Raw genomic sequence first — 142639 nt, 5'->3', positions numbered from 1 at the left:
TTTGTCGATTAGAAATTTGAGATAATGAGCAGTTGAACAGGTGTACCTAATGAAAAGGCCAGTGAGTGTATATCCCCCTTGACTCTGAGTCACCTTTCTACTGTCCACTGTCAATAATAGGTTCATCACGATACAATATTATATCGATTCTTTGGACAAGGTTACAATATTTGCTGATATCACAAAGTCTGTGACGATATGATTTCTGAGATGACAATGATGACACAGACGTGATCCAACTCAATGTACTGTTACACCCTGAGTCAATACAGGCAAACGTGCACAAAATACACAGAGACACACACTCTCCAACCTATAGATGCTTTTAAATCATCATTAAACATTGAGGTTATGATAACGGGAATTTGAGTCCATCAGTGATCTGTACATTAATAGCTGACAGGTGTTGCAGTATGTGTTGTTCACAGCTGCTTCACACTGAATGAAAATCTTCTCCTTCCGCTCATTAAAACCCTGCAGCTGTCTGAAGGCAGCAGAACAGGAACGTGTGATAAATGTGACGCTTCACACACAGCCGTTAACTATGTTTATCTTGATTAAATCACGTGCAAACGACACCAGGCTGATAGAAAATAACCACACACACCAGACTGGTCGGTTATAACTCTGTGTTCTGACAGTTTGTGGAGGAGACGGCAGATTACGGCTCATTAATTCTGGATGTCACAGACTACTTTTTCAACTTCTGTAACTGAAGTGAGGTTTCATTTTATTCTTGAAACAGCTTCATTACGACATGATGTGAGAGGATTCATGCATTATATAAAGTGCTTCAACAAACTATTACTGTTTCTATGATTAATTCTTATTGTCATCAGAAGCATCTGCATTCCTTATGATGCTCCAATTAATTCAGGCTTGCTTTGATGTGTCGTCTGTTTGTAGCTTCACAATAAACTGTGTACAGCCATTACGATGTGCTCGAATTACACAAGGAAATAAACAAACAATTTACATAGACGATCAGGAGCAAACTCATTAAACTGAACGATTATTATTGAAGTTTACAACAGGTGCTTTCTGAGGCATTAATCAAACAGCACAAACACACGCTGCTCTGCTCAGTGTGTCACTCACTGATGGGTTGTCCTTGTGTCGGTAGAAAACGCACGCCGACTCCTCGCTGGTTTGCCCAGTTACAGCCCCGCTCCTCTCGTTCCACACGGATGCATGCCCCACTGCGTCCCAGTTTTCAGAGGTGAGGACGTACGCTGACAGACACCCTGTGGAGACAGACCGACACTAAAATTACACACCTCTTCTCACAGCAGACATCGGGACAGGTGTAACTACTTTCATTTAGAGCTGATACAATTCATAGATTGATCATCTGACAGAAAATTAATTGGCAACTGTTTTGATAATTGATGATCGTTAAACAGAAGAGATAGTGGTGGACTTTTAGGAGGATGGCGTATGATCACTCTTGCTGTCCATAAACAGCTGCACAGTGGAGAGGGTCAGGACTACTAAGTTCCAGGATGTGAACATCTCTGACGACCTCACCTCGGGTCTCATTTACAAATCTATGCGTAGGATCCATGCTGTAATTGTAGGTACGGACAAAAGCCAAAAATTTCTACAATCAGGCTTCCACCTCACCATCTGTGTCGCCAATGTCCCATCTCCAAAATGTCTGTAAGCACGGGTCAAAGTTTCTATAGATCGCAGCTTTTGTGCGGGAAGTGGCGTACGGCCCTTTCAAGGCTTGTTACAGCGTACGCAATGTTTATAAATGAGACCCCTGGGCACTATTTCAGAAAGCAGGATTAGTGAAAACTCTGATGAAACTCTGAGTTTTCCGTTTCACTCATCTCAGTTCAGCGTAACCCTGAGTCAGTTACTATGGCAACATACTCAGTGAAGCAAACCTACTGGCTCACTGAGCATGAAGCAGGAAGGAGAGACATGGCGTGTCCTTGTGTGAATAAAGTTGTTGTGTTCTGTTTTAAGGATTTACTGCAACAGATATTAAGTGTAACGTCGAGCTGCTTTAATGCTGAACAACATTATAATTGACAAAACTTTTCCACAGCCGACAACACAAGATACAGAACTTCAGCTCAAACTACTTCTTGTTACCAACCTTTCAAAATAAGAGTATGATGCAATGTATTGAATACCACCACAAAAGTTGTGAGGGACAATTTATTCAGAGGCTGTAGCATCAGGAGAAGGTGATTAGACCCAGTTTGGACGTCTTATCGTTCCCGGAGGAGTGTCTATATGAAAGATACAGTTTCACCTCACACTCTATCATTTATCTAACAATCTGTTCCACCCACATGTATCAAATATTACACATTGTGGATTTACATTATCATCGGAGCAAATTTTATGCATTGCTCTTTGATTCTTTTCTTCATAAAATCACAGACACTGAACACATTAGCGAGGCAGCGGTGTGTCGGGCCGTAAGAAAAGTGTCTCTGGCTCTGAAAAGACTTTTGCCTGTTTTTGTGGTTTTCCCTGAACATAAATCAGAACGGATCATCAAAGAGGAATTCCACAGAACTGCAGGTTTGTCAGTGTTAATAAGAAATTAATCTACGTGAACACATGACGCAGTGATTCATGAATACTTTTCATATATTCAAAGATTCCACGGTGTAACTGGCTCATTTATGGGACTCAACATCCCATAATAGCTCCATCTGAGCATAAAGGAGATTACGTGAATTGGAAGTCATTTCACAGCGATTCAATTAACCTCAGCCTTTTATTGACAGAATGATATTAGTATAAGCAAAACTTTTACCAGTCTGTACAATATCTTTGTGTTTGATGTTGAGTTGCTGCCCAGTGTGTTTGGGCTCCATCCGATTACAGCTGAATAAGAGGACATAGCAAATGATATTAAAATACATGAACACTGTTAAGATATAAAAATGTTCTATATTCTCTGTATATTAGACGCATTAACGCATCACATTATATAACATCATTTTCCCATGACAACTCACGCTGTTTAGCTGCAGCATTAGATGTTTTGGGGTTATTTGAAGACATGTTCAAAGTCTTTATTCACGGTCAATAAAATTCAGTTGGGCTGAAACAAGTGGCTCTGCTTTTAACTCCACTTTCTGCCACTGAGAATCATGTTACCTGCACTCCACTGATGATGGCTTGTGGTGCTCACCGTGAACGAGCTTCCCTCAGGCTGAACAAACTCAGAGCTGATTGAGCTAATTCTGATCACCTGTTGTGGAACCGAAAACTCAGAGTTTCCTAGCTCAGGCTCCGTCAGCTCGGAGATCGGGATTAGGCACAGAGTTTGTTGAGCCTGCTTTCTGAAACTGAAACCACGGCCTTGGTCTCTTAGCTGTCTTAGCTGTGTGAAAAGCTCAACAACGCCTCCACTTCCTTTGAAGACTGAAGAGAGCCAGCTTACCGCCGCCTGTCCTCGCCATGTTCTACAGAGGCACTGTGGAACGTCTCCTGACCAGCTGCATCACAGTATGATATTGAAACAACAAAACATGTGAGTGAAAGACCCTGCAACGAATTGTTAGAGCTGCAGAGAGGATCATTGGGGTTTCTCTTCCCACCATCCAAGAGGCGGTGCACACGCAGAGCCTTTGCAACTGTAAAAGACCCCTCCGTCTGTTCACCCCTCTGGCATCAGCCAAAAGGTTCCACAGCATCAGAACCCGTTCCACAAGGTTCTGCAACAGCTTTTTCCCACAAGCTGTTAGATTTTTTAACACTTTGCTGCCATCCACATGATGAGGGCTCATACACAGCATGGACACTTACTGTATGACCACTACTTTATTATCCTGCAAATGTGTTTTTAATAAACTCTGAAACAAATTTTAATTGTTATCCACATCATCATTTTGCTGATTTATCAGTTTATTACTATGCAATTTATTTCTCCACACTTACCTATCTTTATTCTTATGAGTATTCACAATGTACTTTATTGCATTTAATGTTGTCCTGTCCACATTAAATGTTGTGTGTGCTATGTGCTCTTTACTGCATTCATGGATTCAAAAATTCAATTGTTCCAACTTCTCAACTGTGAGGATTTTCTGCTTTAATTTGATGTATGTGAAGGTAAACTGAATATGTTAAGGTTTTAGACTATAACACGTCTTCCTAACATACAGCGAGCGAGCGAAGTCTGACAGATGGAGCCCGAAAATTGTCCAGATATACTGTGAGTGATGTCACAGCAGGAGGAGTTTATTTAATCTAAGATATTGGGTGTTAAGGCCCTGACACACTAAGCCCACGGTCAGTGTGTCCTGCACTGTTGCCCCTCGTTGGCTTTTTTTTTTTCAGTCGATTCAGCATGTTAAATCAGCGTCAGAGACAGTGGAGCCTGTAAGTGAATAAAATCACTCTGATTGGCTCTTTGAGCTCTTTAGCAGAAATGTTTCCTGGCAGTTTGTGTTATTGTTCAGTGATGCACAGTAAGTATTTTCTGTTCTTTCAGCGTTGTATTGTTAATGTGCTAAATGGCCAACTAGGCTAACTAACTACAGACTACTGACACCTGCTGGTGTTGAGTTATTCATCCTTTATCTCACGCAGGTGCAGATCATACATGCTGGTTGGCCAATTGTTATAAACTTTGCAGTGTGTTCATGTTAATGCTGCGCACTTAATCGTCTGGTGATCGTGATTGCGATTTTGAGGTCTGGAGATGTTATTTTGTCTTCTACAGAAGCCGTGCATCCGCAATACCGCCCCTTCCCTCCTCTCCTCTATTCACTCCACGAGCCAGTCAAGTAGGTGAACTACGAATAATGCGAGGGGCAGGTGATCGCGGAAGATTTCAAAAACAGCGTGCGGAAAATGGCAGAGGGAGAGCGAAAGAGGTTGCACACGTGTCTGTGTGTGTGTGCGCATCGGGTCCGAACTCCTCTGTGCGTGATACAGAGAGCAGAGGAGAATTGTAAACGTGCGACCATGTAGAGACAGAAATGACATGCCGTCGTGTAAACAATATAAGCCATCACGTGCGTCGCATAATCGTTTGCATAATCAGGATTTCAATTTTAACCAGCAGCCCTGAGCAGCCGTAATTCATGTGCAACTTTTTTGGCTGAGACACAGGCGACGTGAGGCAACGCAACAGTTGGCTTTCATCGCTGCTAGTTCTCTGATGTCAGTTTGGTGTGTCTCATCACCGGTAATGTAGCACACAGGAGAGTTGCGACACTGGAAGCAGCCACTTACTGGAAGCGTTGTGTCCCACAGCGAGGATGAAGTCTGAACACTGCAACTTGTTTCCGGACTTCAGCGACTCGGAGACGTCAGGGCTCCAGTGCAAATGAACCTCCCTGATAAAAGACGTGCGTTAGAGAAGAAAGAACAGTTGTGGAAAAACACTGTGCACCTAAAATATGTATTGAATCCATTGGGGTAGCAGGTGCCTGAAAATAACACCATTACGTCCTTGAATGAATTTTTTGCAAACAGGTTTCTTCAGCACTGTTCACCTTACCAACATTGTTATGGTCTTATTTCTCAGGTTTTTACTCAAACTTTAATGTTAACACAACCTCTGTCTACTTAAATTAATCTTCTTGACCACAATAACCAGAACACCCTCCCCTAAACAGTGGTGCACATTTGCTCAAACATTAAGTAGGAGCATTTTGAGGTATCTGCACTTGTTCATGTTATGCTTCTTTGTACTTCTACTCCACAACAATTCAGGTGGAAATATTATATTTTTCACTCCACTATATAAAAATATTTGACAGCTGCAGTCAAGACAGGACTGCCAACCGTGCAACCCGAGGCCCATAAAGCTCAGGGTTCACTGTGTGTGATCATTCAACTGTAACTTTATTTGGAAATATGCACCACTGAAGTACTTTATCAACTGCCATGATGACGGCCTTAAGGTGAAACTCTTTTAAATAACTGTGACGTGCCTTTTACATTCAGAAGAGGTGCTAATTCAACTTTATGATCACTTTATGATCGTAGTTTGTGGTCCTGTTGAGCTGTCCTGCATTATACAGAGAGGTATTTCTTGTATTATACCTGTCGTAAAAGGGGTGGACAAAAAAATGGAAACACCCGTCATTATAGCAGCACAAACCGCTGCCCCAAAAATGAAAGTAAAGATGCATCAACACTCTAAATCAGCTTCAACTACAACTACAACATTATAACATTATAACAGGTAGGATTTACTGCAATACTGTTGCGTTAGACTGTATTAGTTCAAACTGAGTGTACCTAATTAACTGGCAACTGAATGTATGTCTTTGCTGACAAATGCTGTAAAACTTGTAATAACACAGATCCATTACTTGGTCTCGGTTTTTGTCTTTTTCATTTCCTGGTGTGTGTGTGTGTGTGTGTTTTACTGCCATTGCTGTCGTTAGTTTTATTATATCATTATCATTTATTTTATTCACGTTGGTCTTTCTTGTTTATTTTCCTCCTGACTTTTCTTGTTTTTAACTTCCTCACTTTTATTTTTTTCTAACGGGATTTGCTGCCTCAATCCTCTGTGATGTCCTCTTCGAAAAGACTAAACTGATTGGAAAAAATAATAATAAAATAAATTATAATAGTAAATAATAAAATAAAACATATCTACCATTGTTGCTGTTAATTTTATTGTCATATAATTAATTTACTTTGGTTGTTCTTGATTATTTTCTACTGCCTTTTCTTATTTTTTAACTTTGCTTTTTTTTAATCATCTGTAATATTATCTTTGCACACACTGAAAAAAATAAATAAATAAAACAAACAAAAAATCGACCATTGTTGCTATTAGTTTCATTTCATCAATATCATATAATTCATTTTTATACATGCTGAGGAGAATATTGTTTTGGAAAAAAATAAAATAAAATAATAAAAGATAAAATAAAATGATTACCTACCATTGTTGCTATGAGTTACATTATCATATAATGAATTTATTTTGGTCTTTCACATTAATTTCTTTTCTTTCTTTTTTTAACTTTTTTTTTTAACTACTAATTAAAATTGTCTCTCATAATACTTTGTCATTATCCTCTTATACACCACAAGGAAAAAAACGGATTGTAAAAAAGAAGAAACAAATTAACAAAATCATAAAAAATAATAATAAAAATTAAAGATAAAAATGTCAACTACTCTTATTACATGATCATTGATATGATTATCATATAATTATTTTATTTATTTCTAATTTATTCTTCTCCTACCTTTTCTTATTTGTTAACTTTGCTTTTATGACAGATGTATGTCCTTTTTACAGATTGGAAAAAAACAGAGAAATAAATAAAATAAAAAATATATATATATCCATTGTTGCTATTAATTTTATTACATCATTATCATATAATTAATTTACTTTGGGTTTTCTTTTTATTCTTCTCCTGCCTTTTTCTAAATTTTTAACTTTAACTTTGTTTTTATTTTCTTCCAATAACAATGTCTATCTTAATTCATTAATGTCTTATTCCTCTTTGTACTCATGGAACATAATAAACAGATTGGAAAAAATAAAGATATAAATAAAATGATTTTTAAAAATGATTTTTAAAAAAATATCTCTGTATCTATAACTACATTATAGTATGTTAGGTGGTGTAATAATGTAATAATAGGGATGGGCGTTAAAGTGTTAACGTTACTCAAATATCATGTGTCATGTTAGCTAGCTACCTCAGATGCTAATTAACGTTATTTCAAAGAGTGGCGGGAGATATTAACAAAGGGAAATATAAAGATGAAGGCCACATATAATTTCACGTATTAAAAGTAATTTCTAAATCTTTATTGAGCGTTAATTAATCTAATATTTCCACGCTTTCTGACTCCCTGTCTCCATGCTAACGTTAGCATGCTAACATTATTTACCTCTTTTCCTCCAGCTCTCTGCGGATTTCTTCATCTTCTTCGTTTTCATCGAGCTCGTCTTCATCTTCCTCCACGGCCCGAGAATACACCGACAAAACTTCACCGAAAAACGTCGCCATAATCACGAGGTTTCCTGAGGAAAACGAAAGTTTGGCTAGTGGTTCAGACCTGCAGCCATGACACACATCCGCCACTTCCGCCGGCAGCGACACCCCTTCAAATTAAAAACCTCAAACCTGGAATCCTTCAAAAAAGCAAACAATATAATATAATATAATATAATATAATATAATATAATATAATATATTTTAAAAAATCTCTCTTTCAAGAGTGTCCTGGCCAGGACAGGCAGTAACATCAGTTGGACAACATAGGACAAAAATACAAAATCAAAATATGCAAATCCAAAACAAGCAATATAAAACACAAAAAGAACACAAAATCAAATTACTACAAGGAAAAACTCAAAAGAACGTTGATATAAAACAGGGGCAACTACAAAAAAATTAAGAAGTCCAGCTAAAATACACCCTGACATACAATCAATCAAATCAGTCAAAAGTCCAGCTGTCAGGGAAAACTAGACTGAGCATTAAGCTCTTTTACAGCAATGCCCTAAGTTCACATTCAGTGGTCTAGAAGGGGACAAATATACATTAGAAATCACAATAAAATTATGAAAAAAGTCCATAAAAATAAATAAGTAGCAGTAATGTCTATCAAGAATTATAAACAACAATGAAAAATAGTAAAAACTGTAACTGCTGTGAAGGACAGATACATAACAATAACAACATTTTAAAAAATGAATTTAAAAAATGTGGAGGAAAAAAACATTGGCATAAAAATGATGACATAGCTACAAAATACCTGAAACAGCCTACAGAAACCAGTGAGTGCAATTAGAGGTCTTTCCACATGTATATTTACTTTATTTTTAAATATTTATAGCATATTTTTGTACAACAAAAATCAACAATGACATTTGTAAACAGTGGGACAATAGTGCACTGGTGCACAGTGCAAAGGGCGCTGGAATAAAATGTGAAATAATTAATGTAACAGATAGTTTATATACACTGTACAAGAAGTGGGTGGATCTGACATTATCAACAGTAAATACATCCTGCTTAGATTTATATTTGACAGTCATGATATGTGCATGTTTAAAAACTGTATTTAAACCATAAAAATATATAATTTACTGTGCAGCTGATGTTAGTTTTACAGCGTAATCACACCACTTTTAATGTGCCTATGGACTTGTGTGTATATTGTGTAAAGACACACATAAGATTAGCATATGCTTTATTGTGAATCAAATTCCAGCAAATAAGATCTGACTAAATATTTAAAATGCAGACAACACACAGTCCATGCAAATGGAGACGTGCAACACCAGTCGCTCTCCACAATCCCTGTGGGGAGCTCAGAGCCCCGGCTGCCTGCATGAGTACTGCCTGTCCAACGCATTTCTGCCTGAGCTCCTCACTTAAATCAATGAATGATTTAAGGCCGTGTCTCTCCAGTGGATTCACATGGTGTTTGGTTATACAATGCATAGGGGCGCGTATATGACTAACAATTAAGCGTAGGAATGCTTCATGTGCTATTTCTGGACTTTGTGCCAATTAAGGGCAAAGCTGACGTACCACATGACTCTACCAGCTTCTTAGTGGTAATACATAATTAACATGAGTGGCAGAAACAGGAAAACATAATTCTTAGAGGATGCTGGCAGGTCGTTCGGTTGTATAGCTCGATGGAAACACAAGCCAAGTCATGTTAGGGCAAATTGGCCTCAAGATGACTGCGGAACATCCATCCTTTCCATTGTGTTGTATAATTCATTTTCCTGTAAGCTGTGCCCCGGGAGATGAGAGACAAACAGAAATGTGATGACATCAGCACGGCCATAAAAATGCTTCATTGTCACCAGAAAAAAATGTCTAGTGTTGGAAAGACAAATTGGATGGCGGGGCAAAGCCTGGAGTAGAATAGAGAGTAAGCTCTATTACCAGTGCAGCGCGATAATGTAGCAAGAGGCCATAAAGTAACAGCACAAAGGTTTCCTGTCACAACATGGGGCAACATGCTAGGAGGAAGCTTCAGGCTGCTGTTAATATAATTGATAGTGGAGGGAGAGATAGAGGAAGAGTGGGAGGGAAGTTCTGCAGCTTAGCAAACACTAAAGCCCCCAGGCTCCTGACAACAAGAGAGGGACGTCAACAACAGGACAAACAGGGAATGTCACAACACTATCGACTTTTAAAAAACCAAACGGGACAGTAAGAGGACATCCACAATGAGCCTGTCTGTCTTTATCTTGCCCCAGCAGGACCTGAGGATAGCGTTCGTCTTTCCTACTGGCCAGACAGCTATGCTGGTTGGCACGCACAGATATTTTAATAGGAAGTGGTTCAGTTACAAAAAGGCAACCCCCCCACCACCCCTGCACAAATTAAGTAATTCAAGGGCACAAATTCAGAAGCGTACAAGGTTTATTGTCAAGTGGGTTTTCGCATAAAAGAAATTTGTCTTGGGGTTTTGGTGCATAACAATAAGCATAGTAAGAAAAATATGTAGGAGTTCTGCAACAGTCTAGTCTGTGTCGGTGGGGGTCCTGGGCTTTGTTGACGAGACCGTTCAGCTGCAGTTGGGAAGAAACTTGTTACTGTGCAAGGTTTTGGTCCTGGACCGCAGCCAGTGGTTCAATCTGGAGATGTTCCAATACCACTGAATTTGTGTATTGGACGATACCGAGTACCGATCCAATACCATGCCCCCTAAAAATACAGCTGTATACTACTAACCCTGTATGAATGTGAAATGATTGCTATCATTGTCTGGCAACCATACGCTGTAAAAACACTGGACCAAGCTACCGTGATGTCGCCCTGTGATTTGTGGACTCCCATTCTGAAGCCTCAAGTTTGGTACTTCGGCACAGATGGCAGAAGTTTTCCTCAAGGGCTTTCTACCAGAACGGGATCGCTTGGTTAAGGTTAGGGAAAAAAGTTGTGGTTGAGGTTAAAATGAATAGATTTCTGTCAGAAAGGGCTTTGTTGGGCTTTGATGACGAGGCCGTTCAGCGGCAGTTGAGAAGAAACTTATTACTGTGTGAGGTTTTGGTCCTGGACCGTAGCCAGTGGTTCAATTTAGAGATGTTCCCCTGATACCAATTCTGATGCCTGAACTTGTGTATTGGACAATACAAATTGTAAAACCACTGGACCAAGCTACTGTGATGTCCCCGTCGATTTGTGGACTCCGATTCTGAAGCCTCAAGTTCAACACATTCTCACTCCGACCTTGTCACATATTGACAGTTGGTCATGGACTTTCCACGTCCACATAAGACGTTCAAGGTACCCTGGGTGTGTTGGTTGTTGACGTTCTGGGACGCCGTGTCTGCCTGTTACATGCATTGTCTGTTTTCAAAATAAACTTCTGTTTTCACAGGAAATTTAACGTTTACATACAGTCTCTTTCAAAATAAAAGCACTATGTTGGTACAACAATGCAAACTGACTTTTTTTCCCTTCAACAACAAACGCATGTGGTTGGGTTTAGGAAGAAAGAACAGGTTTTGGCATTAGAATCTTACGGGACGCGAGCACCGCTCTCTCGGGTGAAAGTCGGTGTTTGTTGGACCCATCCACCAACCCTCCCACCTGCCCCAGTCGGACTTTCGGCGCTTTAACGTTCATCCTTGTTCCGCCGTGTTTCCCCCTGACGCCACCGGGCGCCATTAAACTACAACAGCAACGGGCCACGTATCATGCTGACGTTAAAGGACACCTTTTTTTGTTGGTTTCTGTCACTGCTCAGTCACTGCTCAAGTGCCAGATTTTTGACAACTTCGCAGTGAGACCGGGCTCTCAAGTTTGGCACTTCGGCGCAGCTGGGAGAAATTTTCCTCGAGGGCTTTCAACCAGAAAGGGATTCCTTGGTTAGGGTTCGGAAAAAAGTTGTTGTTTGGGTTAAAATCAATAGATTCTTGTCAGAAAGGGTCTTCCTGGAGAAAGCCTACAAGGAAAACATCGCCCATGTGCACATTTCGGCCCTCGCCATCTTGTTTCTTTTGGATCCAGAAGTGACCGTATTTGGGCAAGAGGCTGGTGCGGTGGAGGAGCGAGGGGTGGATCTGAATGAGAAGCACAGGACACTATTGGCAGAATGCCTGTCACTCAAAGAGGCTCATCCTTAAATATGTGTAACAAGGCAGATGATATGGACAGAAAAAAAAACATGCCCTCAAAAAAAAAACCATTCACAATTGTTTTAATTTTTTTAACCCAACCCCCCAGTATCGAGAAATGCTCCCAATACTGCCTTAAATGCTGGATCGGGTACCGGCAAGGACTTGAGTCTATGCACAGATCTGATACCACATGATTTATTTTTTTATATTTTTAAGTAGTACAATGACAGTTTTCCTGGAAATAAATTCTTCTTCACTGCTCTAAAACAGTACACAGCAAGTTACACTGTAAAGCCGATAGATTTCTGGTAAAAATTGTAACATTAGCTGTTAGCAAAAAATGTCAGCTGTTCATGCTCATTTTCTGTATGTATTTTTTCATGTTTTTACAAAGGGTTTCCACCAAGTGGCAACCTCTGTGGCTGTTATGTCCTTTTGTTGTTGCTTATCTTTATGATTAATTTGTTCACTTAGACAACTAATATTAATTTTTATTACTATCTGACAGGTCATCAGTCACTTGAATGCGCTGCCATCCATCATTGTGGCTTCCGTCAGCTGTCACCTGGCTGTCAATCTGTCTGCGGCTCAGTCGATGTGATGATCTTCAGCTCCAGTGGCAACCTCTGAGGCTGTAAAATCAACACATTCTCACTCCGACCTCGTCACATATTGACGTTTGATCATGGACTTTACACGTCAACATATGACGTGCAACGTACCCTGGATGCGTTGGTTTGAGTGACAGGCTGTCTGCAGATAGTGTCCTCAGCTTCTCAGTCAGATCCACCCCTCACCCAAATATGGTCACTTCTATCTCCAAAAAAAACCCAAAACACAGCGTTACACTGAAACCTACATTAGTACCAGGTCTAAATGGGCTCATTGAGGTACAAATGGTAATTCTGTGGGTGAAGAAGTCCTTTCAAACAACGCCAACAACTGAAGATGGACATGAACAGGGAGCTCAAAATCAAAATCTCATAACAGAAGAAGCAGGACAGCAATAATACCAGCTTATTATTTCTATTTCTATGTCCTGGGGAGCTTCTTCAGCTACAGAGGGCACAGAGGCACGTCCTTGACATGGTCTGGAGTTAAAGATTCCTAATTATCCTGTTAATCAATCCCCCCAACCTTTCCACCAGTGCCACCATTTCCATCTAAGATCTAACTGGCAGATTATGAGATTTATTGAGCAAAGCCATGCTCCCTCACGGAGAGGGCAAACCTTTTATTTTCAGCTGATTAAAGTATGTTTCTTGTGCGGGGCATAATGAGCCCTACACCCTCGAGGGGACACCAGCAGGGCTTTAGAGCTTCTTAAGGTGGGAGATTATTTAGAAACTGTTACCCCTGAAATACAGCTGCATGAAAACTGAAGGGGTTATTCAGAAAAACATGCTACACAACACCTTTCAGTGGTCCCTCCATTTCATTTCCATATTTATAGTTGTCATAAAGGGATGGAGCCTTCCACGCACACTCATATAGCCATGCACCCACTCCATCAGACCACCTACTCACACTCCCATTAACTCGTAGGGATAATTTAAAGTGTTCGCTCCAGCTGAGCTGCATGTCTGTGGACTGTGGGAGGAAAGTGAAAGCGCCTGGAGGATTTCCCACGCAGACACACGGAGAGAACATGCAAACCCCACACGCAGAAAGGATCAGTTGCTTAGGAACAGAGTTGTTCATCAACTGGGGGTGTGATCACTTCTGAGCAAAGTGTGGGGTTTAATCATACGAACTTGTGTGTGAATGCGAGCAGGGCTCTGATGATGCTCGGAGTGCCTGGGGGTGGGTGGAAAAGGTGAGCGGCTGATGATGATGTACCATCCAGCAGATGAAGAAAAGATCGATATAACGACGTCAGTGAGCAAACTGTGAAGAGGAGGATGTTTATAGAAGTTTAAGTTTTTATTAAATATATATAAATAAGCTCACTGACTGACTGACTGACTGACTGACTGACGATGATGTTTTTCAGTAGGAAATATAACCTTTAATGGTCTGCTTGTGAGAGCGCGGTATTGAAAAATGTGATTCACTCGATCTCATTGAACCATCTCCAGCACGCTGTTGAAGTATGTTAGGGCAAAACAAAAACATCCCAGAGTGCCAAACCTTTAGGCGGCTTCCTTCCAAGAAGTTACCATTCGATAAATCACTCTTGGCATCTGTTCTGTCATATAATACTTATATAATTCATCAATTTTTTTTTTTTTTATTAGTTTAGTTTTAGAGTTCTTAATGCACAAAAAAGTCCTTTAATGGTAAAAGTTATATACAGTCTCATACAAAAACTTTCTAAGGCCCGGATCACACAGAAAATGCAAAACGCAAGGCGCACCTCACTGCCTGTTTTTTAAAACTTTTTTATTGAATGCCACTCGTAAGGAAAAGACACTTGCTGCACCTTTTTATTGTTGCTAGGCAACCACCCCATCACCTCCTTACACTAACCTCCCCGCGTAATCCATCTACCATTTATTTTGGCTAGCTAAAACTACCTACTTATTTCACAGTAATCAGTGTGTAGTTCCTGACATGTTGAGGCAGAGGGTACTGTCTGTAGCTCTGGTTGAGGGTGAGAGGCTGTCAGCAGATAAACAGAGATCTGTGTGGGTACATGAGACCCTAAATAAGAGGCTAGATCATGGGGAGCACCACCAGTTGGTCCAGGAGCTTCTCCTCCATGATGGACGTTTCCAGGCATATTTTAGGATGACTCAGGGGCAGTTTGACAACCTGCTGTCTATCATCAGGTCCTATAGCTCTGGGTATCCAGCAACCACTACCACCAGTTTCTCCTCCATTGTTTACCAACTGTAAACTTGTTGTCCTGACCACCACAGAAGGCCCGCTACTCAAATCATCCAATTGGACAATGGGGAAAAAGCAGAAAGGACATGGGGCACTTTTCTGCTCTGAGTTGAAGTTTTTTCAACTCGATTAAGTTCAGAGTGCTCTGGTAAAAACTCCAAGCACCGAGAGCGCAGAAATACGAGGTGCGTCACAACGTAAAAACAGCGAGCAAAAAGCTTCATTCTCATTAAGAATTACAAAAAGGCGCCTCCACCTGCTGAAACACTTACTGTGTGATCGAGGCCTACCCAGCTGTCATTCTAATGTTCATTCACTGTTGAATCAATGTTGAATTATGTTTTGATTTTGAAACTAAAATCTAAAATTAATCAATGTTGAGGGTTGTTTTATCAACTTTAAATGTTGTTTCAAAATTGTTTCAACATTGAAACACATCTTTCTAAAATTTCAGTGTTGATTTATAAGAATTTTTTTAACCATTTTACAACCATCATGACAATATTGGTAATGAGTGACAAACAGTGGTGGAAAGTAACTCAGTACATTTACTCAAGTACTGTACTTCACAACTTTCAGTGACTTTTACTTCAGTATTTCAATTTTATGCTACTTTATACTTTCACTTCACTACATTTCTGTAAAGCGAAAATATTGTACATTTTACTCTACTACATTTATCTGACACACAAAATGTGACACTGTGCTACAAACTGTGTCCTCGACAGGGGGGTCTGTAACCCTTGGGGGGTCCCCAGAGTTATTGCAGGATGGCACCAAATTGACCTTTCAGTAAGCCCCGCCCCTTTGTGACAGTCCAACTAGCTGTCACAGTAAGCATGGAGCCCACACTGTAACTAACTGCACTCCTTGAAGGAATATTATCATATTTGTAAAAATGAAAGAGTGATTCCAGAGAGAAGCAGACAGAGGGGTCTACAGTCTGTGTTTGAAGGATATATCCAGGATGTCAAACTGACTCAGCAGCAACAACAGGTTAAAAAGACAAAGATAGTTAGAAGCTAAAGCCGAACTATAGGCTACAGATCACAGTGTAAAAGTGAACCACCACATCACAGCTGATCGCCACAGAACACAATGAATATAGAGGGAAACTTTGCTGATATTGAACCAGCTGTGTGGCATCACAGTGTGTGCAGATGAACGGTGCTTGGTTTCACCCCTGTGTCGCTGCCAACACCTGGACCTCCGCCACCGGACGGGCGGGGATCTCCAGGGGAAGTCAAACACTGTTCATGTGCACACAAGAATACAGTATATGTGGTTGGGGGTCTCTGCTCTGTCTGTCTTTCAACTAAGGGGTTCCTTAAAAAAGGTTGAAGATGTCTGGATTAAACTATCCAGTTTTGCTTGTAACAGAGTAAGTTAACAGAGCAGTGTTAGCTCTATTTATATAAAAGACTTCTGCCACCACTGGAAAGCACAAGGTGAGTTGATGCTGACGCATGAGTGAATGTCTTGGTTGAATAAGTGCATGGTGGAGCTACAAGAAGGGTGTGAACAGTGTTAAAAAAAGTGAGACCAGTGTTGAGAGATGTGTGTGACCAATTAGTGGGACAGACCCCCTGTGAGGAGGCGAGGTCAATCAACACCTCTCACACAGCTCCACCTTTTAGTACCAAATCTGTGTGCTAGGTACCCCAGCAGAGGGGGGACCAAACATGGGGACGGTAAGGAACGGTTCCATTGGTACCATCCACAACTTTTCACAGTGGAAACAGAAAAAAATGGTTACCAAACTGAACTGAACAGGACTGCGTGGTAGAAACAGGGCTATAGACTCTGGGTTCGTCCCGCTCAGGAAGATGGAGGCAGGTAGGAGTGGTTGGGGATTTTCCATGCAGGTAGACGGACACAGGTAGAGGGGTGCCTGGGGATTTTCCACACCAAGTATTGATATTTTATCATACAAATTAGTAATATTGCAAAAACACTTAAACTTTTGGTTGCCAATTGTGATAGTTTGAGAATAATATGGCAGACAGACCTGGGATGTTCTCTGGATGAAGAGCAGTGGTTAAAAATTCTGTCTGACAGTGGTAAATATGTCCAAGAGCAAATTCACCTAGTATAGAATAATGCACACATACTACTGGACACCAGCAGGGCTGCGTAGGATGTGTTTATTAACAAATGACTCATGTTGGAAATGCCAGGAAGAAACTTGCACCTTTTGACAGTGTATTTGGGATTGTCCACTCATTCGGCCCTTTTGGAGTAAGATTCTTATAAGACACATCAGTAAATGGTTCGGTAAGACGTTGCCAGTGTCTCCAGGACTGTGGTTTTTGGGGGACAGATCACAAGTATATAATGTGTCAAGGGATGAATTCTCAGTTGTTATTGCTGGAGTCATTACAGCTGCTAGAACAATACTCAGGTACTGGAAGTTAATGAAACCCCAAGTACGAATCCATGCTGACTAGGATGACAAAACATGCTCAAGGACCAATCTGGAGGGATTTTTGGAATTATTTTGCATTGTTATTTTTAAATTTTATCACTATTTATTTTAATCTGTTTATTTATTCAAATTTAATTTTGTTATTTTGATTATTTTTGGCAGACTGGGCCTGGTGCTGTAACCCCTCTTGCACAGATCTCGGTTACCCTGTTGGTATCGTACTCTTATTTTTGTTCGTCAAGATCGAATGCCTCATTTGACATGTAGAACTGTCATGCACCAGCCTTGCCAAAATCAATAAATCATAAGATGTTGACAAACTTTTCCTTCGACGACATAATTTGTATAGTGATAAAGTACTGTGATAAAGTATCATAAATATGGAGTGACTCTAGTGTAACAGATTATCTTTTTTTTCTAGCTTTCCATGACTTATGTAGACATAAAATATATTCAACCTCTACAGGCAGGTGTCCCGGTCACCTCGTGGCCAATGTAATGTCCGTGTTGCAGTTGATGCTGAGGATATATTAACCCTTGCTCTCTCCTCATGTTTCCTGCTCTCTGCCTCCACTGTCACGATCCAATAAAGCCATTTACAAAAGGAACAAAGCAGGGAGGTTGTGTGTCTTCATTTAGGAATGCACGAATGTAAAATCGTCATATTATAAATCCACACACTCTATCACACACTGCTGCTTGGTGACAGGGTCATCATTAGGAAAAAAGAAAAATCAATTTGTGGAAGACATTTCCTCTCCTCGTGCCTCATTCATTCTTTCCTAAAGCCATTTCTGTTGAGCACAAAAGGAAAGTTGCTCCGTATGTGTGTGTGTGTGTGTGTGTGTTTGCGCGCGCATGCATGAGTGCATGCATGGTGAAACGGCTTTTGTGCAGTTCATTAGAAATTCTGCTGACAGACTTGCAGTGAAAGCAGTGGTGTGTGCGTGGAGGGAATATCAAGAGGATGGCTCCAGCCTGGAGATGGCCTGCAGCTTTAAAGATATCAGCTCATTTCATATGAAGATGCCACACACACACACACACACACCCACAATGAGAGGGCAGCGGCGTGTACATCAATATATGTTTAGCATTCAGGCCCACAAAGCTTTCTCATTACAGTTAATAATCCTGATTAACACAGGCTGCAGTCGGAGCGTCCTGGCACAGGAAGAGGACGGAGTGGCTCAATAATCGGCAGATACATAATGTACAGTGTCATTAAGGAAGACAAAAGCGTAGCTTCAGTTATAGTTTGGATTTATAATGAAACTCACAGTGATGGAAAGTACCTGAGAACATTTATTTACGTACGATTTGGAGGTACTTGAGTATTTTCTGCTATTCTCCACTACGATTCAGGGGGAAATATTGTACTTTTTACTTCACTACATTAATAACACAAAATAAAATCAACACATAAATTGTGATGTATTATCATAAGACTTTATTGATCCACAGGGTAAATTCACAAGCTACCCAGCAGTATATAAAGTACTGAAAATTATCTCTACCTTCGCCATTAAATTCAAGTAATGTGCACATTAATGCCTCAATAATTTTGATCCACTGGTTTACACACCGATCAGCCAAAACATTTAAACCACTGACAGGTGAGGTGAATAACACTGATCATTTTGTTACCATGCAGTGTTTTGCTGGGAAACACTGGGTCATGGTATTCGTGTGGATGCCACCTGACACACTTCACACACCCAAACACGGTTAAAGACTAAGCACTCCCCGATGGCAGTGGTACCACCAGCAGGACAATGCGCCATGTCACACCGCAAACACTGCTCAGGAATGACCCGAGGAATGTGACATAGAGCTCAAGGCAACGACTTGGCCTCCAAATTTCCCAGATCCCAATCTGATCAAGCATTTGTCGGACATGCCAGTAACCCAGGGGTACCCCAGATCCAAGGTGGGGCCTCCTTGGATCAGTCTTGGCTCTGACATGTCACGGCATGAACCAGGCTTGTAAAGAGGCAGGTTGGGGTGGTGGATGGGTCACGAAAAACTGGACTTTCGCCCAGGACTTTCCCCTAAAATCACATGTTCAGATCCATGTGAACTTTGCATCATTTGGATTGGATTGGATTGGATTGGATTTTAAGGTACGTCCTCACCATGTTTCTTTTCCTAAACCTAACCTCAGTAACTTTGTGTTAATTACATAACTGTACGTTAAGGACGTAATGTCATTCGTGGGCGCAAATCCGTTGGATATCATACGAACCATTCTGTGAAAATACGTTGCATCGACACAAGACCTCTTGGGGCTGTCCTGTGGTGTCTGGGTGTTAGCAGCGAGTCCTTCTTTGTTATTATTATTTATTTTACCTTATTTTCATACCTTATTATTATCATTATACTATTATTATATTACTTTATTTTCAGAGTTATGTCCTTTTGTTTTTGGTGATCTTTACGATTATTTTGTTCACTTCAACAACTAATATTAATTCTATTACTATTTAGTGCACAAGTTTCTTGTGTTTATTTGATGTTCTTACTATTTTACAGGTTGTTAGTCACGTGAATGTAGCTGCTTTCATCCATCATTGTGGCTTATGTTGGTGAGTAATGACTGTCGGTGTCTGAAGCTGGAAGTAAATGACCAAGCGGCAGTATTTGATGACAAAAAACTGGCTCTCTGAAGGGACACTTGAGGCTGGCTCTAGAAGCCAGTCGGTCCCCATAGACCTCCATGTTAAAATGCCCAACTTCAAAGCATGAATAAACATGTTTACAACCTGGTACAAAAACAGTTTTGGTCTCTATAGCTAATTTCCCCATTCATGTCAACTGTACAGGGGTGAATATCTAAATAACTCACCGGATTACATTTTGTTAAGGCTTAAAGTTACACATAATTAAGGGCGGGATGCTTTGAGTGATGGTGTCCTCAGCTTCTCAGTCAGATCCACCCCTCGCTGCTCCACAGCTCCACCCTCTCGTCCAAATATGGACCAAGAAAACCAAGATGCAATGGCTGAGATGACGAACTTCAAAACTTGAGTTCACAAATCAGTGGGTGATGTCATTCTACCCACGTCTGTTATTTACAGCCTCAAAATGCTTGTTCTTGCTGGAGCTCCAGAGTAAAGTGTCACAGATGGGATGGAAAACTATAGTGAGGTGGTTTTTGGTACTTCAATATATCTTCATATACAGTAGGTATCAAAACTTTGATTAAAACACCAGAAAAGTGTAAAATGTGGGAGCTATAAGCTTAAGATCTGAGTCCTTCTTCCACCACTGGGATCTAAACTCAAGGAATTTTTGTAAAGATCCATAACAACACAGGCAGGTGAACACAGTGCAGAAGCAACAACAAGGCGTTTAAAGAAATGAAGCATTTAACTTACCAAACTCAGTTTATAGCAGACCAAAGAAAACAGAACTGGCTGGCTGGATAACACGAAGATCAAAACAACATCTTTAAACAACGGGATGCAAAGACCACCAACTGACAAGAAAAAACACACATACACACTGAGAACTAATCACAGCAACAAGACACAGCTTGAGTAGGCGGGCACTAAAGAAAGGAGGGAAACACAAGGATGGCGACCATGGTCACTATAGCCCCTCTGACACTGCCGCTTCAAGGCGGGAATGTTACACCGTAATGATGCTCGCCGTTCTGTTTAAAAGGTGCAATCATGGAATGTGGGGGTTATAGTTGTGTCACCTCTGAGCTGGAAAGAGAGGTAGCAATAGCGCCAGGAGTTTATATTCTATAAACTATAAATCAGCTATTAAAATTGTTAAATTAAATTAATAATTTCTTATTTTCTCACATATCACAGATATGCAATGATGATTGCTGGGTAATATGTATACTGATGTTATCCAATGTGAAGTCTCTGATCATGTGATGAGACAATGTGTGCATGATAGTGTGGACTTGGGCCCATCGTAACTACCTTACGCCACTGATGTTTATTATATGTTAAGTCGATATTTCATTCTAGGGATGCCATTTGTGGATTGCCACACCATTTATTTGTCTAAATGATTGAACGTCCGCCCCCTCGCTAGTCAGTACCAGAAATATTAGTCGGTTAAACCAATTAGTGTTTTATTCATGTACAAGGCTGCTTAACTGTCATGCAGCCACCCACCACTGGTGGGGGCTACAGAGCCATCAGACAGCAGTACCCCTCCCTGTGGAGTTATAAAACAGCATGGTGGGAATTTGGAGAGATGCCCTCTCACAAAACCAGCACGGTTTGGCAGTACTTTGATCGAGAAAATGAAAACAAGGTAGCATGTAGGCCGTGTCAGAAAAAACTGGCATATAATCACTCCACTGGAGAAATGCACATCCACATTCAACTCAAGCATTTGTATTTTAACCTGCACAGAACGACGGCTGCTGCTGCCAGCGGTGCTCGCCACACTCAGTCCAAATTGACATCATTCACCCGGAGTCGCTGTGATCCCACCTGGTCTGAGAAGATAACGCAGCTCATCACGACAACGACCTCGCAAGGTATGCTTCCACTTAACTTTGTTGAAGGTAAAGGCCTCAGGAAGTTAATTGAATATTTTGAGCCTGAAAACACCGTACCAAGACGCAAAATGATAACCTCGAGGCTGGAGCACATTCACCATAAAATGAGTGTTCTCCTTTTTTAGATTAGTCAACTAGTCTTAATTAAAGTTTTCATTTAGTTGACAGGGATTTTAGTCACCAGGAACATCCCTAATACATTCAAGAGGTGCTGATGAGAATAAATTAGTATACTGCAGAATGTAGCCGCTAGCAGTTAGCAGCTAACTCACAGCAGCTGAAAATAACGAGGTCTCCGAGCTCCTTATTCTCCATTCTCCTTCATGCCTCTTTTGCTTCTGCGATGCCAGCATGCTCTCTTAAATTATACACTGCAGCAGCAGCATGATGTTGTTTGGTTCTGTGTAAAAACGCAAAGGCACCATCTCTGCGTAAATGGGGCTTATGTATAATGTGAAAAATGTTGCTTGTACTAACAAACCCAGAGTGTTTCAGCATCTTTCAGCTCATTGTAGTTTTTTATAAAACCAAAACAAGGTGGAGACAAAACACAGAGCTTGGAAGAGAGTGAAAATGGGACTTGCTCTCACCAGGCGACCAGAAACACAACTCCAAATGAATAATAACGTTGCTGTGTAACTACTGGATGTGTATATCAGCTGCTGTTTGCTAACTTCACCATATCAGCGTTTCAGCGTGTCTCAGCTCATCATTTTGGTTTTACAGCCCACAGCTTCACTGTTGTGGTTCACTCTCTCATCAACCTCGTTTCCAGTCTCAGCAGGCCGCGGAAAAGCACCAATAAACCAACTGCTGCTTGGTGACGGGCAGGTGGCACGCAGTGTGCAGAGGTGTGAAATTGGACAGGGTTTAAACTTCTCTCTCAAGCTCTTTTTTTTTCATTCTTCACACAGCCGCACTGTCACTTTTTGTGTGTACGACAGCATGAAAGCCTTCAAAGAGAGGCGGTCTGAATGTGTGCACCATTATCTCCATTTCTACAACTCATGACTGACTACAAAGATAGACTTGGTGCAACATCATCTGTTTGAAGAGGCCTTGACTCTTTCCAGAAAATACAACTGCTTTTTTTTTTTACATTGCCTGTTTTTAAATCTTTTTTTTTTTTAGTTTAAGTCGACCTCCAGGGCCCCAAAAAAAGCTTTGGCTTGGAATTTTTTTTATAAGTTATTCCATTTATTTGAAGATTAAGTGGCTCCTCTGTGGTTGGAGTCGGGTCTCTTGTCTAATGTGGGTCAGTCTGACCCGTAAAACTGAGCGGACCTGTATGAATATTAAAATAAGTGCTATAATCACTCTCCATTTAACAGCCCTAAAACATATGCCAGGCCTTAAACTGTGCATGAATAGTTGTATAAATCTTTCAGTATGCACTCATCTTCAGTGTGTTCATCATCCAGGGACCCTCTCTCCCTCCGAGGGCATTCATTTTTCATGGAGCCCCGCTGGTGATGGAGCATGTCCACAAGTAGGAAATTACTGTGAGAATCTTAAACGCTCTGTGGTACCAACACAAAACGGCACAGAGACTTCTTCTTTGCTTTTACCTGTTAGTACACATCATGCTGCTACACAGTCTGCTTTAATGGAGGCTCTAAAATGCAGTCTTTTGAAATGGTAGATTATTTCGGATTAAAAATCCATTCTAACATAAATTTTAAGGCATCGGTGGAGATTTCAGGGGGACGTAGGAGACACATCCCCTTCAGTATTTAGAACATGTGCATTTGTCCCACCCACAATGAAAAGGTACAGAAGGGTTCCCTGACCCTGGGGCTCAAACCAGGAACCCTCTTGCTGTGAGGCGACAGTGCTAAACACTATACCACTGTGCTGCCTTTTTTTAATTTCAGTATTAATTCATTTTATGTTCTTATTTGTGTACTGTTGTTTTTGGGTTGTGGCACCTCTGTCAGTCCTGTCCTGATTTTCTATGTCTCTATTGTACTCACTATTTTCTCCTTTGCTTTATCACCATTGTACTGACAAAATATTATTGTGTCGTCTATCTGTTCTGTTTTTGGAAAAAATATCAATAAACAAGAAAAAAGTTCAGTCTTAGACTAACCAATGTCTTTCTTTTTCAGTTTTCATAGGACTGTTGAGATGATTTAAAGTTAGATCAAAGAAAGGCTGTGAGGACAACAGCGATGACGAAACAAACACCCCACAGGGGACAGTCCTGCATGTTCACTCTTCACAGACTTCAGATATTACACACAGTGTTTTCTCAGCTCTCCGATGACTCTGCTGGTGTGGTGTTTGTCAGCAGGGACCAAGAGGCTGAATACAGAGGTGTTGTGGACGGGACTGTGGAGTGGTGTGTGGGCTGAACCACCTGCAGTTAGTGGTGGACTTCAGGAGAGACAAGACTCCCCTGTTCTCTGCCTCCTTCAAAGGAGGTGATGACTACTAGTACCTGGGAGTCCCCCTGGACAGCACCGAGGCCCTGAACAAAAAGTGCTGCTCAGAGCCGACTACTTCCTGTAAAGGCTCTGCTTGTTCAATGTCCACAGTATCAGGCTGCAGATGTTTTATCATCCCAGCCCAGTACCCTGGAGAATTATATCCATATTAAACAATCCTACATCTCCTGATTTACAATCCAACGCCAAAGCTCAGAGCCAATGTTCCCATCTTATCACACAACATGACTTTCTCGTTTACTGTAGCCATGATGTTTCCCTTACTTTTAAGTGATATAATCAATATTTTTACATTAACAACCAAGCATGCAAGCAAAACTGTATTTGTATAGCACATTTCATTCCAGGTGGAAGCACAATATGCTGCATGAGCTACCATGAAATTTACAGCAACAAACACTATGTGGATTGTATAAAGATAGAGACATACAGTATGTAAACACAGTTAAAACACACACATAAGTAATGTGGCTTAAAATCATTAATTAGTGGGAATAAGAAATACAAATAATTAGAGGAGCTCTATGCAATGTTAAGAGTATTAGCAAACCAACCCGGTCTTGCTCTGAAATTGATAAATGCCGGCGCTTGGTCAGTGACTTCTGGGTATCAGACACCAACAAAAAAGCTGTCCTTTCATGTTGGGCAGGGGGAAACACGGCAGGACAACAGCGTAAGTAAAGGGGGCGAAACTCTGAGTAGGAAAGGTGGGAGGGCTGGTGAATGGGTCCAACAACCACCAATTTTCACCCGATGTGAAACAGAAGTGAGGAAAGTAAACAAAAAGCTAAAGTCAAGAGGAAGTGAGAATAAAACAAACTTGTTACATCAGGTAAGATTATTTTTCTTTAGCCATTGAGCTCTTCAGCAGAAATGTTTCCAGGTGATTTGTGTTGTCATTCACTGGCGCACGGTAAATATGCTCTGTTCCTTCAACACTGGATTGTGTTGTGTATGTGCTAACTGGCCAACTAGCATCAATACAGTCTTCCTGTTTCCCTTTTGAATGACGAATACAAACTATAGCCATCTGCTGGTGTGGAGAGTTATTTTCTGTCACGCACGTGCAGAATGTACATGCTGATTGGCCATCGGCTGTGGTCTTTGCAGTGTGTTCATGTACAACTTTTTGGTTGAGACACAGGTGACACAGCTGTCAGTTTGTGACACCGCTAGTTCTCTGAAGTCAGTTTGGTGTGTCTGGGTCTTAATCTGAGCTTGTCTGTTTTTTTGTTGTGGCAGCCAGAACTAAAAGAGCTAAAAGAAGAGTACATTTTGGACTTATAATGACCAGGTGGCCAGAGACACAACTCCAAATCAATGAAAGTGTTGCTCTGTAACTGCTGAAATTTAAAAAAAATAAACTAATTATTGAACGTAATCCAGGGTTTTGTAAAATCGTTCAGTATTGACGCGCTTGTCTGACAACAGAGTTGATCACTCTCTGGTGGTCTGTGTCTTCCTCTGTATGCTGTGGCAGCAGACTGAGAGCAACTGACACCAATAAAATCAACATCAATATCAGGAAGGCTGGCTTCATCCTGGAGGTGGGAGGTGCATCTCTGGTGGAGGTGTCAAAGAGGCGCTCAAGCTGCTGAGCATCGTGGACAATACTTTGGATCACTGAATGCCACGGCAGGCCTTTAGTGGGTGTTCAGTGTTTTTGTCAGCATCAGGTGCTTGCAAGATGATGCAACTTGATCCTGGAATTCAAATTTGAGTAACAGATCCATGAGTTTGAAAGATTATCAGAAGCCAAAACCCTACATTGTGGTTAATTATATTATTAGGAAGGATTTCACTGCTTTGGAAGGTTACTGCAGCAGCAATCATTAGAAATAAGGTGTTCACGTTTCAAAAGAATCTACCAGGAATGTCAGCTGGCACACTACTGGGTGGTTAATGACTCCGGGTCAGATGAGTTAAAAGGTTACTACCAATTAAAGGAACAGTGTGTAGGATTTAGGGGGATTTAGTGGCACCTAGTGGAGAGGATTGCACATTGCAACCAGCTGAAACAGTTCGGATTTCTTCAGAGTTTGTTGTTTAGGAGGTTTTTAGACAAATTATCCACAGAAGTCTCTTCCTCTCCAAAACAAACGGACCAGGTGGTATAAAACTGGTAAAAACAATGAATATAACAGTTTCACGTTACAAATCGGTGTTTCTCCTACACTGTTTGGCACGTCGCAGACAGGCCGCCAGCCCAGCAACTGCTAATGTGGGCTCAACTTTTTCTCTGATGACTTAAGATGCAGATGTTCAGGAGATTTTTTCTGGGAGCTGAATTATCCACAGAGGTCTCTTCCTCTCCAAAATAAATGCACCTAGTTATTAAAACAAGTAAAAACACTGAATGAAGCTGTTTCATGGTACAAAAAAATAAATGTTTTCGCAACATTCTTGTCATGGAGGGTTTGCTGACTATAGTGGCCGATGCATAGAAGTGAATATCCCTGTCTAGAGCCAGTGCTTAGTTTGTCTGTTCTGGGCTGCTGTAGAAACGTGGCGGTGCAACATGGCGATCTCGGTAGGCGAAGACCCGCTCCCTGCGTAGATATAAACAGCTCATTTTAAGGTAACAAAAACACAATAATAATTTTTAGGTGATTATACACCAAAGAAAACATATGCCCTGCTAAAATATCAACCTAAATTCACATACTGGACCTTTAAACTTCACAAATAGACACAAAAAAAGATTAATTGTTTTTATTTTGGTTTGTTTTCTGCTGTGTTCATTCAGCTGTTTTATCTCTGTCCAAATTTTGTTTTGTTTTACAGCTGTGAGCATGCCCTCCTTTTCATCTGTGCAATGCATAGTGAGAAAATAGAGTCATCAATCAACACCACACTCAAAAATCTGCCTTTTTTTAGTTTGCATATTTTACCACTTTTCCAGTGTGAACACACTACATACTGAAACCTACTCAGAATTAGTATGTAGTGTGGAACTGGGCTGCAGAACATCAGCTGTATGACACCAAGATACTTTGGTGCTGCAGACACGATCAGTCATAACAGCACAAAATGGAAAATGATTTTTTTTGTCTGGGAAAGTACAGTATGTTTCCACAATGCTTTAAGGTAGGTCAAGGTGTGGCCTCATTGTAGAAACATCTCCGCGCTGCGCTCTCCTTCACCCACACTTCTATATTTGGAGTATATGTCACATAGCCTGCAGCAATCTTCCAGTCAGGGAGGAGCTGAACTCGATCTGGTGGAGGTCTAAATTGGTGGTTTTCTAACTTACTTCCATGGGTGGATTACGAGACAATGGGCCCCTGGGCACAGATATGCAAAAGGACCCCCACCTCTCCTACACAGGAGCAAGACACATTGACTTTGTGGTGGTTTTGACTCTATTTTTGTTGTTGCTGCTGGAACTGAAATGTGTTATTTATCATGATTCGAGTGAAATCACATACTGAAACAAAATAAAGTAACAATTTCCATGGACATTTCTGAGTAGGATGGAATTAAAACATGTTATAATAGCTTAAATAAATTAATTTGAACGCTAAATATCACCACAACTTTTGGATTAATATTAAGTTGGTTTAACTTACATAGACTTGTCAAGGTCAAAACAAAGTATCTCAGACTATAAATAAAAACAATCAAAGGATTTACCTAATAATACCAGAGTTGTAACTACTTATAAAGATGCATGTAAATTGTTTCATTACTTTTTTTTTTTTTAAAGCTGAACCTGTTGATTCTTTTTTTTTTTATGGGCAGTTTTTGCCTTTAATTGATGGGATAGTGAAGTGTGAAGGGGGAAGAGAGAGAGAGCGAGGGAGAGACATGCAGCAAAGGGCTACAGGCTGGAGTTGAACCCGGGCCGCTGCGGCAACAGCCTTGTACATGGGGCGCCTGCTCTACCACTAAGCCACCGACGTCCCCTGTGGATTCTTTTAAGATTGTTTTCCGTCTTTCTTTAGTCGTTAAGCATCTTTTTTGTGGTTATGTGGGTCTTTGGGGTAATTTTGTGTTTACTTTGGTCATTTTTTTGTCCCATTTTAGTGATTTTGTGTCTCTTTGTGGTTGTTTTTGTAGTTATTTTGTGTATCTTTGCAGTTTCTTTGCATCCCTTTGTGTTTTTTTCCCGTTTCATTGTGTTAACTCAGCTTATTCTCAGAACGGTTCATATGATATCCTATGAATTTGTGCCTCACCCTCATGTATGACGTTACGCCCTCAACGTACAGTTATGATATTAATGTAAAGTTACTGTGGTTAGGTTTAGGAAAAGAAACATAGTGAGGATGCACCTAAAAATGATTCAAAGTTCACAAGGATACGAACCCGTGACTCCAGGAGAAAGTCTGTTTTTTGTGAAATTGTGCCTCACGAGTAACGTAACGTCCTTAATGTACAGTTACGCCTTTAACGTAAAGTTATAGAGGTTTGGTTTAGGCAATAAAGTTACTGTGGTTAGGTTAGGAAAAGAAACATGGTGAGGACAAACCTTAAAATGACTCAACGTTCACTCAAAGTTCACATGGATCCGAACACACGACTCCAGGGGAAAGTCCCCGGTGAAAGTCTGGCTTTTTTTGTCAGTGCATCAGTCACTTAATTGCAGCCTTTGGTGGGAGTAATTTGAGTGCAATGCTTTTCGAAGGAAAACATACAAAAAATTTTTGAGAACAGCCTGGTCCATGCCTTGACATGTCAGAGCCAAGTCTGATCCAAGGACACCGTGGATCAGGGGTACCTCTGAGGTACTGGCACGTTCCACGAATGCTTGATCAGATTGGATCTGGGGAATTGATATCCTACAAATTTGCACCTCACAAATTACATTATGTCCTTAATGTACAGTTACAATGTAAAGTGATGGAGGTTCGATTGAGGCAAGAAAGCTACTGTGGTTAGGTTTAGGAAAAGAAACATGGTGAGGACAAACCTTAAAATAACTCAACATTCACTCAAAGTTCACATGGATCCGAACACACGACTCCAGGGCAAAGTCCCAGGTGAAAGTCTGTTTTTTTGGTGACTCATTCACCACCCCAATGTGGCTCGTCACAAGCGCTCGGGACTGCTTCTTTGTTTACTGCTTTCAGTGCATTGGTCACGTGATCACAGCCTTTCAAAAAAACGTGGGATATGTATGAACTTGGGTGCACTGCTTTTCATAGGAAAACATATGAAAAATTTGCGAGAAGAGCCTGGTCCATGCCTTGACATGTTGGAGCCAAGTCCGATCCAAGAGAGCCCCACCATGGATCAGGGGTAACCCTTGGGTACTGGCACGTCCCTTGAATACTTGATCAGGTTGGGATCTGGGGAATTGATATCCTATGATTTTGCACCTCACGAATGACGTTACGTCCTTAACATACAGTTACATAATTAATGTAAAGTAACAGAGGTTCGGTTTTGGAAAACAAACATGGTGAGGACGTACCTTAAAATGACTCCAATCCTGGTCGATAATTTGAGAGACATTTTTCAGATGAAGGCCAGAGGGGCCCCTGACACTTTGGGCCCCTGGAACTGTGCTCGATGGGCCCATGTTTACTTTAAGTGACTTTTTTTGTAAAATATTTAATCTCCTCACCAAAAGTAAAAGTGAGGGTGTTGTGTGTATTATTCAGGAGTTGTTTTAATGTGAAATCAAGTGCTCGACAGTTATATTGGGGCTTTTTATCTAGAACATTTCCTTGCTGAATTTCATAACTGCACTGAGTCTATTAAGATCACCAGTTATCTAAGTGATTTGGGCTCATTACTCATCACCATCAGCGAGCCAGAAAATCCAAATTTGGTCAGGAAGGAAGTCTGTGTGGAGATGGGGAAGTGGCAACATCACTGCTGACTTTTCAGACTCTGAAGTGATTTTGAACGGTGTTCAATAAAAGCTAAGATTGTGTGAAGTGCTGGCTGCTTTAGGCTGACATAAAACTTAAGTAATATTATATTAACAGCATTTATTATATCAAACGTTTGCCCCTGGAACTGACTGCAGCCACGGGTCCCCTGCAGATACAGCTGTCAGTGTGTTTAATGGACATAGAGGCAGTATTTAGACTGGCTTAATTAAAAATGCAAGAAATTTTTAGCTCCACAGTTGTGATAAATATAGTACACGGCTGTTCCCCATCATGGGCGTTGGTTTCCTGTCAACATTGTGGGGGGCACATTTGAGATGGGGGGTCTGGGGGTCGTCTGCCAGACAATTTTGAGCATCAAACACGTATTTCCTGCATTCTGATTGATTGTTATGCACCAGTTTGTGCCTTTTCTGCATCGATTAACGGTTTAACACCCAAAACACGCTGCCTGGGTGAGCAGCCCGTGACCGCAATCTCGCTGGACTGCTACAGCTTGTACGTGTTCCATGTTCACACAAACTGTGTTGCTGCTGGGACTCTGCTATAACTACTGTATTTTCATAATTAAGAGCCGACACTCCACTAATTTATGGAGTCGTGCAAGCCTCTGCATTGTCAACAACACGATCCTTCAAATATTTCACAATAAAAAGCCTTGTGTTAACAAATGAAGGGATTCTGTCCACAGAAACACTGTCAGAGGGCTTTTATTTTGAAACAGAGACAGGAAGTGTTGAGTTAAAGGAAGAATTGTATTTTTTCATGTCGGTGCGAGGTAATGACATCGAAACTGTAGTGAAAGGTGGTATAAGGTGTCAATATGATCAGCAAAAGACCATTTTCAGAGTCTATTTTTTGCTGAAATCACACGTCACACGTGGCAAAAATATCAACTCCATCTCACTCTGAAGTCGCTGAAATCTAGCACTTGGTCAGTTACTTCTGGTGTCAGACACTGACGAAAGAAGCTGACAGATAGGACAGGGCATATAGGAGGGGGGGGGATGGATGTGTCCAACAACCACTGACTTTCACCCGAGAGGTTGGTGTTTGCTCCCCATATGACTGTAAAGCCGAACCCTGTTTTTTTTTTCCTAAGCCTAACCACAAACCAAAATTCATGGTGTCACGCTGATGTAGTGCGTTTATTTTGAAAGAGACTGTATGCAAACTGTATATTTCCTGTGAAAACAGAAGTGTATTTTGAAAGAAGACAATGCATGTAACAGACATAAGTTGACACGGCGTCCCAGAACGTCAACAACCAACACACCCAGGGTACCTTGGATGTCGTATGAGGACGTGGAAAGTCCATGACCAAATGTCAATACGTGACGAGGTCCAATATACAGAAATGGTTGTGTAAACTTAAATAATAGCAGAACCTATATATGTCATATAAACACAGACATTTTTAACAAACATAAATATGTACTTAAGTGGCTCTTACAAGGGGGACGTGTCCCCTGTGTCCCCCCTGAAATCCACACCTGTGTATACCATGCACATATTCCACAGTACCTCTGAAACTGAAGTAGATGCCCAAGAACATGTGCTTCATGCCAACTTTTCTTCTCTAAGATTCTGGAAAAAGGCAAATAATTGACACATACCTTGACTTAATGTGGCCCAAATGAACGAATGGCAGCTGGACATTATTTACAACCATTATAATAAGGGTTAAACGCTTCAAATCATGCAGCATTTGACTGACCACACCCTCAGGAATGCGTGTGCTTACCGATCAGGCTCTAATATTAAAACTCTCTGACTTTATTCATGATTTGATTCAGTTGTGAAGTGAATAAGCATTTGTTAATGTAGAGATCAGAGTGGAACAAAGGCACTCTGGTGTTTGTAATACATAATCTGAAGAGGAAAAAAAACCCACAGCCCTGCCAGCTGACTATACGGGACCTTTAATGCAGCTGCAGCTCTTCATTCAGATGCTGAGTGGAGCAGCGGATGACCGGATGAAGGGACGCTTTTCTAGGAAAAACCAGACCACAGCTTTTTTCTAATCGCATTTTCAAAACCCACTCTGATGCACACTGAGGGATTCCCCCCCGTTACTTATAGTGTTTAGCTGTGGAAGCGCTGCCCTGGATGCAGACTGAGCGGATTGCGGCAATCAAAGCGTCCTGAGTGATCGGAGCTCAGCGGCAGCAGCAGCATCTCATTGTATGAAATGCGTCACCGTGATCCTGTTCTCCCATTTACTCATCTCAGCTCTCACCTCACGGACTGTTCCCCGCACTGACAATTTCATCAGGTAAGAATTGCCTTTATTTGAATTTATTTGACTTGAGATGCAACAAATGCAGACATTATCCTTGGACATTAGAAACGCTGCTGCGTGGAGTGCAGGAAAGGATGGCTTCAGTTTGGCTAAATCTTGTAGGCCTACACATTACAATAGATGATGTATTGTCCCGACTTCTACCCCATTTTATATGCACAGTAGCGTCCGTGTTTCTAACTGAGCACACGCTCTGTGAGGGCTGGCAGCTTTAATCTAACACTGATGTAGTGTGAAATGGTGCTCACTGGCCAGGTATATGTTTGATAGTGGTCTTATTGATGAAGCCTGGACCGGTTAACAAGGGCTGGTGGGCGGGTTTGTTCTGATGGGCAGTCTCCTCTGGAGGAGCTGGAGGAGCGGCTCTCATGTGTCTTCTTTTCGGTGCAGGTAACCACATGCGCGGGCCGGTGTCACCGCGCTGAGCCCGGAGAGCACGAAGGGTACTGGGGTCAGAGAGACAAGAGCGGCCGGGAAAGGTGGACCGGATGTCAGCCAGAACCTCTGAGGCCTCGGGACTGTCGGTGCCGCTGCACCGCTGTCACGGGGTTTTCCAGGCCAATAACGGCACCTGCGCGGAGCAGCTGAGCTTTTTTCCGCCGTTCTCCTCCACCCTCGCGCTCCTCGTGCTGGTGGCCGTGCTCGTGGGGATCATCCTCGTTTCCCTGGCAACGTTCCACTTCCACAAGAGGAAGCTCCGGAATAGGAAGATCCAGCGCGCGCAGGAGGAATACGAGCGCGACAGTCGCAGCCCCGCGCGCGGTGCCGGGGCGAGCGGGGAGCCCGCGAGGCCGTGCGTCATCGTCCGGCCGGTGAGATGTGAGGAGAAGCTTTCGTGCCAGAGCGCGGAGCCTGAGAGCGGGGACGCCACGGAGGTGGCGGAGGGCGAACAGGCGCTGCACGAGACAGTTCCTCTTGACTGTTAACTTGGTGCAACTTCAGGGAATGAGACTGTGGAATAAACAGGAAAAGCAATAAGGCACAAAGAACTCCCACACCCATCTCTGCTGCTTGTAGATGACTTAGAAACATTAACGCAGAATACTGAGCAGAATAGAGGTAGATCTACAGTGGCATAGGTTAGCTATGTGGCCACACACCCTCCTAATACACTAGTATTTAGCCAACCAATTCCTTATGGCACTGTATAAAGTATTTGCCTGCTTTGACTTTTGGACCTCCTCCTCTTCCTCAGCCTAAAACGTTGTTTAAACCTCAAAGATGTTTAAACTTTAAATCCTCCCTGGGATGTGACACACGGTTGTGTTGAATTATTAAGAGTTGGTGACACAACACAGACCATAATGGCTCGCTGATCTTCCTTGGCATGTCTCTCTGACACACTACCAGTATGTAGTTAGACTATAATGGATGTTGTGGTGCTGTTAGGCAGTGCAAAGCTGCATATAGGCTGTAGAAAAATGGCTTATTTGTTTGCGTAGTATTTTTTCCTTCAATTAAGTGACTTAGCATATTTGCCTAAAGTACTGTCCTCCAATGTCTGGTAGACATATAGCTCTAGTTAGCCTGACAGGATGCAAGACTTTTTTGCCGTAGTATTGCACATAAGATTTTTTTTAAAAAAAATGTGTCAGATAGTAAGTTTTAGCGCTGATATAGTATTTTCATTTTTGAGTATTTATAATGTATTCTCTGACATGTAATAAACTGAGGATCGGTTTCAGTTCAAGCCCGTCCTTTTGTTTTTTTCTTTCTTAATCCTTCATATTGTATCATCGTGGGCCTAATAGAAATTCTGTGTCATTTATTATGATATGAATTCACTGTAAATGTATGCCATTATGAGAGCTGGAATGTTTTACAGTAACATCATCTTTCTGGAGTTCATATAATCTGCCTTATCAAAGGAAAATATGTAATATTCTAAGTTTATAAATAAATACTTACATTATGTTAATCCTTTGAATGTGTCAGTAACCTTTAACAGTTGTGACTCGTTGACTATCATAACAATCCTAATACTCATTGCCATCATTCACTCTACATATATATGCAAATGTTTGGATGGATTTTCATTACATCACCCATTTACGTCATGAGACAAATGACCTTCCTAAGGGAGATCCATAGCGTTTGGGTCCCCTGCATAAGGACCCATTAAGAATCACTGCTCATATAGGAACCGTATATAGTGCAAACACTGTCCACTGAATACAGAATCAGACCCACTGCATATAGAAAGTCTCCCACATGGACCCCATCAATCTCTCAATTTGATTTATTGACATGAAGGTTATCCATAGAGGTACCACCCTTAATCTCAACATCTCCCCATAATGGCGCCACAGCCTGTCTTATTGGAGGTCAGTGGAAGTGAATCAGCATCAGTCAGTGTTGGCCAGGTACCAGGACACCATGTTCCTAATTGTCCCCAGCAAGAAAAGGCCTGGGAATATGAAGCAGTCTTTGGCAAGGCTCCAGCCCCCTGGAAGATGCACTGACAGACTGCCCGTCGTCTATCTTATCTCATTGGCATAAGTGCAACAGAATGAAACCATTTATCTTCGCGGGGAAATTGGAAGTAAGTCAACGAAAGATGACTAATGAATTCTACTTTCAAATGTACATTTCCATCGGAGCAATTTATAGATTGGGTTCGGAAAATCATACATGTTTACAGCATAAAAATGAAAGGAGCAGCATTCTGTAATAATGAGATGAGGATTTCTACTCCAAGCGACTGAGAACAGATTCCGTTTTTTTCCACCGTTGGTCATAACCAGATATAATTACAGTATTTACTTCCATCTGTCCGTTTGATCTGGCTGTGAGACACATTTCCATCTGCTTAAGGTGGAGTTAAATTATATTTCTTGGGGGTGGGGAGGTGAAACACCTCATGTTGATAAGATAGGATGAGGGAAGAAACTTCCTGTCAGTGGCAAATAATGGATGTGAGTGACTAGGGACTAGGGATGGATGGACGTCAGTGGAAAACAGATGGATATTGGCAGATAGAGATGGATGAATTTGTGGACGTCAGATGGGGGTCAGTGGTACTCTGTAGGAAGGGATGGAAGGAGGTCAGTGGAGAGAAATTGATGGAAGACGATGGATAGGAATCAAGGAAGGTCAGTCGGTCTGGAAAGGATGGAGGTCAGTTGCTAGGAATCAGTGGAGGTCAGAGCGAGGAATAGATGGATGAATAGGTGCAGATCAGTGGTAGTACGTCGCTAAGGATGGAGGGAGATAAGTGGCTTGGAGAGGATGGAGATCAGCAGGGCCAAGTTTGGTCAGTGTCTTGGAATACAAGGAGGTCAGTGGCTGAGAAGGGATATAGTTTAATAGCAGTGAGTAGCTAGGAATGGATGGAGGAAGGCAATGAAGTTAATAGTGATGGGTTGCTAGAAATGTATGAGTTTCAGTTGCTAGAAATCAATGGCGATCACTGGCAAGGAATGAATGAACAAGCACGGCTAGAACATACACCGATCAACCAGAACATTAAAACCACTGACAATTCCCCAATTCCCAGTCTGATCAAACATCGGTGGGACGTGCTGTTACCCCACCTCACAATCCACAGGACCCAAAAGATCTGAAGCCAAGGCGTTGGTGCCAGACATTATAGGACACCCTCTAGAGGTCCTGTGTTTATGCCTTGACAGGTCAGAGCCAAGTCCGGTCCAAGGAGGACCCACCGTGGATCGGGGGTACCTCTGGGGTAAAAGCATGTGCCTTAAATGTTCAATCAGATTGGGATCTGGGGTATTTTAAAGCAAAATCGACACCTTGAGCTCTTTGTCCCATTCCTCGGGTCATTCCTGAGCAGTTTTTGTGATATGGCATGGTGCACTGTCCTGCTGGTGGGGGGTCACTGCCATCGACAAGTGCTGTTGCCATAAGGGGGTTTACTTGGCCTGCAACGGTGTTTGGGTGGGTGGAGCATGTCAAGCAGCATCCACATGAATGCCAGGACCCAAGGTTTCCCAATGGAATATTGCACTGTAACAAGATGATCAATCACTTCACCTGCCAGTGGTTTTAATGTTTTGGCTGATCAGTGTACATGGATGGAGGAAAGGATGAAGGTCAAAAATAAGTGGTTAGTATTGAATGTAGGTTGGTGGCTGGGGGTCAGTAGAGGTGGTGAGGAATGATAGAGGTCAGTACGAATGGATGACGGGCAACAGCTAAATGGACAGAGGTCAGTTGCTAGGAATGGATGAGATGATGGAGATTATTAGCCGGGGATAGATGAAAAAGGACTGCAGTTTTTTATTGTCACACATATGGGGCTGCATTGGAAAGAGAGAGACAGAGGGAGAGACTTTTGTGTGACTTAAGTTTGCTCTGGGAATAGCCTAGTTATTGTGTATAGCCTCATTTAGAATTAATGAGGCCAGTTTTCAGGGTTTTGTTGTCCCACGGGGTTCTGCTCCTCGGTGCTGCAGATAAACTTTGCAAGGGACGATGGCTGGCCAGTGAGTGGATTAGGTCCTCTGAGACTGTTTATTATAGCATTAATATGGTTGTGTGTATGGTGTGTGTCGCCTCAGGAAACTGGTCTTCAGTTAGGATAAGTATTTAAATGGGGCCACATCTAATAGGAAGATCAGGTGAGCTTTTGTGCTTCCAAGTGCATAAAGGCCTGGTTTTGAAAAGTATTTAATACATAAAGTTTTACTTACTTACTTACTTCAACATTGATTTATTGTCCCACCAGGCCTGTCCCTGAGTGCCATCCCCAGCATGGGTGGATTATAAGGAAACAGGCCCCTGGGCACAGATATGGAACAAGACACAAAGATTTCATAGTTGTTTAGCCTCTTTATTTTCCTTTTCTTTGTCGTTGAGAGTCCCTTTTTGTCTCTTTGCAGCTGTTTTGCATCTCTTTGTGGTCTTTTGTGTCTCTTTGTAGTCATTTTTTGTCTTTGTGGTAATTTTACATCTCCTCCTGGTGGGTACCAAGGAAAATATGAAAGAAGTTAAGGTTATGATGTCAGTGACAGCTTTCAAGATAACACATTCACACTCCAGCCTCGTCACAAATCACTGCTTGGTCATGGACTCTCCTGGGTGCATTTGTTGTTGACGTTCTGGGACGCCGTGTCAACTCCAGCCTGTTACATGCATTGTGTCTTTTCAAAATACACATCCATTTTCACACAAAGTGTACAATTTGCATACAGTCTCTTTCAAAATAAATGTACTTCATTGCACTGTGATTTCACGTTTTTTCTTTAAACACCAAACACACGTGGTTACGTTTAGCTAACACATGCATGTGGTTAGATTAAGGTAACAAAAGCAAGAGGTTGAGTTTAAAAAAAAAAAAAAAGACCAGGGTTTTGCTTTACAATCATATGGGAAGTGAACACCAGCTTCCTGGGTGAAGGTCAGTGGTTGTTGGGCTCATCCACCGCCCCTCCCGCCTGCCCTACTCGGACTTCTTCCACCTTAACTTTCGTTGTTTTCTGGCTATGTTTTCCCTGGACACCATCCTGCGTCGTTAAAAAATAACGCTGACCAGTCGTGTATTATGCCAATGTGAAAGGTCAGCTTTTATCGCCGGTGTCTGCTGCCGGAGGTCACTGACCAAGTGCCAGATTTCAACGACTTCAGAGTGAGATCGGGTTGATTTTTTCTGCATGACATGCGCAGTTTCAGCAAAAAATAGACTCTGAAAATGGCCTTTAGATGATCATACTGACATTATACCACCTTTCACTACAGCTTTGATGTCTTAATCTGTCACAGACATGAAAAAATATAATTATTTCTTCTTAACGCAACACTTCCTGTCAGTAGCAGGTAGCGTTAGCTATGTTGGATCCAACAGGTTGAGATGCAGCTGACGGACAGAGCCATGATCTGTTTGGAGGCTAATAACAACAAAAACGAACACACATACTTAGATACAAACATCAGTAAGCTTCACATAATGTGTGTTTTTAATCTGATGGAAGGATTTTTCAGTCAAAGGTTAAACAACAAAGATATGTGTCAAGCAGAATCTGATAATGGACTCACAAAGCAGATTCACAGACTTGGATAAAACTTTAAGGTCTTCAATCAGGCTCAGGTCGGTACACAGGTTGTCAGTTATACAGGCAAAGGTATCCAATACGACAAGCAAAAAGGGTTATCAAAAGGCAAAAAACGGTCAAAAACACACTCATAAGGAACACTAGGGAAACGCTGGAACTCAAGAGTAAAGACAACCTGACAACAAACAGAGAAGACAGGGACTTAAATAAACAAAGACAAGGAAGACAGTGAGACAGGTGAAACGCATTAGGGCGGGGCAAGTAATCACAAAGGAGGGAAACTTGACAGGATGTGGGATCTGAAACGTGACGAGACAGTGGTTACCAAAATAAAACAGGAAACAAAGGGATGACAAATAAACATGAAATTAGATAGTTTGAAGTCATGACAATGTAGCCCCGTTTCCACCAAACCCTTTCAGTACCTTTGGAACCAACAGTAACCCTTCAGACTCGGTCTGTTTAGTGTTTCCACTGCAAACAGTCCTCATAAATGTGGGCGGGGTTGTTGTCACTCACTGCTCCGTCCAGCACTCGCTGTATTTCCTCATCAGCGGTGACACAGATGGAAGTGTGCACCTGGTTTATCGTCCACAGAACGAGGCTGCACGCCGACATTTTCAGAACAAAATAGAACAGGCTGCAGTGAGAGTCTCTCTCCATGAGATATTTAAAAATTGCAGCTTTGTGCATTTAGTCCTTCTCAGTGAGAGGCAGCAAAACATCCTTTCATTTTATAGTTACAGTTTACTAATAAAACGCTCCACAGTATGAACAGTGGTTACATGAGCCTCAAAACCAGACACAACTCAGCCCTGAGCAGAGTGACCGTCCTCTACTGACCAATCAGACTGCAGTGTTCACAGCTCCACCTTTTAGTACCAGATCTGTGTGCTAGGTAACCCAACAGAGGGGGGATCAAACATGATAACGGTAAGGAACGGTTCTATTGGTACCATCCACAACTTTTCACAGTGGGAATGGAAAAAAAAGCATACTGAACTGAACTGAACTCTACCGCACTTCTTTTGTATTTTCCCTGGTCAGTACGTGTCTCTTTGGGTGACTTTTTGCAGGTGAAGGCAAGGGGACCCCTGACACATCACATTGAGTGATCCATCCAGGACCAAGTTTAGCCCCACTGTAGGAGCAGAGTATGCATGAATAATTTTCTGTATGGTGTATATGTTGTATTGGGTATCAGGTCTCACAGGGTAATAAGCGGCCACCACTATAAATGGTTGTAACCTTTATTTGTCATGTTCGAGTTCAATGGACACTGACAAGTTTGTGATGGAAAATAAATGGACGGAGTGTTCAACTGGCAAGTTTGACTCAGACTCTGATTCTTCAGACATGGCAACAATCAATCGATGCAGCATCTCAGTGGCTTAAAGCGTTGGCTTAGCCTCTACACCAAAATTGATAAAGATTGGTGTTGAATTCATTGGCTGTACTTTGATCAGTTTTTTTGAGACATGGTTTGGACTGTCTCAGTTCTAAAATGTCTTTTGAATCTAACTTACTGAACACACAGTATTCAATATTTCCCCCTCTCCTTTGAATGCGTTTTTCAGCCCTCTAGACCACCATTGGTGTTCTTTCATTTCTGGAAAGTATGAAGATCAATTTGCAGATGCTTGAAACTTAGTTGTGTTGGAAATCATTGGTGTGATTCACACTCACAATTGTTAATCTTGCCTGCTTTGGAAATGGTCAGAATTATTCTAAAATATAATACAGTAGGAGTTTTGTGGAAGACAGAAGAAAGCATATGGTCCTTTCAGTTATTGTTCCAGGAACAGGAAGTTCTCCGCACAGCAGGTATTCAACAGGAGACAGTGTGAGGCTTTTGGGACGCCTCCAAGTAATGGTAGAACTCAACTCAAGTTGTTCCTACAAGGCCTGGCAAGTAAACTACTGTGTGCACTAATTAATAGGTTTCTGGTTGCACTCAATATAGAACTCACACCCTGCCAGCAGCCTGCCAACCTGCCTGCTGTGGAGCATCAGACTCCAAGGGACCACACTTAAACAAAAGCAACATGGGTGAATACAAACTATTTCATAAGGTGAGGGGATGAATCATCAGGCCTGCATTCAGTTACGACTTACTTATATTGATGAGACTCTGCCCTCGACTTTACGGCCCACTCTTATTATTCCACTGAGCTGCATTAGCAGATTGCCTCTGCACTCTATATCTCAACTCACAGCGATGACAAGTGACAGTTCACTGTCAGGAAGAAAGGACACCGCTGCTCCTATTCTCACCCCTGTTGTCAGGGTTCGAGGTGGATGATTTGTCACCACCAGTGTCTGTTTATATACTTCATTACTGCAGGTTCAAGCTGTGACTGCAAGGTAGCAGGAACACAGACAGTACCTCCACTGTTCTGTATGCAAGGGAAGGAATAGCAGATCAGCCTTGTTCAAAGCTTGTAGTATTTTCGATAATGAAAGCTTTACTTTGAACTTCTGGTTGGAGCTCTTTGATACGTACAGAACTGTTCTGCTCTCATTCCTCCATTATGGTTCCCTGTATATTTAGCCACAGCTAGCTGCAGTTAGCTGCAGTGTGGCTCTAGGGATGCCGATGTCAGCCTGACTATTAGTCAATTCACAGCTATGGTCCAGACTAAAATTTCTCAACAACTAATGGATGGACTTAAGGTTAAATTTTGTCCAGACATTCATGGTGCCCAGAGGTTGAATCCTGAGGATTTTGCTGGTCTTTGCTAAAAGAGTTTTTTACTTTTTAAATGTTTCTCCCACAAAGTTGAGATTTTGGCCCCAGAGTGGAGGGAAAACTCATGATAATCTACTAGAGGAATCTTAAACCTCATGGTGGTGTTGGAGAAAAGGTTGTGGGGGTCCAGATTTAATGGTAACCTGATCTGTGACCTAAACATTCAATTTTGTTGGTGGATGGGTCCAACAAACTCTGGACTTTCACCCAGTAGTTCACCATTCACTTCCCATGTGAATGTTAAACCAAACCATGATGGTTTTTTTTTCATATACCTAAAAACTTTTGGTGCACAAGGAAATAAATGCAAATAGATGTTAAAAAAAAGGTGTTTTACCTATCTTGTAAATTTAATTTGACAAAGATTATTCATTTAATGAGCAGAATCCATACACTTCCTGTGAAAACATTAGTGTATTTTGAAAAGATACAATGCATGTAAGAAGTGTAAATTGACTCACCTACCCTGAATGTCCAAAACTGAGGCAGAAGGGTACCTAGCGTGTCATATTTGGATGTGAAGAGTCACTGACCGACATAGTTATTTGAAGAGATGGCACTTGGAATGAAATTGAAGACCAATTTTACAATAACCAAAATTGGAGAGAAACAAAACAAGAAAACATAAACAGACATCAACAATGAGGGTCAGGGACAATTCTGCCCAAACGTTTACTGTAACATAAAACATGACTTTTTTTTGTTCTGGTGAAAAACTTAATGTTCCTTAAATTAAATGAACTCTTTCTGGGCATGGTTGAAACAAGAGTAGGTTATGTGTCTCTCACTCTGCATGTGGATTTCCACTGCCTTGATTCTCATTGTGCCGAGTTTGAAAAGCTTCTTGCGTAAAATACACTGAAACTTATGTATTTACTTGTGCTGTTTTTATGCATGTTGTGAAATCTTGGTTAATCTTGGCCAGTTTTAGTTGAATCTGCACTGCCCCATGTTGTCCAGGGTACAGTGGTATCTAACTAGCGGACAGTGGATCTTCTGCTCTGAGCATCTCGGCCAGAAACAAAATATGAGTGTAGTTGTCTCCGCTATCCTGAGCCTGGTCGAGCAAAGCATTCCACACATCCCTCTCCCCAGCAACACTTTCCAGCTCCTCCTGGAAGACTTCGAGGAGTTCCCAGGCCAGATGAGATATATAATCCCTCCAGCGTGTTCTGGGTCTGTCCCGGGGCCTCCTACCAGTGGGATGTACCTGGAACACCTCCAACGGGAGGCGCCCAGGAGGATCCTGATCAGATGCCTGAACCACCTTAACTGACTCCTTTCGATGTGAAGGAGCAGCAGCTCTACTCTGAGCTCCCTCCAGATGTCCGAGCTTCTCCCCCTATCTCTAAGGCTGAGCCCAGACACCCTACAGAAGAAACTCATTTCGGCCGCTTGTATCTGTGACCTCATTCTTTCGGTCACTACCCAGAGCTCATGACCATAGGTGAGGGTTGGGACGTAGATGGACCAGTAAATTGAAAGCTTTGCCTTCTGGCTCAGCTCCCTCTTCACCACGACGGTCTGGTGCAACGCCCGCATCACTGCAGACGCTGCATCAAACCGCTGATCCATCTCACGGTCCAGTCTACCCTCACTGGTGAACAAGACCTGGAGACTGGGTCGGACAGATAAAGCTCCGTAAATCTGAGAGAGGCTGCACATTCAACTGATAATTCTTGGTGGGTTCATTACTATGAGTGACCTCTTTCACATTGTCATTTGATCACATTACAGCCACTTTAAGTGGCACGACACCACTAGACATTAAGGACAGACCTTGTGCTCTACATTTTTCTTAATGTCAGTTAATCCTGTAAAAAGACCCAAACCAGCAATCTGTCTGTGACTTCTCTACTCCATCTCTGAATAAAGTCAGACTTCTCTTTTTGTAATTGGCGTGAACCAAAAATTGAATCTGTCACTTACCAAAACCAGGTTGCCCGGCCATTCATTGTTACGACTAAACCCAGGAACCATTAGTGAAAGATCTGTGAGCACCTGTGTCAGAATTCACCTTTCTGTGTCACATGATTGGACCGGCCGGTGAAATGTAACCCCATTATATAACATTCTCATTAGGAAAAACGTCACTGGCCTCTGCACAGGATTTCATGTTGCCAGCCTTTTTGCTATAAACTAAGGTGAGCAATCACACAGAACCGTGATTCAGCTGTCAGGAAAATGATGCAGTGGCCCACAAATGGATTACTATACAGGACATGAAGCCATGCTGCCATAAATCTACAGCAGAGCCAGGCAGGTATAGCAGCCCCATCCATCAGTTATCTCATCTCTGCTTCAGGAGGGTGGGAACCAACAGGAGCCATCTTGCATACAACAATGTGTTTGGCGCTGCACTCACAGTGAATTGTATTTTTTTGGAGTCCCAGCGAGACACAATGCACGGTGGTGTATTTGTGCTATAGTGTGTCCTAACTCAAATATCAGATTTTGAATCTGTAGGATAAAAGAACAGGACTCCTCTAATCAATAATTGATGAAAATCAGGGTTCCTGTGGATCCTTAAAAAGTCTTAAAAGGCATTGAAATCACTGATCTAAAAATAAGACCTTATTAGTTGAAAGTGCTGAGCATACAACTGGATAAATGAGACTTGGATTATACTGCACAAATTCAGTGAGAGTTCGTAAACAGATGTTTTGGTATAGTTTTACTCTGGTTCAAATATGACTTCAATTCATCAAGAGTTTAAGTTTTGGGATTCTTCGTTCACGGTTACAAATGGTCGTTTGTGGGGTTGAAGTATTTCTTAATGAGAAAAAGCTCTTGGAAACCCACTGTACACTTCCTGCTCAGCAGCAAACAGCAGACAGACACAGTCAGAGACCAGCTGGTGAACACAGTGAAGCATTTAGCAGCTGAAGAGACAGATATTTCCTTCAGGAGTTGGTGGAGACCAAAAAGAGAGATAAAAGAGGCTGAATACTGGATTTTAATTCATCAGGTGACACAAACACACAGAGTCAAAATAAATAATGAAGATGGAAATGAGAAACTGTTTGCTCACCACAAGTTCATCACATCAGTTTAAAAGTCATGTATCAGAAGCCCGTTTTACACAGTGATCACGCAACAGAGCTGCTACAAAGTCCCTTCATTTCACCGCATTTGCAGTTTTACACATAACCAAACAACGGCCGCATCATTCCGCTCCAGGGTGCGATTTTAGACAGCATGCCAGCATTGTGAAATCAACAGAAGTGTGACATGTAAAACAGCAACATTTGCCTCTAGAGTGACATATAACATATGTGTCAGCAGCGCTTTATAAACAATAACAATGGAATTAATATGGCAATAACAATCATTTACTGTCTCTGTTATATCGCGGGTGATCTCCACCTCTGCTCGGAGGGTAAGAAGCTCCTGGACCTCATTGTTTTCCCAATAAGTGGACATTTTCGGCCGCTTTTCTTCTTCTTCGAGTTAGCTGCTAACTGCTATCAGCTACTTTTTAAGTCTCCCGTGGTGGGTTGCACATATAACACGTCATCAAAGCGTCACATCCGTCTTGCAGATAGTCCTGTCCTGCCAGCTGTTTGTTTATACTACCTCCTGTGGTGGCTTAAAGGTGAGACATCCGTTGTCCCATATTGCCATCGTACCTTTTATATCGCACAGTGAGGCAACATAATGGTGCAATACAACAGTTACAACAGTAACACAAAGTGCCTCACATTGGTTAAAAACAACAAAGATCCAAACAGAAAACAAAAAGAAAAGAGAAAACCCAACCCTCCCACCCAACAAAAAGCTATTTAGCTCATAAAATTGAGTTAGCAGCTAGGTAAGAATGATCTAAAACAGAGACATAAAATGCATCAAAACTAAAACCTATAGGCTAACTTAAGACATTTAAAAACTAATAAAAGAACCTTAAAATCGATCCTGAAGCGCACAGGGAGCCAATGTAGCAATTTTAAAACTGGTGTAATGTGCTCCCGCCCTCTGGTCCTCGTCAGCACTTGTGCAGCTGAATTCTGTAATAATTGTAGATTTGAGATACTCTTTTTGGGAAGACCAGAGAGCAGGGCATTACACTAATCTAACCTACAGGAGATAAAAGCATGCATCAGCACCTCCGTGCTGGCCTGAGAGAGAAACGGGCGGACTCTGGCTATATTCTTAAGGTGGTAGAAACCTGCCTTTGTTATGTTTTTAATATGTGGAATAAAACAGAGCTCAGAGTCAAAAATCACACCCAGATTTTTTACAGATTGTGTTGGTTTAAAATCCTGTAGTTTTGGTAAAAGTTTCTGCGACAACTCTCATGAGATTTCATGTTCTGAGTTTCAGGTGATCATTTTAAACCAAACCATTATCTTTCCCTAACCCTAACCAGACCTTAACCACAGTGTTGTCACACCATAAAACAGCAAAACAAAAATATTTTGAAGCAGCTAGGGTTACCATCTAGCCACTTCCATGAGCGTTGTGCGACTGTTTCCGCTGCCGCCCAAAAGACACTTGTTGCACGTTTAATTTTATGTGCCCAGCTCTTTAAACCCAGCTGGCCAATGATGTCATTAGACAACTGTATTTGAAGTTGGGTTGTGACATCCGGTGACCAAAATGCAATGTCAGGATAACATCTGATGCCAGCATCAATTTGACATAGGATAGAGTCAACAGATGAGGCTGATATGTTGGTTTAAGTTATGTTGTTAAGTAACCCAAAATGCTACGTCTTCCAAATGTCTCAGTCTGACGTCATCTTGACGTAGAAAAACAACATTTAGTCGTAACGTATGGGGAACAATACCCAACATACAAAAAACGTCATATTTAAAAGACATTTAAAGTATTGTCAACCTGATTTTCATACCAACCAAAATTTAACATCGATCCTACGAAAGTATGAAAGATGTCAAAATGCTAATGAAACCTAAAGGGAGCACAATTATTATCATCAATGACTGCAGTAGGTTTTTTGGTCTGCGTAAAGCCAACTGACATTTTACAGTTTGATGGATTTGTAGATTTTATGGTCATATGAATATTTTTCCTTGTTATTTTGTGTTAAGTTAGTAAAAAGCTGAGCTGTATATTTTACCTCCGTTTACTCTGCAGCTGGTGAAAACTTCTTTACAAACATACGTCAAGTTTAAAGTGAATCCAGGTTAGATTTTTTAACAAAAAGAGAGCTTTCCTGAGAATTTGGGTGTTTTAGCACCCTGGGGATTGATTCTGGTATTTTTAGAATATATTTAAATTTTGACAACTTAAAGGGGCAGGTTAAAAAGGAAACCCTGACTGTAACAGCAGACTAATCAACCTTATCAAAATTAACAATGGAGACTATAATATTCAATGAAAAAACAAATGGTCTGAATAAAAAGATGACAGAACTGTTCTCAAATGGGAGCAGAGTTGTGATGGATTTACAGGATGAGAAATGAATTTATTGTTGGAGACATTTTTTCTAACAGCATTCACACATTAGAAAAATAATCCATCTTAATTCAAATAGCACACATCTTAAGTTTTCAGTGTGTTTAATCATATCTGATATGGAAATGTTGATATTTTCATTTTGTCCAAACTGAACTGGGAACCAGGAAAGTAGAAAAATTGAACAGACGAAAACACGGCCTCATTAAAAAGGAAATGAACATTAAATATTAGTGTCCACTTTACATTTGCCCTCCTCCCTCTTTCTTCTGCTTCTGTTTCTTCTTCTTCTTCTTGGCTGCCTTGCTGTCAGACTGTGTCTTGCTCTTCTTGGCTGGGCTGGGCTGAGAAGCCGAGGCGCCGTCGGCCGGTCGTTTCTGTTTTGTTTTCTTGTCATGTTTCTTTTTGGCTTGTCCTTTGTCTGCTCCCGCTTTGTCTTTGGAGGTCGAGTTGTCCGCCGCCGCCGCCGCTGCTGGCTCCAAAACAGGCTTGTTGCGCTTTTTACGCTTCTTTGTTTCTGGCAGAAAACCTTTCTTCTTCTTGGGAACTTGCCGTTGGCCATCCTCCTTTTCAGGCTTCGTCTTTTCGACTTTGGGTTTCCTAAAATGTAATAAAATGCTTTTAATCAAACTAATTTGTTTCAGAGAACACTGTTTGAGAGAACACTAAAGCCAACAATTTATATGGAGCTGTGTTTATTTATTAGTTAAATAATTTTTTGTAGCAGTTAATGAACTGAATAGTAAAATATATAACATAATGGTGGAGAAAACAATCGCATCTGTACAATGAGGACACACTGGTGCTGCTAGTTGAGATATATTAAAAACCTTACACTGCTGCTACAAATTGAGGAAACAGTGATTTAACGTGCACTGAAGTCACTGGTTTACACTCAACTCTCTGCAGAAATCTGATTTCCTAAACACCTCTGAAGCAAGAAACCTTCTTTAGGTTATCAGGGATTAGAGAAACCTGATTTTCCCTGCTAGATTTCTCCTGGAGAACATCAATCTCTTGGCCACATTAACATGTTACTGGGTGTCTAATTGGCTTTTGTATATGCACATGACAGTATGGCTGTGACAGCAGAGCACACAGAGATGCATCCTTGTATCTAAAATAATGCAATTCAAAGTCTAACTGAGGCTTAGTCCTCATGAACAAGGGTACATTTGAAAGCAGTTTTTTCGATGCATTTTGGCCTCTCATCCACACAAACTGTGTTTTAGGTCACTGAAAATAGATCTTTTGTAAAACTCCATCCAGGGAAAGATTTTATGAAACTGTTTTCAGTGTTGACATTCAAACAGGGACTTTCTTGGAGAGCCGGTCTCTGCTTGGTGAGGCATCACAAATGAGGCAACATTTTATGCAATGGTGGACATGACTGAAACAGTGCTATTCTAACTTTGTTAACAGGACTTTTTATATGTTTACACATAAATGTACAGTTACAGCCAAACCGACCTATGTGAGTTAAAGCTCATATAAAATACTGAGCCTGAGCCCAACCAAGCCCGACCCCTCATAAAAGCACTAGTCGGCTTCTAACGCTTGGGACACACTGGCTGTGTGGCGGCACAAGCCACGCCTGTCTCCAGTGGTAAATGAACCAGCTCGGTGGATCACCGACTCTCCTCACTGTATTTCCAGGCCAGAGGAAGGACAGAGAGTCCAACTCAGAGCCTGGCTGCTCCCTCTCTTTCTGTCCCTGCCTGCAGGGTGAGAAGGAGAGGGAGCTGCTGTCCGCTGCTGATAAAGCAGTTAAGGAGCTACCAGGCTACAGCCAAAGAAAGGGGAGATGATATCAATCATTCAATTAATATATAATGTACGATATATGTTGGATTTAAATTTTTGAATATAATTTTTTTACATGAATTTTACATTTTAAATTCAAAATTTAATATAGATTTTAAATTTCACTTTAAATTTTGTTTTATTTATGTATTTATTTATTTTCTAATTCTAAAAAACAAAAACAAAAAAAAAATCCACAGCCCAGGCCCTACCCAACCCGGCCAATCAGCACACATTTTCAGGCCAAACCCGGTCCGACCTGTTGGGCTTTTCGAGACCCGCTGGACTCAGGCTGAGATTGAGAACTCTAAACAGAGGCGCCATAAGTTGAATCTGCCTATCACTTTAACCCGCCCAAACCCGGCCCAATCTTTTGGGCTTTTCAGGGCCTGTTGAGTTGGACTAAGATTGAGGACTCTAAACAGAGACGTCAGAAGGCGCTACAGAGGTCACAGCTCCAGGTCGCCTTCCTGTAATATCTTGTTTTAGGCCTCTGAATGGCCGATGTCCTCTTCATCTTTGCGTGGGTTTAGGGGGTTGGCATGCTTTTGACAGCGCTTCAGCTGTGTTTATACACGACTTGTGTGACAGAAAATAGGAATCATTTATCTGTAATACAAGTTAAGACAGACCGAAAGTCTGGACACTGTGATTTATGCCAGAAATGTGAATGCACGGATGTTTCCTTTATAAGTCAATGTGTGCAGACTTCTCAGTTTGTCTTATGTACTGTTTTTGAAGTTCCGCCCCCATGCATGACATTCAATAAAAGAAGAGGAGCGTTGAGGATGTATCTTTACAGTCATGTTCACTAATTCAGGTTAATATAAGTGAGTCATGGTACCAACATTATGTGTGGGACGAGGGAAGGAAATCTGATTACTGACCTGGTGCATGTGTCTGAGGATTTTACAGAAACCTGATTATTACCTGCATAACCTGATTCCTCCCACTAATCTTGTTTCTGCGCACGCAAACACACACTCCACATCTAGAGCTCACACCACAGTGACTCACATGACTCCAAAGTGTTTCATCACGGCCCAGTAGGTGTCCTCTAGCTTGCCCGTCTTCTTGAAAGCAATGACGCCGGTCAGAGACTGCAGTGCCTTCTGAAGGGGCTCCAGGTCCACTGACAGTTTCTACACAGTGCAGGCAGCAGAAAGCAGAGATATGAGTCTGGACTGAAACCACAGCAACACATTCCCTCCCATGACTTCATCCTCACACTCGCAGCCTACACCTACCTGCTGCTGAACGTGCTTGACCAGGAACTGACAGAGCTCCAGGCTTTTCAACACCTTCTCCTTCACCACTTTGCTCTCAGTTTGACCGACCTGCTGGAGACTCTGAGAGGAGACGACACTGAGGTTAGACTGGTAGTCAGCTTGACTTCATCATCAGCTGATCCAGTCACTGCCAACAACCTCTGATGTGACAGATATGATATTAATCATGTATTTACTGTCCAAGTGATGACTTTGTCTTCGACCCCAGAAAAGGACATAGAAATAGTTTTATTAAGATGACATTTAGACATTTTCGGCAGCTGGTGATGCCTCACTGTCAGTCTTCCCATTTAGCATTTATAAGCAGTACAAACATTTAAAGGAATACTGATATTTTGTATATCAGTTATTCATCCTGTGTAAAGCAGCTCAAAAACTTTCCTTATAAAAACTATTTATAAGGAAAGTTTTGGCACCTGGAGTTAACTCTACAGAGGAGTTTGCTGTTTGTTTGGCAGGTCGGTTTTTGTCGACACAGAGGTGATGTGGTTTGGTGAAGAATTGCTGAAGCATGTAATTATGTATGTGTTTACCCTCAGCTGTCCTGTGGACGCACAGAGGTCAGCGAGAGGCTCTAATCATCATTTATCACAGCACCATGCAATTTCATAAACCCTCTACAACATTATAATTAAAATTTGCAGAAGCCTAAAGGATGATGATGATGATGATGAATGTCTCTGCTAACAGTGAAGAACTGATGAGTAGTTAAAACCTCATGTTATTTTACACATAGAAAAATGACTTTTAATCTGTTCAGAGGTTTACAGAGTTTTTAAATTTAAAAAGAGAGGACAGGCACTGAGTCGGTCTTCGGTTATGTCTTACAAATCAACGTCCAATATTCACTCTCCTTTTAGCTCCGTTTTTGGTCTCCACCAGCTCCTGAGAAAAAGTCAGCTTTTTAGCTATGTTCAGGAGCAAGTTGCCAACTTTTTTTATCAGTTGTTTGCTGCTGGACAGGGAGTGTTCAACTTCTGACTTTTTAAGCACCCAGAGCAAAGGTTTTTTAGATGTGTCAAAGTTAACGTGTTAATAATGAGTTAAGGCAAATTCCTTTTAACGCCACCAATGTTTCTGATGCGTGATTAACGCACTTGCATTCTGTAATTATGACCCTTGGCCCACCCAGTAGTTTGGTAAATCAGGAAGCAATGCAGCCAAAGGTTGAGGATGGCGAGCAGAAACAAACCTCTGTGAGGAAAGTCGTCTTTTCAAAGCCCGGCAAAATGATTCTCTCCACTAAAACAAAGTTATTTGCATTTATTGTTGATGTGTGTAAGTTACCACTGGAGTACGTCGAGCTGCTTAAAAAATGGGGTGTTTAGTGATCCTTAAGAAGGGTAAAGACACTACATTGTGTTAGGGTTACTAAGAAATGTTACATTCAGGTCAATATGCTCATCTGTTGTTGCTTGTTGGGCTTGAGTTTGCCATGTTGTAAGGAGCATGCTCAGTGTTAAAGGATTACTTCAGCCCCTAAATATTTATTTATTTATCAATTACTCACCCCTGGTTACGTTGACTTTGTGAGGAAAACTGTGCTTTTCCTGCATGCCTCCATGGTGAATAAAGAATCCAAAAGTGGAGAACACTATCGATGAATTCAAGTCATAGGGTCCATATCAAAACATCCGTTTACAAACTCTCTCACAATTTGTTAGTCAGTATAATCCAAGTCTCATTTATCCAATCGTACGCTCAGGACTGGCCCAGGCCCAGGAGCTGCTAGTCTACAGTACTGAGCATACAACTGGGTAAAAGAGACTTGGGTTATACTGCATGAGGTGTGTGATATAGTTTTGCTGTTGTTAAACTGCTACAACTTCAATTCACCAAGAATTCAACGTAACATGGGGTGATCACTTGTTTGGAGGGCAGGAAGTGTTCCTTTAACCTTGAGATGTACCCCAGGACTGTGATGTAGAGCTGCATTGACCCACCTCCACCAGCTGACCTGAGACCTTCGCACAGAGCTCCGTCCACGGAGTGCCGCTCAGCAGCAGCCGAACCTCCCTGCTCTGCATCCCCCGCAACACCAACACACACGCCTGACCCTGAACACACACAAAACAATTTCCATCAACAGGAAGTCCAATGTACACATGAAGTAAACAGACAGAGCTGAGATGGAGGAGGTTCATCTTTACCTGCTGGTGTACTCTGACCCCAGATGTGATGTGCTGCACAGCTGGGTCCAACAGCCTCACACACAAAACCTGGAAATAACACACAAGCTGCGTTAGTTACTGCCAGCGGAGACGTGACTTCTGTCTCCACGGTGACCTGAGCTAACTTCATGTGATGCTGTACTCACGGGGAATCTGGTGAACAAGTCTGTGAACATCTGAGCGGTCAGAGGGCTCTTCCTCCTGCCCATGAAGGAGCTCAGAGCCTCAGAGAAGATGGCGGAGACTCGGTCTACATCCACGTTACCCATAAACCTCAGCTGCACAAAAACACACCATGAAAGAGCAAATACACAACGTCAGGGATTTTCTTTCTGACAGCTGTGAATGCAAATTTTGACAAGTCTTAAATTATTATACCTCAATAACTATTCAAAGGATAACCATGAAATTTTGTGCCACATTTATGTTCTCCAGCCTATGAAATCTACTGACTTTGGTGAAACCCTGACTTTTCCTCTAGCACCACCATGAGGCCTCGATCACACAGAAAGCGCTTTAGCAGCTGGAGGCGGCTTTTTGTAATTGTTTTTAATGACAATGAAGCTTTTTGCTTGCTGTTTTTGTGTTATCTAACAATCATTTTTCTAAATTTTGTCGTGTATTTTCTCGTTTGGTCTGTAAGAGTCACATCCCAATTTCTCTGAGCCCAACAAGATGTCTACAAATATCTTGTTTCATCTGACCGAGTCCAAAATCTATAGATATTCAGTTTAGGAGGCTGGAACTAAAAAAATAGCTGAAATGATATATTGCTTATCAAAATAAACAAGAAATATGTGTGTGAAAAAGACGCTCTGGCTACAAAAAAAAACAGGGGGCTGAGTTATCCAGGACTGACCCACTTCCTGACCCAGTAATACAGGAACAGACCTGGAATTTTTCTGGTGCAAAGCTGGACTGGAGTAACAACTATTGTGCAGTTATCTAAACAGAGCAGCACCCCCGAGTGAAATCACGAGTTCACTGAATTAAGGCAGGTGACAAATAAAAACATACTTCATTTGCTGCAGCTCCGTCAGCTGTCTGCTCGTCTTTGGCCTCAGCAGGTGGAGTTCCTCGCAGCACTTTCACCACGTACAGAGCCGCACTGCAAGGACAGGTCAACATCAGCAAACCACAAAACATTAGAGGCACAAATTACGTTTGGGGGCCCTGATATTTTATCGTTCATCTTGGAAACAGACTGCCGTGTCAATGCACATTATCGTTGTTTGGGTACAGTCAGATGTCTGACAGGACTACTCCATATTTCTGAATGCTCTTTCCTGCTTTTAGGTTGTCAAAAGTCCTCTTTACAAACACTTAAGTATAAAGGAGTTTGTTTTGTACATGGAGAACAAAACCCGATATAATGGTTTAACCAGACTGAGCTAAAAGAGACAAAGATCCCCCTGAGCAACAGATCAGTAAGAGGAGAAGAAATCATCAATCATTGGTAAAATAATCGGAAATCTTAGTGCCAAAATGTGTGCAGATTTAAACAAGAACAGGTTCCTGTTTTTTCTTAGCACTGTTGGAATATCAGACAGTTGGCCCCTTTCAATCTAACCACTGAATGGACTGCAGAGGGCCCAAAGAAAAACGGCTTCCCAAAATATTTAGAGCCCAGTTGAGTTCCAATAATGAATTGAGGGTCACTGGAAAACAAATTCAAAATCAAAGTTCCAACAGTATTCTCCCATGTCATGCAACAGAAGCTCCGTTTACACGGCCTCTTCGAGGTGGGAATTTCACACTGTTACGCCGCCTTGCCGTTCTCTATAAAAGGTATAATCGCAGAATGAGGGACAGAGTTGTCTCACCTTTCAGGAGGCATCAGAGATAGTAACAGCGCCAAAACACAATGGGACAGCCAGCAGGACAGGATCATGGGTGGCACAGGTGTGACACTTTGACTATGTGTTACGTGTGCAACCCACCACGGGAGACTTAAAAAGTAGCTGACAGCAGTTAGCAGCTAACTCAAATAATAAGAACAGCAGCCAAAAATGTCGCCAAATTGGGAAAACGATGAGGTCCGGGAGCTCCTTACCCTCCGAGCAGAGGACAAGATCAGTCGCCATATAACAGAGACGGTAACTGTTTGTTATTGTTTCGACGCACATGTTGATGTCACACTAGAAGCGAACGCTGTCATGTTACATGCCACGCCTGTCACGCCTCTTTCAATTCCACGATGCTTTAATGCTGTCTAAAATCACACGCTGAAGCGTGATGATGCTGCTGTCGTTTGGTTCTGTGTAAAAATGCAAAGGAGGCGTAAAGAAGGTACTTCGTAGCGGCCACATAGCGCCATCTCTGTGTACAAAGGTCTCTTGGGACATCGACTGAATGGAAGTTTGAATTGTTCAATTCTTCTTTTGGGGCTGAAACTATTTCAAATCCAAATAACACATTTGGTGTCTGAATTATTATGTTTTTATCTTTGTGAAAATATAAAATATTGACAGAAAGAGAAACATCAATATAACAGTTGATTCCAAACTCTTGAACGGTACTGGAGATGTCTCAGAATCACGGAAAGTCTGAACTACATATTGTCTCAAATATGTGTAAGAACATTTTCAAACTATTATACGGCTTTCAACCACATCTCACAATCATATTTTTCATCCTTTATCCTCTAACTCTACATGCTATAGTACTGAAACTCAGTCATGTTATGTGTCATACCCTCTGTTTGTTCTGCTTTAATATGAATCCCATTTTCTCTCTTTGTATCAGTGACCTATTTTCCCCCCACATGGCACCAACGAAGACTCTTCTTTAGCCACACATTCACAAATGTTCTTAAATAAATCATGTTTTTATGTTGTATCCCAATTCTGAAGTGGCGTAGCAACTACATCAACAGATCTTGTGTTACTAAGGATTCCTGTAGCAGTTCCTGTTTTGATTTTTAATGACCTCTCCTCACTGTGTATTGTGCTGTCAGGAAGAAAATGGTCGCTGTACGGTGGAAACCACCACATTCGTTGTCTGAAAGGCAATGGTTACTACCTTTTCTGGGTATTATTCAACGTTATTCAATATCAACAGCTCGGATAAACGGGGCTGAAGAGGACAAAGTGAACATGTAACTCACAGCAGCAGAAGCAGTGAAGATCCTTGTGTGTCCAACTGTAATTTAATTATAATGCGCACTGTTGAATCTCATATTTTATGTAACTCTTGAACCTTTCTGAGTGTTATGTATCTGTAGTCCTGTCGGTCATTAGGTGGGAGTTATGGGAGGAGGGAGGGAAGGGAAGGGGTTGTACATTTCTTTGATTGCACTTTGTTCTGCCAAGAAAGACGGGAATAAAAATTAGATCACAAAAAACAGTGAGTTGTACCTGAAGTAGTAGAGGCAGACTGAGGAGTCGGACAGTTTCTGGGATTTAGTCATCAGTTTGTCCAGCAGGTCATGGAGCTCCCCCTGTCTGTCCCCGACGGTCCTGCAGTAAACCTTCGACCTGCACAGCTGGTTCCTGGAAAATCACACAAACAGGCCACGTTAAGAAAGTAAATGCCTACATATCATCCAAGCTGAGCCTGACAGCAGCAAATCTTATTGGAAGATCTGTGTCAAGTTCAGCTTCATTTCTTGGGCTGCGTGTTGTTGACTGTTAAAATTTCACAGCTAAGTATCACAGAGGAACCACATGTCAATAAACTGCTCCTTTTAAATAAAACAAATATATTCTATTAGTGTTAAAATTTTGTTTTATTTATACTGGGGGAAAAAAAAACTCAACCCTTTTTGTTTTTGATTAAAAAGTACATAAGTACACAGGTTGACCTGTCATCACAGTTTCCTGTGAGTTTCACCAATCATAGCAGTACCCTACATGACATCAACTGACAACTCACTTCCTTGTTTCTGGTTGTAAAGATGCAGATATGCGCAAGACACATATCTCACATTTGTCCAAAAAAAAAAAAAAAGAGTGCTGAAGACCATGCAAGGTAATTCCCTGATGTTCTGAACAAAAGCCGGGGTTAAATGTTTTGCACCATGTGCAACACTGTGGTGGAACACAAATGACAACGATTCTACTGCAAAACGTCTCAAGAGAATGGCTGAGACACGTCGACAACATGCAAGACAAATCACCATGACAGAGGCTGGTGCATTCATATCTACTGCACGTGCTGAAAAAACAACAACACACTCACACACACAAAAAAAAAAAAACAAAGGACGGAGACATCAAACATTAAAACAGTGACAGACACAGATGTTGTGAAGCAGCTCAGTGCACCGTCGATGTGAGTTACCTGAAGATGTCTGCAGCTCGCCGGAGGAAGTCCTGCTCCTGTTGGTTGCTGTCGGAGCTCATTCCTCTGTCGATGATGGTGAGCAGAGGCTCCACCAAACCCAGAACAAGAGGACTGCCAGCCTGCCGGGCCACGAACACCTCCACCAGGTCCAACACCTACAGCAAGACAAACAAGACAGGGAGACAGCTTTAAGTTTGATAGAAGGTTTTTTTTTCCACTTTGATGGAGCGAAGCTCTCAGTTTCCACCTGTGTCTAGTCTCTGTGCTAAGCTAAGGTCGGCCAAACACGTCCTGGAGCTGCACTGTGCACACAGCTGTTATAAGTGTTCTTATAAGTGTTGACATCAGACTGAGGAGGACGTACCTTGATCTTATAGTCTCGGACCAGCGCCTTCTCTTTCTGTATTTTTGTCTTCTCATCCTTCTTGGCTTGGTTCTTCTTCTTCTGCTCTGAGAACAGCGCCGCCAGGCCCTTATCCAGCTCTATCATGGCGTCATCATCCAGGTCTTCATCGCTGCTGCCATCCTCTTCTGTGGCCTGAATGCACAGCACAACAGAGACACAACGTGAACTGGGATCTGACACACGTGTTGCTCTGTTTCTCATCTGAAGCGTCTCACAAGACAAGAGCATTGTTTAATGAATCAGGCAGAAGGGCAGCTCGATTATAATTGTAATCACAATTATACTATATGAATTCTTGAGTTATGGTGAAAACCTGATTTGTGAGCTCACAGTGACCTTTGACCACCACATTCTTATTAGTTCATTTTTTAAGTCCACGGGGAAATTCAAACCAAAATTAAGGAAACTCCCTCAAGGCCTAAATATATTTTTGGGGGCATTTTGCCTTTATTTGATAGGACAGCAACAGCATGAAGGGAGGAGAGAGGGGGAATGGCATGCAGCAAAGGGCCAGGGGTTGGAATCCAGCCTGCGGCCGCTGTAGCAGAACCACAGCCTTTGTACATAGGCGCCTGCTCTATCAGGTGAGCTAGTGGGCGCCCCCTCAAGGCCCTCTTGAGCTATTACACTCACGAAAATGAGTTGAATGCAAGGTCACAATGACTTTGACCTTCGACCACCAAATTCTAATCAGTTTATTGTTGAGTCCAAGTTGACGTTTGTGTCAAATCTGAATAATCCGACCAATATATTGGTGGGCTCCAGTTACACTGACAATAAAATGTATAAAAGCAGAGGTGCAGTCGACGGTACTCAACTCGAGTCGTGACGTGCTTCTCTGAAACATCAAATACAAGCTGAAGACTTGGAAACTAAAGGGAGACTGTACTAGAAACATCTGCTGCGTTTATAACTGTGCTAAGCTACAGAGCTGCCTCAGCTACACTGTGACTGATGTGGAAAATCACACCAAACGAACACCACGTCTGAAAACCCACCAGAGCGTTCTGCTGCTTCAGGACCTTCATCAGCTCCAAACGGAAATTTTGGTCCACCTCTCCCTGCTCCATCTCCTCCTCTTCCCCTGACTCCTCCTCCTCTGACTCCTCTTCCTCCATCGCTTCGTCACCTTCATCCTCATCAAAGTCATCATCTGATCCATCAGATTCCTCCTGGAAGAGCCAAACCCACATGTTTCAGGACAACAAACAAATTTGCAAATAAATTTGCAGGGTTACAGTACGTGACAGGTTGTCCATGGAAGATTACTGTAACAGTTTCATTACACAACGAAATTTCATGACATAACTTTCAATAACCTTCACTAGTTTCATGACTTTTCCAGGGTTTCCATGTTACTGATAATAAAAGAAATTACTGTTGCTGTATACTCTGTAAGAAGATCTGACCTCCATCTCCTCATCGTCGTCCTCGTCATCTTCCTCATTAGGTTTCTTCTTCTGGGTTTTGTTGTCGTCGGTGACGACCACAGCAGCGTCCTCCTCGTCATCCTTCTCTGGGTCCAGGACCTACACAGGGCCCAAAAGTCCCATCACTACAACCACTTACAGAGCTTCCAGTGAATACACGGGACCTAAGTGACTCTGAAAACAATGAGAGATCACTCATTTATTTTATTTGGGCATGTAGCCGACAAGACATTTGTCTGTCCATCCATTTTCTGATGGTGATCTGGTCGTCATGGCAGCAGGATAACAGCCTGTTTATATAAAAGACCTGTGTATGACAAACACTTTACAAACTCTGAACGCACAACTGAGCTTGGCTGAAAGCTCTGGAAAAACGAAGTTACTGGACTTTGTGATTGTCCCACTTATGTTTAAGTGTTATAATCCTCCACTTAAACAGACAGTGACAGGTGCTGAATTTGACTTTGACCTTGTACGTGTTACTTACATCTAAGATGGCGGTGAGGGCCGCTGCAGTAACGTGAGGGCAGATGGTGGAGAAGACCGTTTTGCAGACCTGTCTGATGTGTCGGCTCGGCTGCGACAGCAGGGACAACAAGATGTCCACCATCACCTCCACCCACTCGGGCTCCTCCTCCTGCTGCTCTGTGGCTGCACCAAGGAGAAAAGCACACATGTAAAAACACACTTTAGTTTTAATTCTTCTTTTTTTTTTTTTTTGCCCACTTTGGGGCAGCAGAACAAGCTGATATTGTAGTTCCTGTCTTTTAAACAATAAGGTTACAACCAAGCGGGACGTCAGTTGTTGCCAGATCTCATGAGAGTGTGTTGCTAAAACAGAGATGTCTCGAACAAAGTTAATTTTCTCCTGATATGTTCATCTGAAAAAATTTAATTCTAGTGTCAGAATGTTTTTAAGGGTTGTGGCTTGTGAAAAATGGGTCCAATATTTACTTCAGTGACTATGGGACGAAGGAAACGGTCATAATCTGCACTCACATTTACTTTTCTCATTGGAATGAATAGACTCAAGGCTGCCAGGGGTGAAACTCACATGACACAGATACAGGAAATGAATCTAAAGTGGGCCGTCTCTGTTTATCAGCGGCCTCTGAAATAGCAACAGCTACAGCTGCTATACCAATGTGTTTTAAGTTCATCAAAGTTAACTGTAGCGTTTTAGTTGCCTAAAAGTCGTCAGCGTTTGGTTGCATGGACGGTAAAAATGCCAAACTTAGGCTTCGAAACTCCATTTGCTGAATTACAAATGTCTTTTTTTAAAACCAGTGTCCTTTAAATTTTACATTTTTTGCTTCTTATAAACAGTTGACTGATGTTCTCAGGGTTTTTTACATCACCAGGCAACTGCAAAATATTAAAGTGTCTGAAGCAGCATGAAAGCCCAGAGTGATACGACTGATTAACGTTTTCTCTGAACACATAGAGACATCCAGTTTGAACTGGTCTCATCTCTCCAGTGACCACACTGACAGCTGATATTAATCTAAACTAAAGAAGAGTCTCGTATCTGCAGCAGTTAGTGGAGGTGTCTCGCTTGTCTCTTCTGCAAACCCACTCCTGTACAGTGCAACAGTCAGATGTGAAGGGATGATGGAGGCAGCTAACCTGACGCGCCAGGTGGTTTGTTACACGAAACCATCTGAGAAGTCGTCATCAAAAACTGTTTGAAAAAGGGCGAGGACCTTCTAAAAATACTTGGCAGGTGATTGTATGAATCATCTGTCTGTCACCATCTTTAACGGGCCGGTCGGAAGAAGAACGAAAACATCTAGAAAAGCCTTCAGTGCTGTTCTGTCCCTAATTGACACAAACACATGATGCCTGACGAGGTGGATTCTCGCATGATCTTGTGACATCGTGAGAATCAAGCTGCTGTTGTCAACACTGTGTATGAGGCCTCACCTTGTTTCTTCTTCTTCTTCTTGGCCTTCTTCTCCTGAGCCTTGTCCACGCAGCTCTGCAGGTCCTTCATGATGTCCAGCAGCTCTTCAGGGGCCTTCAGGACAAAGGTTTTGTGTCAGCAGATTAGTGTTTGTTGATTGGAAATTAAACTACAACACCAAATTAAAGGGAGAGTTTGGTACATATCCATAGTTGGCACACTCCCAGTTTAGAGAAGCAGGCAGGAGAACCACCACTGAAGCTAAGCAATCAATTAATCATGATTTGAGGTCATATTGCCCCAACATTTTTACACTGATGTATCAATACGTTCTGTTAGTTTTAGATTTTAACGACTTCTAACAGATTTTTTTTTAGGTGACTAAAATAAGTTTTACTGCAGTCCATCGTTTGACTTCCACATTAAACTCCAGCCTGCTTCTCCAAACTGGGGGCATGCCGACCACCATGTACTGTGTGTAACACACTGACTCTGGATAAGCACCTCATACAAACCCACTTCAAAAAATCCAAACTGTCCCTTTAAGGCTGCAGTAACGACAGTACTGCTGTTTCACGGCTCTGGCGGTATTCTGTACCTTAAAGAGGTGCATGCCGACCAACAGGAAGAGCTGCTGGAAGGCGCTGCTCTCTGCAGTCGCGCCTTTCTTTGCTTTCTTCTTCAGGTTTGCCACTGACTCCAGCATGCTGGAGAAACACACATGTAGAGGCGGAGCTGTAAAACACGGCCCTACCTCACAGCACTTATTAAACAGACACACTGGTGTAGCAGTGGAGTGTCTCATTTGTTTAACGAGATGGTGAACAGAAAAATTAAGCTGCTGAGTCCAGTGTTATTTCATTATAGAAATGATAAACTACATGAAAAAGATCCTCGCTGTATTATCTGTCTCTCCATCAGAAGTAAATGAATAATTAAGCTGTATGTTAATCTTGTCCTGCTCCTGTCAGTCACAGAGGCCACACTCTGAGGACATCCTGTCGTCCTACCTGTCCCAGGCCTCTCTCTGCTCGGGGCTGAAGGGCTGGCTGCTCTGGACGTGTTTCGGTTGGTTAAGCAGGACTTTGGCGTACTGAACCAGGTGGTAGATCCACATGGTGCCATCGGCTGTGACGCCCTGTACACGCTTTTGGTTGCCTTCAGCCGAGTCCTCAATCAGAGGCAGGTGGTGCATGGACAGGAGGAGTCTGGAGGGTGGACAGACGGAAAGTCAGTGGTTCAGATCACAATAGTAAAATGAGTCATTCCTCAGGGGGTTGTGACATTCAGAAAAATGTCTTAGCTGATCTACAGGTGTCTCTTTGACAATGTAAGTCTATAAGATTAAATCTTTTTGGGCCCCACAGCATCATGTGACAGACCCGGAAGTTGTAATTCGGCATTTTACCACTCAAAATATTGGCTTCAAAGCCCGACACTGTTCCTGGGGGCCTGGTCTTTGCATATCCCACATTTTCCAACTACATGGATGCAGATGGGCGGAGCAAACAGAAAACTAAGCTGCAGACGTGAGATTTTGATTCACTGACCCCTGCAGTTTGGGAAAATAAAAGATCCAAACGTTTCCTCATCACAATTCCATGTCAGCTCGTGTCTGTGCAACCATCTGTACAGGAAGCATAACTGAAGCTTAGTAAGTCTTAAAATCAGTTGTTTCTTGGCCAGTTCTTTGTGACACCAGATAATAAACTCATAAGAAACATTAGAAGCGTGACCGAACAAATGCTGAGAGGAGCAAACTACATTGGCTGTAAATGGTAGCTGATATTTAAGAGGCAAAGAATAGCAGAGAAGCTCATCTCTCACCCAAAGAAAGAATTGACAAGCACTCCTCTGGTTTTCTCATCCAGTGGGGCAGAAAGCTTCCCCTTTGTCTCTGGGATGTCGTCCGAGGCCTTCTTGGCACTGAAGAACGCGTGGAAAAACACAAACCTGGAAAAGAAACAACACCAGCTGATGGCGCTCTCTTCAAACAAACACTGAGACCTTAACATGGCTCAGCTACAGGCAGGTCTCACCTGGCCACATCCATGATGAGATCCTCCTGCTTCTTCACTTGGTAGTTGTCGATGATCGAGGAGAGCCGAGAGACGATCCACTTCCTCAGACGGAACGTGGCGTTCTCCCCCCTGAGGAAGGAAAATCAGTTACATCCATCGACACACATCAACATGCTGCTAAACAAACAGCAGGCGTGCACACTCACTGTTCTTTTCCTTCCTGACTGTCCTTCTGCTTGCGGGTGCTGAAATCCAGCAGCTTGTCCAGCTGAGGCTGCAGGAACATGTTCTTCAGCCACTCCACGTACTGCTGCAGAGCTGCAGGCTGCAGGTGCTGCACCACCCTCCACACCGACGGCACCACCGGGTAACCCCTGTTGGTCAGCAAGGAGAAGCCCACCATCACTGCCAGCTGTCTGTCGGCGTCCTGACAGCCCTGCAGGAAGTCCGACACGTAGGTCTCCATCTCTGGGGCCAGCTTGAAGCGGTCCTTTGTCTGAGAGAGAAAAATGATGCATGAGATTGATATTAGTTTGCTGTTTGTGTGCATGATCACTGGTTTAAACAGGTATAGAGACCAATCAGGGATGAGACATTAACCAATATAAACTAAAAATCTCTTTAGGTGGCAGTGGCACAGTGCTGCAGTGTTAGCATTGTTGCCTCACAGCAAGACGGTTCCTGGTTGGAAACCAGTGTGGGGGGTTCAAACCTTGGGGTGGACAAGCTCTTCTGTGTGGAATTACTGCCTCATGTGCCTCCACAAACCTGTCAGGTTGCACTTACAGTTTACATCTATGTCTGTGAAAACATGGATGCTTCATGGATGTTTAATGTGTGTTTTGAATCAACTAAACTTTACAGCACTTCACAGAAACCCCACCACCAACTAGTGTTTTGGAGGTGTAACTGCAGAGTGACATAGACACACCACCGCACAAGTATAAATGCTCACAACGGCGTAGGCCACGTGCTTAGGCTCTGTACAGAACTGATGCACAAGTAAAGGTCACAGTGTTGTTTAACCTTCGACCACCAAAATCTAATCAGTTCAGTCTTGACTCAAATTGGACGTTTGTGCCAAATTTGGAGAAATTCCCTCCAGGTGTTTTTGATATATCATGTTCACAAGAAAAAGATAGAGAACCTGAAAGCACAATGCCGCCGGCCGTGGCTACCACCAGTGCAAAGGCAAAAAAAACATTGTTTGTATGTTAACTTGAGTTAACCAGAGCATATGCTAACACTGTTTGAGATGATTTCCTGTTGAAGAGTGTAACCTGTCGATTAGACCGAGTCACTGACCTGAGCAGACACCACGTGCTCCCCGTAGTGCGTCATCACCTCTCCAGACAGCACCTCCTTCAGCTGGGCCACAGACAGAAGAGGCAGGGCGCTGCCCAGCAGACGGAAACTCAGGTAACTGGACGCAAACAGGACGACACCAGGAGAACATGTTAGCAGAGTGTAGTTACCTAGACGATACGACATACGATTTACAGACGTGATTAATTAAAGGAAACACAGGCTGCAGTTTCGTGTGCAGCTGAGGTGAATATAAAAGCTGCAGACACTACAACAGCTGTAGGATTTAGGGCACGCTCAGCAGAAATGCCCTCAGCTCTGACTGTCAGGATCAATGTTTCTTAGCCCCTTGTTACGCTCCCACTGTGCAGACGATGCTCCCTGTGAGGACTCACCGAGCTGGCCCCGGCGGCTCCTTTAGCATGCCGTTGATGATGGCGTTATTCCAGAAGAGCTGGAAGCTGTCTTCCTTCAGTGAGAGCTTCAGGAGGTCCAGGACCACCGCTGGGAGGACACACTCCTTCTTCACCGACTGGGCCGCCATCTTTATCACCTCTGTCAACCTGCAAGACGACATCACAGGCTGCTTAGATTTTCCACAAGGCAGGTGTAGTGAGGGAAACTGGTGCATACTTAAACAAGCTGAAAGGGGGCATATCTCTACCTATCTTGGAGTAGTAAGACATACTTGGGTCAATAAATGGATTCCCCTCCTGTGCTTGTATACTGGGACAAGGACAGTAGTCCAATTGAATGGCTTAGTCGAGCTGTAACTGTAGCTCCACTTAACGTGCCTGTAAAGGTACTGACTGTTCTTACTTGGGGATGTTGTCGGCGTTGATTATGGTCGACGAGCCCAGCAGCTTCTTGAGTTTCTTGGGTTTGAGGGTTTGTGGGAAACGCTGCAGGGCGACCAGCAGCAGCTGCAGCTGCTCTGGAGTGCTGAAGGCTGATGCCAGGTCAGTTTGCAGGGCGCCAAGCAGGACCTCCTGGAACACCTCCTCTGGGATCTGACGGACCGCACACACACGTCAGTTTAAGAACAGAGTGGGTGGATGTGTATTTTAAGAGATGAAAGAATCGAACTACTAAAAGTGGAATTCAGGATTTAAGTAAAAGATAAAACTTAAACTCCTTGTGCAAGATGCATGTGTATGTATTATGGTTATAGTGATATGGCCGCTGTGTCATTATAAAGTTGTCACCTCGTTGAGGATGTCCATCATGGTCTTAGTGGGAAGGTCCTTCACATGTTGTCTGTGTTGGCCGAGGCTCTGCAGGAGCTGCACACATCCCAACACCACCTGGGGCTCCTGCAGAAACACAAGAGAGACCAACACCATGTTACACTACAGCTCACACACACAACAACCTTCACACACACATCACAGTGTGCAGCTGTAGATTCACTGATGCACACAACATGTAAGTTTTGGTTCTGACATAATCTCTATTTATCCTGCAAACACAAAAATCTGAGACGATGAATCGTGGTGAGAGCGCTTACTTTGGAGAGGCGGCCGGACTGCTGAAGGGCGAGGACGCCAAACAAGTTTCCAAACAAAGCATTTCTGAAAAGTTTCTGAAAAACAAAAAAGAGAGAAGACCTTGATGTTTTTAAAAAACCCATTCATGAAGCTTTTAGAGTCGACAGAGAAAACGTCAAACACTCACCTTTTTCACTGCCTGCAAATTGTGCTTTGCTTTGATTCTGTCTAGTGTACTCTGCAGGGAGACGTCTTCAAAGGCGCTTAAGACCTGAAGAACAAAAACTCATGTCATTTCCAGCACAGAGCTTTTATTTTGAAGTGCCATTTCCTGCTGTAGAGTGAGTGACTAATGGACAGTCACTTGACAGAGACAGCAAACTAGCTTAACAACATGGTCAAACACAAGTCAAGTATGACGCTTAATGTATTAAACTGTGTGGACCTTGAACTACTGACTGAGGACAAATCTGGACCTGTGGCTGGACCAGTTGGGAATCGCTGGTGTAATGAGCATGAGCCAGGAACTATAGCAACAGCGTACACTAATGCCACCGAGCAGTCCTGTTCAGTTCAGTTCAGTTCAGTACGCTTTTTTTTCTGTTTCCACTGTGAAAAGTTGTGGATGGTACCAACAGAACCATTCCTTACCGTCCCCATGTTTGGTCCCCCCTCTGTTGGAGTACCTAGCACACAGATCTGGTACTAAAAGGTGGAGCTGTGAACACTGCAGTCTGATTGGTCAGTAGAGGACGGTCACTCTGCTCAGGGCTGAGTTGTGTCTGGTTTTGAGGCTCATGTAACCACTGTTCATACTGTGGAGAGTTTTATTAGTAAACTGTAACTATAAAATGAAAGGATGTTTTGCTGCCTCTCACAGCAGCTGGAGTCTGAGAAAAAATAACTTCATTCACTGGGTCGACTGCCGGCAACTTTTAAGGTGGAATGTTAACGTGTTATGTTACTCAATGCATGAGTTGATGACATGAATCCATCAACACACCTTAAATTTCACTTTGACAACTTTGACCATTAACTTTAGTTTCTATTGTCTCTCTTGGATGACAGACACTCTTAGTAATGAGTGGATCTTCAAGCGTTTTTAAATATATATATATATATATATATATATATACATATATATATATATATGAATTTCGACCGGATTACGTGAACTGCATAAATTCTTATATTCACGTCACGGAGCATTGTTCCTGTGGGCTGCAGCAACAATAAACCCCTGAGCTTGCCTGAGAAGGACTAAATGCACAAAGCTGCTATTTTTAAATATCCCATGGAGAGAGACTCTCACTGCAGCCTGTTGTATTTTGTTCTGAAAATGTCGGCGTGCAGCCTCGTTCTGTGGACGATAAACCAGGTGCAGACGCACAATCTATGAGGAAATACAGCGAGTGCTGGACGAAGCAGTGAGTGACAACAACCCGTCCACGTGAAAGAGGACTGTTTGCGATGGAAACACTAAACAGACCGAGGGTCTAGGTACCATGTCTGAAGGGTTACTGTTGGTTCCAAAGGTACTGTACTGAAAGTGTTTGGTGGAAACGGGGCTTAACTCACCAGTTTGTCCACATTTTGTTAGCACCATTTGGTCTTATTTAAACTTAGTAGTGTTGCATCACTTCACAGACAAATGGAAGCATCTGCTGCTTGCAATGGTCCAACTCAGCGTGGGCGTTTAAAGTCCGCCAGAAACAACAGTTCCGGACCATCAGGACCAGTCGAACCAGCAGATGGTGGGACAATTTCCAGAGTGGGATTGTTGTTGATGAGGAGTGGAAGGAAAACTTTCACATGTCCAGAGCATCACTCGGATCTCTGAGTGAGCTCCTTTATCCTTTTATCAGTGGGGAGTGGGTGATGATGAGATCTCCAGTAGGTGTTTAAAAAAAGGTAATGTAGCCTGTACACTTTATCACCTACTGCACAATGAGGGGAGAATGTGGCAGACAGCTGACGTTGGCAAGCATTTGGAGTCATTTTTTGTGTTCTAGTGTGCAGACATTCTTGAAAAATGAAATTCATGTAGACAGATCTTTTTTTTTTTTTAAATAAAGGAGGAAAATATCAGTTTTTGAAAATATCTGTTAACATGTCACCAGGGCCTTAAACATGTAGCTGAAGTATCTATGAATGCTGACACTGAATAACCATGACACAGCCTGTTTGCCCGACTCTGTAGATGTTCTATGACGGTCACGACTCGCCACAACTCATCATACTGGTTTCGGTGGTCATCTTCACTCACCTGTCCCAGAGCCAGGCTGAATCCAGGTCTGGCAGCCTCTCGTGTGTGAGCCAGTCCGTCTACCAGCCTTTTAAAGGTGTACTCCAACTCATCTGCCTGCAGAGCACAGACAGCAACATTCATCATCAACACTCCATAACACAGATTTAATATAAATAACACGATTCAGATAGATTACAACATAACTTCCAACATACTGGACTCAAGTACGATTTTGAGCTACTCGAGTATGTCCTCGTTATTCTACTTTTCCACTGTCTACTCTGCATTTATCTTACAGCTGTAATTACAAATCATTTTACACGTCTTATAACGAGCTTGTGAATTAAGATGCTTTGTTATAGATTAAACTATCAAAAAGTAAATAAGACAGTAAATATATTTGTACATGTCTATACTATATTACACAGATTATATAATAAGATATAAGACATATTATGAGTACACTTACTTTTTTACTTCAGGTATTAGGGTGACAATACTTCAGTGACAACACTCTAACCTATGTCTAACTTACATTAATGGTGTAGGGTTCCTATTTTTAAGTAAATAATAAAAATACTTCTTCCACCACTGATGATATTTACACTGTATGTACCACTAACAACCAGTGGTGAAATATATTTACTTACTATGTGTCATTCCTGTGGTAAGTACAGGTCAATGACTTAACTTGATTATCAAAATGCATGGCCTGATAAAAAAATAACACTGTTCCTTAAATTTGACTGGATAGCTGACGCAAGGGACCCAATACTGTGGGCAACCTTTGAAACTGTACTCTCTGAAGTAATTATCAGAACCTTCATCTTGTCTGTGTTTAATCATTCATAGTTGTTTGACATCCAGACCTTGATGGCAATCAAACAGTTATAGAGGTTAAGCAAGTTGGTTTGTCATCAGGCTTAAACGAGACATACAGTTAAATGTCGTCAGCATAATGGTGATATAATATACCTGAGAACTGGCTAATGATCTGACCCAGTGGAAGCATGTATAAAGTAAACACTACAGGATCTAAGACAGAGCCCTGAAGTGTGCCACAGGAAAGAGCAGCAGTATCAGACTTGAAAGGAACACATTAATGCCTCAATGTTTATAGTCCAATAATATAATATAAATTATTCTGAATTGGGGCATTCTGCACATTCAGTACTTTTACTTTTAATGCTTAAGGTTTATTTTGATGTTAATACTTTTATAGTTTTACTTAGGATTTTGAATGTAGGACTTTTATTTGTGAAAGAGTACTTTTACACTGTGGTGTTACTACTTCTGCTTATTAAAAGATCTGAGTACTTTTTGGGTCACTGCTGACATACACAGCTGTAACACTACTGTTCCCGTCTTAACTTAACCACGCTGTGCTCTCACACAGCCTCTCAGTCACTGTCCTCACCTTGTTGTTGGTTTTCAGGTACTGGATCAGGTCCTTCACCGCCTTCAGTCGGACCTCCTGATCCGGTTTGGCTAAGTCCCAAAAGAAATCCAGGAAGACCCGGTTCTGTTGGAGGATCCCGGCCGGTCGGACCGGCTCCGGTGCTTTAACGGAGAGCTCCACCATCTCTACAGACATCTCCTCACACCAACACTGCTGCTGTACATGCTGCTGCTGCAGGAGGAAAACGTGCCTCTGATACTGTTTCCGGGTCACCACTTCCGCATTTTTTTTCTTCACCAAAAACTTTATTGGGAAGATTATGTACAAAGGTTTTTCATTTATTTGTAAATTAATTAAATGTATTCAGATTTTTTTATTTGTGGAATTTGTGTATTTTTAGATTCGTTTTATATTTGTAAATTATTTTTTGGATTTTACTTTTTAATTTTTTTATTTCTGGAAGGTGTTTATATATATATATATATATATATATATATATACATATATATATATATATTCTAGTAAATACATAAATATAGATATTATGAAATGATTATGATAAATAATGGAAAATGTTCTCGTACTTACTGAGTAAAACTAAAAATGCTCCATTTCAAATAAAAGTCCTGAATTAAAACTGTTACTAAAATAGAAGTCCTTATGTTTAATCAGCAAAATGAACTTACAGTATCAAAAGTACTCTGATAGATTTGTCTTCATATTATTTGTGCGAAATATTCATAGAAAATAAAAGTTCAATTCACACCAATGGCTGTAAATTGAACTTTTATTTTCTATGATTAATATATAAAAAAATAAGAGCGGAGTAGGACCAGATACGTTTTTGCTTTTTACCCCTTTTCAAACAAGAACAATATTTGAGTTGCTTATTTGTTGCTGAGGATTCCGTTTATTTTTGTTTTTATTGTTTATGTTTTGTTTGTATTATAGTTTAACATGTTCAGTAAATTGACTGAAATGATTTATACTTATTCTAAATATAAATATTTATAATAAATATTAGTTGTATAAATATAAAAGTTTCCACAAATACAGAAACATATTTGTAAACAAAAACTATTTCGCAAATATAGAGCAGATCAACAGATACAGAAATATAAATAATATATTTATAAAAACAAAAACACCCAGTGTACATAAATGTAAATCCACAAGCTTATAGAGGAGATTCAAAAATAAAAACCAGATTCACATCTCTTCAAAAGTTGTAAATATTAAGATATTTACATCTATTTGTAAATTAATTTAATGTATTCACAGATTTGTTTTATATTTGCAAAATATTTTTTTTATAATTTGTTTTTATATATTTGTGGAAGGTGTTTTATATTTACAGTTTACATATTAAAACAGATTGTCAATCTGTTCACACAAATAATATTGAGACAAATCAATCTCCATAAAACTCATTATGTAAAATAGCTATTTTAACGTAATATATTAACATAGATTATATTATTCTGTTTTTAATAAGTCAATCATTTAAGGCACTAATACAATCCGTTTTGAGAGTGCCAGGCCTCTCAAACACACATATAATTATATATATTATATTTTTAGTATAATTCATATACCAAAAAAATAAAAAATAAACAGAGTTAAAGATTAATTTGAATGAAAGCATTATAATTGTGATGATATAATTGTGAATTCTACATGTGGTGAAAATCTGATAACATGCCAGCCCTAAATAATTCCTATAGTTAGTGTATTTCACTGAGAACCGAACTGCCAACTTGTTGTCACAACTCCTGCTCTTACAAGCATGTTTTAAACTGATATTTGAGATAAACTTCAGCAGATAAATGTTAAAACTCTGCGCAAATCCTTCTGCACAATGAAACACAAACATCAGAGTGAAGGAACAATGAGCCAAACACATGTTTCTGAGTGAAGGAGGACTTTAAATCGAAGCTGCAAAAGGCAAATATAAAAACGGCCACAGCAGAGATCACACTTCAGACATTACTGGATATGAAACAGGACAAAAACACCTGAACTCAAACCATTTTATCTTTCCATAAAAAGATGCTCTTTATTAAAACGGCATGCAAATTCCATTTCTCCAGGACCAGATCATTTAGTGGCAGACGGAGAGTTGAGGTTGAGTCACACTTTCGCAATCAGAGGGGAGTTTCTTGGGGCTCTTTCAGTCGACGGGAGCAGCCAGCACAGTGTCCAGGGCACTCTGAGCCTCTGTGATCTGCTGCTGCAGTCTCTGCTTCATGGCCTCATTCTGGGCCTTCTTCAGCATGTCCTGCATGTCTCTGATGGCCGCCCGGTAACCCGGGGCGTTGTGAAACACTCGGATGGCCTTGTCTCCGCTGCACGCCAAGAAGCGCCCGTTAATGTCAAATCTGAGGTCGGTGATCTCCTCGCTGTGGACGCCGTGCAGCTCCTCCTCCAGCTGGCCGCTGGTAGCATCGTACATAGCCACGTTACAGCCGTCGCTGATGGCCACCACACGGCCGTCTGGAGACAAGGCCACCCGGCTACCTTCAGATGACGCACAGGGGACTGTCTTCAGGAGGTAAGGGTCCTGCTGCTTTTTGTACTCCACATTTGTATTCCACAGCTTCCATGTTCCATCTTTAGAGACGGTCACCATTCTGATCAACACAAGAAAACAATCACACACTGCATATCAAAAACAAGAGACGCTGAGTGCGAAGACTCTGTGAAAACATTTTTGACTTATTTGCAATCAGCATACAGACATTATGTCTTGTTTGTTTAAAATATGCAAAAGCCAAAGTGTAAAAACATTAATAACAAGGTTTAAAAAGGTGTTAACAGACATATTCTTTAACTTTGGGCAGAGCCAAGCTGGCTGCTTCAAAACTTTATGCTAAGCTAAGCTTTTCAGCTGCTGGCTCTCCATTTTATATATTTAGCATGCAGACATGATAGGTATCAATCTTCTCATCTTACTCTCTGAAAAAAAGTAAATAGGCACATTTCTCAAAATGCCAAACTCTATCTTTAAAGTCAGAACACCAGCCGTGGTTACACGGACAATATTCCTTCAATCTGATTGAAATCATTCTGATTAGGAGATTCCAATTTAACCGTTTACACAGACGTTAAATAAAGTGATTCGATAAGATGAGCCTTTACATCAGGCCCACGGGAAGTGTGCTGAGATGTGAAGTCAATTTTTGTAGTAGTCAAACCGTGGTTGCACGTTAGCAATAAACGACTGATGTGACTACTCAGGCTGTAACAACAACGTTACATAAGGCCACTGTTTCAAAACAAAGGAATACATTTATGCATTAATAACGGAGCACAAGCAGAGTGCGAAATATTATTGAATTAATGAATATCCTCTGTCAAAATCAGCAGAGGGAGGGCTATGCAGATTGCTGGAAATCCGGATTTCCCCCCCTCAACAACAGATATCACTTTTAAGAGATGGCCAGGCAGAGACCTAAGGGTTATTGACCAGTTGTTCTGTGATAATGTTTTACAGCCATTCTCATATCTCCAAGACAAATTCTTTCTACCCTGAAGCGATATGTTCCGATATTTTCAGATTAGGCATTACATCACAAGCCATAAAGATTGGAATACAATTAAAATGTTCCAACAAATGTAGAAACATACTTTATTAATATAATTAAACATCAGCTACCCAACAAAAAGCATGTTTCCCATATATACAGAAATCTGTTACTGGATACACCAGACAATACTTTTTATATTAAAATAAATGGGAGCTGGAGTTAAATATTATAATTGAGAGTGGGAAACAATGTGCACTGGATGTCATAAGGGTACTAATACAGTAGTAACATGTGGAAGGAGTTTGATTGGAAGATGAAGACAAGGTTCTTTAAGACGCCTTCGGTGGTTTCCAAATTTGTAGATAACCCAGCTGCAATATACTGTTGGAGAAAATGTGGAATGGTTGGTGACCACTCGCACATATTTTGGGATTGCCCAGTGATGCTTCCTTTTTGGAAGGGGGTAAAGAGAGCGATAGATAAAATTCTGGGAATTGATTAACTATTCACCCCAAGTCAGTGTCTTTTCGATCTAACTCCTGAAGACATGTACACCAGAGACCAAAAGCACCTGTTACATATACTCTTGATGACTGCTAGGAAAATGGTTACAATAAAATGGATGAATCCACAGCCACCTACAGTGGCACTGTGGAAACAGAAGTTGAGGGAGGTGTATGGAATGGAGGCTTTAACTGCTCAATTACAATTAAGGTCTGATGTCTTTGTGAGGACGTGGCCACCTATAGCAAGATACCTCTCTAACTGAGGGGAACCCCACACTATGCTGTAATGTCTTAACTGTCCATTTATTTATTTTTCATTCATTATTATTATTCAGCTTTCTGGGCCCCAATGGCTTTTTTTATTTTTGTTTTTTCACACTGTCATACATATTCTGTGATGTTGTCAAGGAATGTTCTATATTGTGTTTTTACATGTTTAATAAAAATACAGGTCAAATAAAAAATAAAAAAATCTGCAGAGGGAGAAACAGCTGTCTCATGTCATGTGCAGTGCACTGCATCACCTGATGTGACCCCCACATGGGTTAAATAGTCACAAAGAATATATTTATTTCCACCAGAGAGAAACAACCTTATTAATGGTTTAAATGGTTGTTAGGCGACTAAAATTTTCCTATTGAAGGGATAATCAAATGTTTACACCACCCCTCCAGGCCAAATCAGGCCAATCTCTACATGAGTTACTTTTATGTTGAGCGGGTTATTATTCTGATTATTGTGGAATATTAGGGTCCATGTAAACACACAGTGTGAGACACCTCTTTGGCGTTGTATTGTGATCAGAAACGCTGTCCTTACTTGTGAGAGTCATTGGAGAAGGCGAATGCGTGAACTCCTGCAGAGTGTCCCTTCAGGTCAAACGCTCGAGCCACTTCTCTGAACTCTCCTCCCTTCCCGAAGCACACCTCCCACACCTTCACGTCAGGAGTGAAGCCGCATGATGCTACAAACCTGAGAGCACAGAGATGGACACAACACACAATTGATTTGAAGGATTAAGTTCAAATCAGCGAGTCAGCTCAGTGACACTGACTTTGTTTAGCCCATGTACATAGAACACAGACCTGTGCGAGAAAATGCAAAATCAAATGTGATGTCCAGGGCTTCTGACCGAACTGGTTTGGCTTTGAGACGTTCTCACAGCTGAAGTACTGACCTAAAAGTTTCCAAATTGATCAGTCAATCCCAACTGATATTGTCCTGAATGAAGGGACCGATATGTTTATAAAATCATGTCCACAGGTAGCACTGCATACAGACTTATTCAGTCAAAAAAAGTCTCATCTTCCACCACTGGCACCCCACAGGCATGTGTCCTGAGCCCCCTGCTGTACACGCTCCTCACATATGATGCTCTGTGAGGTACCCCAGCATTCATATGGTGAAGTTTGCAGATGACACGACTGTGGCTGGACTGAGCTCCTCATCACAGAATTCAAATACGAAAATGTCCACTTTTCAAGCTCAGTGACCCCAAGCAGGTTTGTTTTCATTCTGACAGTTTTCAATGTTGTGAGACAATAAACCACACAAAACTTGAAGAGGAGTGAATATGTTTTCTGAGAGAGACCCCTGTTTGATCCGTATAATGGAAGGTTGCAGTGATGAAGGGTGGAGAGGACTGACCTGCCACACGGTGAGATGGCAGCGTAAGAATTGGTCATCTGGTTAGTGTTGATAGAGGCCAGCACCTCTCCTTTCAGGTCCCAGATATGGATCGTGGTGTCGGTGGAGGCGCTCATGATGAACTTACCTGCAGAGGAGAAACACTGAATCAGCCCATCTTTGAATTACACATCTTTGAAGACAAACTAGAACATCTTTCAAATTCTATTGAAAACATCTTTTATCACACAGCTTCATTTTAAAGATATTTTCTTTCTCAGAAGTAATTCTGCTCATGTGAAACCCTCAATAAATAAATGCCCTAAATAAAAAAGAAACTTGGTGTTTAGAAGAAGGATTAGTCAAAAAAAGAAAGTGATCAATGACAAACGGGTCGAGGGAGATCCTGAGACCTCAACCGCAGGCATAGGTAATTATGTAATTATTCTCTCTGCCAGAGGGGGGAGACAACAGCCCCGCACTGCAGCTTCAAACATATAACAATAATAATAATACAAACAAAAACTTTAAATTTCATACGCGACTTTGAGACATTTTGTGTGTTCTGTACCCGTCTCTGCGATGCCAATGTTGAGGATGGGGGCCTTATGGTTCTGTGGGAAGTCCTCAGAGGAGGCTTTGAAGGAGAAAGTGCCGTCCTCCTTTTTGATCATTTTAAAGATTCGGATGGTGTCTCCATTGGCCAACCAGGTGATAAATGCCCTGCAGTGAAAAGATGAGAGTCGATAAAGGAGATGGTGAGATTATTACATGCCTAAAAATTACCTCAACATGAAGGAGTGACATTTCTGTTTGACATGTACAGATTTCTGCTGTAGTTATATACAGTATGGGTGTGTTGAATGAACCAATTTGAAAAAGGATTAGGCTAATATGAGGAAGAACAAGACACCAGACCAAAGCAGTGGATGTAAAGGTTAACTCACTGTGTTGATGTTCAAATGTAGTCAAATCAGGTCTTTCTATAATCACCTCACTAAACTTTCCTTCATCTCTCAGTGCTGCTTGAGGTATAGGAAGTGGTTTCAGGCCTTGGTTAGGTTTAGGCTTGTAGCTCTGATCATTAAGGTTTGAGGGCAGGTAAGGAATGCTTTATGTCAGTGAGGGTCTGCACAAGTACAGCAATGCCCGATGTCCGGCGCATGATGCAGCACGGCTCAACTGGACTCCCTTATTTTGGGGTTTTCCATTTGCAAAAGTTGCAGAGAGGACCTGGTACCTTTTTGGCACCGCTAGCTGATACTAGCAGGTAGAGTTAAAACACTGCAGACCCCTGATTGGTCAGAGAGAATTGTCACTACTGTCGGGATACAGGTCGACCACAATTTTTTATTCACTCGATCCACTTTTTAAAAAATGGCAGCCCACATCACTACGCTGCACACGACATACATTTTGCCGTACAACCGATGAAGTGCGGACATTTATTTGTTTGGATGGTGATGAAAGGAGTGGGCAAGTGTCGCATTGAAGATGATGTTAGTTTCACGTGGCCTCACTATGGTGATCAGCAGAGAATCCCATCTACTCTGAGAGGGTTCTATCTGAGGTGGAAGACAACAAAGAAAAGGACTTGAGCTACGGAACTACGGAGCAGGATTTGGGGTTAAGAAGGTCACTGCATGGCTAACTGTGGGTTTTCAGTGCTTCAAAGCTGGTTCACTTTCTAAGCCAGATAACCCGACAGTATCCTGGGTATGCTGAACTGGCTTCACAGTACAGGCCTCTGATATCGAAAGTGAGTTGAGAAGCGTCGTGCCAAACCATGCAGTGGAAATGTGGCATAAAAAAGAAGAGAGGGGGAGACCTGGAGTCCGGGCTGAAGCGGACTAGTGTGGCGTGATCCAGCTCCACATTGGCCCTCAGACACTTGTGTTCTCGCTCCAGGAAGTCTTTGGTGCTCCAGATCCGGACGGTGCGGTCGTCAGCACACGACGCCAGATATTTCCCGTTACTGCTGAAATCCAGGCATGTCACGTTCGCACTGTGGCTCTGAGAAGTACACAGACACACATGCTTTAAAGAATGACTCTGGAGAAGGAGCCTAAAGTTAAGTGAGGCATCATTTGTTCCAACTGAATCCTTAAAACACGTCACAAATACTCTCAGTTGCTGGTTTTATTAACCATCTAGCTAAAATTGATGCATTGATCAGACACAGTCCTTTTGGAGCTCTGATGTGTTCATGATTACAGACATGCCACTGAACAACAACGCTAGCGGTGCTCAGAAACTCTTACAATGTGTGTGTGTGTGTGTGTGTTTACAGTGTCACCGTGTGCTCCAGTTTACCTTCAGTGAAGCTGCCAGGAGTGGATGGCTGAAAGTGTGCTGAGAAGCTTTGTCCTTACGGCTGCGCTGCTTCTCCTGCTTCGGTTTCTTGGATGCGGCCGGGCCCTTCGACACGCTGCCTTCAGCTGAGGGACAAAAGTTAGGATTATGAAAGAACATTTGAGGTTATGATACTATAACATCACTATCACGGGACCGAAACCAACTAAATTCTTAAGATTCTAGTCTTGTCACTCTTGCAGAAAGTCTGCAATAAGGACATGGATGGATTCTGTAGCATCTGTTACAGCAACCCTGAGCTCTGAAGTAGTAATTATCATTTTATTAAATAATAATCATTTCAACACTGTGCTGCATGCATTGTTTTTATAAAAATCCCTTGTGCATTTTTGCAAATTCTGAACAAACTGAACTTCTGTTACAGAAACAGTTGAACTTTTTATAAATATTCATATGAACAACTATTTTTTCCACCTACTTGTATAAACAGAGCTGCAGGGATGAATACAATTTTTCTCAACTACTTAATACATCACCAACTTTTATGATAATAGATTAATTGTTTTAAGTCATTTTTTAAGAAAGAAAAAGTCAAAAGTTCCTGATTCCATCTTTTTAAATGTGAATATTTTCTTGTTTCTTTCTTCCTCTATGACAATAAACTGAATATATCTGTATTGTGGACAAAACAAGACATTTGAGAACATCTTCTTGGGCTGTGAAACACTGATCGACATTTTTCTCTACTTTCAGACATTTTATGGACCAAACGACTCATTGATTAAACGAGAAATTAATTAACAGATTCAGCAACGATGAAAAAAATTGTAAATTGCAGTCCTGATTTACACCTGTCTTTGTTCAGCTTTGACTGTATATCTGTTTATCTTTCGACTTGTCATGGTGCCCTGTGACAGTCTGGTGACCTGCCCAGGAAGTACTCGCCTCTCGCTCAGTGTCAGCTGTGATAGGCTCCTGCCCTCACCCTCGCGACCCTTAACAGGATAAGCAGTTACAGATAATGAATGAATAAATAAATAAATAATCGTCCTTGTGGCTGTAAGTACACTGAGAGTAGTGTGCAACCACAGTCACATTTCTTGTATGTGTACACACACACACACACACACACANTTCTTTCTTCAATCATTTCTTCATTCAAAATAAAAAATATAATACAGACACCAAATGTATTATATTTGAAATAGTTTTGACCCCAATAAAAGAAGAATGAAATTATTCAAACTTCCATTTAGTCGATATCCACACAATATTGCACAATAGGGGATGTTAAGATGAAAGTTACTCACAGAGCATCTCAGCCCTGAGCAGACCTCCTAAGGTGAAAACTGTTGGGAGCAGGGAGGAGGACTTTTAAGAGGCTTAAGAGGAGAAAAGGGTATTCTGGATGACAGTGCGTAAATGAAATGCGGCAGATTTGATCCTGCATGGAGAATGTTTATGGTTGATCTCATTAGGGATACGCACACACTTCCCACCTAAGACCAAACGCCAGAAATAAAATGATCACAACATTAAGAGAGTTGGAAAACTGGAAAAATGCAACAGTGATGACCTTTCCATCAGCAGAGTGATCACACTAACAGTGACAACACTTTCACAGTCTTGTATTGTTAGAGCACTCGTCTTCCATGTGGAAGGTCCAGGGCTTGAATTCTGCTGGGGTCGACGTTAGCAAAGGCATGTCGCAAGAGGTTCCCACCGCCAAATTAAACGGTATAAGATTCCTTAAGGAGGCTTCAGGATAAGTAATCTGAGCCAAGTCCTCAACGAGGGCGCGCCTCAAGCCCTTTGTAGACGGGAGGTTCTAGACGTAAAAGCAGATTCATATTGTGATGCAGTTCATTTCATTTCCACTCGGTGTCCAAACTTTGCAGGCTCACAAAAGACAACCAATACACATCTGTTAAAGTGTCATACTGAGCAACAGGACCAACCACACCTCCTCACTAAGATAAAAGTTTCTGTCCCTTCCTCGCTCAGAGTTGCTCTGAGAACTTTCCTAAATCACTCCTAAGCTAAGATTCCTTGTTAAAGGGACATTGTGTAACATTTTCAGTTGTTTATTGGCAAAAATGGATGTCAGCATTCATAAATATGTCATCATTGGTGTATTCTTACCTCCACCAATAATCTGACTTATTCTTGTAAAAGGAGAATTTCGTATTTGTTTGTACATTGTGCAGGTAAGTCCTCTGGGGGGTTCCATAACGTTTCGCCATCTTGAGAATACATCCGCCAGCAAGGGACATACAGCCCTGCCTTCGGCGAATTCAAAAAACAAGGTTCAACATCGGAGTAGCCTTTTCCGCTGTTAGCGGCGCAGTGATGCAAGAAGAGGGATGAGGTGTGTGAGGTTGAGCCACTTGTCAGTTGTCAAAAGACAAGACGTGATTGGTTTATTTCGATTTACACCCGCCCCAACAGTCCTACGTTGTAAACACAGCCAGCATGGTGAGGAGGGGGTTGTCAACTTGCGTCGTGTGTGTCTGTGTAGGAGCCTGAATGAATACTCCATGAAGTATAGGATGACATGGTTTCATCAATATTATCATAGCTTTTTGGTACACAGCGGCTACCATTGTTGCAATACGCGTTTGAAACAGTGAGGCGCTAGAGTGCGCTATCAGTTTGAATGCAATATATGATTTCAACGTTAGACGGGAGAAATTCCTACACACTATGGCTTTAAAAATGTTTGGACTAAGTTAGGAGCTTTCTGAGAGTGTTCTCAGTATATTTGTGAATACAATCCCAGGGGCCGTATTCACAAATATTCTGAGAACACTCTCAGAGAGCTCCTAACTTAGTCTAAAAATATTTAGTAAGGAGTCTTAGCTTAGGAGTGATTTAGGAGAGTTCTCAGAGCAACTCTGAGCAAGAACAGGACAGGAACGTTTACCTTAGTGAGGAGGTGTCGGTGGACCCTGTTGCGAGGTATGGTGCATTCTTTTACCAGATGTGATTGGTTGTCACAGACTTGCCCTTTATTGACCCTACAGGGTGTGGAGACTCAGTGGAAATGAAATTAACTGCTGACTGCATTGTCATTGTTAGTGTGATCACTCTGCTGATGAAAGGTTGAGACAGACTCAAGTCATCACTGCTGGCAGGCAACACAGTTGTGTTTTTCCAGTTTTCCAGATATCTTAGTTATGTGATCATTTTAATTCTGGCATTATAGTGTTAGGTAGGAAATGTGTGTGTGTGTTCTAATGACATCAACCACACATATTATCCCTGCAGGATCTAATCTGTAGCATGTCATTTACTCACTGTCATCAAGTGGAGAATATTTCTCTGACCTCTTTGTCTCTCTTAGGAGCCCTTTTAATGGCCAAGAAATTTATCTTCACAAGGACCTAGTCTTAACTTTAAGGAGAAATTGTAAGAAAACGTCACAATTAAAGGAATTTTCTTAGAATCTCGTCACTAGGGGCAACTCTAGAAAGCTTTGAGAATACGGCCCCTGGTGTTTGGAGGTTCCTTTCCAGTATCTCAAATAATGGCTAAGCAGAACAGTTTAGCAAGGCAACATGTTGTTTGTTAATTCCAGCTTGTTGTAGTCATTATTGTGCACCTGACACTGAAACAGGAACCTGGTCCTGGTTCAATCTGCACACATTATGAAACTAAGCTTCCACTTCTTCTTCTCTCCTTATTGAACTGTTGCTCTGCAGTCAGTCTGGTTGTACAGTGATTTATTCTTCATGTACAAACAAACCTTTCATACTAAATGACACCTACTCCAAATTGAACGCCGAAAGCAGCCATCTCATTGGTCCGTCAGTGTAACCTTTGCTGATTGGCTAACGACAGGTGACAGTCGCTCAAAGTTCCCTCAGTTTCTTTACAGACTCAGCAAAGTCCGCGTGTCAGTATGAGCTAGCAGGTGCTCACTTCACGTCTTCACACTCGTTATTAATGAATGAATGTTAAAGAGCACAGAGACAGTGACAGAGTTGGTGACTCACCACCCTCCCTCCTCTCCAACAGCCAGCTAGAGTTACATTAGCTCGTGAGGCTCTTACCGGCAAACTCCGCCGCCTGCTCTATTTCCTCTCGTATTTCTTCTTTCCGTCGGCCCACCGCTAATGCGACCAGTATAACCAGTGCTCCCAGTAACAACGTCAGGGCGAACAGCGCGGCTACCTCCATGTCGAAAGTTTTCTGCCACGTACTTTGCACTGCTAACGTCTACTTGGCTACTTCTCGCTACTTGGGTACTGCGCATGCGTCCAAAGCTTCTTTGTCTTTTTCGTCGATTATATTGTGAAGCGGCAAAGTCGGATACTTGGAATTATCGCCACCTAATGGACTGGATCTTAAATTATAATGCATAAGTTAAAAAAAACACAATTATCAGCAAAATGTACTGAAAGTACTATGAAAAGTTAATGTTCCACTGTGCGGTAAAATGTCAGTGTTTTCACAATTATATATGAAGTTTTTGGATTAATGTTACTGCTGTATTCATGTGTTCTATCTTACTGCTGTATGTTTAAAGGGATAGTTCAGATTTTTTGAAGTGGGGTTGTATGAGGTACTTATCCATAGACGGCATATTACAGTCAGTCAGTCAGTCAGTCAGCACGCCTCCAGTTTGGAGAAGCAGGCTGGAGTCTGACATTTTTCAGGTAGGACTGTTTCTAGGGGGTTAAAAAAATGCTTTGCTGGCCCCTCCACAGCAGTACATTGCTTAGCTTCCATGTCAGACTCCAGCCTGCTTCTCCAAACTGGGGGGCGTGCCGACTGACATCTAGATAAGTACCTCATACAACCTTACTTTAAAAAAATCTGAACTATCCCTTTAACTATAAAAAACTGTATACTGCTCTAAGTATGATGTATAGAGATGAGACAGAGATAAACTCAACCGAATATAACACAGGGTGTCTACAGGTATCAGACACTCAAATGTAATGCTTTTTAAGACTTTTAAAACTTAATTCAAAATAAGTTTAAAACATTTTTTTTTTACATTTATCTTTTTCTTATTCAAGCATCGAAGGTCACTATATGTGATCCCATGCACAGGTACCTTTTATGTAGGAGTATGGTTATTAGAGTGAGTTAAGTTCATCTACATTTTGCTACCTAAAGAAAAACGCAAAAGGACAGTTTCAGGTTTGCTAACATGATGTTAGAGATTTTCACGTGGCAGAACTTGACTAATTTTGACAAAAATTAATTAAAAGGAGGGTAAATTTAAGATATAATATGCAGGATTGTGGGTGAAATCAAAGAAGGCACCCCCATTGAGCATTTTCACCTCACAGACATTTTTTTGTACATTTGAATAATATTTTTTTCAGATATTTATATTAAATTAATATTTAGTATATTTAGTAATATTTTCTGACATTTTATCAACATTTTTCCAGGCATTTATTAACTTTTTTGGGGGGGACATTTTATCAATATTTTTTCGAACATCTAAAAAATATTTTTCGGACCTTTTGTTGACATTTTTCAGCATTGCGTCTCTCGCATGCCTGCTGCTTACGGTCTGGCACCTGAGCGTAACGTTTTTATAAAGCCCCATCCTCATAAACATCCCAAACACAGAACGTAAGAAGAAAAAAAAAAAACATCCCAAACACAGAACGTAAGAAGAAAAAAAAAAGATCCAGGGAGAGGGCAGAGTCTCCATAGATAAATACACTGCCACACACACAGGGGGTCATACATGATTACTGAGAGAGACGACTTCTGTTCGAATCTCTNCATGCCTGCTGCTTACGGTCTGACACCTGAGCATAACGTTTTTATAAAGCCCCATCCTCATAAACATCCCAAACACAGAACGTAAGAAGAAAAAAAAACTCATAAACATCCCAAACACAGAACGTAAGAAGAAAAAAAAAAAGATCCAGGGAGAGGGCAGAGTCTCCATAGATAAATACACTGCCACACACACAGGGGGTCATACATGATTACTGAGAGAGACGACTTCTGTTCGAATCTCTACATTGTTTTTGCATCCTGCATAGTATGCCTTTAAATTAGAATAAATGTTTTGAGTAATTAAGGTGTCACAAACTCAAATTTAAGACTATTTAATGACTTTTAAGGCCTAATGATTTTAAGATTGAATCAAGACATTTTCAGAGTTTTTAAGGACCTGCAGACACCCTGATAACAGTCACATCAATGCCCTGGTCACATGTTTTCACAGGAGAAAAGTACAAGAATGGGACGTTGAAGGGTTAAAATGTGTTCTTGTTGGAACATCCATGTCCAAAATTAAGTTTTTATTAATCCAAAATTAACCATCAAAAAAAAAAAAAATTGCATCAGATACTGCTCACTTTTCACAAGAAGAGGTGGTTATGACTGAGAACACAAATCCTTTTGATAAAATGCCGACATCAGGTTTACTGTCATGTTTGTTTGACAAAATTCTTCAACTCTTGGTCTGAGTAAGAGACATGAGAGACGACAGAGATCCCTGCATCATAGAGACAACTTCTCTAACAACCAAGATAAGGGATCGTAATTTTAGTAAATCTGATGTTGTGTTAATGTGGTGTAATCTAGAGATATTCCAGTAGTGGGGATGATGTGTTGGTGTGCAGATGTTTAAAAACTTAATGAATTTATTAAAGGTACATCTGTCTTAACAGTAGTTGAAGGTAAAATCTAAATTGATCTAGTTGATCCTGTCAGATTTATTTGTTCAGTGAAGTAACATGGATTCAGTGCCTGGAGTAAAGAGAGGTAGTCTGGCACAAACAAACACATCTCAGGATTTAAAGATAAAGATCACAGATTCTTTTCACAGGCATGAAGTTGAAGAATTGGCTTTGGTTTTGTCAGCACAGGTTAAGAGGAGTCATCCTAATCACATGCTGACCTGCTAATTACATCAGTGTTGGCAATCACTGTGAATAACAAAAAGAAACAAAAAAACAAAAGGCCGTCCACAGGAGGACTCTGGGAATGCTTGCAATGACAAAGAGTATGAAACAAGAACACGAGGGTCTGCACTAACTACATTAAGACATTTACTAAGTCGCCCTTTAAGTGCAGAAACACATCATTCATTTACAGGGTCAGAGAGCCAATTAAAAAAATAATTTAAAATGCAAACATCTCATAACTTTACATTTACACTGCAGTGTTGTGTACCTTATCTGAATCAACTGTGCATGTCACCCTATTCAGACTCGTTCAGATAATGTACTCAAATATTCTGTAACATACAAACCAGTTAGCGCTTCACGTAAAAAAATAAATGTTTGAGCCGAGGCTCCATGTCTCTGCCGGACTCGACTTTCTCCTTAAGACGAACCAATGGGAGTGTCCACAGACTGTAAAGGAAAAGAGAACTTTGGATATGCTTTTGTTCAGAATCAAACTATCACTCGTCTTCTCTCCTCAAGTATAGTACATCATTATGGATTCTGTCTCCTCACTGCTACATTCCCTCACTGGGTCATGTAGTCATCCAGGCAGCGCTAACTCAGCAAGCTGGTGTGCTCTTTCGAACTCCTCTGCAAGCACAATGTTTCGGGCCAGCACAACCCACTGGAGGAGGGGAAGGAAGCAGAGGGCATGGTGGCGGCCTGGTTTGGGGGGGTGTTGGTCTTGGAATGGAGCGATGTTAGCCAGATTAACCATAGCAGCAACAGCAGCAACAGCTGAAGTCCTCTGAAAGCAGTGCTGGACACATGTAGCAGGTTACTTCTTCCTGTTGTGTTGCCTCCGCGCCTGCAGCCTCTGGCGTGCTCCAGTTGGCTTCGATCCAGCTCCGATTGAGAAGGAGGGAGTCGCTGGAGACCCTAATGATGAAAACACACAGTGTCATTTTCTAAGCGTTGACTTTTTTCTTTACTTCTAACATTTTCACTAGGGCTGTCAAAATAATGCACTAATTTCAATTAATTATTCACAGAAAAAAATAATGTGCTAAAAAAAATAACGCCTCCGTGGTGCCCTTTGACCCAGTGTGTCACTGAAGGCCACAGTGGCTTTGTCACATGATCTAGGCAGACGAGACAACGCTGCTCGGCCCCATGAATAGAACATTTACATCACCCAGATGGAACTGTTGACAGGAGCAGTGTTCTTTGCAGTTTCAGCAGTAAAGAATTTTCGTACCATCAGAGAACTTGAAGCCTGAAATATCACCTCAACAAAAAACATTTAGCAGTGAACCCGGTGGTCTGAGCTGGCACAGCCTCTGATGCTAGCACTAGCAGACCAATTTGGGTGGTAGAGGACAGGGGGACAACTGTGTCCAAAATCCAGCAGCTTCACTACGACACAAATCAGCAAAAATTAATTTGAATTGAAATGTTTAAATACTTGAGCAGCAAAAATTAACATATGCGATTAATTCTAATTAATTATTCACAGAGCATGTATTTTTTTTAATCGCTTAACAGCCTTAATTTTCACAAAAATATGTTTTAGTTGAGACCTTTAAGCGGGGCTGCACCCAAACTTTCAAAGTAACAGCTTCTCTACTTTTCTCTCATCTACAGATCACTTCTCTTCCTCTCTGTTGCAGTTAGCTGTGCGGTTACGTCATTTTAAAATCAGCTCTGCCAACAATGATGCAAAAACATGCAATGCTTTGACTCAACATGGGGTTCAAACTGAAGGCTCTTTGACTAGTAATTATAATCATTCAAGGTTATGGATCAAACACTTTATGAGGGTTCAACATCACAGCAACAAACGTTACGATAACATGTAGCAGCAACAGCTCAAAACACTCATCCCTGGGCTCTAAACTTTGACCAAAATGCAACCATTTTCACTGAGCATGCAACATTTTTCGTGGTTGCATTCATGCAAGTGGATGATGCAGACTCTACAAGAGTGACAGTTGACTCATTTAAACAGATCCAACACAGGTTAAATGTGCATCTGCCAGGTCCACATTATATGTGTCTGGTGTATGAAATGTCTGTATCCTCACTGTGTTGTATTTCTATAAATTATGATTATCTGGTCACATCTTTCGCCTAATCTTGAAACTGTCTCATTCCCTCTCCTTGCAGTTCTCGTACTCGTACACCTCAAGTCCCATCCCGTAACTACTTTTAGGTTAGCGGCTAGGCTTGTGCCGGTTTGAAAATTTTCCAACCAGTTTGATTTAAAGCCAAATATCTAATCGAACCGATATATCGAATTATATACCTAATTTTGCCACTGGGGGGTCGCATTTGAGCTATATTTCCCAATAAAAGCCCATTATAGGTGTAATGCGCTTCCAATCCACTAGGTGGCGGTAATGCTGTATAAACCGCAAATACACACAAGGTTACACAAGAAGAAGATGCAGAAGGACACCAAGGAACCTTCCTCCGACTCCGCTCTCTCAGTGGAGACATGGCGGTTGAGAGGGCCGAGCGAGTGGACGTTCCTGTAGTAGTTCCAGCCCCCCAAATAGTACCAGGAACTTCTTCAGTGGAAACGGGTTACTAGGGCAACAAACTGAATGACTGCTGACTCCCTCGCACTTTTCCCCGCCCCCAATGAAATTTGATCTCTCGCAGCAGCAGCAGACAGCTGAGCTGAGCGGAGTCAGGAGTCCCTCTGAGACAAACTAAACAAAACACTTGTAGGCTCCTCCACTTCATTTATAAACAAACATAAACCTTATTAAGTTGTCATAATGCAAGATAAGTTGAATATAGTCCCTTGACACGCCGCTGATGTGAAAAGCTTTTTTTTTTTTCCTCCTCCAGTTTATCTGGTTGACGTGAATTAAACCGGGTGGAGCTCTTATACCGGACCGAACCGGTTAAAACGGAAATCGGCACAAGCCTACTAGCGGCAGAACGTTACCAGTGAAAAAACACAGGGTGTTTTTGCAATTTAAGAAATCATACAGCCAAAGACATCTTAAGTGAGTCATTGGGAGTCTGCAGCTCTTCATCTAACTGCTACTACTCATCATCGCCTTTTAAAAACAGCATAATGACCCACCAAAGGGAACAGAGTTGAAGCCTTGGACTGGAGTTGCAGGACTTCCAAAGGGATTTGGACCTGCAGCAGCCCCCTGGCCGAAGGATGGGGTCGACGTCCCTGCAGAGAAAGAAGCACACAACTCGATTAAACTGAACAACCGACTGGGGCTAAACCACTGAGCTTTACTGGGAAAGAAACCCATGTAGAGTACTATAAAACAAGCCACAGAGACCGGCAAAGCATACTTGTGTCGATACAGAGGTTTAGATGAGGAGGGGTGTCAATTTCCCCATCTCCTTTTTTCAAAATTTTTGAATTAAGAGTTTGTAGTTTTAAATGAGGAAGTATTACTCAGAGATTTCTCATTCATATCGTTTCATGATTCTCATTCAGTCAAAAGAGTTGAACATGTTTCCAAATAAAAGGCTCGGTACTCTCATGTATCTGTCTGATTTTTTTTTACCTATATCAAGAGCAGGTCGCTCATCTGCCAGTTATGCTCTATTACGCAATCAAATGGACTAAAATCACGAGTGAATGATTTGACAAAGCCTACTGAAGTAGGAGCTTAAAAATAGTGCCATCTTTTCTTTCTATTGACTCCAGAATTTATCGTGAATCAAACTGTGAAACAAAGAACTGGATTAAGATCATGAGAAATATTCCCAACCATGGTTAAACAATAAAATAGTATGTCTGAAAACCAGAGAGCAATTGACCAGAGCACGCAGGCTTTTTGTAAACAGGGATTTTTGATGTTGTCTAAAAATGTCATCCTCTATCAAGTCTGAATAACTGTTAAAGCCAATACAATACTTGTGACTCTTTCAGAAATCCCACCGTAGCTTGGGTTACAACATAACAAAGCAAAATAAATCCGTCTTTATTCCTTACCGAAAGCTGGTTTGTCAGTAGCAGCAGCCCCAAAGTTGAAGCTTCCCATCTGTGGTGTAGGATTATTGGAGACTGGTGTTCCAAACTGGGGGCATGGCATACCAGCACCAAAGTTAAATCCACCGGGTGCTGACTGAGAAGGGCCGGCAGGAGCTGGCTGAGGAGCAGCACCGCCAAATGTGAAGGTGGCTGAGGAGGAGCTCTGAGTCTGGGTTGCTGCACCAAAGGTTGGTGGTGCAGCTGAGGGAGCGGTGGTGCCACCAAAAGCAAAACCAGTGGAGCTGGCTCCAAATGCCGGTTTAGCTGGGGTCCCAAAAGTGGTTGCTGTGGTGACAGCAGCTGAACCAAAGGCGAAAGGGGTTGGGGCAGTGTTAGAGGCAGGTGTAGATGATGCTCCCCCGCTGCTTCCAAAGGTGAATGGTTTTGGTGGTGCTGCTGAGGCTCCAAAGGTCGCCGTTGCCGCTGTTGCCGAAGAGGAGCCAAACGTCGGCTGTGTTGCCGGTGCCACTGAGGAACCAAAGGTTGTCTGTACTGCCGGTGCCACTGAGGAGCCAAAGGTCGTCTGTGCTGCCGGTGCCGCTGAGGAGCCGAAGGTCGTCTGTGCTGCCGGTGCCGCTGAGGAGCCAAAGGTCGTCTGTGCTGCCGGTGCCGCTGAGGAGCCAAAGGTTGTCTGTGCTGCCGGTGCCGAAGAGGAGCCAAATGTTGGCTGCGTCGCCGGTGCCGCTGAGGAGCCAAAGGTGGTCTGTGCTGCCGGTGCCGAAGAGGAGCCAAAGGTTGACTGTGCCACTGGTGCTTGAAATGACGACTTTCCAAAGGTGAAGGTGGACTGGGTGGTGGCGGCAGCAGCGGTGGAGGCTGTGTTGGCCATGGCAAAGCCTCCGAATGAAGCAGTGGTTGTGTTCTGGCTGGGTGCTGCCTGACCAAAGGCAAATACCTTCTGGTTGGCTGCTTGAGGGTCTGACTGTGCGGCACCAAACGTGAAGTTGCTGTTGCTGGAGGTTGTGGTTGCAGCAGCGGGGGCAGCTGCAGTAGTGGTGGTAGCAGTTCCAAACTGAAATGTGCTCCCTGTACTTGGGGCCTGCGCTGTGGCTGAGCTGGTACTTGTTGTGGATGGTGCTGACCAGTTTCCAAAGAGGGATTTGACGGCTGGCTCAGCTGCAGACTGTGTGGCTGTGATGGAGCCGGTGGAGGCTGTACCAGTGGTGGTCATGCCAGGAAAAACAGATGGGGTAACGGTGGTGCTGCTTGCTGATGCACCAAACATTGAAGATGTAGTACTTGAGGAAACTGCAGAGTCGGGGTTGGCAGCCGTGTAGGGCGGAGGCTGTCCAAAGCCAGCAGTTGCAGTGGCAGCTCCAAAGATGGGCTTGAAATTTTGGACAGGAGGTTTGCTATCTGATGCTGATGTAGCCGATGAGGTGGTGGTGACGGAAAAAATGGGCTTGAACCCTGAAGCCAGCAGAGGGTTGGCGTTACTGACCGACTCTGAGCTGCGGGCCGGGGCAGTCGCAGCAGTAGTGACCGGGTTAGAGGCTGAAGAAGCAGTGGGGGTGCTGATCTGACTGGTCAATCCAAACAGGGTTGGTCCTGCTGTAGGCAGAGGGTTGCTGGAAGCCTTGGACACCTGACTCAGCACCTGAGTGAAGGCAGAAGGCTGCTCCACACCAGCAGAGGAGGACTGAGACTGGGAGGCAGGAGGGAGCTGTGGTGGAACCACTGGGGTTGAAACATTCAGGGTTAAGCCACTGGGTTGAACCGGTGTGGTCGATGCAGACACTACAGACACAAAACAAATAAGATCTGGATGATAAATACATGTCATGATACATCTATCATATTTACTTATATTCCACAGATAACAAATTGTGAAGACAAAGCCTCTGCACAATATAGCATTTTAAGTCTTGTGTTGTGTTGTCCTTAGGGGATTGGGATTTATCCTGGCTTTATATGAGCAGAGGAAATCTCCATTTGTTGCTAGGCTAATTTATACAATGTAAAATGCCATAGGCTTGTGCTAATAATGCTAGCATGTTGTACTTGTGGAGAAAATGTGTCCAGATAAAGACAAGTGTTTGTCTGTGAATGCTGCGAGTTATAGTGATTATTGTGTTATTTATTGAAATTATTTTGATGACAATTGTTCTGAATCTTCCTCAGATTTGTGAAATGTTCTGCTATTTGGCAAATCTTGTCAAGTTCTGACAATAAATATTAGTTTAAACCAAAATAAACTTTGTGGTTTCTTCAACTTTCACTCCGGAGCAAAAATCAGCCTTTAAACAGCAAAGAAGTTATGATTCGACTTTTTTAGCGTGATAATTATCAATATTGATGGATATGAACATTTTAGTTGTGATAACATTTAGTTGTGATAACAGTTAAAACTTGAAAAAAACAAAATTTATGTTTATATTGCAAAGATGAATTCAAAACTTCCCTGAGAACATCCTCAGTTCAGTGATCGTACCTGCACTTGTGTTGACAGCAGCTGTGGAGCTATTAGGAGAGCTGATCTTCACTTTCAGAGCCTCCAGCAGTGGGTTGTAGGCTGCAGGTGCTGTGCTGACGCTGCTGCCGGGGCTGGGGTCCAGGTTGATGACTGGGATGGCAGGGCTGGAGGAGGCTGTGGGCAGAGGAGCGGCCAGTAGGCTGCTCAGGGTGGTGGTGGTGGTAGAGCTGGCAGAGGAGGCAGGCTGGGTGGAGGTGGTGGCTGGCGGAGAGACAGACTTCTCCGGCTCTGGAGCTAAACAAGGACACATCGACAGGAAGGTCAGAGGTCAGGCTGGCAGCCACACGAGTCTGGTCTAGTCTAATGATCCTGACACACAACCTCAAAGAGAAATCACTGTAACATCTCAGAAACAAGGAAGCAGAGATGAAAAGCTGCTTCACTATTTGGATGATTAAAATTATTGTACAGCTGCAATACTCAAGGAATTGGACTTTTGAGTCTTGAGTTGCAGTGGGCTGCAGCTGGATATTATTTCAAGGTTAGATTAACGATGAAGGCCAGCTTGTCATTCTTCAAGTGTTTGTACAGTGCAACATGAACCAATTAGTGTTGAATTTAAAGAAGAGTTAAATGGTGTTTTCCTGTGGATGCTTCCACTCACCGGGCGTCTCCAGGACCTTCTGGATCTTGCTGATGGCAGCCTTTTTCTCTTCATCCAGGTCTTTCACAGTGATGGTGTAGCCCAGCTCTGGAGGCGGAGGCTGCAAATCAACAAGCACCAAGAGTTAAGTAGAGAAAGCGAGGTCACTGTAACACATGACCATATAAACAAAGGTTTCTGAAAGCGTGAAGTCTGAAAATGTAGCCCCACCCCACCACCTCACCAGAGAGATGTGATCGTCCCGGTGGCTGGACACCAGCTGGATCTTGCGTTTTCTCTTTCCACCACTACCAGTAGAGTCTGTTGAGGTAGGAACTGGGACCTTGGGGACTGGAGTCAGTTTGGCTGCAACATCATTACATAATGGACAACAAAATTAAATCCAACGGAAAAAGAAATACACAGTGTGTGTCTACCTCTATACAACCAACTCAGTTTCATGCAGGGATGCACTTTTCTGATACGCTCCACTGCCCCCACCGTCGTTCGGCGTTTTTTCAATATCAATATTTAGTTGGATGGAAACTGAATGTGTCTGCTCTCTACATCAGCAGCAGCACAGAGGAGCAGCCCGAAGTCAGATTTCACTTGTCACAAGATTAAGTAGAGATGACTGACAAGATGTTGGGGGAGATTTTTGTGTCAAAGCGCTGGCACGAAATTGGCGTTTTTTAATTGCAACCCGATGTTAATAGAGAACCTGATAATGTTTATCAGGGAAAAAGGAGTTGGTTTCATTGCTAAGAAGTTGGAGAAATAAAGTATAAATAAATAAATAAAGTATTTCTGATTCTGATTCTGAGGTGTGTCGCCTGCAGCTCTTCGTCTAACAGCTCACTGTGGCTGCTCCTGCTGCTTCATGAAATATTTCAAACTAATAAAAAAAAATGCTGAAAATGAATGTTGTCTTGTCAATGCAATTTTGATGAATGATAGCAGTATTGCTAAGTTCAGTGACAAACACACTGAACACAACAAAATTCCATGACTCTTCCAAAACTTCCAATGATTCTTACTAATTCCCTGACTGTTCAAGGCCATCCATCCATCCATTTTCATCCGCTTATCCGGGGGCCAGGTCGTGGGGGCAGCAGGCCAAGCAAAGCACCCCAAATGTCCCTCTCCCTAGCAACACTTTCCAGCTTCTCCTGGTGGACCCCAAGGTGTTCCCAGGCCAGATGAGATATGTAATCCCTCCAGTGTGTTCAGGGTCTGTCCCGAGGCCTCCTACCAGTGGGATGTGTCCAGAACACCTCTAACGGAAGGCACCCAGCCAGGAGGATCCTGATCAGACGCCCGAACCACCTAAACTGACCCCTTTCGACGCAGGGTAGCAGCTCCCTTTGAACAAACTCTGAGCTCCCTCTGGATATCTGAGCTCCTCCCCCCTATCTCTATGGCTGAGCCCAGCCACCCCACAGAGGAAACTAATTTCAGCTGCTTGTATCTGCGATCTCATTCTCTCGGTCACTACCCAGAGCTCATGGCCATAAATGAGGGTTGGGACGTAGATGGGCCAGTAAATCGAAAGCTGGAACAGGGAACGCTGAAATGTATTTGTAGTCATATCTCAAAATAAATAAATAAATAAAAATGTAAAAAAATCTGAATCCAAGATTTGAAAATAAAAACCTACCCAATGAACAAATATCCAAATAGTGGAATATTTGGGACCAACCCTAATATATTCCAATGAATTCAACACTGTACAGATTTTAAATTTGTAAAAAGGAGACCAAACGTACACCCCAAGTTTAAGTATCTGAATTATTATTAGTTGAACCAGTGCATCAGTAGCTTTTGGTCACAGCAGTCAAAGTGTGACCAACAGTTTACACGCACAACGACCCATTTATGTAACACGCTGCCTGACCTGCATCTTATGTCAACAGCTTAACACAGAGACACTGCACTTAATCAGGTTTAGAGTGGAGGAGTCTCACACAGGTTACCTCGCGTATCGGAAAATTTGGTACAAAAATGGGTCCTCGGTTTAGAAGGGATATATATAACTGACTATGTAGGATACGTAATGACTTCAGTTCCATTAAAGTGACCTGTAACTGCCTCTGGGGCAAAGCAGAATCATGCAGCTTTTAATTTAGCTAGTCATTAAAATGTTCTATCAGTATTATACAACCGTGCGTAATCTGCTGCACATCTAAGCCTGAGGAAGTCCTTTGTTTACTACACAAGAGGACAGCCACTGGAGATAAATGAGACTTACAAGTAACAGGTGCCTTGTCAGAGGCTGTCTGGTCCGACCTCGCTGAGGATGCTGAGCTGGGAGACTGCCCCTCGTCCTCTCTGGTAATGAAACCACAAGTTACAAACTGAGATAATATCAGAAATAAATGTGGATAAAAAGCACAAAAACAACTGAGACGTACCTGGGTCTTTTGGAGGCTCCTTCTGGAGTCTGAGAGCGAGATGATCCAGGGCTGGACAGAGGGGAGCTGGGTGCTGACCGCTTCTTCCACTGTGATGGTAAACATGGAGTTAAAGCTTAACAGCTCCACTTTCTCTCTGCAGGGCCAAGAACACTTTAATGCAGTGGGTAGGTTTTACCTGGCTGAGGCCTAGTGTAGAGCTGTAGGAGCTGCGGATAGGATTTCTCCACGAGCCTGGGGTTCCTCTCGGGGCATGGACCCCACTGCCAGAGCTGATGGAGGAGGTACGAGACCTTTTCATGATGGACTCCTCCGCCAGCGACGCCATCCCTCTTTTCAGGCTTCCTGGCCTGGAGGAGGGAAAGAAAAGTATTTCCACCTACATTTAGACAGCCACACTAACCTTCAAAGCATCAAATACACAGTAAGTAAAACTCAAAAACCAGATGAGACAGTATGATGCCACTTAAGAAAAGTTAAACTCACTTAGGGACCAGCTGTGATGGTGTTCCATTGGGCAAAAGAGGCTCAAAAGCAGAGTGTGCACTTCCACCGCTGTCGTTACGCCTTGAGAAATAAAAATGGATTATACACATGTGTACACTCTGACTGACTGAAACTTTACACCTTGAATAAAATGCGCCTTGTATCCAGATTGTATCTAGATACGACAGGCTGTCGACCGGTTTCAGCCACTTAAACGTAACGCTTTTTAAGAATCTTTGACGATATTTTTAAATGAATTTTAAGGCTGAATTTTGGACAAATCATCTTTACGTATAAAGCTAAGCAATATATATGTAATCTCTTGAAGACGGTGCTGTTATTTCAGATTAATTGCTTATTAGAGAGTTGGGTTAATCTACATTTTGCCGACAGGTGATCACAATCTGTCCTCAATGCAGTTTGGCTGCATTTACACCTGTGTTTTCATGTGGTCAAGTACTATCCCATAACAATCTATTCACCCTAAACGCATTTTAATGCCAGGTGTAAAGGTCTGATGTATGAACCAGGTCTTGAATATTATTATGTTGAGATGTCTTGATTTAAGTTGTAACAGGAAAGCTGACAAAAAAAACCCTAAAGCCCTTTTCAGACACATAATGTGTAACATAGCTGGGTTCATCAGCTGTTAAAATGATGGTCGTTTAGACAATCTAAATTCTGTCACATTGGCCCCTTTTACACTGCCTGTTCAAGGCGGGAATATTTCGCTATTATGCCGCCACGTTGTTTTGTACAAACGGTACACTCGTGGAATGAGGGGACAAAGTTGTCTCACCTTAAAGCCGGCATCAGAGGTAGTAACAACTCAAAAACGACCTCTGTGTGAAGGGTACAGCCGACAGGATGGTACCATAGACGGCACGGGTGCAGTGTTTTGACGGTGTGTTATGTGTGCGACCCACCACAGTGGATTTAAAAAGTAGCTGATAGCCATTAGCAGCTAACTCAAAGTCGAACAGCAGCTGAAAATGTCCACAAATTGGAAAAACAATGAGGTCCGGGAGCTCCTTGCCCTCTGAGAAAAGGACATGATCAGCTGCTATATAACAGAGACAACTGTTATTACCATGTTATGCTATCGTTATAGTTTATAAAGAGCTGTCGACACATGTTATGTGTCACACTAGAGGCCGACACTGTTGGGTTACATGTCACACCGCCATGCCTCATTTAATTCCGCGAAGCCAGCATGCTGCTTAAAATCACACACTAGAGCAATATGTTACTGCTGTTGTTTGATTCTGTGTAAAACTGCGAAGGAGGCGTAAAGAAATGACTTCGTAGCAGCTCTATAGCGCCATCTCTGTGTAGAGAGGGATATTAATGTATGCTACAGCTTCATTCAGACATGACGGCAACATTTACAGAATGAGCCAGCATGCTGTATGTAAAGCTTTTTGCTGGATATTCATTCATCCATGCAGGAAGTTTGATTGGAAAGTGAGTAACAGTGTGCCCTGCTTAGATCATTACTGTGGTTCTTCTTGTCATATTCTTGGTACCGAGGCTAACGTTCATCATACGGTAAGAAGGTAATCAATGCCAGTGGAGGAGCATGTGAGCAACAGAGTCTTCTCTTGTACCTTCTTTTGCTTTTCTGCTCAGTTGTGAAGCTCCTGTCCTCATCCTCCACCTCTCTCTTGCGGCTTTCCTTCAACACCTTGAGGACACTCTCTCTGGAGCAGGGGTCCACGGGGGCTCTGGAGAGCCCCGCACAACTCAGATGGTCGAAACTAAAAGCAACAAGGAAGTTATGGTAAGTGTCAGCAGTCAAAGCTAGCAAAGCTAGGTGTTACGTGTCTTAACATATAAAATAGCAGCTTTCAGACATGATATGGAAACCAATAACATGTCCTAAAATCTGAAACACAACAGCACACTGTGAAAATGGTATATAATAACGTAAATACATTAGTTTACTTCTAGATAGTGAGCACAATCACAAACACACTGGTATGATGGCAGACTGAGAATGAATGTAGAGACCTGGCGGAGCTGTGGTGGTCGGGCCTGGCAATCTTCACAGTGACGGGGCTGAGGACAGCCGGTGAGTTACGAGGGCTGAGGATATTTTTCTTCCTGAAGCCATCCCACTTGACAGGAGGGAGGACTCCCACTGATGAGAAACCCGGCTGCTGCAGGGGGTAGTGACGCTGAGGAGTGATGGTGAACCTGCCCACTGTGCCGAGCGGCTCCCTGGGGGGGGGGGACAAAAACATGATGCAAGACATGTAACCTGCATCCAATACCAAATACACAACAAAGGTGTATTCATTTTTTATACAACACTAATCTAACTCATTCAGAGCCTCATTTGTGATTAAGTCACAAAGCCTTCTCTGTACAACCCTTTGAGGTAAAGTCCAGGCTTGATTTGTTTTACCTGTTATCCAGCAGCTGGTTGCATCTTCAAAGATATTTCTGTGATTCCACAGATGCCTACTGTCTGCCAGGAATGATAAAAATGTTTGGCTTGGCTGAAAACAGCATTTAAACTCAACATTTCCACACACAGCACTGTCCACTCTGCTCTTCTTCACTACACGCTCTATGCCAGGCCAGCATAACCTACGGAAATGTTGGACTCAAACGCTGGTTTTGCCCTGGGTAAACATTTTATCACTTTGGGCAGACAGTCGACATCTTTGAGACCACATGAAGTTCCTTTGAAACTACAATCTGCTGCTGGATAGACTTCCACAGAGGGTTTGAGAGGGGAATGCTGGAGGACCAAAAACAGAGAAACACAGAGAGGGCATTCTTACAATACGTTGAAATTGTTGGTTGTGCATGTTTATGTGACTCTGTGGCTTTTTTCTTGACCAACAGCAGCCTAGAGGACTGTTATACGACAAAGCCACAGGACTTGACTAAAGGATAAGTACCACACTGACTAGTTGGCAGACTAGGCACACTTACAATGGCAACTTTTGATCAAAAAGAACAAATTCAGTGGGTCTTGCTGGCAGTTGGAAACAGGAGATATATCACTGTCTAATGTTAAACATGATATAGATTTATGGATTATTATGGATTTCTTTTTCAGTAATTGATATTTTATTACCTTGTCTACTTTCTGACAGTTTCTTTGTTCATATGATTCCATTTCCTCGTTTTAGTTCCTCTTATTTTATATTTCTTCATGCTCGACATTGAATATCTGTTGCAGTCTTGATAGAGGATGGGACTATGTAAACACCAAGGAAACCATAAAAGATGTTATTATCCATTCTTGAGAACCGGGACAAAACCTTATTTTTAGGGGGTTTTGATATTTGCTTTTCAATTAGGCTGAGAAAATATATTTTGAAAGACCACAGTCTTGACAATTAAACCTTCTAATGGTCCAACATCCCAGTGATAACATTTCTTCCTGAATAGCATAGATGATGGATGTCAAAGGTATGATCTGATGGAGTTGACAAAAAGCTATATATTTTTTAATTTCACAGCAGTTTTAGTGAGTAGCCATTTTACTGTTCAAAGTTGTTCAGACTTCACTTAATGCTAATTAGAATACTTATTTTTCTTTATTTAGTTTGGCTTTAGACAGGCTACACTGTAGCCCGTCTAAAGCCAAACTCTGTAGTACAGAGTTGACCTGTTACAGTTGACATACACCTGATAGAAATATTATTTAATGAATATATCAACAAAAGAAAGCTCACCAGAACTGCAACAGCAGCATTTACCCCTTTTTGGAAACCAGGAGGTGAGACAGGAGTCCTTGTGATATAGCTAACCCCTTTTATGTCTGATTAAATAATGTTTTTGTGGAAATCTGACAGGACTGACAAAAAATGGGGCACATTTTTAAAGGGTCAATAATTAATAAATAACTTATTATAGCAGCACATTTTTACACTGATGTTATCAGTGCATACTGTTGGTTTTAGATTCTGAAGGTTTTTAATAGTATTAAGTAGGGATGCAAGATATTAGATTTTTTTGCCAATATCCGATATGCCAATTCTTAACAATTCGTTCTACCAATCACCAATGTATCCACCCTTTCCCCCACCAGATTTTAGTGATAATCAAGTCTCTTCTGTAGTGGAATTATCATCATATTATGCATGCATACTCTTATTGTGACGGCCCACCAACAGAAAGAGACATAAAACACAATACTTTTCAGCGTATGTAATATTCATTCATTGTTCAAAATAAGAAAAAGCATGTTCCTTTTAAAGCTGATATCGGCCGATACAGATGACTTGCCGATATTATCGTATATCCCTAGTTTGAAGTAGTGAATTCTTGTCTGGACAAGGCTGTTTTCTGGCACAGGGCAAGTTTGGCAGTTTTAAAAAATGAAAGCAAAACAAAATTTTATACACTGAGTTTTTTTTCACATAAATAAAGCATTTAAAATAATATTTCACCCCAAAAATAGCATTAGAGTGTCGATAAGTTATAATTTCACGTTTTGTTTTTTTTGTAGGACATGAATTGTCCCAGTTCTCAAAAGTTAGTGTTATAGTTTCCTTACTAAATACCAGCAAGATGGATGGATAGATGAAAATACGTCCATGGTCTTTCCCTGTAAATGTGTCATGCTGTATTCTTATTTTTAAAATACATCACCATGTTGTCAATAAAGGCAGACAAAACGTGATCGTGTTTAACAATTATTGAGTGTTTCATACCAACTAGAAGCCAAGTCTTAACTCATTTCAATGGTCACGAACTGACAGTATAAACGTCACTATTTCTACACGTTTGTGTCTGTATTGAACATCCATCAGGAGGCAGGTGCTATATATAGTTTTACTTATGTCAGTGTGCCGTTAAAGACGCTTCCAACGGCTTAAGAGTTAATAATTAACGTTAAAACCCGCCAAGAAATTGAACCTTTATCTTCTCCGCCTCCTGACAGACGTTGATATAGCGTGGTTTGGTTATGAACGTACCCAGCAAATGACAGCCTCCTGTTTGGGGTACAGACAGCATGGTTGGGTCTGGACAGTTTCTCACGCAGTTGTTCTCGGGGGTTTCTGCCCGCTCTTGGCCTCCCGGGGTCGGCGGTTGGACTCTCGGGCTTCCCGATGTAACTCCCCATGAGGAAATCCCGGGGGCTGAAAAGAAACGAGTCACTTGTCAAGGTTTCTCTCCGGTAAATCCCAGGTTCAACGAGTCTTTCTCTTAAGTGTCCCTCAGAGTCCCGGAGCTCGGTTTTGTTTCTGCCGCTCTTCGTTCTCCCCCGTGCGGCTGCCGACACGCCGGTCACCCCCCAGCCCCACAACCAGCGCCGGAGCACGGCAGGGACGTTCAGCCCAGCCCGCGGATTGAGGCCTAACCTGGCGGGAAGCGGTTCTCCGCTGTGATAGTAACACACAATACAACACACTGCAAGAATTAAAGTCGCGTAAAGAAACGTAGGAATATAATAAAGAGCGAGACTAACTAGGCCTAAAGCAGAGAGAATCGCTAAGTGTTTCTCTCTAGGTGACATGGCGGCAGCGCGCCGCCGGAGGACTCTCATATCCCATCATGCTGCTCTCTTCTGACGCTACTTCTTCTTCTCTGGATTTTAGGGCGTTCGACGGTTCACTGCATCAGCGCCACCTACCGGGCTGGAGTCATATGATAAGATAAGATACAACTTTATTGATCCCACAACTGAGAAATTCCAGTGTTACAGCAGTCAAGGGGAAAGAGTCAGATTAAAGATTTCAGTATTTAAAAAACTTAAAAAAATTTTAAAAAAAACTAGGCATGCAAAAAAAGTACAAAAAATACAAGAAACAGCAATAAATAATAATAATAATAATGAGCAGTGGATAAAAAGTGAGCAGTGGATTAAAGTGAGCATATTTAGTGCAAAGTGAATATTGTGTGGTCCTGCCAGTTGAGGCAGTTTAGGCTTATGTGATGTGTGTAAGTGTGTGTGTATGACTAGATTCAGGAGGAGTTAAACAGTCTTATTGTCGTGGGGACGAAGGAGCTCCTGAAACACTCTGTTCTGCAATGCAGTGAGATGAGGCGACTACTGCAGCTGCTCCTCTGTCGCTCCAGGAGGCTGTGGAGAGGGTGTCTGCTATTGTCCGTTATAGCATTCAGGTTGTTCAATGTGCCCCTCTCCACTACAGCTCTTAGTGGGTCCAGTCTCCTGCTGAGCACGGAGCCAGCTTTTTTAACCAGCTTGTCCAAACGCTTGGTGTTTTTGTCTGTCAACCTGCCTCCCCAACATACTGCAGCGTAGAAAAGTGCACTGGCACCACTGTGTGATAGAACATGGTCAACATCTACACACACACATCAAAGGACCTTAGTGTCCACAGGAAGAACAGGTGGCTCTGTCCCTTCTTGTAGAGGGCACCAATGTTAAAAGACCAGTCCAGCTTCTCATCCAAGAGGACCCCCAGACATTTGTAGGTGTGCACCACCTCAATGTCCTCCCCCTGTATGGAGACTGGTTGATGGGGTGACCTCCTCCTTCTGAAATCTACCACCATCTCCCCGGTTTTGGCTGTGGTCAGGCTCAAAGCCATTGCTTCTCATTTAATCCATCTAATTAAAACTCACTTATGTTAGGGTGAACAAAACATCCCAGAAACTGAGTTTGCAATACTTCTGAATGGTGTCAACACATTTCACAAGACATGTAAAAACAGACATATTTGACCAATTTTTCAAAATATAAACAAAATCACCCCTAGAGGGAAATTTTACTGGACCTCACATTTGGAAGAGATTAACTGTAAAAAAAACATGGCTTTTACCTTATAAGTACTGTACTGCTAACAAAGTAAAGGAAGTTCATTTCAAAATTTTGCTATCTATCCAGTGAAATCTATTATTTCCAGACGTGGATGTTGATAACTCTTGTTCATAAAACAAGAACATAAAACATTCAGGATGCCACAGGCCTAATGTCGCCTTTGCTTTTCAAACCCACTTGTGGGTTTTGGGGTTCTCAGGGTATTTTTTAAAAATTCAAAATACAACCATTTAAAGTTGACTGTCCCTCCCCAGTGCTAAAAAAACATTTGAAGTGCCTCCCCCCTTTTAACCACCTCCTCCCCTCTCATAAGTAATAAACAGTCCCTTTCACTTATGGTAAATCAATAAAAAACTGTTGGAGGTGCAAGGTATCCTCCCCTGGCACATTTTTTGAAATAAGCAAGATCTATTTTGATATTTAAAAAAGGGGGCACACCGCCAGGAAAAGCAAACCACACAAATGTTTGTTAGTAGCCCAGAAATGACCACAGATGACAGCGTTCAGCGCAATGTTTATTTTTGAAATATTATTTAAACACAACATAACACATTTTAAAATGTGACATTACACATTAGACAGAACAACAGGAATTATGGCTGCCCTGAGATTAATATTCATGAAGTGAGGTTGTTAGAATCTATCAGGGAATATCACTTGAAGTCTCTGATTACCTGTGATGGTAATGTACAGAAACAAGAACTGCTCATTCAGCAACCATTTTTGTAAAACACAACCTCTTGTTCCTCTGCTATGCTCCTGTCTTTCGCGCTGAGTAGGGACATTTGGACTTCAAAGGTTTTGTCAAAAGCGCTGTAGTCCACACGAAACGCCCCTTTCTCCAGGGAAATGCACGACTCAAATCGGTGGCCCCAGAGCACCTCGTCCTCTGTGTAGGAGGTTCTGGCCTGGCATGTCATACCTGCAGCACAACAAAGCATGAGAGGGGCGGATAAATGTCATTTTATTAGAAAAAGAGGCAATATTTTAAATATTTGCACTGGTATGCAAAGCCTGCTCCTTAATCCTGAGGATTAAGGAGCAGGCCATCGTCTTTCCATCCAAACATGTACTCGTACTTGTGACACCATTTAAAGGTCCAGTGTGTCAGATTTTGGGGGATATATTGGCAGAGATGGAATATGATATGATAAGTATGTTTCTTTTATTGTATAATCACCTGAAAATAAGAATCCTTGTGTTTTTGTCATTTTAGGATGAGATGTATATATTTACATAGAGAGCGGGTCATCGTCTACAGAGAGCGCCATGTTGCACTGCCATGTTTCTACAGTAGCTAAGAACAGACAAACCAAACACTGGCTCTATTTGGGACCATTTACATTTTCCACTGTATTTAAAAGCCCCTCTGCAACAAGAGTGTTGGAAAACACCGCATTGTTCAGTGTTTTTTACTGGTTTAAATCACCTGGTGTTTGTTTTGGAGAGGCAAAGACCTCTGCGGATAATTCAGCTCCACTAAAAGCCTCCCAAACATCTGTATCTGTATCTGTATCAAGTCATCAGAGAAAAAAGGAGAGCTCAGATTAACAGGTGCTTGACTAACGGCCTATCTCCAACATGCCAAACAGCGTTGGACAAACACAAATTTGAACACCGCTTTGTCAGCATTCTGGGATGCTGTGTCAATATACACATGTTATATGCATTGTGTCTTTTCAAAAGCACATGGTTAGGTTTAGAAAAAAGGTCATGGTCTGGCTCAACATTCACACAGGAAGTGAACAGCGGCCTCCTGGGTGAAAGTCCTGGATTTGTTGGACCCATCCACCTTCCCTCCCATCAGCTTCATAAGGACTTTCCAGCTCCTTATATTTTGTTGTCGCCAGCGGTGTTGCAAACAGACCCCTTTGGGTGTTTCGATTAAACTGCCATGAAAGGTGCCATTTTGCATCGGTGTCTGACGTTGAAATCACTGACAAAGCAGCGGTATTTGATGAGCTGGGAATGAGAATGGTATGCCATCTTACAAACTGTTTCTTTCACTGTTTGTCAACTCTTCTTTGAGAACAGAAGGGGATCTGAAAATGCAACATTTTGAAATGTAGCTGTATTACTGTGGACATGACCTTAGCTAGTGGGACAGATCATGACTTCAAAATCTTTCTACAAACCTGAAGCTTCCACGATGCCCTCCAGGATGACAATGATCTCAAAGGTCTCCCTCTTCAAACGCTCGGACCCCACCTCCCAGAAGGGGCTGCTTTCATTGATAACGTGGGTGATGGTCTGGGGCTCCACCAGGAGCAGCCTGTCTGCCCCGGTGTCGTAGCCCAGATTGATCTCCGACTGCTCCAGCGGGATGAACTCGCCTTCCTTTGTCTGCCTGGATTTGATCAGCTTGGCCCGGATCTTGGCGTCCACCATGTGGCTCGCTCTTAGGTCACCGATGCGGAAGAGCATGCACAGCTTCTCGTCACGCTCACATATGACGCAGTGCTTGCTGAAGATCAGCGTCTGGGCTCTCTGCTGTGGTCGGGAGATTTTAACAAACATGCAGCCTACCATCAGAGCATCGATAATGGAGCCAAGGATGGATTGGACCATCAGGAGCACCGTACCCTCGGGGCAGTTAGCTGTCACCATCCTGGAGCCATACCCAATAGTCCTCTGGCTCTCCAACGACAGCAACAGTGCTGAAAGGAAACTGTCTACATTTTGGAAACATGCCTCCCACAGTGGGTCATGAACGTGTGAAATGTCGTCACGCAACCAGGCACCGAAGAGGTAGATCCCACCGAAGGCCACCCAGGTGAGAATGTAGCACATAGTGAAGACGAGAAGGAACCAGCGATACTTGAGGTCCACCAATGTGGTGAAAATATCTGAGAGAAAGCGACTCTTGTCTGCAATATGTCCCAGATTGACCCTGCACTTGCCGTCCTTGGTGACGTAACGCTGGCGCTGATTGCTGGCAGAGACATGCAGTGTGTGCTCGTCCCCCAGCAGCTTACAGCGCTTCTTGTGACTCTTTGCACCATGTAGCTTCTCAATTGCAGAGACGGGGAGGTTGCTGCTGCTGGTGGAGCTTCTCGATTGCCACCTGGAGCTGAAACGCTTGAGATGTCTGCTGCGATGCAAACGCTGAGGCTTTTGGGTGTCTTCTGCTGGTTCCAGAGTCGCTGCTTGGATAGTGTGCGGCTGGTGGGGCTCTTGTTGAGCCAGTGTCAGAGCATGAGAGGACGGGCTGCAGGGACTCTGGGAGGGAGAGGCCGCCTGGGATGGTGGGAGTGATGAGCACTTAGCGTAGCTCAAGTTGTGGATGAGAGAGCCTCTTTTTGTGGTCATCATGGCAGCAACAGTGGATTTAGCTGTAACCTGAAAGAAAGGACAACAATGCAAAATATTCATAAATGAATTATTCAAATTTCTTAAAATTACACCTACTTCTTCTCCCTTATTGAAATATCCAAACATCTACTACACTTTTGTGAGTCAAACTCAGATTTTGAGGAAAATTTCACCCACAAAATGACCATTTGTGTATCAGTTACACACCCCATGTAATGCTGAGTTTGTGTGTGCACGGATGAGTAGCGCATGTGTGCTCATATGCAGAAGTGTTTTAAAACTACAGTTCCAAAAAAAGTTGGAATGCTGTGTAAAATGTAAATAAAAACAGAATGCAATTATTAATTATTATTCAATTGAATACGGTACAGAGACAAGATATTTAATGTTCAAACTGATAATCTTTTGTTTTTTCTAAAGATATTTTTTGGGGCTTTTTAGCCTTTAATGGACAGGGCAGGCAGGTGTGGGGGGGGGGCTGCAGCAGCGGCCTTATACATGGGGCGCCTGCTCTGCCACCGGCGCCCCCAAACTGATAAGTGTTTGGGGACTGAGGACACGAACTGTTGAAGTTTTCTTGCTCAATATACGACTTCAGCATCTCAACAGTCAGGGGTCTCTGTTGTCGTGTCTTGTGCTTCATAATGTTCCACATATGTTCAGTAGGAGACAGGTGTGGACTGCAGGCAGGCCAGTCTGGTACCTGCACTCTGTCACTACGAAGCCATGCTGTTGAAACACATACACAATGTGTTTCATTGTCTCGCTGGAATAAGCAGGGACGTCCCTGAAAAAGACGTCGTCTGGATGGCAGCATATGTTGCTCCAAAACCTGTATGTACCTTTCAGCATTCATGGAGCCCTCACAGATGTGAGGTTACCCATGATGCCATGGGCACTAACACACCTCCATACCATCACAGATACTTTGAATTTTGAGCTGGTAACAATCTGGATGGTTCTTTTCCTCATTAGCCCGGAGGACACGACGTCCATGATGGACTGGTCAGACCACTTTGTGTCAGTCCGTCTCAGACGAGCTCGGGCTCAGAGAAGTGCAGCGATGTGTTTACTGACAGTGGTTTTCTGAAGTTTTCCTGAGCCTATGTGGTAATATCCTTTATACAGTCATGTTGGTTTTTAAAGCAGAGCAGCCTGAGGGGTCAAAGGTCACGAATATTCAATACTGGTTTGCCCCTTACATGCAGAGGTTTCTCCAGATTCTCTGATATCATAGATTCTGGATGTGAAATCATTAAATTCTTTGCAATTGTGTGTTGAAATATGTTGCTCTTAAACTGTTCGACTGTTTGCCCACAAAGGTTTTTACAAAGTGACCATCCTTGCTTGTGTACAACCTTTTGGGGATGCCCCCTTCAGACCCACTCACATTTTTGCACACATGATATCATATAATAAAGACAGCTGTACCTTGTAAGTGTAAGGAGTGTAGCGGACTGACTCAGACTGCGGTCGAGGCAGGTACGCCAGCAGGTGTTTAGCAGTTCGAGCCTGCGTTGGGGGAATGGAGTTCCTGCGAGGCTCGGTCCTGACGGGGCTCCTGATGTGACTGTTGCACTGAATGTTCTGTAGCGTCACAGTGGAGATCATTGCTGAGGTTCTCCAGATGTTGATTTCTCGTCAGGTTCTGCTTCTGTTTGGGCCACAAAATTCAATAATATGACGTCAGATGTGTCAGTTTTCAACGGAGCTGACATGGCAACTAAATCTCTCATTGGTGCTGCTTTCATACTTCTACAAGGGTTTGTGAAAATGGACAAGAATATAATAATTGGTGACTCAACTCAAGAGGTTTTGAGAATGTCATTCAATGGGACATGTACAGTATATTACATTCTCTCAACCTATACAGCTTTCCCTTCCAAGAAAAAATCCCTGAGAGCCTGAGCTGTGCTGGTGTGTGATGACGTGCCGAAAGCAATGTTTACTTCTTTATCAGCACAACACGAAAGTTTCATCCGCCTGAAGTGGGCTGATCAGCGTCTGAGGCCCGGCTCCAGTTTATTACACATACAGGGATTATCACTAATCCTAAAAATTAATCGGAGAAACACCAAAGAACACGATGGATTTGAAAAGATTACTGACTGTATTTGCCTGAAGGCTTAGACCAAGTATTGTCCAGATGTGTCCAAGTGAACTGTGGTAAATTCACTTGTTTCTTCTACAGCACTGTGATTAATGTATCACAACACTGACACGATCGACATCACATGTGTGACCCAGCTGTGTGCTGCAGCTGTTCAGGGGAGCCAATCAGATGGGCAGGATTTTACTGCAAGGGAACTGGTCCTCTTAAAACAAGTCGATTTAATTCTGATGTTCTGGTGCTGTGATTTGTTTTGCTTTTGTATCTCCTGACGTATGGAGGGCGAAATATGTCCTGTCCATACTTACACTCTGAAAAATAATACACTGGGTCAACTTACAAAAAATTTAGGTGTAAATTTGCATGCATCTTTTTAAGTGAGTCCAACTCTGAGTCAATCCTACGAGTCTTTCATAATCTGACAAACTAAGTTAGTTTAGTGCAATCAACATGATTTGCTTTACCTTGAAAACGGTCATTTAATAATATCCAAAATATTTATCCAAAAGTTGATATTTTATTCAAGATAACTCATTTATTTGAATTCTATCCTTCTCAAAAATGTCAAAAATATTTTAGATTTTGACCAACTTCTTAAAATAAGTTGTCAACCTAATAAAACACGTGAATGAAACAATTTTTTAAATACTAAAAACGTCTTTGTCCACTAACCCTATGCATAGTTTTTAGTGTAAACACAAGTGGCAAGGAAAAAGATATGCTCACAGAGACGTCAGATATCCTACATAACTACACAAAATAATTAACATGTGTTATGTGCTATAATTTGTATGTTAACTATCATGTACAAATACACTTAATTTTCCTTTTTTATACCAGCGTAACCTTTGATTCTTCATGATCTGGCTTTGGGTGATAAACACACCTCCGTTACATTCATAACTGGGTTCAAGTGGGAAACCTACAGGTAACACATTCACAATAACACTAATAAACTGGAGTTTTAATCATAAAAGTGTACAACAGTATAAAGTGATATTATTGAAAGTAAAAATACATTATGCAGTAATGTTATTTCCTAACTAAGCTCCTTAGAAAGCAGGGAAAATAGGAATTCCCTCATGATTAATTTTAAATATCTGTGTGCCATTCTTTTAATTTGTACAGCACTTTGGTCGACTGCAGTTGTTTTTAAATGTGCTATATAAATAAACTTTATTTGGTTTTATTTGATTTAGTAAAAACTTCAAATACGTTAAATTGCCGGCAGACAAATGTCACATGATGTTTGCATGTTTAGCTGACTTTATAGTGCTCATTGACGAATACTAAGAGTTACTGCAGTTAGGTAGAAGAGTACCAACTGTACACATTAGTAGCAAATCAGTCAAAGAAACCTCTTGAAATTAAAATATTCAGAGCAGACAAGAGTTGTTTAATCAATCAGATGGTGGACAGAAAATAATCACAAATTGTTTTAATGACTGATTGGTTCTTTAAGTAATGTGATAAACTGTATAAAGTTGTTTTGGGGTTTCTTATTGGACATTTGAAGATGTCACTTTGGAATCTGAGAAACGGGATTCACCATTTTTTACTATTTTCTGATTAAACAATTAATCAATTAATAGAGAAAATAATCAACAATAGAATTAATATTGATAATAAATTGGTATTCTTATCTCTAAAATTGCAGCCGTAAAATAAAGCAACACCAAAAACACATATATTGCACCACTGTGTATCACTCAGCTTAATTACACAACATAATCGAGTTAACTTAAGTACTTGAGGTAGTAAATCATTTAAGTTTAAAACAGGACAGTCGTAACTAAGGTCACACTGTTACACGTACTTCAGACTGCAAAAAAATAAAATAAAATCTGGTAGTTATGAATACTATTAACATATTCTGGAAATATTAACATCTTTGCATCAATAAAATGTCCAATATCCATATTTTTACCACTGATTTGTCCACTGAATAGATCATTACATAAAGAGAAATGAATGGCAAACCTCTGTGAAGCATATCTTCAGATGAATATAGCTGCTGCCAGACGTTAACCTCCTTGTTGGAGTCATCAGCTTTGATCAGATGAAGGAGGAGACGTAGAGCGAGTGAGGAGCTGCTGTTGTGACTGTCCAGCTGTTTCTGTGTCTCCTCCCCCCCCGCGTCATTCACTGAGACAATGCTGACAAAACTCCAAACACTGCATGTTTTGTCTGTTGCAGCTCCACAGACAATGTGACAATAAAATAACTATTAGAATGTATGATAATGAACTTAAATTAAAATACCGCTTTTCTTAACAAAGTTAGAACTGTTTTACCTGCCTGAAACAGGTCTATAAAAGATTAATAAAGTCATAGAATAAGACGAAGGAAATTCAAGGCCTCATTGATAATGTCAACAGAACTGCCTTGCAGTTGTGTCTCCGCCAGCCTGTCAAGCTGCTGTTAGTTTCCATCCATGTCAGTGAAAACATGGATGCTTCACACACAGAAGATCTATACAATCAGCACATTTTCAAGTTACCAAGTCACCAATTCAGTATCTGACCAAATGTCTCCCCTTGCGTTCCTGAGATATGATACAGAATAATGGACAGAAAAGTGTTTTATGCAGAACATTATGATGTCACAGTGAAGTTGGCCTTTGACCTTTTGGATATAAAATGCCATCACTTCATTATTTTCTCCTGTTGAACATTTGTGTGAGGTTTTGTCATAATAAGCGCAAGAATTCTTGAGTTATGGCCAAAAACATTTTGTGAGCTCAGAGTGACCTTTGATGTTCAACCACCAAATTCTAACCAGTTCATCGCTGAGTCCAAGTGGACGTTTGTGCCAAATTTGAAGAAATTCTTCAAGGCCTTCTTGAGATATCGTGTTCACAAGAATGAGACCTATGGCCAACAAATTCTAATCAGTTCATTGCTGAGTCCAAGTGGACGTTTGTGCCAAATGTGAAGGAATTCCCCCGAGGCGTTTTTGAGATATTGATTCACAGTGTTATCGCTGTATGTGTTCTTTGCTACTGTCCCTTTTCCATCCATTGTAGATCTGCCCAGATGAGCTGCCTTGCTTGCTTGTTTTATTTGTTAATAAATCCCATGGATTTGATTGTTTTAAAGGTGTCTTATGTGGTTGTTTTGGGTGAGTGTTAGAGTTTTGCTCGGCTCATAAGGCTGCTCACGGGTGGGGCATGACAGAGCACTTTAAGCAGTCTTACTAAGAGCGAGAAGCCCTTTTTCTTCAGCACTGCAATGTTCTTTTGTCTTGTTTTGAACAGCAGAAATTTAGGTTAGAAACGTGTCTTTTGTCTCACATTTGTTTTTCTTTTTGTTAGGGAAGTTCAGGGTCCATGAGTGTATTTTGTTTGTCGCTTTGGGCACTGCTCTAGTCTGAATTTAAATAAACTGCTTACTTTGTTGTCTAAAATGCTGTGTAACTGGCCTTTAATGGGAGTGGGAAGAGTGGGGATTGACAGCATGTTATGTCTAGGTTACCCTAGACCGGGGACATAACAAGAATGGGACAGACACATGAACCTGAAAATGTAATGCCTCTAGACACGACTATCACTGGCACGGACGCATATAAACATTACATTTCTTACAGCCCCAGGAGTTCAGATGTTTCTCCCACATGCACTGACAGCATGCAGCTGAACCAGGTGCTTCCTGGACTTGAAACGTTATGACGGGATTAAGCTACGATTTCTCCCCAACAACATAAAAAGCATTGTGTACTGACAGTATGGCTCGAACATCATCATCATATTCATCAAATACAAACAGTTTGGAAAAGGTTCTGAAAAGTTGAGTCTTTTGGTTTATTTGGACCAGTAATAAATACATTGTAGAAGACTTCTAATTAATGGCTTGCACAATAAAAACTATTGACAAGAGATGAAAGGTCCAGAGGATCTTAGACAGAACTAAATGGTTGTTGAGAGATGTTTGGGCTCAAACAAACAAACCCGAATGACCTCCTGAAATGACATCAGTATAGAAAAGCGAAGACAAGCTGCAGATGAAGTTTGATTAACAATGTTCAGCAAAGTTAACCCTGGCTACAACACACACGTCAACAGATGGCGGGCCGCTGGTTACACAACCTTCAGTTGGCTTTGTTGTGGTAAAGCCCCAAAGCTATATGACTGCTGATGTAAAGAAGCTGTGGTGTAATCTCTGTGGGACTAATTGCAGTCTGAATGCCGAGGAGGAACACATCCCACAGATTGATTACAACCAGCTTATATATGCACAGCGACAGCACCTCAGTCACACAGCAACGATGTCTCTGAGACAAACTGTTCATCCTACTTACATGTAAATGCATATTTAATGCAACAGAAAACGGAAATGAATAAAGGCATGACTCATATTTTCCTCAGAGGAAAAAGTGCTATAGTGTCGTTCATTTGATTTTGGTTAGAGCTACAGCTCTCCTCTCTGTGTTCTGGAACAAGGCTCGGATCAGATTCTTCACCTCCGAACTGGAGAACTCCAACGCCAGCGGACCTTTACTGTCAGCCCACCTGTGGAGAGGAACAAAGACAAATCAGCCAATCACACACATCGATGAAAAACAAAAGTATGATGGTGACCAGAAGCCCTTTTATTGAATGTTAAAGAGGCACTGACATAAACGTAAGATACTGTGGCAGTGAGTTTGAAGTTAGATTAGCTCAAGGACTAAAAGTCAGGAGATCTCGACCTTAGCTGCTTCAGCTTTGACCACCCTTATGAAAAAAAACAAAAAAAACAAACCCTGTGTCTTGCTAACTGCAGTCTTTAGAGTTGCACAGTGTCACTTATGCCCAGGTCAGACCAAAGATTCACGACGAGACAAAACCATTTTAGAACGTTGCAAAGAAAAGTCGCAGCAGTGTGAACTGGCCGGTCTGAGCTCGACTCAAGCCGGCTGATGGCGTCACCTGCAACTCAACTGGTCAAATCGTGATCGTATTTCTACTTTATCATCATGTTTTCTTCTTACCTGTCAACAATCTCCTGCAGGTTGGCTCGCAGCACGATGACCAGCTCCTTGAAGGTACTCCACTTCCTCATGTAGAGAGGCACTTCCTCCTGATACTTCTTGTTCTTGTTTTCCTCGGCCAGAGGGATGAAGACCAGCGGACCTTCCTCGATGATGGTTTGGCACAGTGTGTGGAGGTGCTCCCCGTCCTCAGAGGAAATATCCTGCAGATGGTAAAGTGAGAATTAAAATCCTTATTGATCATCAGTAATGTAAAACTTGGCGTGTACAACAGATCCTCTTCAAATCTCACCAAGACACGTTAACTGTTCTGTTTGTGAACTTAACAAATTTGTGTATTTCATCACAGCCCAGTCACCAGATGAAAACCTGCTGGGATAGTACCATCGAAACCTGGTATTTTAAACCAAAGCATGATCTTTCCAAACTCAGACCTCTTTCAGTGCTCAAGAAAAGCCCTTTATTTATGTTGAGGGACTGTGATTTAAAAAAGGAGAGACAAACCTCCAGCATCATGATTTTGGCGATGACCTCCGTGATGGCTGTGTTGAGGAGGTTGCCCATGGCTTTACAATAGATGCTGACTGGTAGGACATCCTGCCACACTGTGCCCAACTGCTTCAACTGGTGGATGACCTGCAAACGAGCAAACAAACCATCACTGTATGAGTGAGAAGCAGTGCACACATGAAAAAATTAACAGCTTTGTGCAGTCATAGATACATCCTGAAATCTGAAAAAGTGAAGCGCTCAATTCCCATTTTCATACTACTAGGACTGCCCCCTAATAGTCAACCAAACTTTAGTCGACCAGAAACGTCATTAGTTGGCAAAATGTGAAACTCTATTTGGAGCTGCGCCTTGTCAAAATAAATCCAAACCTATATAACTGGACCCTGTGGGAGTTTAATTTGAAAGAACAGACACAGGAAGTGTCCACGCTCAGCAGTCAGACAGGAGTCAGGTTAATTTCCAGGGCTGGTACCTGTGGTTATTCCACAGGCTAGTTAATAACATGTCGGGCAGGAAATCCAAAGTGTGGGATCATTTTGAGAAGGTGAAGGACGAACCCAAGGTGATATGTAAACTCATCTTCATTGGTCGACTACAAACATGACGTATCATCTGAAACATGGAAGTAGCTACATGCCCATTAGCCCACAGCGTCATTAACAGGCGGCTCGCTCAGTGTGTGACGTGCACTTGTAGATAAAATATAGGCCTATATTAATGAAGGTTCATTAGTACGGTTTTGTATTTCTCTGTAATGTAGCACAGTGTTAACAATGTTACTGATACTATTCTTTCTCACACCTTCAACTCAAACCACCAAAATATATCATTTAATCATTACATTCATATCAGAAACATGCAGGCGACTAGTCGACTGATGGACCTAAATGATGACTGTTGGCTGACTAGGAAAATTCTTCGTCGGGGGGCAGCCCTACATGCTACACTCTTGCTATTACATCAAAATTACATATTATTTTCAGGGCCTTTCCTCTCACCTGTCTTACTGCTTTGCTCGCTGCAATGTAGTTGTCTTCATCATCCAGGTTGCAGAAATTGTGAGCAGTGGAAAGTCTCTCCAACAGTTCAGCTCTCTGAACGTTCATCTGAGCCAAGAAACACTGAGCACCTGAAGGAAAAAGACAACAAGGTGCTCAGCATATTTCGAGGGGAATCTGCAGATTTGATGTTGATATTTCATATGAAGAAGCGCAAATTCTGTTTCTTTACCCAGTTTCCTGAATCCGGGCACCATGTCAACAAATGTGGCAACGCCCTCGCTGAGGGGCTGCGGCAGGTGAGATCTGAAATGGTGGCCCAGGGTGAGCAGGTGGTGGGCCAGGTACATGCAGTTGTTGTGCTGGATGGCAGCCAGGTGAGGGAACTTGAGCAGGTTCTCCCTGGATGGAGTCGCAGACAAACAAGAGACAACAGTTAGCACCTGCAGGGGAAATGTGTCAGTGTGATCTTGCTGTGTTGGATAATGGAAACATCCTTACTTGTGGTACGTCGGTACGACATCGTAGAACAGCTGGAAGATGTTTCTCACAGTGAAGAAGAGTTGTAATGCACTGGAAAGAACAAATACAGGAAGACTGGTTGTATTCTTTAACACTTACTGATGATGCTCTGACATGATTCAAACATTCCCACCCAGTGGCCAAAAAATAAAACAAACTATTGAGATACAGTATAAAAATGGCAGGATCTGGTGAAGACAATGCAATGTAACAACGAGGGGCAATTATGCACCGTCCATTTACGTCCACTAAGTATGTTTGTTTTTGCCTCTGACAGACTTAGACTATTATTGTAAGTGTGAGACAACAAAATGAAAATGATCCCTACAGAGACAGACCTTTTTATTAACGCGAAAGATCTTTAGTGTTCGACAAGAAACTGCCCTGAAATTGCATTTGCCAAATCCACCATATTCCATTTAAATCAGTCAGACGTTATTTGTGTAGCACTTTTCATACACACAAAACTACAACACAAGTGCTTTATATAGTACCAAAATACCACAGTAGGGTCTCTGAGCACTGTAACATACCATTGTGTGGAGCTTCCGACGGCTTCGCACAAGGTGTTGAGCGCCAGCTCCATCAGCTGCTGCACTGACTCGCTGATGCGACAGGCTGGCAGACACAGACTCCACGCAGACAGCTGCTTTGCGTTCTCCATCGTCAGCTCATCCTTTGTGCTCTCTTGTTTTACCTTCTGTTCTGAAGCTGGAGGAGGTAGCTTGGGAAGACGCAGCTTGTAGTCTGGTGTGATCTAACAGAGGAAGATTGAAAAAAAAAAAGGAAGCAAATTACAATTAGATAAGAAATCAAAGAGCATCTGGAGATTTATGGGGACAATTCATGCTAAGCTGAACTACAGTATAGTGCAATCGAATGGCGATTTAGCGCACAAGTTTAACCTGTGATAGCTTAGTGTAACATGATTTGAAATGCATCCACAAATACCAAATTCCCGACAGCAAAAAAATGATCGGTGTAACAGAATACCATGATGGGGAGCCAGAGAAAATCAGTGTAACCTATTCCAAGAGCAGAATGAAGAAGCAGAGGCACAAATGTGGTATTTGGGTTGTGTTAAAACAGAAAGAGGCTGCTTTAATTCTTCACTTTTACAATAGTGAGAAAAGGCTTCAAGGTTGGGGACTATTGTTGCTAACTTAGGTAAAAGTCTTGTTAACGTTTGCTACTAAGACTTTGACCTTGTAAAAAACATGCATGTAAAATGTTTCCTGTTTTCCATTTCTAGCTACAGCAGATTCTCCAGCTGATTCACACTCAGCTCGAGCTGACACATACTTTAACAGTGTTGTGCATCTTAGAGGTCATGAGTTTGCGCGCCGCCACGATGACATCTTTGCACTTCTTGCTGGCAAAGTGACAGTTGACGTCTCTTGCATATTTGAGCAGGTCAGTGGAGTCGCCCTGTAGATACTCCATCTCCTTCAGAGACTTTTCAAACTCCTCAGTTTCTTGGATCACCTGGAACACATCCAATAAAGAATATATTCAGTAAAAATGTAACTGTGTGTGCGTTACAACATCATTATAATAAACAAACTGCTGTTGTTCATACAGTGTTGTATTTCTCCAGCTGGCTGCTGTTGGTGGGGATGGAGTAGAGCAGACACTCATGGATGATGCACTGGGAAATTTCCTCCCAAATCAGCTCCCCCAAGATGGCTGAGAGCTTTTTGTCTCCAATGGACACATCTGAAAAATAACAGACATGTGACTCACCTTATATTTGTAATTTTAAAATTGTCCACCTGCTGACTTTTTGGTTTCTACTGCTTCTACTGATCTGACTGGTTTGAGAATGAGAAGCATAAATTACACAAACACCTGCTGAGTGCTTTAGACGGCAGTGGCGAAACAGGCTGCAATGAAAAAACAAAACAAAACAACAACAACAAAAAAACACTACTGAGGGATGTGACTGAGTTTACTTGGATCAAAAGTCTTTGTTTTTGCCTCTGACAGGCTCAGATTGTTATTTTAAGTGTCTGACAACATTATGAAAAGGATCCCTACAGAGACAGACCTTTTTGTTTAACCAGAAACAGCCCCAAAACTGACATCGCCAAACCCACCAGATTCTATTTAAATAAAGTTACTTTAGTGTGTACAGAGGCAGAATATTTTCACATCTAACTGGGTGAATTAAGGGTGAATTTCAATAAAACCACAGCTGGTTATTGACGTAACACTGGAGAGACAAACCAAGATAGATTTTGTGAGTTTTTTGTTTCTCCAAACTTTGAATTAAGTCTGTTTTGTGTTGATGAAAATCAGTTTCACTTTTGAAACCTGAGCAAATTGGATTGATTTCTTTTAAAAACATGGGAAGAAGGCAAAGAGCAACAGAAGAAGAAATGAACCCGAAAATTGCAAAAAAAAAAAAAAAAGAGAGAAAATTAAAAACAAGAAAATTAGTGAGGAGAAAAATGAAAAAGAAAGAAAGTTAAGAACAAACAAACAATGAAATGACCTGGAAATATTATAATAAAAATATAATATATATATACTTTATATAAAATATAAAAAATATACATTTATATTTAAGCATAAATTATATATTATATATAATTATTAGAAAATATACTATAATAATATATTGTTGTACTAAAAATTATTATTATATTAAACATATCATTATTAAATCATATTTAATTATCATATTAATATAATTCTATTAAAAAATAAATTAAAAAATATTTAAAAACATTTTTGAATAATAATAATAATAATAATGATGATAATAATAATTTTCTAAATCTATTTTTATTTTGTTTTTCGCAATTCTTACCAAGTTGCTTGTTGCCTTTTCCCACAAGTTTCTTAAAGAAATTGCATAAAGGTGTCTGAAAGCAGCACAAGAAAAGTGATTTCATAGAGTTGCACAGAGTCTGTTGGGTTAGGCAATTTTGGGCCAGAGTCCTGCACTGGGTCGGGTACCCGCAAAAACAGCTGATTTGTGGGTGGTTTAAAAAAAAAGTTTTTTCCCGGGTTCGGATCTGGGTGGAAAAAATAATATGCGGGTCGGAACGCGGGTTTTAGATAAACACATCAGTCATTAGTTCGGTAAACTACAGATAACTATCATTATTTACTCTCTGAGGATCGCCTCCGCTATTTCGCAACGGTCATAGGTTCAGCTGTTTACACACGTTTCACCATCTAATAACACAATTTGTGATTGGACGACAGAACAACATGGCTGCCACCGTCTAACAAGCGCCACTTCCAAAACAGTAAATAATTATTTAGGTATTTGAGAAATAATAAGTGGATAAAATGTACAACTATCACTTTATAATGTTTCTGAAGTGTTTCCCTGATGGATTACTTCTCTCCTTGATGGATTCTAAAAACACTTGACGGCTCGTAACTGCTGAACGTCGCTCTGGACAGAAGGTAAGTCTATTATTAACGTTACACATGTAAAGTTCCTTTACATAGATTAAAAGTTTAAACGCATTAAATGTAACAAACGAGTGCTTTTACACTCGTATGGGAGAAGAACACAGAGGGTTCATGATGGAGCTGAAGTCAGGTTTTTATTGTGAGAGCTGCTTCATTCAGGTCGTTGTTTACTCACTGGCACCTTAACTGTGGCGATATGCTGTTCAATATTCAGCCAATATGACCCAAAATGATTACTTTAAATCCAGGTTACGGGTCGGGCTGCGGGTCGTGTTTCAACGGGTCGGACCGGGTTGCAGTACTAATTGGCCTGATGCGCGGGTTTGCGGTTCGGGTGCGGGTTTGTACGTCCCCGGGTCGGGTCAGGTCGGATCTTGAAAACTGGACCTGTGCAGGACTCTGTTTTGGGGCTGTTTCTGGTTGAACAAACAATATCTTACTCTTTAACTAAAAGGTCTACCTCTGTGTGAATCACTCCCATAATGCTGTCAGAGACTTTGAACAACAATCTGAGCCTGTCAGTGACAAGTGTGGTGACACTGCAGCCTGTCTCACTGCTGCTGGCTGCAGCGTTCTCGCTCAATACTGGACCAAGTTCAAAAACTTTTGTTCTGTCACTTAGACAGAAAAATGTAGGAAAACATGGTCAAGGTTGGTGATCACCAAAGCTACCCTATAAAGCATGACATCATTTCCACATGGGCCCAGCTGGACCGTACCTAGCAGGTGAGAGTGCAGTGTCCTGAGCACCAGGAGCAGTTTGCTGTAGACTTGTGAAGGAGTGGATCTCTCCTCAGGGCTCTCCTCCAAACACTGTAAAGCCAGGACGGTTCCCTCACCCGGCTGCTCTGTTACCCTCACCGACAGTGACGGGTACATCACCAACGGCTTCATCATGGTCTTCAACAGCACCTGACCTGCATGACAACAGCAGAAACCAACACTGAGCAGGTTCTGACCTGGGATACATTGAGCTTTAGAGTTAGATCGATAGATTAACTGAGACAATTAATCAGCTGATACGAGTTTATTACAGATACATGAGTTTAAATGCACATATCAGCTGATAAAGTAAAAGAACCTGCAGTGCAGAAATGCTTAAAATATGCTCATGGACAGTGTCTTCCACAGAGCGCTGACTAGTTACTGGTTTTAGCTGTAACATGTCCCACTCAGCACAAACTATGTTGGCTACACCTCTAACAAATGTGTTGCAAACATCAAATTAACTGAAATAATTTGTTTGGAAAGTATAAAAAATGAACACATTCTTTATATTTTAGTGAAAGTACGACATGTTTAACAGACAGCAGTGTTGCTTGCTCTTACTGAAGAGTTTGATCTTGTGCTGAAGGTCTCCCTGGACGGCCAGAGCTTGCAGGACGCAGCGCAGCAGAGCAGGTGGTTTCTCTTCACCGTCCTTATTGCATGCATGGCTCAGGTTCAGCTCCACCTTCAGGAAGGACTTCAGACCTGCAGGCTCTGGTGGTACACATCCAGCAGTCACTCCTAGATAGATAAGAGATAGATAGGTTTTTGAAATATACAAATAAGTAAAAGACCAGTTTATGAAATGCAACAATTTTGCACAATCTGGGTGGAAGGGATCCCAAATCACTTCTAGGAAATGACTGGAATTAATGCAGTCACTGGGTGAAAGGTGAGGGTGAGTATTGCTCTGCAGCCTGTACAATCCTCTGTATGAATGCTATCACATGCGTACATATATGTAGACAGAAAAAAGCAATTCTGCGACTCAGCACAGTCCATAACAGAGTACACTTCATACAGTTGTATTCGCACCACACCTGACACACATTTTGAAAAAGCTTTCAGAGGACGTTTTACCCTTTGAGGACGGTAATCTCCAGATGACGAGGCGCTTCCATTCATCTCCCAGGTGGTAAATTAAGTTTTCTCTCTGCACTGTCAGCTCAGAGCTGAGAGCACTGAGCAGCGGCAGCTGGGAGGTCTTCCATTCCTTCAGTGAGTCCACACTGGACCTTGCCTGGAAAAGTTAAATCAGTAGGGCGGGGTATTGTTAAAAAACATGCGATACCAGTACCCTTTAAGTGATACAGATACCAACAGAGTCAGCATTTGAATCGTTTTTTTCTGTGACTCAGTGACCAATGAAATCTTGCTGACTAATGACCTTTCTGGTCGATTAACGTTTGGTCGACTATTAGGGGGCAGGCCTAACAGCCATTGAACATTTTGGTGGCATCTCAGCACACTGAGCTGCATACTCTGTCAAATCGGAGTTCCCACACATTTTCATGGACAAAATCTAAAAACTTTTCCATGACTTTTCAGACCTTTCTTTAATTTCTCGACCCACTTACTCAGCGCTTTTAATAAATTCAGCTAGCTGGCATACACGGAGGGAGAGACAGAACGTGAGGTGAAAATGGAGAAATATACTTCATGGTAAACAAAATGTCACATCAACGTACATTAGAACTATGACACGTGTCGTTACATTACATAATGTGGAAGATTACTGTCACAATTTTATTACACACAACAGAATTCCATGACCTTTCCAAAACTTTCAACGATTTTTAATGATTCCATGACTTTTGCAGGCCTGGAAAATGCGATTGTGAAATTCCATGACCTTTCCAGGTTTTCCAGGACTGTGGGAACCCTGTATATGTGGCCACAAAAAGGATCGGATGCAGGTGTTTGAGTGGAGAAGTTTCAATACTACTTGGTGCTGTGTAATTTCTGTTGATACAAATCAGTATCAGTCAGTAGTTAACCTGCACTTAAGGAACCAGGTTAAGTCAAGTCAGTTTTATTTATGGAGCCCAGTAACACAAATCACACATTTGCCTCAAGGGGCTTTACGATCGTACAGCATACAACATCATCTGTCCTCTGATTCAGTTAAGGAGTGGAGGTAAGGTTGTGGTGACATGATGTCAGCAGCTCTTACCTGTTCCAGCTGGTTGGCTGCATCAACATACTTCTTGTCCATTAAAGCTTTGTTGAAATCCTCCATCGCACTGTGAAACTGAGTCACACACAGAATAGAATACATGACAGACACAGGAACATTTAAACATGAAACTTATGGATGCTCAAAATATCTCTGTTTCTCTGCTGATACAACTCTAAGACTTAGACTTTCACACTGCAGACAGTGTGTGTAATAACTGTTATTATGAGACCATTATCTAAAGAAAAATAAACAGAATTACAATCATTTTCTCTCACGTGACATTAACATCCTTATGATTTAAGTGTGTGGAGAAGCAAGTTTCTTGTATTTTATAAAATGCGAGTTACGTTCAAAAAGAACCACCACTGGCGGTAAACCACTGAGATTAGCCACTGCGACTAACCGCAGACAGTAAATGACACTAACTAGCTTACTTCTGCTTCCACTCTCACTGGAAGGTGCACCCAGAATCATCTCTACAGTAGCACCCTCAACAATAAGGTGGATATAATTTAACTGTACCTCTTTTAGGTGTCCGAGCATTGTTATGATGATAGTGTTTTTCTCCAGCTGCTGCTTCAGCTTTGCATACTCAGCCACAGCCACATGGATATTCTGCTGCACCTGTGGTGACAAACAGCAAGCAGCTAAAAGTTATGACACTGCGGTGAAACTGCCTCGAGTAAAACTGAACCCAGTCTGTTTTATCAGCTGGTTTATAAACAGTTTCACACATACCTCAGTCTCAATGCAGTTTTTAAGGACATCCATTTCTTTGGAGACCTCATCAACCTGCACCAATAGCTCCTCAGATCCATTAAGACTCGGGAGGAAGTCACTGTACTTCTTGTTTATCATGTCACACACTTCTTCCTATAGAGTCAAAAAACATGAAGAAATCAGAGTCAACAGATAAATGTCTTTTGTCTGTTACAATTACTAAAATAATTAAAAGAAAAAGCAGCAAATCCTCATATTTGTGAAGCTGCGACCATGAAATGTTTTTGCATGATGATTATCAAAATACATTTATTAACTCTTCGTGTGTTTTCTTTTCACACATCTGTAAAGTAACTACTACAAAAGCTAAAGTTGTCATATAATGTACTGGAGTAAAAATGTAGTCTAGTGGAGTTTAATTATAAAATTTATGGACATAGATTTGTCTCAGTATCATTTGTGCAAGGAGACGGACAATCCTTATGTAAATGTGTCATCTGTAAAAAATAGAACAACTTCCACAATTATTATTATTTAAACAAAAAAAAAAAAAAAAGATTCATAAACTCACAAAAATTATAAATATAGAAATATATAAAAATGGAAATCATCAAGCATAAAATTAGGATTTCCTGCTTCAAACAGGATTCACAAGTCCTGATCTGAAAGTTGTAAACGTTAGGGATATATTCCCAAATGCTTAATATTTATTTGTAAATTAATTAAATACATTCACAGATTTTTCTATATGTGTTGGTGTTTTTGCAGATCTGTTTTATATTTGCAAAACAGTTTATGACTTAACACACGGGTTGTCGATCTGTTTACACAAATAATATTGAGACAAATTTATCTCCATAAAAGAAGCATGAAAATGACAGACTCAAGTAAGGTACAAGTACCTCAAATTTGTAATCAAGTACAGTACTTAAGTAAATGTACTTAGTTACAATTCACCACTGACTTCCTCCAATAATCCGACCCACTGTGAGACAACCCCAAGCATCGCCAATATAAAGTTATTTTCTCAAAATTTCAAACACGTCCCAACATTGTAGTTTTACTGAATATAACAGAGCCACGTAGTCAGGTGTCACCACTGAGTCTGCATATCATATGGCTAGCTAGGAGGCTTTAGCTATATTAGCTCTGTTTAGCTGCTGATGTGACAAGTATTTATTAACTGGGTGTTATTTCAGGGAGCACCGTAAAAGTCCAGCTAACGTTAGCCAAAGGATAAGAGAAGTTTCATGCCTTCCAGTGTCAGCGCCGCTAACTGCTAACTGCTAACTGCTAACGCTGGTTCAAACTTTAGTTAGCTTAACGCAGCTAATGCTAAGCTAGCTAGTGGATTACCTTCGTATCTTCCACCTTGCGCGACATTTTGCTGATTTTACTGGACAAGTCTTCTTTCTCCAGTTTGCCGGAGCTGGCGAGCACCTCGGTTACAAACGACGCCATGCTGTATCTGTACAGTAACTTTATAATCGTGTTGCTAAAGTGTGACAGATCAGCACAACAACATCTCAGGACCCGCCAGGTGGTCTAATTGGCTCCGAGACATCGGCGACTGGACGCCCCGCCCCTCTGTCTTCTTCTTTGTTTTTTATTTGTTGTTAAAGCATTACCGCTACCGCCACCGCCACCTTCTGCTGAATGCAAAAACCTCACCCACTAAATTAAGGGCTAGGGCTTTTTTTTGTAAACCTTATTCATTTTTTATGCCAAACAGTTCCATTGCATTTTAATCTTTCATAAGTTTAAGGGCTTTAAAATACAAAAGAAACATGTTATTTACTTTGTGACGTGAATAATACTTTTCTGAAAGATCTGTGAAATTCCATTTCTTTTAGATACTATGGGGTATAAGATATAATTAAATATATTTCTTTGGGATTTTTTTTTTATCTCATTAAAGTTCATCCTCGAACTAAAGGTTGGAGAAAAGGGGCGATAGTCGTAGAATTTGTTCAAATTCCTTTGATTACGGATATAACAGTGCTGGGGTGGCTTGAGTTATAGATTTAAAGATGTTACAATTGCTAATCAAATCATATCTATGAGATATTCTTATGCAATGTGACAGATCCACTTATATCAACCAAATAAGTCACAGACCAAATTTTTCCGGCTCTATACTTCAGTCCAGCAGGTGGCGGTAATGCTCGTATATATATGCTGCTTTGCCAACTACCAAAAAATTCACACGCGAAGAAGAACCACCCGTATCTCTATGGCAACAAGGATAACTATCCGTTTGCTGTGCTTCTTGCTAGCTTGTTAGCTCCTCACAGTAGCTGTTACATACAACACCAAGCGTTTATTTACTGTCATTCTTGTCGCTTTTTATTCGCAAATACCCTCAGCAGTTAGCTAATATATCGCATGTTGTTGCGAGAATGTAAAAGACAAAAAGTAGCTGTGTGCTAACTAGCTTACGAAAAGTGTTAGCTAACATCAAATCGACAGCATACCGCGAATGTTTATGTGCTAACTGGATATTAAAGCTAATTTAATGGCAGACAGTTGGAACACGGATGAGGGGGAAGCTGTGTATCGGTCCCGGGATGCTGTGAAAAACATGAGAATAAGGTAGGTGACGGTAACGTTAAGATTAGCTTAGCTACAAACCCCCCACATGCTAACATTAACGTTACTCTGAAGGGTTGGAGGGGGATTTACAGTTCACTTTAGGATTCTGCATCTGCACAGCTCATGTTATCATATTCAACTCGTATTCATTTGTTTCCCCATTTCAGGGTGCGTATAGAGAGGGTGACCTCCACAGCAGCCCTCTCTCAGCACCTCCAGCAGCAGGTCCTGTCCCAGCAGGACAGAGGAGCCATTGAACTGGAAACCCTCACTCCACCAGGCCAGACAGGTACAAGTATTTTTACTGGTGAGGGGAAGACTGATGGTGGTGGAGATGGACAGAGGAGAAATCCTCAGGTGGACAGTCTTACAGCTTTCACCAGTTCATATTAATTATTCACTTTGTCCCTTGTGCTGTGATCATGTGTTGCACCTCTTACTCCAACCTGCTTCCTTTACTCGCTCTCTAGTAAACATTTTGGGTCTCTATATTTCCCTTGCTTGACATTTTAATTTGTAAGAACTTCTGTGCTTGATTGTCAGCTACGATATTGTCAGCAGGACATGAGAAAAACAAAAAAAAATAAATAACAACAGTAGTAATAATAAAAATGCAAAGCTAAAGGACAGCACACTGCCAGTTAAAGGAAAGAAAGTACAATTATGTGCCAGTTTGTACTATGAGTAGGTTGTGGTTGACCCCCTTGCTAGGTATGATGCATTCTTTTAACAGGTGTGATTGGTTGTCACAGACAAGCCCTTTTGTGAGCCTTCAAGCTGTGGACACCCAGTAGAAATGAAATGAACTGCTGACTGTGAACGAGTTCTCATTGTTAGTGTGATCACTCTGCTGATGGAAGGTTGAGACAGACCCAACTCATCACTGCTGCACTGTCACATTTTTCCACTTTTCCAAAAATCTTAGTGTTGTGATCATTTTATTTCTGGCATTGTTGTTATTGCATTGGGTGGGAAATGTGTGCGTGTCCCTAATGAGATCAACCACAAACATTATCCCTGCAAGATCTAATCGGTAGCATTTCATATACTCGCTGTCATCCACCGTTTGGGGAATATTTTTCTGACCTCTTTGTCTTTCCACCATTTTCTCCTCTGCTTAAGAAACTCTTAAGCCTCTTAAAAGTCCTCCTCTCTGCTCCAAACAGTTTTTCACATTAGGAGCTCTTGAAAGGCCCAAGAAGCTTTGTGAATAACCTTTAACTCTACAAGGACTCAGTCTTAATTTTAAGCAGAAATCCCAAGAAAATGTCACAATTCTAAGGATTTTCAAAAATAATTTTGTCACTGATAGCAACTTTTAGTACCAGGAAGCTTTGTGAATACAGCCTCAGGTGCTCTCACCTTGACTGGCTGAATTTATCTTATAAAACTACTTCCAAAAGAGGTTTTTGATAATGATTTCTCATTTTAAAAGACAAGATCCACCTGCAGCTCAGTAAAAAATATTCATTTCTGTCTGTAGATAAGGTCAGTGTTTTTCAAACATGCTCGTTTACATGTAGATACATGAATTGCAGATCTCCCAGAAACATTTCACATGCTTTTAAATTGATCTTCAAACATTCATTTGTTTTCAACCAGGCAAAAAATGATCTCCGTTTACCATATTGTTGTACATCATAACATCAAGAAACATTTTAAATCAAACACACAGGTCCACAGTTATGGGATTAATCGAACATCTCATTGAAATTTATCTTATCCTCCTTGTCAGCTTTTAGGTCACACTTAAAGAAATGTCTCATTTCATCTTGATTCCTGTGACATGTTTTTTTCTCCTGGTTATTTATATCTTCTTATTATAGGTATGTTTTTATGGTTGTGTTGTTTTCTTTTCCATTTTTCTCTTTGTTTCTGTTGGTTTTCTGGTGCCTGTGATATTGTTTAGTGTAATGTGTTCCTTGTTTGTTTTTGTTGTTGCTTATTTTGTTTAATTTTGTTGAGTAACGTCTCTTTTTTCCTGTTATTTGAGTAGGACAGGACTTTAAATGACCCGTTTAAACTTTCCTTTCTCTCTGGAGCTGAAATAACTTCCTCTGTATACATCTTGTGTTTTCTTGTTATTGTGTAAATAAATAAATATTTTAATGACTCGACATTTCTGTTACTCTGTCACCAGGTGATAATGAGGAGGAGCTGGTGGTGGGCTGGCAGGAGAAACTCTTCAGTCAGGTAGGCTGTTTCCTCAAAGTGCTTTAGATGATGTGTGTCCTGGTATAACCCCGACCTCCTCACCATCATGTCTGTGTGTGTGGTCCCAGTATGAGATGGAGCTGTTCCAGAATGACGCAGCGTGTCAGACTCCTCTGGACCGTCAGTACCACACAGAAGTGAAGGCCCTGAACAAGGCCAAGGGTCGACGTAATCACAGGATATTTACATACACTGATCATGACCGCTACACCGCCTGTCTGCCATTCCACCAACTGGTAGGTTATGCTGCATCCAACAACATCAGCGCCATCACCAGTATTTTACATTGCAGGTTTATATTTTCATATACAAAGCAGATAAAGCCTAAATGAGAGTCATAAGAGACAAAGTGAATGATTCCGTTTATTGCAGTCTCTTCCAGTCATGTCTTTAAATGATTCAGTGCAGTCTTTATTATCCACAGTAACAGCAGATTAGGATTTTAAACATGTTGTAGGCTGTCACAAAGCCGTTTTATTCAGTTATGTGTGTGTCTGCCTGTTATGAGAGCAGACATGCTTGCTGCCATGTTCACATTTTTCGTCAGTAAGCTTTTTCCCATGACGAAAACGAGATGATGAGCTAAAAATAGATCCTGATAGTAAAAACTAAGACGAAATCCATGTTTAATTTTTGTTGACGAGATGAGAAGTGATGAAAATATAGATTTCGTCTTAGTTTTTATTGTCAAGATCTATTTTTAGCTCATCGTCTCGTTTTTGTCATGGAAAAAGGCTTGTTGATGAAAAATTTTCATCATAGTTTTTGTCAGTGAAATTAACGCATTCCTTCATGACTCTCTAGGTAAAATTTTTGGCACACAGGTTCCTCAGGACTTTGAAACTTTGTATCTGGGCCGTGTTTCCTTTTTGGACCAAAGGAAGGATATAAGATTATTACAAATTCTTTTAACGGCAGCTAAAAAATCTATCACTAGGAGATGGCTAAATCCAGCACCACCAACAATAGATGATTGGCTTGGAATAGTTTTAGAAATATTCAAAATGGAAAAAATAACATATTGTTTGAGAACCCAAAAAGAGCAATTCTATCTAATTTGGAACAAATGGATCGCATATATTACCCCTATTAGAGCTGACTTTATCTGAGCCTATGGTCCGTTAGACTTTATTTTACTGTGTTTTATTACTTCCTGTAACTTTATTATCTGACCTGGCTGGCAACTTTATCTCCCACTGTTCCATGTAAATAGTTGCTTATGTGATTTCCTGTTTCTTATTTTATTTACTAAAACTGGGAAGATCTACACTGTGAATGAAGATGCAGCTACTGTCATGTTATAACCATGTCTTTCCAAATAAAGATATAATTATAAAAAAAAAAAGAAATTTAACGCATTACTCTTGAATGAAAACGAGGTCTTCTTCAGATCCTTAAAAGATTTTAAGAAAAGCGTTGACCTCCAGGGCTGACAGTGGAGCAGTCACTGCACAGTGACATGCTGCAAATCTTTATCTCCTTAAATCATTACTCACCCTCTCTGCTGTGGGACACCATTTTCTGCTTCCATCATGTAGTCGGTCTCATTGTTGAGTGAAATATAGTCGCTAGCATGTAGCATCTGATCTGACATGCAATCGTCTTTGAGAGCACTTGTTTGCACTTGTTCTCATGTAATCATGAACTAACTTGCAAACTCGGACCACTGATTTGCCAAACCTTCTGATTTTATTTTGTAGTAACAAAAATTCTTAGGGGAAATGTATTCATTTGATTTAGGAAATGTAGTGGTGTAATAGTGAAAGTTGACACACATATAAAAACTCAAGTAAAATACAGATACTCCCAAAAAATACTTAAGTATTATAACTAGTCTTATTACTTTGTTACATCACACTGCTGTTGTTTCCTACTACCACTTCAGAAGACAGAAGACATTTCCTGAGAATTTTATTTTATTCTGTTGAGTGTTTTTTTTTTTCTGTGACTGTGTTTGAAATTAGCGTGTTGTTTTTTGACTCTGAAAGCAGCACTCCACTGACCTACTGACCACAACCAAATCCAGCCCCACGTTCCTGGCCGAAAGGATGGCCAGCATAAGACACAGACGGCAGGACAGACGTACCATGTGAGTGAAGCAACGGCTCATTTTTTAAAATGGATTGATAACCCAGATTGTCGTCCATGGGGAGATTCTGTCTTCTGCTTTACAATTCTCAAAATGTAATTAAAGTCTCCCCCTGTAATTAACCTTCTGTCTGTGGATGTTCAGTATCTGAATCTAATACAATTCAGTTACGTTCAAAGTTCATTCAGTAACTTTATTGCAAATTATGCTAATTAAAGCTGGGGTAGGCAGAAATCTGGAAAAAGGCAAAGAAAAAAAGCCAGCTGAAGTTGAAAACATACCCTCCTCCTGCAGCTCTATCCCCTTTGTCCAAAGCCCCTCCCACCAGGCGACCACAGGCATATGCATGCACTTCATACAGTGACCCAGTGTTCCCCATACATTCATTTATTTAATCTTATTTAATTGTAGAGCTGCACGCAGCCCAGGGTCGCACCACCTCGCTCCCTGCCACTGTGGACCTGCTTCACTGCTAGGAGAGTGTGCATTAGCTTTGGACCTTTGATCTGCTGCAGTAGTGGCTTGAATTTAGCCAGTGCAAACCCACCAGTGCAAAGGTGTAACAGTGGGCTGGTGGGTTAAACCTGTATAATGGCAGCAACAGAAAGTTTGCTGATCAGGTGCGAGGTTGGGGCTGTGTGGTTCCCCTGAGCTGGGGTTTGCGCTAGCTCAATTGAGGTTGCTGCAGCTGCTGGCTGGGGGTCTGTCCTCAGAGCTGCTGCCTGCTCTCCTGTGGGCGAGAAGAAGAAGAAGAAGAAGGAGGACCTATCCATGCATTTAATAGAGAGATGTCAGAATGAGGGGGCTGCCTTGGACAGGCGCCCAGGACAATGGGGGGTTTGGTGCCTTGCTCAAGGGTGCATCGGCAGTGCCCAGGAGGCAAACAGGCACCTCTCCAGCTACCAGTTCACCATCCATGCTTTGTCAGTACAGGCCCTTGAGCTGGCAAACCTCTGGTTCCCAAGTCAAGTCCCTATGTGCTGAGCTACAGCCGTCCCACAATTGGTCGAGGTGGTCTCTAGCGGCGGAGAGTGAGGCGGAGGACACACTGTGATTTCAAGACTCTAGCTAACGTTAGCAACATAAACGTGAATTTGAAGCTGCAGCCGTCAGCCTTTGGCTCGAGTCAGCAGTTGGCTAAACTATAATTTTTAAACTATTATTTTCTCTGTATCTCTGAAACACTTAAGTTGGCAGTTGTTGCCAATGCTGGAGTAGCAACAGAATCAGGCTTTTACCACCTGGGACATACATGCGCATCTGCATTTGCAGAACAGCTTATAGAAACAGCCTCTCTCTGAGTCTTTGATCATGGACTAGATTTTCTAAAGCCTGAAAACAATAGGAGATGCAGAAGTCTCAGTTCACTTGAGTTACAGTATGCTCAAAGTTTATTACAGGATTTTTGCCCAATGACACCAAAATAAAACTGCCTACCCCAGGTTTAATCCTCAAAGACAGAACGTGTAGTGTTTAGTATTTTAAACAGTCATGTGATTGGATGGTCTGGTGTACTTACAGTGATTGTAGCATCCCTAAATCAAAGATTGTCAACTGGGAGCCCACCGAGGAATTTGTAAAGAGCCGTCATGTGGTGAATAACGCCATGCAGACCATGCACATCATGGGAGACCTGGGCCCCTCTGGAAGGTAACACCATTAACCCACCTGCAGCACTCTCAAACATTAGTGTCATCCATCAGTTTCCACTTGGTGTAAACTTGCAATCTGTATTGTTCTCACAAGAGCAAAGTCGTGAAGGAACTATTTGCTATTAGCAGGTTTTATTGTCAGCATGAATTGAAATATACTAGTGGATGTTGAGTTGTGATTTTCTCTCTGTAAATTTGCTTTCTCAGGCTGGGCCAGAAAGAGAATGAATATGTGCTGGCAACTGTAAAAACAGACGGCAGTGGAACAGTCATTGTAAAACCTGACTTCAACAAAGGCAGAGAGCCGTACAGGCAAGTTTACAACATGACTGGAGACTGTGTGTAACTCCAGTACTGACAGATGCAACATCAGCGTGTTTTAAAACAACTGTCTGACCTGTATGTATGTTCTGTGAATGTGTTGCCACACCAGCGACTGAAAATCTCGACACAATTCTGATGAAACTGGACTGTTTATTATAAGGATTAATGGATGCATGTTTTTGTGTGTGCTGTTTTGTAGGATTGTAACAGAGGGGAACAAGAGAGAAGTTTGGCGTTTCATTTTGGAGAACGTAAGCCCCGGTATGCAACCAGAGGAAAAGGAGAGGGAGCAGAACATGTACAAAGACGTGAGTTTATCTCCATCACTTTTCCTCCAGGACCAGAACAGCATTTAATAGCATAGCGTTTAATGCTTGTGTTTATGATATTGATTATGGAGTCAAACATGTTTAATGACGAGGACACATTGACATTTCTCTGTCTGTAGCTGTACGTACGGCATAAAGAGTACCTCAACAGCCTTGTTGGACAGGACTTTGAAATGGTAAGTCATTTAACAAATTATCACTGGAGCTGAATTTGATCTGAAGATAGGGGCCGATGCCTGTTATTGTTTCCCAGAGGCAAAAGTTACATATTCAAATTGCTTGTTTTGTCCCAGCTGGAACCGCACGTCAGTATGGCGCCAGAAAGATGTTGGAGTCTTTGGTTGAACAGGTTTAAATTTTGGTTAGAATGAAAGTTGGGTTGACGACGTTGTGTGGACGTTAATGGTATGGCGTTTAGCAACTAAATGTCGTTACTCTACATCAAAATAATGTTGGCATGAGATGATTGGAAGACATTGGATTTTGGCTACTACCACAGAAATATCAGCGTCATCTGTCATCAGTTTTCAACGTCAAATTAAAATTGGCATTAGACATTGTCCTGACTAGAGCTGCCCCCTAATAGTTGACCAAAAGTTAGTCGTCATCCAGAAAGGTCATTTGTCGGTAAGATTTCATTGGTCACTTAGTCGCAGAAGAAAAAACAAACAAAGAATAAACAAAAAAAACTAAAAGTGAAACTCTATCAGGAGCTGCGCCTTGCCAGAATAAATTCAAACCTATATAACTGGACCATGTGGGAATTTAATTTGAAAGGACAGACACAGGAAGTGTCCACGCTCAGCAGTCAGACAGGAGTCAGGTTAATTTCCAGGGCTGGTACCTGCGGTTATTCCACAGGCTAGTTAATAACATGTCGGGCAGGAAATCCAAAGTGTGGGATCATTTTGAGAAGGTGAAGGACGAACCCAAGGTGATATGTAAACTCATCTTCATTGGTCGACTACAAACATGACGTATCATCTGAAACATGGAAGTAGCTACATGCCCATTAGCCCACAGCGTCATTAACAGGCGGCTCGCTCAGTGTGTGACGTGCACTTGTAGATAAAATATAGGCCTATATTAATGAAGGTTCATTAGTACGCTTTTGTATTTCTCTGTAATGTAGCACAGTGTTACTGATACTATTCTTTCTCACACCTTCAACTCAAACCACCAAAATATATCATTTAATCATTACATTAATATCATAAACATGCAGGCAGCTAGTCGACTGATGGACCGTGATGATGACAGTTGGTCCACTATGAAAATTCTTAGTCGGGGGCAGCCCTAGTCCTTACAATAAATTTATGTCACCCATTTAAAAAAAGCTACCTAAGCTAAGCTACCTAAGCTACCTACACTTTTTATGTTGATCATTTGGCAAAGGCTTTTGCACTGACTACATGTCTCTCCTTTAGCCTCCGATGGGTATTCTGCGTTACCTGATGAATGGAGAGATAGGTGAGTAGGACAGCTGTGATCGTCACCACTGTTTATGAGTCTAAATGTCTGTCTGTGGCATTTATATCACTTCTTATTCTCCTCTGTCCCCAGTCTCAGCCAAAGGCTTTGAATATGATGACTTATACATCCACTTCTTCATGGAGCTGCCCAACAGTACGTCACATACAGCATATGACACCATTTACACTGTATTGAGACATTTTAAATGAGTTCAATTTAACCACCTCAACTTGTATTGTTCTCCTTTGCTTAAGATTGGTCCAGCTTGCCGTTTCAGTCCCTCTCAGGCGTTACTCAGACCTGCCGGGCCAAAACATTAGGGAAGGTGTGTACACTGTAAAAGAGACGTGTGAACAGCTACAGAGCGTGGCTGCTGAGGTTTGTTTAACCCTCAATATTCTGTCTGCCAACAGGAAAATGTGGCTTTCTTCAGTTTCCCCTTCAGCTTTGAGGCTTTCTACATGACTGAAAAAGAGAGTGAGGGTTAGTATCAGCCATTAAATATAGAGTTAATTAGTTTTGTGCGGTAGTTAAATCTGAGTGGTTCTGTTTGTTCGTGCTGCATTTAAGTGATTAAACTGATACATGAGTCTTTGTATTTCAGAGTCAGTTCTTCAGTGGCCAGTGATCTATTTCAAGGTTCTGTCTCTGGACTCCTGGCAGCGCTATCGAACTGAAGGATACGGCTATCTGCTTTTCCCTGCTGTGCCTGGTATGCTGTGTGAGCTGTGAAGTTGTTGGAGTAAAAATAGGGCCCAACTCTTCATTTCATTAGTGTTTTTTTCTAGAAAATGTCAAAAAAATAATGCAAACAACAGTGAAAAGCAGGAATTTCTGAAGCTTTAACCAACAAGTTTGGCTTTTTTGTGTGAAAAATGACTGAAATGATTAATTGATTTGATCATCAGAGTATTTGCTGTTACTTTGCTGTTGTTTCAGCTCTTAATAATATTTGAAAAAGATATGTAGAAATGTAGATGATGAACTAATCGCTAATTCACCCACAAAACAAAGCACATACACAGTTGGTATATTAATGGAGATTTTATAGTTTTTGATCATATTTTTACACTTAATGTCTTTTATGTGTTTATGTGAGTTTTGTATTTTTCTTTAGTTTTTATTTTTATTATGTTTCTAAAAAAAATTCAGGATAGATTTGTGTTTGAGTTTTAGTTTGGATTTTATTATTTAAAAATGTTTATTTTTTAATTATTTTAAAATGTTTATTTTCAGTTCAGTTTTTATTATTTAAGAGTTTTATTTTTTATATTAGAATGTTTATTCTTTATTATTTAACAATGTTAATTTTTATTCTATAAAAGTTAGTTTTTATTATTTAAAAATGTTTAGTTTCAGTTTAGTTTCTATTAGTTGTGGTATTAGTTTTAGTTTTTAATTTTTGGGGGGGATATTTGTCAGGATAAAGATTTAAGAAGTTCAGAAGAGATATAACAATACAGACACAACACTTAGTAAACTCACAGTCCAGTAAACATGGCATATTGACAAAGACTAAAACTTAAGATGTTTCTTTTTATTTTAATATAGTCTTGTGTGTACACAATGTTGCTTCAGTTGAGTTCAGATCTTTTTTCCTAAAGTCGAGTTTTTATTTTATTTTAGTTAAATGTTTTTTTCACACCTAGTTTTTAGTTTAGTTTTAGTTTACTTTAATAACCTTGGTGTGTGTAATTCTGTGTGTACCAGGTAAACATACAATAACATGCCATACGTGGAGACCCCTTCAGACGGGGACCATCTCTGCACTGAAGCGCTTCTTTATCGGAGGTTCTCCGGAGCTTGAGGACCTCAGCTATGTCAGAATACCAGGAACCTTCAAGGTAGGCTCACACCTCTGTGGAAGCTCTCTGAGGATGACACAGCCAATATGAACAATTTAAGCTAATGAAGATGTAAAGATTCATTTGGATTTATGTTTACATACATTTATTAGTTGCACTGTTTCCTGTGGCTGTCGGCGCAGTTTGAGTAAATAGGGTCATCTGGCAGGGAGGACATTTCAAAATAGACTCTAACAAATAGAGAGTGAAGTGAAAAAGGTAGAAAACACAAAATGCTGCAGATTCTGCTGGTCTTGGTTTTATTGTAATGAGGGCTGCAGCATCGATTCTTTTAGTAATCGAGTATTCTATTGATTATTTTGGCGATTAATCGAGTAATCGGGTAAGAAATACTGGCTGTTTTCATTAAATTACTTTAGCTTTATATAAGGACAATAGTAATATGTAAAAGAGAAAATAAGAGTCTGAAATGAGAGAAATGAGCAACAAATTTGTTTCCTTTTTTGAAAGTCAGAGCTGTGTCACGCAGATGACCGATTTCACATGCACTCACACTACGCTGCTATTTCTCACGCTGTCAAAAATAATTAGTGTCAGGCAGTAGCGTCACTACAAGTAGCAAAATTACGAATTAAACAGCACTCTCAGTAGCGTGGAGGTGACGTCACTACGTTCTGAGTCAAATAACTTTTCAGTAGTGAAGTTAATTAATTGACCGAGTAGCGCAGTAGCATCCACAAAAGTTACAAACTCTTTTTCTCAGGAAAACTCTGAAATGCAGCGGACTGTTTTTCTGCGGAGGTCTGGATAAAAGTAAGGATAATAAAACTAAGCATAGGTTATGTAATTGATGCCAGTGCATGTAGAGGCATGTAGACAATAGAGTTGCCACCCGTCCTGTATAATACAGGATCGTCCCATATTGAAAAACATGATGTACCATCCCTTACTGATTCAATGCAGGACGCAGTTTGTCTGTGGCTATTAATAGCGCCCATGCCACTAATTCATCACACGTGGGACCTACCTGCAAACCATCATCACAATATTTCAGTCTTCATTATGAAACGTCAGACAGATTATTGTCGATTAATTTATAGCTCTACGGCGGAGGTAACGTAAGCAGGTTGTGAAACAGAAATAAACATCCATGTGAAACACAGTGCGCTTTGTAGTTGTACTGAATTTGAGACAAATAATTTACCTCAAGGCTGTTTAGTAGTCGAATAATTTGAGTTTCCTATCATAGCATCTCTCAGCAGTATTTAAAGGGACCCTCTTGAGTTTTCTTGTAAATAAACACAGCTCTGGTGAAATACAGATTTTGTCACACAGACACCTTATCACACATTAACAATGCTGATTTTGTGAATATTTCAAAACCTACATTGTTTATGTCCATGTTCATCCCCAAATCAAAAATACACATTTTTCCTCTCACCTGTAGAGCTATGAATCAATCGAGATTGTTTTCTTGTGAGTTGCTGAGTGTTGGAGACATCAGCTGTAGAGATGTCTGCCTTCTCTTATAGTGAATGGAACTAGATGACACTCGGCCTGTGGTGCTCAAAGTGCCAAAAAATATATTTGATCATGTAGGAACTATTTTCTCTACATCAGATTACACCCACCAACTGCATCACTGCACAGGAAGAAGCGTGCATCTACCGCTAGCTCACTTAGCACCACTGAGCGATCTAAAGTTACAGCTCAGCCGAGGGAGACGCCATTAATGTTGACATCTTGCACTTTCACAAACAGTCATTGAGGAGATAAATGCTTCCTTCTGTGGGTGATACAGCTGGATGGTGTAGTTCACAACAAGGTCTGTGGATTGTCTTGATTAACCGGGTCATGATTTCTGGAAAGAAACATTGACGAGGTTGAAGTGTATTTTTTGGCGCTTTGAGCACCACAAGCCGAGTGCCATCTATTTTGGTTATATTGGAGAGAAGGCAGACATCTCTATGGCTGATATTTCCAACACTCTGCAGCTCACACCAAAACAATCTAGACTGACAAACAGCACGACAGGTAAGAGGAAAAACATGTATTTTTGATTTTGAGGTGAACTGTCTCTTTAATATTTTTATATTTATACTGTCATTCATGGCTGCAGGGAGAGAGGCTGAGTCGCTTTGGCTTTTGCACTGAAACCACAGGAAGTGTCACCTTTAATCTGCACTGCATCCAGCAAGCCAGGTGAGCACGCCTGAAATATTTGTGCACTAACTATCTGAAATATTTCATGTATCATCAACTTTCAAATGTTTTAATTTCCTGTACAGTAGCTGTACCATGTCTTTAAATGTATCCATGCTGTGTGTGTTTCAGGGCCTTTGTTGATGCAGCCATGTTGAAGAAGAGGAGGCAGAAAGTCTTTGACCAGCTGGGAGGATTTAGTCAGCAAGGAGCTGTTTGCACCATCCTGGGTAATGACATTCATTCAGATTTGGTTATTCAGGAGGTTAAAGCTGAAAACACACCGGGGCTGATGTGTTGCGCTACAGCTCATCAGCAGATGGCCACACAAAGTTATTGATACTCATACTGAAAGATCTGCGTTAGCTTAAAATCATGTGTGGACAGCCACTAATTAAAGTTGATTTCTCACCTGAAGAGCCAACATCTTTTGCCCACTGTCTTTATAATGACGGGATTGTGGGTTGTTTAGCTCGGTCGACCTCAGCAACAAGTCTCTCCTCATCCATTCTTCATCACACATGAGACACAGCTACATCTACAGAGTTCTCTTTATGCATTCATGTGAGGAGAGGGGTTGAGCTGCTATAGGAGCAGAGAAAAAGAGCTGCTTTGGGAGCTGATATGTACAAGTAGAGGGCAGCAGGTCCAGGAGCGCTGACTTGCGTCTAGCCGCCACCAGTGTGGGATTGTACATTGAAATAATAGGGGGGAGTGTGGGAGATCAACCCTTCAGGACACAAGTTTGTTTCGGCACGTAACTCCACAATATTCAAGCTGCACTTTTGTTTTAGATCTTTTTTTTTTTTTATAATAAGACAAACAATAACAAGCAAATCTGATCTATTGACAGTTTGTCTTACCGTGGTCATGACATATTATCTATCTGCATTTTTTTTTTCTTTGTCAGAGGCCTTCCAGAGGGCCAGGAAAAAGATGCAAGAGGCCCGAGAAAGTCTGCCCAGAGACCTCATCAGCGCCACCTCCCAGCTCCAGATCGAATCCTCTGCATAGGTGTAAGACATCTGTGAAGGACTGTGGTTCTGTCAATTACATACAAACAACCAAATGTCTCACACCTGCTGTGTAGAAGAGCAGCGACATCACCAGAAAGTTTGAATTGTCGTTTACAATATTACAATATGCTTTGTGAACACACACCGTTCATCATGACCGCTGTTAATAATATGGATTTATATCATGATGAATAAGGAGCAAAGCCAATATGCCTACTAAGTATGGTCTGGTTTGTTTCAGAGATGAGTTTATTTTCAGAGAGCGAGGTTTGTGAAAACTGTAACAGAAATAAAATCCTTTATTTTAGATTTGGATTGTAGGTTTTTCACATTGTTATTTCTAACATTTAAAATGATATTTGCTGTAATAAAAACTTTTATATGAGCTATAACCACTGTTTTTGTGTGTGTTGTCCCATGTGATTGTAGCCATTTTCATTCAGATGTCAAAATTCTACTTGCACTATTTATTTATTTTCTATACACAGTTATAGGCTGTGTAGATTTTGTGCAAAGGAGCTCCTGGTGTGTGGTATTGGTTGACTGTAACTAAGTACATTAACTGATAAATCATGATGTATCTTTATTGATTACGCTACCCGTCATTGTCACTCTTCACTTTTGTTTTTGCATCCATTTTCACAGGTTTGAATTAAAGATCCAAGACGTTTTTTTAATTAAGTAAATAAATACATTTCTTTGGTCGCAGATTTTTTAAAATCTGTGTTAGTAAGCACCTCTTTTCCAAGATATTCCCTCTACCTGACAGGTGTGGCATATCAACATGCTGATGCATCATTACTACACAGGTGTGCCTTGGGCTGGTCACAGATGTCTCAGGTTTTGAGGGAGTGTGTCATTGGCATGTTACCATGAGACATCTCCAGTGTTGGTGAATTTGCCAATATATCCAACTGTCTTCACAACTGCACAAGTCAGTTACTATGACAAGCATTCAGATGAGCTTCTTTGAGACAGTTTCTGACAGCTTGTGCAGAAACTCTTCAGCTGTGCAAACCGATTATTGCATCAGCTGTTTGGGTGGCTGATCTCAGATGATATTGTAGGTGAAGACGCTGCATGCTGGCTGAGGAGGTACTGAGCTGGTGTGGCCTGCTGTTGTGACACCTTTGGATGTACTGCCCAGTATGTTTTAGAAAAGATTTTAGGATATTACTGATTAGTTTTAAGGCTCCACATGGTTCCTCTCCCAGCTATATCTCTGATCTCTTGGTACTGAACATGCCAGGACATACTTGGAGGTCTTTTGTCTGTTCCAGCAGCTGAAATCTAGAGGTCAAAGCTTTTGCTTTCAAGGCCTCGAGGTTCTGGAACAATCTGCCCGAGGAAATCGGGTCGGCCAAGTCAGTCATCTCTTACATCCCCTCTTCAAACAGACCTTTTTTTTTCAAAGAGGCTTAGTAAGCTTAGCTTAGAGTTTAAAGTTAATTTAAACTCTTATTATTTCCTTGGTTTTCTACACCAAAGTGTTCATCAGTTCTTTTAAGTTGTTTTCATGTCTTGTCTGTTTAAATTGTTGACATGTAAAGCACTTTGTGACTCAATGGAAATGACACTAGAGATGTCTTAAAATGGTGAAATGAACATTCAGTTCAAGGGCAACAGCTCTAGCTGACATTCCTGCAGCCAGCATGCCAACAGCAAGCTCCCTCAAAACTTGTGACATCTGTGGCCTTGTATTGTGTGATCAAACTGCACATTTTAAAGCAGCCTTTTATTGTGACCATCCCAAGGCACACCTGTGTAGTAATGATGCTGTTTGATCAGCATCTTGATATGCCACACCTGTCAAGTGGATGGATTATCTTGGAAAAGGAGAAGTGCTCACTAACATGGATCTTAGCAAATTTGCGACCAAAATGTGGGAGAAATTTATCTATTGAGTGCATAAAAGTCTTAAATCTTTCATTGAACCTGAAAGAAAACCAAAAAGGAGCAAAAACAAAAGTGTTGCATTTGAATTATTGTTGAGCGTAGTTTGAACTGTCAGTCAGGACATCTGTGAAATCCCAGCCAAGGCTTTCCTCTCGTGCTGCATTCACTGCTATAGAAAATTGTAGGAAAGTAACCAGTCACGCCTAAAATGCGTTGTATTTAAATGTAAAAGTCATTCTCACTTCAGATATATCTCTTACACTTATTTATTTTTACTGGTGAACCTAAACGACAATGGACCTGATTGATCTGTCCACATCATCCACATGCAGTCGATCATGGGTGGTGTCACTGCAATGACCTTGCTGCGTCTGATATGTCAGGTCCTTTGCATACACGTGCTGTGTGATAACTCGCAGATCAAAATTATATAAAATCGATCTGTAAAGCATTGGATCGGTCGAATTTGTCTGTGGTGCAGCACATCCTGGTGTGCAATACCTCCCTCAGTATCAACTCAAAAGGGAAGTTCCCTAGTGTCATGACAGTGAACGCACCATCACAATCCCGATCCCGATTCTCCATCTTCCTCAAACCAGGCAAGGGACCAACCTGCGTCTGTCACCCACCGTAACATTTTCCCGCTGACATACACTCCACCAGGTATCTGAAATATATCACTTTAACATTTTGCTATCGTTGTTGTTCATTTTGTGTTATTTCGTTGCGATAATTTAGCTGCGGAGCTAATCACGTACACAGCTGCCTGACAGCAGCGGTTACTGGGCCGCTGGCCACTTTTCTTTTTTCATGTTAATGCTAATATTACCAGTCAAACCAGACTGGATAGGCTAAATCAAGCTGGCCACCCCGTAACGTTAGCTGGCTGTGTTATTTTGTCCGTTAATTTGTCGTTAGTAGCTAGCTAGCATCGCTAGTCCAGAGGTAGCGTTAGCGCTAATCATTAAACTGGAGCATTTAAAGTTAGCATGCAGCAAGCTAACGTTAGCAGAGCGAAGCTGCTGTGATTCGGGTTAACTGTGGATTTCTTAACGTCTGAGAGAGGTCAAACGTTTTCATGCCCGTCTGAATTATCACGACAAATTGAGGTTTAATTTTGATGTAATGAGTCAATTGACAAAATTACAGTAACACAGGTGCTACAGTGTTAACGTCCACACAACTAGCTAGCTCCATCTTTAACAGTCCCATTGCTTTAACATCAAGATACGTTAAGTCGTCTGTAGCGACTGCAGCAGATTTAAATAATGTTAGCTAACTTACATTGTGTTGTATAACGTGAGCTAGCCACATAAACTATGCACACTTTGCTGTTTGTGCAAAGTGTGATCTTATTTGTGCAGCATCCTTCCTGCATCTTGGACACACTCAGCAAAAGCCAGTATTTTCTGTGTTGTGTGTTGTCCATATACGAGGACAAATGTGCAGATTTAAACAACCTGATGTGGCATAAACAATATAGCCAAAAGTATGTGGACACCTGAACATTTCACCCATATGTGACTGTTGAATTTGACATTCAAAACCACCGTTATTAACATGCATATGAATAGTTATAACCACCTCCACTCTTGAGGGGAGGGCGATACCACAAAATCTGGTTTCGATCAGATACCAATTAATTCAGGGTCAGAATTGCTGATATGATACCCATACCATACCCTTTATATTTAAACTGGTGTATGTATTTTCATGTAGGGGAAAGCAGTGTGTGTCACGGCCCTGTAATAATATCAAAGGTCATATTAAAGGTTTGCAGCACTGGCCACAAAACTATATCAGTATGAAAAGATCAAGTTGGCCCAAATCCATTTTAGTTTGACACAATTGGAAATCTTTTTGGGGGAGTTAAAAAGTAGTTTCCAATGGCCTCTCAAATGAATCTAGTGTTGCAAAATGATATACATATTTATTGATTCAGGCTATTAATCTTATAATGCACAGAGCATCAGCAGAGAGGCCGAGGGAGGGAAGGAGCAAGACTTTGTCATCATTATATATGTCTTCTGTATGAAATGTCCATGTTGTTGCTGTCACACAATACACTCCAACTACCAATGATGCAGCTCACACTCAAACTAGCAAACAAACGCTCACCTGACACAATCAGGCAGCTCTGTCTTTCACACATGCAGCACAGTGCTGGATTGTACGTGTGCTACTGCGGTAAATTCATTCATCTCACAGACTGATATAGCGTAGCACGTGCAACATATAGACAGATGTCACACTGTAGACTAATTAACAGACAGATTAAACAGAGGAGCAGCTCTGTGTCTCTCTGAGTGCTGATGGAGAAACTGTGAGTGAGTGAGTGGGGTGGGCTTGAAAGTATGGTGATATATCGTACATAGTTGTCAAATGGCCCAGCCCTAAAATATGGTTGCCTCTGGTCCCAAAAAGCCAAGATGGCGACAGCTGAAATGCTGAACTCGAGGCTTTTAAATGGGAGTCCACAAACCAGTGGGTGAGATTATGGCAGCTACGTCCATTATTTTTTATAGTCTATGACTGAAACAGGAATGAACAATTCCCAATCTGGTGCCACAAAGTTGGAGGCTCACTCTTGCCTAAAATATGCTGCATTAAGGTTTCCCTTCGCTGGAACTAAAGTACCTACAGTACAGTAGCCCCAAGCTCCAAACTGTAATTCAGTTCCAGCAACCTTTATAGTCGTGACTGTGTACCCAGGCAGGTCGAGATTGCGATTGCGTCCTGGCGACGGCCAAAGACTTTGCTTTATCAGACCGCCAGATCTTGAAGCCTGATTCATCTCTGCAGATATGACGTTTCCACAGCACCACAGTCAAGTGCTAATGCGCTTAACACAACTCTTATTATGTGATCTTAGGCCTGTGTGCCTCTGCGTCACCATGGAGACCCATGTCATGAAGTTGCCAATAAACAGTGCTGACCTTGCTTCCTGAGGCAGTTTGGATCTCAGTAGGTAGTGTTGGGGATTTGAAATGATTCGTAATGCACTTGGTGGTGTTGCAAACTTGTGTGGCCTACTGCTTCATGTGAAGAACTGTCGTCGGTCCCGGAGACATTTCAGCTGAACAATAACGGCACTTTAGCTGACTGGGGCAAAAATAGCAGAGATTGTGATCTAATCAAGACAGTATCGTGTGACAGTGCCACCTTGAAAGTCTCTGAGCTCTTCAGTGTGACCCATTCTACTGCAGATGTTTGTCAGTGGAGATTACATGGCTCTATGTTTTATGTTAAGCGCCTGGTATACACAGTAAAACATTCAAATTATGTCCACTTTTTACAATATAACTACGTGTGTTTATGTTTTCATACAAGCAGCCTGCAACCTTGAGATCTACAGAGTAATTAGTAAATATACAGGGAGAGATGCTATGTAAATGCACAGCAATCTATATTTGCATTTTAATGCATGTATTGGAAAAGGCAATCCAAAATACCAGTATGGTTGTCTACTTTCCGTAACCCACTCTGAATCCAGTTTGTATCTTTAGGTACTAATGGCAGATCTTATTAATGTTAATTAAAAGTCCATTTCAGCCCAGTCAGGTAACGCTGGAGGCAGCACAGATAAACTAAATGACTGCACTTCTAATGGATCTAGAGTGTGGTTTGATCATCAGAATGCCACATAGTCAAACACCGGCTCAGGGATGAAGAGACACTGAATGAATTAGGGAATTAACTGTTACTGTATGCTAACTAAAAATCAGAATGCAACACTTGTGGTTTTTGCAGTTGAAACAAAGGATCTGAGACTTTTTAGATGCACACAAACAGCTTTTTTCTCTCAAATTTTGTGCACAAATTTGTTGAAATCTGTGTCAGTGAGCACTGCTGCTTTACCAAGATAATCCATCAGACTGACAGATGTTGAATATCAAGATGTTGATTAAACAGCATGATTATTAGGGTGTGCCACGGGCTGGTAACAATAATAGGCCACTCTGAAATGTGCAGTTTTGCTGATGGCATAATAACGCAGTGTATCTCTTCTCTGCAGACTTTAAAGGACCACAGTCATGACGGACTCCAAATATTTCACAACAAACAAAAAAGGCAAGTAAGGAAGGGAGTGTGAAACATCAGTGGGAAAAACCTGACAAACCTGTTAGACTTTGCTGCTATTATTAATTTTCAGTCCATTTTCAGTGACTTCAAACTGTGCTGCTGCCAACACTCGCTGTGTGTGATTCATCTTACAGGGGAGATCTTTGAGCTGAAGGCAGAGCTGAACAATGAGAAGAAGGAGAAGAGAAAAGAGGCAGTCAAGAAGGTCATCGCTGCCATGACTGTTGGCAAGGATGTCAGGTATTTATCAAAATGTAAAGGAGTACTTTGTTCCAGGGTCCGAAATTAACACCTGCCAAGTAAACCAAGTAAACCTAACACGTAGCTATTGTGAGGGGATCTGCTTGAACTGTTTCTGGAATTACATTTTGGCATCGCTCAGAAACAGGAAGTGACACTAAATTCAAGTTCCAGTAACTTTCAGGCTTTGCTGGCAGTGTTTTCAGATGTGATTTATCAAGCAAATGAGTCAGTACAGTGGAACCTGTGCCAAAGCATCACAAGGTTCTCATAAGTGAAAATTGAACCCAGACAGTGGTGGAAGCGGGAATGTCAGGAATGTGGAGGAAACAGTTTGTGGAGCACTTGGAGCTCTGCCCAATTTCACACCTTTGCACATCTGGACAGTCAGGCATGAAGTCAGGAAACTGTTTTGTTACGTTTACCACTTACGAGCTGGCTGAACGACACCTCTGAGAGAGTATATATCGGCTCTTAGGATGGATTGTTTACCACATTACTCACAGTATAAATGTAAGAATGAGCCTTGAAGCCTCACACTGTAATCTCTGACTGAGTTCTCTTGCTTTGCTGTCAGTTCTTTATTCCCAGATGTGGTGAACTGCATGCAGACCGACAACCTGGAGCTGAAGAAGTTGGTCTACCTTTACTTGATGAATTACGCCAAGAGCCAGCCTGACATGGCCATCATGGCTGTCAACAGCTTCGTCAAGGCAAGGCCCTACATGAACATGTTTTTTCAACTGTGTATGACACTGCCAGAGTATCTGACACTGTGACATCTAACACGTCTGTGTTAGATGCATCCCTAATTGTCATGCTGTTTGAAGGTGTGTTTTCTTGACAAGCAAAGTCAGGAAGTTCAGGCTATGTTCTCTAGAGACATCAGGCAATTGTCTAAAAATATCTTTTTACAGGATATGATGGTTTGCACACTTGTGTTTACATTGTTATTACCTTATTCTTCAAAGATTTGTTTTGCTCCTCTGTAAACCTACAAAGCCAAGTTGTTGTATAAAACCATACTGATTACTAATATCTGGAAATTAATCATCTGGAAATTTGTGTTAAATACACAAAGGATATTTAAGGTTTTAGAATTAGTCATTGAATGTTAATGGAGTTTGACTTCTGTGTCCCTGAGGGAATGTACCTCAGTGAAATCTTACTTCATTAAAACTACACCTGCCTTTCTTGTCTTGCCCTCTAGGACTGTGAGGACCCCAACCCTCTGATCCGAGCTCTGGCCGTCCGCACCATGGGCTGTATCCGGGTGGACAAGATCACCGAGTACCTGTGCGAGCCGC

At 41.6% G+C, this 142639-nt stretch overlaps 9 protein-coding genes across 10 annotated transcripts in view; 3 read left to right on the top strand and 6 right to left on the bottom strand.

The window, feature by feature from the left end:
• The window catches only part of psmg1 (proteasome (prosome, macropain) assembly chaperone 1), a 15642-nt gene extending 7583 nt beyond the window's left edge, over positions 1–8059 (bottom strand). The window contains exons 1-3 of the mRNA XM_050041473.1: positions 7852–8059; positions 5212–5315; positions 1099–1244 (exon numbers count right to left, since the gene is read on the bottom strand). Coding sequence (XP_049897430.1) covers positions 1099–1244; positions 5212–5315; positions 7852–7970 — 369 coding nt within the window. The 5' untranslated portion in view covers positions 7971–8059. The remainder of the gene's footprint in view (positions 1–1098; positions 1245–5211; positions 5316–7851) is intronic.
• Positions 8060–31873: 23814 nt separating this feature from the next.
• On the top strand, positions 31874–34349 carry LOC126388369 (uncharacterized protein C11orf87 homolog). Its single transcript, XM_050041478.1, has 2 exons — positions 31874–32399; positions 32817–34349. The coding sequence occupies exon 2, from the start codon at positions 32915–32917 to the stop codon at positions 33350–33352; it is 438 nt and encodes a 145-aa protein (XP_049897435.1). The 5' UTR covers positions 31874–32399; positions 32817–32914; the 3' UTR covers positions 33353–34349.
• A 12241-nt stretch (positions 34350–46590) lies between these two features.
• On the bottom strand, positions 46591–68592 carry mybbp1a (MYB binding protein (P160) 1a). Its single transcript, XM_050041441.1, has 27 exons — positions 68366–68592; positions 66967–67062; positions 64888–64971; positions 64721–64795; positions 64419–64526; positions 64033–64223; positions 63609–63776; positions 63214–63331; positions 62115–62404; positions 61927–62037; positions 61715–61840; positions 60898–61095; positions 60486–60594; positions 59908–60001; positions 58472–58635; positions 57964–58083; positions 57553–57726; positions 56513–56686; positions 56146–56303; positions 55221–55355; positions 52882–52972; positions 52011–52142; positions 51844–51912; positions 51637–51750; positions 49652–49753; positions 49422–49546; positions 46591–47201 (listed from the first exon to the last, which is right to left on the bottom strand). Exons 1-27 carry the CDS (start codon positions 68540–68542, stop codon positions 46844–46846), a joined length of 3861 nt encoding a protein of 1286 aa, XP_049897398.1. The 5' UTR covers positions 68543–68592; the 3' UTR covers positions 46591–46843.
• A 1784-nt stretch (positions 68593–70376) lies between these two features.
• On the bottom strand, positions 70377–80574 carry tbl2 (transducin beta like 2). Its single transcript, XM_050041462.1, has 7 exons — positions 80372–80574; positions 76320–76444; positions 75835–76019; positions 74578–74729; positions 74028–74154; positions 73200–73352; positions 70377–70977 (listed from the first exon to the last, which is right to left on the bottom strand). Exons 1-7 carry the CDS (start codon positions 80496–80498, stop codon positions 70518–70520), a joined length of 1329 nt encoding a protein of 442 aa, XP_049897419.1. The 5' UTR covers positions 80499–80574; the 3' UTR covers positions 70377–70517.
• Positions 80575–82555: 1981 nt separating this feature from the next.
• Positions 82556–98679, bottom strand: pom121 (POM121 transmembrane nucleoporin). The gene is made up of 13 exons (XM_050041442.1): positions 98088–98679; positions 95161–95370; positions 94758–94907; positions 93151–93231; positions 92843–93014; positions 92665–92753; positions 92502–92581; positions 90498–90619; positions 90275–90374; positions 89629–89904; positions 87159–88934; positions 86283–86381; positions 82556–84124 (listed from the first exon to the last, which is right to left on the bottom strand). Exons 1-13 carry the CDS (start codon positions 98657–98659, stop codon positions 84024–84026), a joined length of 3828 nt encoding a protein of 1275 aa, XP_049897399.1. The 5' UTR covers positions 98660–98679; the 3' UTR covers positions 82556–84023.
• A 1744-nt stretch (positions 98680–100423) lies between these two features.
• LOC126388352 (G protein-activated inward rectifier potassium channel 3-like) lies at positions 100424–107628 on the bottom strand. The gene is made up of 4 exons (XM_050041456.1): positions 107301–107628; positions 104642–104864; positions 102034–103237; positions 100424–100820 (listed from the first exon to the last, which is right to left on the bottom strand). The coding sequence occupies exons 2-4, from the start codon at positions 104819–104821 to the stop codon at positions 100609–100611; spliced, it is 1596 nt and encodes a 531-aa protein (XP_049897413.1). The 5' UTR covers positions 104822–104864; positions 107301–107628; the 3' UTR covers positions 100424–100608.
• Positions 107629–109070: 1442 nt separating this feature from the next.
• zw10 (zw10 kinetochore protein) lies at positions 109071–120973 on the bottom strand. Its single transcript, XM_050041448.1, has 16 exons — positions 120774–120973; positions 119436–119570; positions 119220–119321; positions 118692–118769; positions 117599–117758; positions 117080–117259; positions 116470–116667; positions 113901–114037; positions 113624–113806; positions 112855–113078; positions 112301–112372; positions 112032–112201; positions 111800–111930; positions 110793–110924; positions 110289–110491; positions 109071–109827 (listed from the first exon to the last, which is right to left on the bottom strand). The coding sequence occupies exons 1-16, from the start codon at positions 120876–120878 to the stop codon at positions 109707–109709; spliced, it is 2331 nt and encodes a 776-aa protein (XP_049897405.1). The 5' UTR covers positions 120879–120973; the 3' UTR covers positions 109071–109706.
• A 650-nt stretch (positions 120974–121623) lies between these two features.
• Positions 121624–135647, top strand: mks1 (MKS transition zone complex subunit 1). Of its 2 annotated transcripts, none has more exons than XM_050041454.1 (18): positions 121624–122009; positions 122177–122298; positions 124150–124202; positions 124292–124459; positions 126215–126312; positions 127834–127962; positions 128172–128276; positions 128488–128596; positions 128737–128793; positions 130045–130087; positions 130181–130243; positions 130345–130415; positions 130504–130573; positions 130695–130802; positions 131801–131934; positions 134015–134097; positions 134230–134327; positions 135008–135647. In XM_050041454.1, the coding sequence occupies exons 1-18, from the start codon at positions 121933–121935 to the stop codon at positions 135109–135111; spliced, it is 1692 nt and encodes a 563-aa protein (XP_049897411.1). In that variant the 5' UTR covers positions 121624–121932; the 3' UTR covers positions 135112–135647. The 2 variants fall into 2 exon arrangements, with proteins under 2 accessions (XP_049897411.1, XP_049897410.1); XM_050041453.1 differs by having other exon boundaries at positions 126212–126312; positions 135008–135644.
• Positions 135648–137548: 1901 nt separating this feature from the next.
• ap2b1 (adaptor related protein complex 2 subunit beta 1) overlaps positions 137549–142639 on the top strand; it is a 6402-nt gene continuing 1311 nt past the window's right edge. The window contains exons 1-5 of the mRNA XM_050041027.1: positions 137549–137672; positions 141025–141080; positions 141227–141332; positions 141910–142045; positions 142543–142639. The exon at positions 142543–142639 is cut by the window's right edge and continues 149 nt beyond it. Of these exons, the coding sequence (XP_049896984.1) occupies positions 141044–141080; positions 141227–141332; positions 141910–142045; positions 142543–142639 (376 nt within the window). The 5' untranslated portion in view covers positions 137549–137672; positions 141025–141043. The remainder of the gene's footprint in view (positions 137673–141024; positions 141081–141226; positions 141333–141909; positions 142046–142542) is intronic.

The sequence above is a fragment of the Epinephelus moara genome, chromosome 3, assembly GCF_006386435.1.
Source record: "Epinephelus moara isolate mb chromosome 3, YSFRI_EMoa_1.0, whole genome shotgun sequence".
Taxonomy (NCBI): Eukaryota; Metazoa; Chordata; class Actinopteri; order Perciformes; family Serranidae; genus Epinephelus; species Epinephelus moara.
The sequence above is the reverse complement of the archived record's forward strand: the minus strand, read 5'-3'. Positions and strand labels throughout refer to the sequence as shown.

What these genes read in the sequence shown, in the direction of transcription:
- LOC126388369 (XM_050041478.1), top strand. Translation starts at nt 32,915, where the DNA reads ATGTCAGCCAGAACCTCTGAGGCCTCGGGACTGTCGGTGCCGCTGCAC.
- mybbp1a (XM_050041441.1), bottom strand. Translation starts at nt 68,542, where the DNA reads ATGTCTGTAGAGATGGTGGAGCTCTCCGTTAAAGCACCGGAGCCGGTC. An exon ending in AGTCCGGCCGCCTCTCCAAA is followed by an intron (nt 64,527 to 64,720) that starts GTAAGCGCTCTC and finishes GTGTTTCTGCAG; the next exon opens with GAGCCCCAGGTGGTGTTGGG. An exon ending in ACTTGTTCACCAGATTCCCC is followed by an intron (nt 51,913 to 52,010) that starts GTGAGTACAGCA and finishes TGTTATTTCCAG; the next exon opens with GTTTTGTGTGTGAGGCTGTT.
- tbl2 (XM_050041462.1), bottom strand. Translation starts at nt 80,498, where the DNA reads ATGGAGGTAGCCGCGCTGTTCGCCCTGACGTTGTTACTGGGAGCACTG. An exon ending in TCCTGGCAGCTTCACTGAAG is followed by an intron (nt 76,020 to 76,319) that starts GTAAACTGGAGC and finishes TGTACTTCTCAG; the next exon opens with AGCCACAGTGCGAACGTGAC. An exon ending in TTCTCCAATGACTCTCACAA is followed by an intron (nt 70,978 to 73,199) that starts GTAAGGACAGCG and finishes TGTGTTGATCAG; the next exon opens with AATGGTGACCGTCTCTAAAG.
- pom121 (XM_050041442.1), bottom strand. Translation starts at nt 98,659, where the DNA reads ATGAGAGTCCTCCGGCGGCGCGCTGCCGCCATGTCACCTAGAGAGAAA. An exon ending in GGAGCCTCCAAAAGACCCAG is followed by an intron (nt 92,582 to 92,664) that starts GTACGTCTCAGT and finishes TTTCATTACCAG; the next exon opens with AGAGGACGAGGGGCAGTCTC. An exon ending in TACTGACAAACCAGCTTTCG is followed by an intron (nt 86,382 to 87,158) that starts GTAAGGAATAAA and finishes CTTTCTCTGCAG; the next exon opens with GGACGTCGACCCCATCCTTC.
- LOC126388352 (XM_050041456.1), bottom strand. Translation starts at nt 104,821, where the DNA reads ATGATCTCCACTGTGACGCTACAGAACATTCAGTGCAACAGTCACATC. An exon ending in ACACTCCTTACACTTACAAG is followed by an intron (nt 103,238 to 104,641) that starts GTACAGCTGTCT and finishes CCTTTCTTTCAG; the next exon opens with GTTACAGCTAAATCCACTGT. An exon ending in GGGCATCGTGGAAGCTTCAG is followed by an intron (nt 100,821 to 102,033) that starts GTTTGTAGAAAG and finishes GTTGTGCTGCAG; the next exon opens with GTATGACATGCCAGGCCAGA.
- zw10 (XM_050041448.1), bottom strand. Translation starts at nt 120,878, where the DNA reads ATGGCGTCGTTTGTAACCGAGGTGCTCGCCAGCTCCGGCAAACTGGAG. An exon ending in AAAACTGCATTGAGACTGAG is followed by an intron (nt 119,322 to 119,435) that starts GTATGTGTGAAA and finishes TTGTCACCACAG; the next exon opens with GTGCAGCAGAATATCCATGT. An exon ending in GCACAAGATCAAACTCTTCA is followed by an intron (nt 116,668 to 117,079) that starts GTAAGAGCAAGC and finishes GTTGTCATGCAG; the next exon opens with GTCAGGTGCTGTTGAAGACC.
- mks1 (XM_050041453.1), top strand. Translation starts at nt 121,933, where the DNA reads ATGGCAGACAGTTGGAACACGGATGAGGGGGAAGCTGTGTATCGGTCC. An exon ending in GTGAAAAACATGAGAATAAG is followed by an intron (nt 122,010 to 122,176) that starts GTAGGTGACGGT and finishes TCCCCATTTCAG; the next exon opens with GGTGCGTATAGAGAGGGTGA. An exon ending in CGGCAGGACAGACGTACCAT is followed by an intron (nt 126,313 to 127,833) that starts GTGAGTGAAGCA and finishes GTGTACTTACAG; the next exon opens with TGATTGTAGCATCCCTAAAT.